Source organism: Hemitrygon akajei, chromosome 16 (assembly GCF_048418815.1).
Source record: "Hemitrygon akajei chromosome 16, sHemAka1.3, whole genome shotgun sequence".
Lineage (NCBI taxonomy): Eukaryota > Metazoa > Chordata > Chondrichthyes > Myliobatiformes > Dasyatidae > Hemitrygon > Hemitrygon akajei.
In genome coordinates, this window is record NC_133139.1 from 54,198,095 (window position 1) to 54,332,763 (window position 134,669).

Sequence of the window (134,669 nt, forward strand, 5' to 3'; positions counted from 1 at the left end):
AATGGTGTGATTTATTCCGCTCAGGGCTGCATCATGTTCTGTTTGCAAATTTACTTTCATCTTGTTCTTCAGCCACAGCAGGTCATGCTTGTTGTACTTTCTTATCAGAGACTTGGCTATGGCTGATGGAGTTCCTGTTGTTTAAAACGTCTCCCACTGCCTTGCAGACTCTCACTAGTAACCTCCCCAGTATCCAGTTGTCATTAACAAGCCCTTTTAATGAACGCAGGGCTCAGCCAATCCCTTTGTCACCTGATGACCAAGCAGACTCTTATTTCCCTTCCCAAGGATCAGGCAATAAAAATTTAAGGCAGAAGAACTAGAGGGGAGCTGGGAACAAAGAATTACTCCATAGATTGTTAGGGTGAGAAACATGCTGCCTGAAAAAGTGAGGATGCTACACTCAACAGATTTAAAGAGTACCTGAGTGAGCACTTAATGTGCTGGAAGCTGTAAAGCTATAGGCTGAAAGAAAAGAAAACCATGTGAAGCAGTAATCTGACGTTTGAAGTGCAGTATCTACATTAAGAAAATGCAGATTGGATGATCTCTTTGCAGGGGATGTGCAGTTACTTTCTAGGGGCGACCATGAGCTCGCCATTTAACTCTCCATTCCTTTCAATTTGTGACCTGCACTGTTACTATACAGCTCAATGTGAGCTTGAGAAACAGCACCTAGAAACATCGAAAACCTACGGCACAATACAAGTCCTTCGGCACACAATGCTGTACCAAACACATACTTTAGAATTTACCTAGGGTTTACCCATAGCCTTCTATTTTTCTAAGCTACCTATCCAAGAATCTCTTAAAAGACCTTCTTCATATCCAACTCCACCATCGTTGCAGGCAGCCCATTCCACACACTCACTACTCTGTGTTTAAAAAAAAGTACCTTTGACATCTCCTCTGTACCTACTTCCAAACACCTTAAAACTGTGCCCTCTCATGTTAGCCATTTCAGCCCTGGGAAAAAGCCTCTGACTAACCACACGATCAATGTCTCTCAACATCTTATATACCTCTATCAGGTCATCTCTCATCCTTCGTCGCTCCAAGGAGAAACGACAGAGTTCACAAAACCTATTCTTATAAGGCTTGCTCCCCAATCCAGGCAACATCCTTGTAAATCTCCTCTGCACCTTTTCTATGGTTTCCATATCCTTCCTGTAGTGAGGTGACCAGAACTGAGCACAGTACTCCAAGTGGAGTCTGACCAGGGTAACATTGCCTCTCAGCTCTTGAATTCAATCCCATGGTTGATGAAGGCCAATACATCATATGCCTTCTTAACCACACAGTCAACCTGCACAGCAACTTTGAGTGTCCTATGGACTCAGACCTCAAGATCCCTCTGATCCTCCATGCTGCCAAGAGTCTCACCATTAATACTATATTCTGCCATCATATTTGACCAAAATGAACCACCTCACACTTATCTGGGTTGAACTCCATCTGCCACTTCTCAGCCCAGTTTTGCATCCTGTCAATGTCCTCCTGTAACCTCTGATAGCCCTCCACACTAAGCACAACAGCCCCAACCTTTGTGTCATCAGCAGATTTACTAACCCATCTCTCTACTTCTTCATCTAGGTCATTTATAAAAATCACAAAGAGTAGGGGTCCCAGAACAGATCTTTGAGACACACCACTGGTCACAGACCTCCATGAAGAATATGACCCATCTACAACCACTCTTTGCCTTCTGTGGGCAAGCCAGTTCTCGATCCACAAAGCAAGGTCCCCTTGGATCCTATGCCTCCTTACTTTCTCAATAAGCCTTGCATGGGGTACCTTATCAAATGCCTTGCTGAAATCTATATACCCTATATCTACTGCTCTACTTTAATCAATGTGTTTAGTCACATTCTCAAAAAATTCAATCAGGCTCGTAAGGCACGACCTGCCTTTGACAAAGGCATACTAACTATTCTTAATCATATTATGTCTCTCCAAATGTTCATAAATCCTGCCTCTTAGGACCTTCTCCATCAACTTACCAACCACTGAAGTAAGACTCACTGGTCTATAATTTCCTCGGCTATCTCTACTCCCTCCCTTGAATAAGGCAACAACATCTGCAACCCTCCAACCCTCTGGAACTTCTCCTAACCCATCGATGATGCAAAGATCTTTGCCAGAGGTTCAACATTTGCTTCCCTCATCTCCCACAGTAGCCTGGGGTATATCTCATCTGGTCCCAGTGACTTACCTCACTTGATGCTTTCCAAAAGCTCCAGCACATCCTCTTTCATAATGTCTGTATGCTCAAGCTTTTCAGTTCTCTGCAAGTCATCCCTACAATTGCCAAGATTCTTGGCTAGATTTCAACAGCCTTTGTACACCATGGTTCCTCTTCCCTACCATCCTTTCCTTGTCTCATTGGAACGTACCTATGCAGAAGGCCACGCAAATATCCCCTGAACATTTGTCACATTTCTGTTGTACATTTCCCTGGGAACATCTGCTTCCAATTTATACTTCTAAGTTCTTGCCTGATAGCTTCATATACCCCCCTTACTCCAATTAAAATGCTATGGTAAAGGAGATAGAATTATGATCACTATCTCCAAAATGTTCTCCCGCTGAGAGATCTGACACCTGACCAGGTTCATTTCCCAATATTGGATCAAGTACAGTCTCTCCTCTTGTAGGCTTATCTACATATTGTGTCAGGATACTTTCCTGAACACATGTAACAAACTCCACCTCACCTAAATCCCTTCCTCTAGGGAGATGTCAATCAATATTGGGGTAATTAAAATCTTTCATCACGACAACACTGTTATTATTGCACTGTTCCAGAATCTGTCTCCCTATATGTTCCTCAATGTCCATGTTACTATTGGGTGATCTATAAAAAACATCCAGTAGAGTTATTGACCCCTTCCTGCCTGGCACTCTAAGTAGCCATTCCTGCCCCTGAGCAATCCATTCTCTGTAATGGCCACCACATCATAACTCCAAGTACTGATCCACACTCTAAGCTCATCTGCTTTGTTCATGATGCTCCTTGCATTAAAATAGACACATTTCAAACCATCAGTCTGAGAGCATATATCACCTACCTATCCTCCCTCTCACACTGCCTACAAGCTTTCTTTATTTGTGAGCCAACCGCCTGTCTTCGGTTCCCAGCCCCCAGCAATACTAGTTTAAACTCTCCCCAGTAGCCTTAGCAAATCTCCCCGCCAGGATATTGGCTCCCCTGGGATTCAAGTGCAATCCATCTTTATTGTACAGGTCATGCCTGCCCCAAAAGAGGTCCCAATGATCCAGAAATCTGAATCCCTGCCCCCTGCTCCAATCTCTCAGCCAGGCATTTATCCTCCACCTCACTCTATTCCTATACTCACTGACACACCTGGCGCAGATGTGGCCATCTGGGAGGCTGAGAGTCTCTCTGACATCCTACATCTTCACAAGTAACTTACTTCGCCTCGACCTGTTACTCTGACTCCCTCTACTCTGATGCCCGCTCTATAAAGTTGTCTTTTTAAAAAGATTCTTCCCGACGGTCTATCTCGCTGACCTCCATGCACTGATGTCCATGCACCTGCTCAGTTGTACTTCTTCCATTCACTCATGCTGCAGCCTTCAGGAGAACATTAAATTCTACAACTTTGGGTAACTTCATTCACTTGTATTCACTTTTCTCAGCATCCCTCTCATTCTCTACTCCAAGGAAATTAAACCCAGTCTATCCAGTCTCGACATATCTCGACAACGACCTGATCCTTAACACTTCTAAAACAAAAGAGATGATCATTGACTTCAGGAGATCAAAGGACAGAGTATGCACCCCCCTCCATATACATGGAGAGGTAGTGGAAAGTGTGGAGCACCTAAAGTTACTTGGAGTTATGTTGTCAAAACAGCTGACATGGACCACCAACACCTCGATGCTTGTAAAAAAGGTACAACAAAGACTCTTCTTCCTCAGAAAGCTGAAGCAGGCCAAACTCCCACAAAAGCTGTTGCTTAACTTCCATAGAAGCACAATTGAAATCATCCTGACCAACAGCACCACAGTGTGGTATACTAGCTGCACAGCCACTGAGCGACAAGACCTGCATTGTGGGGTGAAGGCAGCCCAGCGAATTGTCAGGATGGAGCTCCCAGGACTGGACACCATCGATTCCAGCAGACTCAGGAGGAAAGCAATCAGCATAACCAGAGACACCACACACCCCAGCCACTCCCTGTTTGACCCGCTGCTGCCCAGCAAAAGGTTCAGGACACTAAAACCCAGAACAAATAGACTGAGGAACAGATTCTACACCAGAGCTGTGGCCTCCATCACACCACTCCCACAGAACAATGACTGAAACTGTGAGCACACACATGCACACACAAGGACTCAAATACTTGCACTAACGACACTTTGTGCATTACTGTGATATTCTGGTGCTGCTGCAACTTATTTTCTGCTACTTATCTATTTAATACTGTTTTTCTATTACTGTCTTGTTTTTATCTACTGCTTTGTTTGATTGCCTGAGAGGAAGCCAAACAGAGTTTCATTGTACCTATGTATAATGACAATAAAGATCATTCAATTCAATTCAATATTTGAAATCCTTCAATCCAGGTAATACTTGGGTAAATCTCAGTGACCAGAACTGCATGCAATATCCCAGGTGTGTCCTAGCCAATGTTTTCTAAAGTTGCAAAGTGACTGATCGTGATATGTCATATTCCTTCTTCACCATATCTACCATGCTGACACTTTCAGGAAACCACAGACTTGTACCCTAAAGTGTCCTCTATTTATCAACTATCCTTAGGGAACCTACCAAAATGTACCATCTTAATTAGAATCCATTTGCCATCATTCCACCCAGTCTTCCAGCTGATCTATTTCATGCCCTAGCCTTAGAAAATCTTCTTGCCACCTACTCCAATGATTTTCATGTCATCTGTAAATGTCCTAATAACAATCTCCTTTTTATCTGAGTCATTAATGTATATCAGAAATAAACAATGCAAAAGGCCCTAGCATGAATCCTTTTGGTAACCCTCCACCCCACTACTACCCTCTGCCTTCTATTCCAAGACTATTTGGATTCAGTTTGTCGGCCCACCTGGATCCCAGGTGATCTAACCTTCTGGACCAGCTTGTAATGTGGATCTTATCAAAAGCTTTACTGAGGTTCATGTAGACAATATCTACTGCTCAACTAGTTTCCTCTTCAACATGCTTACTCAACTCCTCAACTAGTTCAATCAAATTTGTCAGCCCAGATTTTCCATGTGCAAACCCATGCTGACTATTCCTAATGAATCTCAGCCTTTCCTCAAAATGTTTCCATTGGCTTCCCTTCTACTGATGTAAGACTCACTGGTTTGTGGATATGTTGTCTACCCCTGCTGCTCTTGTAGAAAGGAATGTTATTCGCTATCCTCTAGTGAGCCAGTATTTCACTTTTAGCTAATGAATGTGCAGAAATGTCCGTCAGGCATAAGAAATCTCCTCCCTTGCTTCCCATAGCACCATTTAATACATATCATCAAGGGATTTGTTCACATTTATATAAAGTGTTTCAAGACATTTAGAACTTCCAACATATCTTTATTAACAATGACATGATCCAGACATCACCGTTCTTTGTCCCAAGCTCTCCCTATCCTTCATCTTAGTGAATTCAGACAAGAAGTATTTGTTTAAGGCATTGGCATACCACCACCCAGCTCCATCCACACATTGGACTATTGTGCTAAGGGAGTCTGCTCTGCCCCGGTTACTCTCTTCCTCTTAATATATTTACGGAATACCTTAAGATTCACCTTTCATGGCCTTTTCTTGCTCTCCAGATTTCCTTTTTTACACTCCATAAATTTCTCAGAGGACTCTCTTGTTTTCAGTTAGAATACTACAGCGCAGAAACTACCATGTTGAACCATACCTCGTTCCATCAACCTGCACCAGGACCACAACCCTTCATAACCCATCCATCCATGTACCTATCCCAACTTCTCTTAAATCTTGAAATTGAAATTGTATCCATCACTTGCACTGGTAGCTTGTTCCACACTCTCACCACTCTTTGAGTGAAGAAGTTTCCCTCATGTTCCCCTTAAATATTTTAGCTTTCACTCTTAACCCATGAGCTGCAGCTGTAGTCTCACTTAACTTCAGTAGAAAAAGCCTGCTTGCAATTACTCTATCTATAGTCCTCATAATTTTGTATACCTCTATCATATCTCCCCTCAGTCTTCTATCTTCTAACCAATTCAACCTTTCCTTATAACTCAGGTCCTCCAGACCTGGGAACATCCTTGTAAATTTTCTCCGCACTCTTTCAATTTTATTTATATCTTTCCTGTAGGTCGGTGACCAAGACTGCACACAAGACTCCAAATTAGGTCTTATCAATGTCTGAAACAACTTCAACATAACATCCCAACTCCTATATTCAGTAAATTGATTTATTAAGATCAATGCGTCAAAAACTTTCTTTATGACCCTATCTACCTGTGACTTGCAGACAATGAATTATGGACCTGTATTCCCAGATCCCTCTGTTCTACCACACTCCTCAGGGCCCTACCACTCATTGTGTAAAACCTACTCTGGTTGGTCATCCCAAAGTGCAACACCTCATACTTGTTTGCATTATATTCAATCTGCCATCTTTCAGCCCATTTTTCCATCTGGTCTGGATCCCACTGCAAGCCATGATAGCCTTCCTCACTGTCCACTACATCCCCAATCTTGGTATCATCCACAAATTTGCTGATCAAGTTAACCTCATTATCATCTGAGTTGTTGATATAGATGACAAACAACAATGGATCCACCACCAATTCCTAAGGCACTCCACTAGTCACAGGCCTCCAGTCAGAGAGGCAACCATCTAACACTCTCTGGTTTTTCATACAAAGACAATGTCTAATTCAATTTACTACCTTATTACGAATGCCAAGCGACTGAACATACTTGACCAAAGTTCAATGAGTGACCTTGTCAAATGCCTTGCTAAAGTCTATGTAGACAACATCCACTGCTTTGCCTTCATCAACTTTCCTAATAACATCCTCAAAAAATCTCTCAGATTGGGTAAACACGACCTACTATGCAGAAAACCATGCTGACTATCCCAAATCAATCTCTGCCTATCCAAATACTAATATATCTAGTCTCTTAGAATACCTTCCAATAACCTTCCCACTACTGATGTCAGGCTTATCAGCCTATAATTTCCTGGTTTATTCTTCAAAGTTCAAAGTAAAATTTATTATCATACATATCACCACATACAACCCTGAGATTCTTTTTCTGCGGGCATACTTAGCAAGAACAGTAACTATAAACAGGATCTGTAAACTATAAACATCAGGAACTGTAAACTGTAAACAAACTGTGCAATTGCAGGTAATAAATAAATAGCAATAAACAATGAGCATGAAATAACAAGATAAGAGTCCTTAAATGAGCGTAGTTATCCCTTTTTGATCAAGAGCCTTACTGTTGAGGGGTAGTAACTATTCTTGAACCTGGTGGTGTGATTCTTGAGGTACTTGTACCTTCTACCTGATGGAAGCAGCAAGAAAAGAACATGGCCTGGGTGGTAAGGATCTTTGATGATTGATGCTGCTTTTCTATGGCAACGTTTCAGGTAAATGTACTCGATAGTTGGGAGGGCTTTACCCATGATATACTGGGCGGAATCCACTACCTTTTGTAGGATTTTCTGCTCAAAGACATTGGTATTCCCATACCAGGCCATAATTCAGCCAGTCAGCACATTTTCCACCACACATTTAAAGAAGTTTGCTAAGGTTTTTGACAAAATGCCAAACCTCCACAGAATTCTGAGGAAGTAGAGCTGCTGAAGTTCTTTCTTTGCAATTATATGATGGGTCCAGGACAGGTCCTCTGAGATGGTGACATCCATAAATTTAAAGTTACTGACCCTCTCCAATGACAACTGACCAATGGACCTCTAGTTTCCTTCTCCAGAAGACTACAATTAGCTTCTTGGCCTTATTGACATTGAGTGAGAGGTTGTTGTTATTACATCACTCAGCGAAATTTTCAAACTCCCTCCTGTATGCTGATTCATCACTAACTTTCATACAGCCCACAACAGCGATGTCATCAGAAAAATTGTATATGGTGTCTATAGGACAGAAGAAGAGCTCTTTAACGTTAACAGATTTAAGGCAAGGAGCAAGGCTCCAACTACTTCCTTCATGGAACTCCAATCTGCAGACAACAACTCCATCTTAGCTCTCTCTGAGGAGGATCTGCAGTACATAATAGAGGCTTTTGCCAGAACATACAGGCTCCTGGGACTTGATCTAAATATCAAGAAAACACAAGTTCTGCACCAACCTGCTCCTAAACTAAGCCCCTAAACTTCCAAACATCTAAGATGACAACATCCCTCTGGAGAACACTGATCATTTACCATATCTTGGCAGCCTTCTTTCTTCAAGAGCCAACATTGACCTTGAAGTAAATCATAGACTAGGCAGTGGGAGTGGAGCTTTTGCCAGGATGAGAAAGAGTTCTTGAAGGTCGGGATATCAAGACGAACACTAAGCTTCTGGTCTATAAAGCTATAGTCCTCCCCTCCTTGCTATATGAAGTGGAGTCCATACAGGAGGCACATGAAATCCCCAGAAATTTACCATCAAAGCTACCTCCAAAAGATTCTGAGAGTTAGCTGGAAGAATAGGCATAACAGCGCCAGCATCTTGGAGGAAGCTAACGTTAGTTATATATCCACAATCATGACTCAACATCAATTGTGATGGGTTGGCCACATTATCTGTATGCCCAACTCCCGCCTCCCTAAACATTTTCTGTTTGGCCAACTCAAGGATGCAAAGTGCACTACTGGAGGGTGGAAAAAGCAGTTCAAGACCTGCCTGAGGAAGTGTCACATCAACTTGAATGGATGAGAGAAATTGGCACAGGATAGGAAAAGCTGGAGAAAGACTGTATTCGAGGGGATTGCACAGTTCAAAGTTTACCTCCATCATGCTGCTGAGGCTAAGCAGCTTCAATGTGAGGAAAGACTGGGAAAGGCCCAACCAGCTACATCCACCCCCACTTGAATGACCTTCACCTGCCAACACTGCAATAGGACTTGTGGATAACAGATCGGCCTCTTCAGTCATCTCAAGACCCACAAGTGACCAGATCAACCACCAGGAGAAGAATCATACTCTGCTATGAGTGATCTCTGATGATGATGATATGGTGTTAGAGCTGTACTTAGCCACACAGTCGTAAGAGTGAAATGAATAGAGCAGGGGGCTAAGCACACATTCCTGTGGTACTCTTGTGCTGATGGAGATTGTGGAGGAGATGTTTTTACCAATCCAAACTGACTAGTGTCTACAAGTGAGGAAATCCAGGATCCAATTGCACAAGGGGGTATTGAGGCCCAGATCTTGGAGGTTAACTGATTAGTTTTGAGGGGATGATGGTGTTAAATGCCCAGCTATATTCGATAAAGAGCATCCTGATATTTTCATCTTTACTGTCCAGATGTTCTAGGGTTGTGTGAAGAGCCAATGAGATGGCATCTGCTGTAGACCTGTTGCTTCAGTAGGCAAATTGGAGCAGATCCGTTGCCACTCAGACAGGAAATGAAATGCTTCAATACCAGCCTCTCAAAACACTTCATCACTGTGCATTTAAGTGCCATTGGGCAATAGTCATTGAGATAGGTTACCACTCTTTTCTTGGGCACCGGGATGATGGAAGTCTGCTTGAAACAGGTGGGTACCCCACACTGTTGAAGCTGGAGTTTGAAGGTATCTGTGAACACACTAGCCAGTTGGTCAGCACAGGCCTTCAGTACTGAGACAGGTACTCTATCCAGACCAGATACTTTGCTTGGATGCACTCTCTTGAAGGCAGTCCACACGTCATCTTCAGATACTGAGATCAAAGGATCATCCGTAGATATGGGAGTGCACGATGGTTCCTCCCTGTTCTGGTGATTAAAGTGAGGATTGAAGGCATTGAGCATTGACCCTTTCTTAAATAGCTTCCCTGGTGCCATCTCAGATTGAGTGCTTACCATTCTTATGTTGGAGAATGAGCAGCCAGGGGTTGTGATCCATATAGGTACCAATGGCATTTGCTTCTGCAAAGTGAGTTCAGGGCATTAGATGCTAAGTTAAAGGACAGGACCATCTAATAAACAACAATAGCTATCCTCCAATCCTTTGGTACCTCACCTGTGGCTAAGGATGATTTAAATATCTTTGCTAGGGCCCCTGAAATTTCAGCACTTGCCTCCCATAGGGTCTGAGGGAACAGCTTTCAGGCTCAGGGGATTTGTCCACCCTGATTTGTCTCAAAACAGCAAACACCTCCTGCTTTGTAATCTGTATAAGATCCATGACATTGCTTCTGCTTTGCCTCAATTCTATATACTCTTTCCATCTCCTGAGTAAATACAGACACAAAAATCCATTTAAGATCTCCCCCATGTCTTTTGGCTGCATGCACAGATTATTATTCTGATCTTTCAGAGGACCAATTTTGTCCCTTGCAATTCTTTTGCTCTTTATATATCTGTAGAAGGCCTAAGGATTCTTCTTTACCTTGTCTACTAGAGCAACCGAATGCCTTTCTTTAGCACTCCTGATTTCTTCCTTAAAGTGTTCTTTCACATTTCTTATACTCTTCAAGTATCTCCATTGTTCCTAACTACCTGCCCATATACATTTTTTTTCTTAACGGGGCCTCAATATCTCTTGAAAACCAAGGTTTCCTAAACCTGCTATCCTTGCCTTTTATTCTGACAGGCAATACAAGTTTTGTACTCTCAATTTCACTTTTGAAGGCATCCCACTTACCAAGTACACCTTTGCTAGAAAACAGCCTGGCCCAATCCACATTTACCAGATCCTTTCTGAACCATCAAAATTGGCCTTTCTCCAATTTTAAATTCCAACCCAAAGACCAGACCTATCCTTTTTCATAATTACATTAAAACTAATGGCATTATGATCACTACACAATTAAAGTGCTCCCCTACGTAATCTTCTTTCACCTGCCCTATATCATTCCCTAACTGCATGGTCTCTTGTTGGGACTTATATGTACTGATTAAGGAAACTTTTGTGAACACATTTGGCAAATTCTATCCCATCTAGTCCTTTTACAGCATGGGATTCCCAGTGAATATGTGGAAGGTAATATCACCTACTATCATAACCTTATGTTTCTTGCAATAGTCTGTGATCTCTCTACAAATTTGTTCCTCTAAATCCCGTGTTGGCCTCACCCATTTTTATTCCTAAATCCTTTTTTGATTCTCTTGATTCTTTTCTATCTTCTTATATATGGAAAAACAAACATTCTCGACTAAATAAAGTTCATCTTCAAAAAGCTAAAAAGAATGGAGGTTTAGCTTTACCAAATTTTAGGTTTTATTACTGGGCAGTCAATATACAAAATCTTACGTTTTGGTCATATTACATTAACCGTGATGACTGTCCGGTATGGGTTTCTTTAGAAGCTAATTCTGTGAATAAATTTTCTATCAATTTCTCTTCTTGAATCCTCACTTCCTTTATCTTTGATGCACCATCAATAACTCTTGGAGACGTGAGGCGAGATATAGGCTTTTATTGACTGGAAGAAAGAACAAGCAGCAATTGACCACCACACTGCATCCTGGAGACTGAGGCCGGGGCGGAGTCCCCAATCGCCTTTATACCGGGGTCTGTGGGAGGAGCCACAGGAGCAGTCAGCGGGGGGGACGTGTCCAGACAGGTATATGTAATTCACCACATTCACCCCCCCCCCCTTTGTTTTAAAAGAGAGTCCCCATGGGGCGAAGTTTCTTACAAGTACATTTACAGGTTAAGTCTATCAGGTGGTCGAATCTGTTGCTGCGATCTACGTAGCACCGGCTGTGATGCACAGGTGCCGGTGGTGATTACACCGGAGACGGTGGTTGTGCTGGTTCCGGCCTAACTGGAGGTGTCAGCCCACTAGGCGTCAGTGATCCCTCATGCGCGTGCGAGACGCCCGGTATAGGAGTGTCGTGAGGAGTCTGAGCAGGGCTCGGTGTGCGCGCTGTCACCTTGGGTACAGGGTTCATAGTTACCGTGGAGTGTTCGGGGTAGTGGTCTGCTGCTCCTGTGGGCGCCAGGTTGCGGACGGAGACCGTGTCCTCCCGCCCATCAGGTAAGACCACGTAGGCATACTGGGGGTTCGCATGTAGAAGGTGAACACTCTCGACCAGTGGGGAGTATTTATTGCTCCTCACATGTTTCCGGAGCAGCACTGGCCCTGGGGATGTCAGCCAAGCCGGTAGGGTGGTCCCAGTGGCAGACTTCCTGGGAAAAGAGAATAGGCACTTGTGAGAGGTGGCATTGGTGGATGTACATAACAGGGAGCGGATAGAGTGGAGTGCCTCGGGGAGGACCTCCCGCCATCGAGAGACCAGCAACCCTTTTGACTTAAGGGCTAAAAGTGTGGCCTTCCACACTGTGGCATTCTCCCTCTCCACCTGTCCATTTCCCCGGGGATTATAGCTTGTGGTCCTACGAGTAGCAATGCCCCTAGCCAGCAGGTACTGGCGCAGCTCGTCACTCATAAAGGAGGACCCTCTATCACTGTGGATATAGCGGGGATATCCGAACAGAGTGAAGAGCTGGCGCAGGGCTTTTATGACGGACGTGGCAGTGGTGTCGGGGCAGGGGATGGCAAAGGGGAACCGCGAGTACTTGTCGATAATGTTGAGAAAGTAGACATTGCAGTCGGTGGAGGGAAGGGGGCCCTTAAAGTCAACACTCAGTCGCTCAAAGGGGCGGGTGGCTTTGATAAGTTGCGCCTTTTCAGGACAGTAGAAGTGCGGTTTGCACTCAGCGCAGACTTGGCAGTCCCTGGTCATCGTCCTGATGTCCTCAAGGGAGTACGGCAGGTTCCGGGCTTTCACGAAATGGTAAAATCGGGTGACCCCCGGGTGGCAAAGATGTGCATGGAGGGCGTATAGCTGGTCGAGCTGTGCGCTGGCACACGCTCCCCGGAATAGGGCATCAGGGGGCTCATTGAGCCTTCCAGGCTGGTACAGGATATCATAGTTGTAGGTGGAGAGTTCTATTCTCCACCTCAAAATTTTATCATTTTTGATTTTGCCCCGCTATTGGTTGCTGAATATGAATGCAACTGAGTGCTGGTCGGTCAGCAAGGTGAACCTTTTGCTGGCGAGATAGTGCCTCCAGTGTCTAATAGCTTCCACTATGTCCTGGGCTTCTTTCTCCACCGCGGAGTACTGAATTTCAGGGCCTTGAAGGGTACGAGAAAAGAATGCTACTGGCCTGCCTGCCTGATTGAGGGTAGCAACCAATGCGAAATCGGAAGCGTCACTCTCTACTTGGAAGGGAATGGTCTCGTCCACCACATGCATCGTTGCTTTGGCAATGTCCCCTTTAATGCGGCTGAAGGCCACGCGGGCCTCGGCAGAGAGGGGAAATGTGGTAGACTTGACCAGGGGGCGGGCCTTGTCTGCGTAATGGGGGACCCATTGGGCGTAATAGGAAAAGAAGCCCAGGCACCGTCTGAGGGCTCTGAGGGTGGTGGGAAGAGGGAGTTCTAACAGGGGGTGCATATGGTCGGGATCAGGGCCAATGACCCCGTTCTCCACGACATACCCAAGGATAGCGAGTCGGGTGGTTCCGAACACACACTTGTCCCTGTTATAGGTAAGGTTCAGGGCTTTGGCCACTTGGAAAAATCGTTGGAGGTTGGCGTTGTGATCCGACCAGTCGTGACCATAGATGGTGATGTTATCCAGATAGGGAAAGTGGCCTTCAGTTGGCACTGGTCCACCATCCGGTCCATTTCCCTCTGGAAGACAGAGACACCATTTGTGACACCGCAGGGGACGCGCAGGAAGTGATAGAGCCTGCCGCCTGCCTCGAAGGCGGTGTAGGGGCGGTCCTCTGGGCGGATGGGGAGCTGGTGATAAGCGGATTTCAGATCTATTGTCGAGTACACCTTGTACTGAGCTATCTGGTTGACCATATCCGCGATGCGGGGTAGGGGGTACGCTTCAAGCTGCGTGAACTTATTGATGGTCTGGCTATAGTCCACGACCATCCTATTTTTCTGCCTGGTCCAAACAACAACCACCTGGGCCCTCCAAGGACTTGTGCTTGGCTCAATGATCCCCTCCCTGAGCAGCCGCTGCACCTCCGACTGAATGAAGGCCCTGTCCCCCATGCTGTACCTCCTGCTTTTAGTTGCCACAGGTTTACAGTCGGGGGTCAGGTTGGCGAACAGCGGTGGGGGAGGGATCTTGAGGGTGGAGAGGCTGCAAGTGGTGTCAGTAGCGCGGCTGTCGTCATGGTGCTGGGTGGGATGTGTGGGTCGGTGTGTGTGTGTGTTCATTAGTGGGGTATATGATGAAGTCCCACAAAACTGAGGATTCCTGACAGTGAGTGGTGGGAGGGGCCCGTCATATGCCATAGTCACACTTTCGAGGTGCCTCTGGAAGTCCAGCCCCAATAGCACAGGAGCGCACAGTTGAGGCATGACCAGTAGCGCAAAGTTCCGATATTCTGTGCCCTGTACCACCAATGTCGCTACACAACCCACCCGAATGTCTGTGGAATGCGACCCAGAAGCCATGGTGACCCTCTGGCTTACCAGCCATGTCACGAGTCCACAGCATTGCACTGTGTCCGGGTCAATAAAACTCTCAGTGCTGCCCATGTCAAACAGGCAGCTAGTCCTGTGCCCCTCCACCAGGATGTCCATCATTGACCTTGCAAGCTGGTGTGGGGCGCTTTGGTCGAGGGTTACGGTGGCCAGAGTTGAACCGCCATCTTGGTGCCTGGTAAGCACCGGTGGGTTGGGGGCGGGGCAAGGTGGCGCCGACAAAGATGGCCGCCCCCATGTCTCGCACGAGGCGGGCAGGCAAGATGGCGGCCCCCATGCCTCACACGCAGCGCTGCCCGACCCCGCTCGTGGTTCAGACTTTCAGACCTTGGCGAAATGGCCCTTCTTCCCGCAGCGGGAGCAGGTCGCTTCTTGGGCAGGGCAGCGTTTTCTGGGGTGCTTTTCGAGTCCGCAGAAGTAACACTGCGTGGACTTGCGACTGGCAGCAGCTGTGGTTGGTTTCGGGGAGTTCGTGGACTCGCGACTGGCAGCGGTGGGTGGCGGGGTCTGCAGTGTCAACGGAACTGGCGGGGGATCGCGCAGCTGGACAGCATCAGCGTTGTGCAGAGCAGCCTCCAGCGTGTCGGCCGTCTCAATCGCCAAGCGTGAGGTAAGATCGGCATTTTCCAGCAGCCGCTGGCGCATGTACACTGACCTGATCCCCGTACGAAGGCGTCTCGTACTAGCAGCTCCGCATGTTGTTCCGCCGTCAGTCCCCTGCAGTCGCAAGTTCGCACGAGTGTCTGTAGGGCTCGGAGAAACTCGGCGCTCGACTCGCCGGGTTGCTGTCGCCGCGTGGCTAAGCGATGTCTTGCGTAGACGGTGTTCACCGGCCGCAGGTACTGTCTTTTGAGGGCGTCCAGTGCCCCTTGGTAGGTCGGCAGGTCCCTGATAAGTGAGTAAACTTTGGGGCTGACCCTCGAAAGGAGGATTCTGTGCATAATAGCGGGCTCAGTCGCACGAACCTCCTCCAAGTATGATTGGAAGCATGCAAGCCAGAGTTCAAAGGCAAGAGCTGCTTCTGAGTTTTGAGGATCAAGGTCTAATTTTTCCGGAAGTAAAATGCTTTCCATGTTTTAAAACTTCCAGCCATTAAAATTGATGCACCATCAATAACTCTTGGAGACGTGAGGCGAGATATAGGCTTTTATTGACTGGAAGAAAGAACAAGCATCAATTGACCACCACACTGCATCCTGGAGACTGAGGCCGGGGCGGAGTCCCCAATCGCCTTTATACCGGTGATGCACCATCAATAACTCACTCTGAGACGTAAGAAGCGAGATATCGGCTTTTATTGACTGGAAGAATGAACAACTCTACATCCTGGAGAATGAGGCCGGGCACAGGCCTCAATCGCCTTTATACAGGGGTCTGTGGGAGGAGCCACAGGAGCAGTCAGCAGGGGTCTGTGGGAGGAGCCACAGGAGCAGTCCAGACAGGTATATGTAGTTCACCACAACCGGGGTCCGTGGGAGGAGCCACAGGAGCAGTCAGCAGGGGGGGGGTGTCCAGACAGGTATATGTAGTTCACCACAATCTTTAAGTAAACTAACTGACGATTTGGTAGTTAAACATACTTTGAGGATCTGGGTACAATTTAGAAAATACTTTGGTTTATTGAGATTTTCTCTTTCAAGTCCCATTTTTTCTAATTATTTTTTTAAACCTTCTATGATCAATCCAGTTTTAAAAGAATGGGATGGATTAGGTATGTTGGAAAACGAGAGAGAGAGATACCGCTTCTACCTCTTCCAACGATTCTGAGTAAGGCACAGAGAGATCTGTATTTACTGACAATTACCTTTATTGTTCAAACTAACAAATACGTGAATTCATACACTAAATACCTTGTGCGCACACCTGCTAAGTATCCCTGACTCTCCTGGATAGTCAAAGAATAGCAAAGGTATTACCCGGGCGGAGGAATTTACGCTAGCCAGGCACTCCTTGTTCTTCATGGTCCCGATTCACTCTCCACGTGCTTCACACAGGGTTCTTCTCGCTTGTATCTGCGATGGTTATTCTTCGAAGTTACCGCCACCGGCACACACAAAGCATCCACTTTTATATCCATTGCTTATCAATTCAAATGTCGCATTCTAGTGTCATTGGCCGCAGGTCATGTGTCTGGCCTTTAACACCTGGTCATTTGCTCTGGTCCAAGCCAGCATCCATCTATTATCCTCTTCCCATCAAGGGACAGTTGCTGACTTATGGCTCTTTGTTCTCAGTCAGCAATGAGCTTGAATCGCCTCAGGCATTCACAATCCTGCATGTTATAGTCAACCAAAGAACACCTCACAAATAACTCCTTATTTGGAAATGACCTCCAGTCCAGCAGATTACCTGAAGAGTCTTTGTGCCTTCTTTAAAACATTAATCAAGTCCAGCATGTCAAGCTCACAAAATGGAGAATCAAGTGTCTTCACAAAATGGCAGCCTCCATCCCCCAAGCACACGCCAAGAACAAAGACTGCTTCTGCTGTCCTTGATTCATTTGAATTCACTGATTTGAAGATTGTCATTCTTTCTGGCCAACAGGGATTAAATGCTTCCAGGATCTGTTTGTTGGGGGAAGTCTCTTTTTGTTTCAGCTAAATATAGCTTACCAAAAACACACTTTTCTCAATATCTACAAATTAGAGACTTTCTACGATCTCAATTATATATATTTCTTAAAAGACCCAGTAAGAACTTATTAGATGTTATTTTTAATTTGAAACCTTTTCATAATGGTTCAATATCCAATATTTAAGGCATGTTGCTGGGAATGAGAAATGTGCCTTTAGACAAAATTAAAAATCTTTGGGAACAAGATTTACAGATTTCAATTTCTGAAGAAACTTGGAATGAAATTCTTATATTGGTTAACTCTTCATTGCTATGTGCCCGCCACTCCCTCCTACAATTTAAAGTGGTCCATATGGCTCACATGACCAAGGATAAGCTATGTCATTTTTATTTAGTGTATTAATCTTTTTATTTCTTTTATTTGTTTCAATACTAATATAGTTCTCTGTCTGTTATATATATACTCATTTACTTTTCTTTTTCGAGAGAAAGAATATTGTTTGTAATATTATTTGCTTGGATTTATTCTCTTTTTTTGAATATGTGTTTAAGATACTTTAGCTGATTCTAAGATGGCCATTGTTGATTATGTTTTTATTACTGTTAGACATAACATTATAGTAGTTGAATACTGCTTGTGCCTTTTATTATGGTTATTTTCCGTGGGATTTTTGCTTTATTTTAATACATGGAGCTGCAAGATGGAGAACAGGGTCAAGGGTTATTAGTTAGCATGTGGCCACTCTATTGGTCACTTAATTTTTCTTATCTTTTGGGAAGTGGGAAGGGGGAGGGGACTATTAGAGTAGGCTTTTGTTCTCGATTGGGCAGTTCTTTTGATGGATTTTTTTCTCGTAAATGCATCACTCTTTCTGGTTGTACCTGCGCCTTTTGGTTTAATCTGTACCTGCGTAACATTTATTTTATATAATATTAAATTCAATTTTAAATGTGGATGTTAATAAAATTAATACAATATCTTGGAATTGGAACAGTGTTAATCACCCCATTAAGCGTAAAAAGATTTTAAAGAAATTAAAAACACAACGCAGATATTATTTTTGCGCAAGAAAATCATATACGAAAACAGGATGAGGATAGGTTTTTCCGATTTTGGAAAGGACCTCTGTTCCACTCGCTGTCTAATTGTAAGATCAGAGTCGTTTCTATATTTCTTAGCCCCCAAATCCCTTTTGTACACTTTAATACTACTACTGATTCGTTTGGAAGATATTTAATTGTTACTGGTTTATTATGTGAGCAAAAGGTAGCTCTGGTGTGTGTATACGCACCTAATGTAGATAATTCAGATTTTTTTAAGAAACTTTTTTCCGAGTTACTGAATCTGAATGAATATAAGCTGATCATGGGTGGTGACTTTAATTATTGTTTAAATCCGGTGATTGACAGGTCATCAACCAATCCGTCACTTTCTAATAAAATAATAATAAGCGGCAGCTTGTATTACCTCTTTTTTATTAGAATATGGCCTCGTCAATATTTGGAGATATAAACACCCCAATGATAAAGATTTCTCTTTTTTCTCACATGTTCATCACAAGTATTCTCGAATTGATGACTTTTTTTTAGATACATGTCTGTTAAACTCCGTTGTTGAATGTGTGTACGACATCATTGCGCTTTCAGATCACGCGCCTTTAAAGTTAACCCTTAAGCTTTCGGATAGATTTTTGAAAATGTCACAGTGGAGACTGAATCCCGTATTGTTACAGGATCCAGCTTTTGTTAATTTTATTAAGGAGCAAATTTCTATATTTTTTGAATTTAATACAACTGAAGGAATATCAAATCTGGTTATATGGGACACGTTGAAATCTTTTCTTAGGAGACAGATAATCTCATATTCAGTAGCTTTGAGAAAGAAAACTAAAGTGGAATTGTCAGTGCTTATTAATAAAATTAAACAGATAGATAAAGCGTACTCAGTTAAACCTACTGAAGACCTATATAAAGAAAGGGTCGAACTTCAATCACAGTATGATTTGCTTCTGACCTTTCCCATTGAACAGCAAATTTCTAAATCTAAAAGTTTATTTTATATACATGGGGAAAAATCTGCTAAGCTTTTGGCGGGTCCGTTAAAGGCTGGATGGTCAGAAGACAGATTTTTAAAATTTGTAGACCAGATAAAACGGAAACTTTAGATCCTTATGAAATTAATAAGATATTTATGAACTTCTATTCTAATCTTTATAAATCTGAATTCTCTGATAGCACTACTATTATGAATAGATTTTTGCGAAGGTTAAACATACCTCAAATTTCGATTCAAGATGTTGATATGTTAGATGCACCTATTAAACAAGAGGAGATAGCCAAGGCTATATACTTAAAGGTTTGGAATTTTTTACGTGATTTTTTACCAAACTACCCCTTGGCCTGCTCTTTAAATTTGGCTTATGCTATTTTTCAGCTTAAACCTTTTCAAAAATGATTAATAGCTATCATTTATAAACAGTTAATGAATGCTCGCATGTCACCTAATGATAGGGTTCAACGCACCTGGGAAATAGAACTTCAACATTCACTTTCAGATAATCAATGGAGTAAAATTTATTATCTAGTCAATAATTCATCCATCTGTGCACGCCATACCTTAATTCAGTTTAAGATAGTACACAGGGCCTATATGTCCGAAGATAAATTGGCGCATATTTTTCCTAATATAAGCCCTATTTGTGACAGTTATAACATAGAAGTGGCTACTCTAACTCATATGTTTTGGTCATGTGTAAGCTTAAATAATTTTTGGAGGGATGTGTTTGGAATATTATCTAAAGTTTTAGATGTAGATGTTCAACCCAATTCACTTACAGCAATTTTTGGGATTATTCCAGAGGAAGCAAGCAAAGTGTCTGCTTCTGCTCAACATGTGATAGCCTTTTCAACTTTACTGACTAGGAGAGCTATCTTGCTATACTGGAAAGATTCTAATCCGCCTACTGTTTTTTATTGGCTCTCCTCCATTATGTCATGTCTAAGCTTGGAGAAAATTAGAAGCCGGACATTTGATACATCTTTTAATTTTGAACAAGTCTGGTGACCCTTTATTCAATATTTTCACATGATTTAATTAATTAATTAATTAATTAATTTTCTTTACTCTCTTTAGGGAAAATCCTTATCCATCAAGGTTTGGAGATGACTGGAAGGATTTTTTTTTCTCTTTCTCTTTTTTCTAATTTTATCCTCAAATAGACTGCCCTATCTTTCTTTTCCTTTCCTTTTTTTTGTTTTAGTTTAGTTAGTGGGGTGTTTTCCCTTTATTAAATAAAATTTCCAATTTTTTTTATGATTGTTATGAGGAGTTGTAGTTTTTCAACTATATTGTAAATATAACATATAAATGTATAAATATAAAATATAATTTTACCTATCTGATTTTGACAATATATACTTCTTTTTTTAAATGCTGTTTATATGTCTTTTGTATTATCTGTTTGCTGAACTTCTCTGATTTGTATATTCTTTATTGGAAAATCAATAAAAAGATTGAAAAATGAAATGAAATGCACATTTTGGCTTTTATTTCTCTTATAGCTAGGAGGGTGCTCTTGCTTAAATGGAAGGATGCTGTTCCGCCTACTCATGCTCAATGGTTATGTGATATTATGTTATGCTTAAATTTAGAGAAGATCCGTTGTTCAATTTCTGAATCTAGTCAAGACTTTCAAACATTGTGGAGACCATTTCTGAACTATTTTCAAAACCTTTGATTTGCTCTTAAAGTACAGATGTTGGCTAATAACATAGTTCACTGTATGATAAGGAGTTTTTTCCTTTTTTCTTTCTTTACCAAACAGCTTTGATCTTGATAGTGGGCTTAGATTCCTTTTTTTGTGGTAATAAAATTATCACATTTCAATGTCATGATTTAATTTAATTTACATGAATATAGGGTAATGAGACTCCAAGTGTGACTCAAATATAATGTATTTGATAATATTTTATCCTTTTTTACTTATATAAGTTCTTGTACTCTATTCTTCTATGTAGAAATTAATAAAAATATTGAAAGAGAAAAAGGAAGTCTTATTTCTCCCTACCAAAGTGGTTTTCATAAAGGAAGAACTATAGTACTTAGCTTGGAATCTGAAATTAGGAAGGCTCAAACAAATAAAGAAATTGTCCTGGCTGTATTCTTCAACATAGAAAAGGCATATAATATGCTCTGGAAAGAGGGAGTGTTAACTAAATTGAAAGAATTAGGGGTGGAAGGAAAATTATATAACTGGGTTCTAGACTTGCGTTTTGATCAAACAATTCAAGTCAAGGTGGAAGAAGAGTATACCAGGACATATTTGGTTGAAACGGAACACCACAAGGTAATGTCTGCAGTCCATTACTATTTACCATAATGATAAATGACATATTTGCGTTTGAACATAGTGTGGGGAAATTCTTATATGCATATGTCAGGGCTTCATGGGTAAGGGGAAGAAATTTAATTTATATACAAAGGAAAATGCAAGATGCAATTAATAAAGTGGAGGAGTGGGCAAATAAATAGGGTTTCAAATTGTATATAAGTCGCAAATGATATGTTTCTCAAGAAATCACAAATCAGTTTTCGTGAAACTATTTGAACAAAAATTAGAGCAGGTAAAGGTAATTCGGTTCCTCGGTTTGTGATTTGATGAGAAACTTACATGGAAAAAGCAAATTGAGAAAATTACAAACAAATGTAAAAAAATAAACAATTTATTGAGGTGTCTTGCTGGACAGGATTGTGGTGCGAGTAGGTTATCGCATGAGGGCTACATTGGATTATGGATGTGTAGCTTACATGTAAGTTGCAGAAAGTAATTTTAAAATGCTGGATGTTGATCAAGCTCAGGTCCACAGGATATGTAGTGGTGCCTTCAGAACATCACCTGTATCAGCCCTTCAAGTTGAAATGGGGCAAATGTCATTAAGACTTAGAAGAATAAAGCTAATGCTACATTACTGGGTTATCATCATGGGGCATAACTACTCACATCCAGTTAAAGCTATACTAAAAGACTGCTGGGAACATAATAATTCAAATTATAATAGCTTTGGATTGATTGGGGATGCAGTAGCACAAAAATACGGTCTACATGAGCTGGAATATAGCCCTACAGTTCCATTATCTGATGTTCCTCCATGGCTCTTTACAATACATAGAGTGGATATAAACATGCAACAACTTTTAAAAATGAAGTCTAACTGTGGAATCAAACTGATAGACAAGAATATATAGACCAGCACTTTGGAAACAAATTAGTAATATTACAGATGGATCAAATGACCCTAGCTCTGGCCACACAGTCTACGTTCCTCATTGCAAAACTAGCATTAGGAAAAGAACATCAAACCATTTATCAGTGTATACAACAGTATTAATGGCAATATTGAGTGCATTATCTTGGATAGAAAAAAGTAACGTCAAAAAGGCTGTAATTTCTTCAGACAGTTTGTCTGCATTAACCTCTAACAAATCAAGAAAATCAGAAAGTAGACAGGATATTTTATTGGAGATTCTATGCAAGTTACATACACTGACCGAAAATGGGGTAGAAGTAAGCTTTCTTTGGGTTCCTACTCATTGTGGTGTGGAGGGTAATGAAAAAGTGGACACTATAGCTAAACAATCACTCAAATCGTCTATAACAGAGGTCCAGGTCCCTCTAAGCAAAGCGGAAGTCAAAAGCATTATAAAAACATGTATTGAGGAGACGTGGCAGAAGCATTGGGATGAGAGTGAAACAGGGAGACAACTGTACAAAATACAAAGGCAAGTCAGATACCAAAGAATATCAGGTGGTCATAGAAAGATGGAAATGATCATCAGTCATTTAAGAATTGGACACACAAGTCTTAATTACACATTATATAAAATAGGGAAACATCCAACTGGGTTGTGTGTATACTGTAATCAACCAGAAACAGTTGAACATGCATTGATAAAATGTTAGAAGTATGAAAGAGAAAGAGTGAAGATGACAGGAGCACTTAAGATAAACAAAAAAACTGCTGTGGGTATAGAAGACATTTTAAGTGGGAGTTCAAGAGAAATACGGACCTATATCATGAAGTATCTGAAAGACTCTGGTTTATTATATAGAATTTAGGGAATGCAATTCCTTTCATTCCTCCTGTTTATCAAACGATCCACACTCCAGTCTAGTAGGTGGCGGCAATGCACCTTAAAGCTGGTTTGCCAACCGCCATAAAACAACAGAAGAAGAAGAAGACCTGTGTCTGGAAGGTCCCATTGTTGGAGGAGTGGTGGTTGGTGGTGCTGGCTGTGAATGTTGGGAAATGTTGGGACATAGTGTAGCTTCAGGTAGGTGGGAGGATCTGGAAAAGGAACCACAAATGGAGGGTTCGGGTGAGGGTAGGTTGGCGGGAGGAGGTTAGAATGAAGTTGAATCCAGACCTGGAAAATGGGAAAAGGAACATAATTTCAAGTGATGGAGAAGAAAGGATGGATATTTTGAAAATAAGGAAAGAAGCATTCAAGGTGTTGTTTAAATTTGACCCGGAACAGTTGCCCTCCATTAATCCCGTTACGTTAACTACAGAGCTAAAAGTGGCCATAGGGAATCTAGATTGTGCTCCTATTTTAAGAGGAGGGATGTGTTAATTGTTTGTAAGGATAAGGAATTGTTTGTAAGGTAAGAAACTCGGATGGTAGTTTGCCTCCCAGGTGCCAGGGTCCAGGATGTTTCCGATTGCGTCCAAGATATCTTGCGGTGGGAGGGAGAACAGCCAGAGATTGGAGGGTGGCTAATGTTGTCCCACTTTTCAAGAAAGGAGGGAGAGAGAAAACAGGGAATTATAGACCGGTTAGCCTGACGTCAGCGGTGGGAAAGATGCTGGAGTCAATTATAAAAGAGGAAATTACGACACATTTGGATAGCAGTAGAAGGATCAGTCCGAGTCAGCATGGATTTATGAAGGGAAAATCATGCTTGACTAATCTTCTGGAGTTTTTTGAGGATGTAACTATGAAAATGGACAAGAGAGAACCAGTGGATGTAATGTACCTGGACTTCCAGTAAGCTTTTGATAAAGTCCCACATAGGAGATTAGTGGGCAAAATTAGGGGACATGGTATTGGGGGCAGAGTACTGACATGGATTGAAAATTGGCTGGCTGACAGGAAACAAAGAGTAGTGATTAACGGGTCCCTTTCGGAATGGCAGGCTGTGACCAGTGGGATACCGTAAGGTTCGGTGCTGGGACTGCAGTTGTTTACAATATACATTAATGATTTAGATGAAGGGATTAAAAGTAACATTAGCAACCTAGGTGAGTGGGCAAATGTATGGCAGATGCAGTTTAATGTGGATAAATGTGAGGCTATCCACTTTGGTGGCAAGAACAGGAAGGCAGATTACTATCTAAATGGAGTCAAGTTAGGAAAAGGGGAAGTACAACAAGATCTAGGTGTTCTTGTACATCAGTCAATGAAAGCAAGCATGCAGGTACAGCAGGCAGTGAAGAAAGCTAATGGCATGCTGGCCTTTATAACAAGAGGAATTGAGTATAGGAGTAAAGAGGTCCTTCTGCAGCTGTACAGGGCCCTGGTGAGACCCTACCTGGAGTATTGTGTGCAGTTTTGGTCTCCAAATTTGAGGAAGGACATTCTTGCTATTGAGGGAGTGCAGCGTAGGTTCACAAGGTTAATTCCCGGAATGGCCGGACTGTCATATGTTGAAAGATTGGAATGACTGGGCTTGTATACACTGGAATTTAGAAGGATGAGAGGGGATCTGATTGAAACATATAAGATTATTAAGGGATTGGACACACTGGAGTCAGGAAGCATGTTACCGCTGATGGGTGAGTCCAGAACTAGAGGCCACAGTTTAAGAATAAGGGGTAGGCCATTTAGAACAGAGATGCGGAAAAACTTGTTCACCCAGAGAGTGGTGGATATGTGGAATGCTCTGCCCCAGAAGGCAGTGGAGGCCAAGTCTCTGGATGCATTCAAGAGAGAGTTAGATAGAGCTCTTATAGATAGCGGGGTCAAGGGATATGGGGAGAGGGCAGGAACGGGGTACTGATTGTGTATGATCAGCCATGATCACAGTGAATGATCATGCTGGCTAGAAGGGCCGAATGGCCTACTCCTGCACCTACTGTCTATTGTCTATAATTCTACCTCCTTTACAATAGCATTGGAGAGAGATAGAAGGAGACAAGTTAGAAAAGCTTGTAATTGGATAAAGGGGAATTATGAGGCTATCAGGCAGGAAATTGGAGGCTTAAATTGGAAACAGATGTTCTCAGGAAAAGTACAGAAGAAATGTAGCAAATATTCAGAGGATATTTGTGTAGAGTTCTGTATAGGTACGTTCCAATGAGACAGGGAAGTTATGGTAGGGTACAGGAACTGTGGTATACAAAGGCTGTAATAAATCTAGTCAAGAAGAAATGAAAAACTTACAAAAGGTTCAGAGAGCTAGGTGATGTTAGAGATCTAGATGATTATAAGGCTACTAGGAAGGAGATGAAGAAGGAAATTAGGAGAGCCAGAAGGGGCCATGAGAAGGCATTGGCGGGCAGAATTAAGGAAAACCCCAAGGCGTTCTACAAGTATATGAAGAGCAAGAAGATTAGATGTGAAAGAATGCGATCTATGAAGTGGGGAAGTGTGTATGGAATGGGAAGAAATAGCAGAAGTACTTAATGAATACTTTACTTCAGTATTCACTATGGAAAAGGATCTTAGTGATTGCAGTGATGACTTTCAGCAGATTGAAAAGCTTGAGCATGTAGATATTAAGAAAGAGAATGTGCTGGAGCATTTGGAAAGCATCAAGTAGGATAAATCACCAGGACTGGATGAGATGTACCCCAGGCTACTATGGGAGGTGAGGGAGGAGATTGCTGAGCCTCTGGCGATGATCTTTGCATCATCAATGGGGACGGGAGAGGTTCCGGAGGATTGGAAGGTTGCGGATGTCGTTCCTTTAGAACCATAGAACCATAAAACCATAGAACATTACAGCACAGAAACAGACCTTTTGGCTCTTCTTGGCTTGCTGAACCATTGTTCTGCCTAGTCCCACTGACCTGCACCTGGACCATATCCCTCCATAGACCTCTCATCCATGTACCCGTCCAAGTTTTTCTTAAATGTTAAAAGTGAGCCCGCAGTTACCACTTCATCTGGCAGCTCATTCCACACTCCCACCACTCTCTGTGTGAAGAAGTCCCCCCTAATATTCCCTATAAATTTTACCCCCTTCGCCCTTAACCCATGTCCTCTGGTTTTTTTCTCCCATAGCCTCAGTGGAAAAAGCCTGCTTGCATTCACTCTATCTATACCCATCATAATTTTATATACCTCTATCAAATCTCCCCTCATTCTTCTACGCTCCAGGGAATAAAGTCCTAACCTATTCAACCTTTCTCTGTAACTCAGTTTCTCAAGTCCCGGCAACATCCTTGTTCTCTGCACTCTTTCGATAGATAGATAGATAGATAGATAGATACTTTATTCATCCCCATGGGGAAATTCAACTTTTTTTCCAATGTCCCATACACTTGTTGTAGCAAAACTAATTACATACAATACTTAACTCAGTAAAGAATATGATATGCATCTAAATCACTATCTCAAAAAGCATTAATAATAGCTTTTAAAAAGTTCTTAAGTCCTGGCGGTAGAATTGTAAAGCCTAATGGCATTGGGGAGTATTGACCTCTTCATCCTGTCTGAGGAGCATTGCATCGATAGTAACCTGTCGCTGAAACTGCTTCTCTGTCTCTGGATGGTGCTATGTAGAGGATGTTCAGAGTTATCCATAATTGACCGTAGCCTACTCAGCGCCCTTCGCTCAGCTATCGATGTTAAACTCTCCAGTACTTTGCCCACGACAGAGCCCGCCTTCCTTACCAGCTTATTAAGACGTGAGGCGTCCCTCTTCTTAATGCTTCCTCCCCAACACGCCACCACAAAGAAGAGGGCGCTCTCCACAACTGACCTATAGAACATCTTCAGCATCCCACTACAGACATTGAATGACGCCAACCTTCTTAGGAAGTACAGTCGACTCTGTGCCTTCCTGCACAAGGCATCTGTGTTGGCAGTCCAGTCTAGCTTCTCGTCTAACTGTACTCCCAGATACTTGTAGGTCTTAACCTGCTCCACACATTCTCCATTAATGATCACTGGCTCCATATGAGGCCTAGATCTCCTAAAGTCCACCACCATCTCCTTGGTCTTGGTGATATTGAGACGCAGGTAGTTTGAGTTGCACCATATCACAAAGTCCTGTATCAGTTTCCTATACTCCTCCTCCTGTCCATTCCTGACACACCCCACTATGGCCGTGTCATCAGCGAACTTCTGCACATGGCAGGACTCCGAGTTATATTGGAAGTCTGATGTGTACAGGGTGAACAGGACCGGAGAGAGTACGGTTCCCTGTGGCGCTCCTGTGCTGCTGACCACCGTGTCAGACCTACAGTCTCCCAACCGCACATACTGAGGTCTATCTGTCAAGTAGTCCACTATCCAATCCACCATGTGAGAGTCTACTCCCATCTCCGTTAGTTTGTGCCTTAAGATCTTGGGCTGGATGGTGTTAAAGGCACTAGAGAAGTCAAGGAATGTAATCCTCACAGCACAACTGACCCCCTCTAGGTGAGAGAGTGATTTGTGCAGCAAATACCTTATTAATATCCTTCCTGTAATTTGGTGACCAAAACTGCACACAATACTCAAAATTCAGCCTCACCAATGCCTTATACAACCTCATCATAACATTCCAACTCTTATACTCAATACTTTGATTTATAAAGGTCAATGTACCAAAACCACTCTTTTCTACCTTAGCTACTTGTGATGCCGCTTTTAGGGAATTTTGTATCTGTATTCCCAGATCCCTCTGTTCTACTGCACTCCTCAGTGCCCTACCATTTATCTTGTATGTTCTACCTTGGATTTTCCTTCCAAAGTGCAATACCTCACACTTGTCTGCATTAAACTCCATCTGCCATTTGTCAGCCCATTTTTCCAGCTTGTCCAAATCCCTCTGCAAGCTTTGAAAACCTTCCTCACTGTCCACTACACCTCCAATCTTTGTATCATCAGCAAATTTGCTGATCCAATTTACCACATTATCGTCCAGATCATTGATATAGATGACAAATAACAATGGACCCAGCACTGATCCCTGTGGCACACCACTAGTCACAGACCTCCACTCAGAGAAGCAATCTTCCACTACCACTCTCTGGCTTCTTCCATTGAGCCAATGTCTAATCCAGTTTACTCCCTCACCATGTATCCCTAGCGACTAAATCTTCCTAACTAACCTTCCATGCGGGACCTTGTCAAAGGCCTTACTGAAGTCCATGCAGACAACATCCACTGCCTCCCCTTCATCCACTTTCCTTGTAACCTCCTCAAAAAACTCTAATAGATTTGCTAAACATGACCTACCACGCACAAAGCCATGTTATCTCTCCCTAATAAGTCCCTGTCTATCTAAATACTTGTAAATCCTATCTCTTAGTACTCCTTCTAATAATTTACCTACTACCGACGTCCAACTTTCCGGCCTATAATTTCCCGGATTACTTTTAGAGCCTTTTTTAAACAACGGAACAACATGAGCTATCCTCCAATCAATCGGCACCTCACCCGTAGATACCGACATTTTAAATATATTGGCCAGGGCCCCTGCAATTTCAACACTAGTCTCCTTCAAGGTCCGAGGGAATACTCTGTCAGGTCCTGGGGATTTATCTACTCTGATTTGCCTCAAGATAGCAGGCACCTCCTCCTCTTCAATCTGTTTAGGTTCCATGACCTCACTACTTGTTTGCCTTATTTCCATTGACTCCATGCCAGTTTCCTTAGTAAATACAGACGCAAAAAAACCATTTAAGATCTCCCCCATTTCTTTTGGTTCCATACATAGCCGACCACTCTGATCTTCAAGAGGACCAATTTTATCCCTTACTCTTTTACTCTTAATATACCTGTAGAAGCTCTTTGGATTATCCTTCACCTTGACTGCCAAAGCTACCTCATGTCTCCTTTTAGCCCTCCTGATTTCTTTCTTAAGTATTTTTTTGCACCTTTTATACTCCTTAAGTACCTTATTTGCTCCCTGTTTCCTATACATCTCTCTTCTTCTTTATCAGAATTCCAATATCCCTAGAGAACCAAGGTTCCTTATTCTTATTCACTTTGCCTTTAATCCTGACAGGAAAATACAAACTCTGCACTTTCAAAATTTCTCCTTTGAAGGCCTCCCAATGATGTCCTTGCCGGAGAACAACCTGTCCCAATCCACACTTCTTAGATCCTTTCTCATTTCTTCAAATTTGGCCTTTTCCCAGTTTAGAACCTCAACCCAAGGACCAGATCTATCTTTATCCATGATCAAGTTGAAACTAATGGTGTTACGATCACTGGAACCAAAGTGTTTCCCTACACACACTTCCGTCACCTGTCCTAACTTGTTTCCTAACAGGAGTTCTAATATAACCATATAACAATCACAGCACGGAAACAGGCCATTCCGGCCCTCCTAGTCCGTGCCGAACTCTTAATCTCACAATATTGCATCCTATCTAGTCGGTACTTCTATACATTGATTTAGAAAACTTTCCTGAACACATTTTACAAACTCTAACCTGTCTATATCTTTAACAGTATTGGAATCCCAATCAATACGTGGAAAATTAAAATCCCCTACTATCAGAACTATTCAAGAAAGGGAGTAGAAATAGCCCAGGAAATTATAGACCAGTGAGTCTTACCTCAGTGGTTGCTAAGTTGATGGAGAAGACCCTGAGAGGCAGGATTTATGAACATTTCGAGAGGTATAATATGATTAGGAGTAGTCAGCATGGCTTTGTCAAGGGCAGATCATGCCTTATGAGCCTGATTGAATTTTTTGAGGATGTGACTAAACATATTGATGAAGGAAGAGTAGTAAATATAGTGTATATGGATTTCAGCAAGGCATTTGATAAGGTACCCCATGCATGGCTTATTAAGAAAGTAAGGAGGCATGAGATCCAAGGGGACATTGCTTTTTGGATCCAGAACTAGCTTGCACACAGAAGGCAAAGAGTGATTGTAGATGTCATATTCTCCATGGAGGTCGGTCACCAATGGAGTGCCTCAGGGATCTGTTCTGGGACCCTTACTCTTTGTGATTTCTATAAATGACCTGGATGAGGAAGTGGAGGCATGGTTGAGTAAGTTTGCTGATGACATAAAGGTTGGAGGTGTTGTGGATAGTGTGGAGGACAGTCATAGGTTACAGCAGGACATTGATAGGATGCAAAACTGGGCTGAGAAGTGACAGATGGAGTTCAACCCAGATAAGTGTGAAGTGGTTCATTTTGGTAGGTCAAATATGATGCCAGAATATAGTATTAATGGTAAGACTCTTGGCAGTGTGGAGGATCAGAGGGATCTTGGGGTCCAAGTCCATAGGACACACAAAGCAGCTGTGCAGGTTGACTCTGTGGTTAGGAAGGCATATGGTGTATTGGCCTTCATCAATCATGGGATTGAATTTAGGAGCCATGAGGTAATGTTGCAGCTATATAGGACCCTGGTCAGACCCCACTTGGAGTACTGTGCTCAGTTCTGGTCACCTCACTACAGGAAGGATATGGAAGCCATAGAAAAGGTGCAGAGGAGATTTACAAGGATGTTGCCTGGATTGGGGAGCATGCCTTATGAGAATAGGTTGAGTGAACTCGGTCTTTTCTCCTTGGAGCAAAGGAAGATGAGAGGTGACCTGATAGAGGTGTACAAGATGATGAGAGGCATTGTTCATGTGGATAGTCAGAGGCTTTTTCCCAGGGCTGAAATGGTTGCCACAAGAGGACACAGTTTTAATGTGCTGGGGAGTAAGTACAGAGGAGATGTCAGGGTTAAGTTTTTTTACTCAGAGAGTGGTGAGCGCGTGGAATGGGCTGCCAGCAACGGTGGCGGAGGCGGATATGATAGGGTCTTTTAAGAGGCTTTTAGATAGGTACATGGAGCTTAGTAAAATAGAGGGCTATAGGTAGGCCTAGTAATTTCTAAGGTAGGGACATATTCAGCACAACTTTGTGGGCCAAAGGGGCTGTATTGTGCTGTAGGTTTTCTATGTTTCTATGTTTTCTATGTTTCTATGTAAAAGCGGTGTGAGAAGACATTGCGATTGAAGACTTTACTTGGCAAAAAGATAGTACCTATTTTGCTTGATGAGAATAGAGGTGTTAGGGGTATTATTTCAATAGAAGAGTTCAAATCTCATTTATTGGGAGGCAAGATTAAGGAGGTAAAGTGATTGCAAGTAGTCAGAAACGGGGAAAGGATGGATAGTTTATCTATATTGATATGTTTTGATGAAGTGAAGCTCCTTGATAAAGTTATTTTGGGGTATGTTAACCATAATGTTTGAGCTTATATACCAGCCCTGCTTAGATGTTGAAAATGTCAGAAATTTGGGCATGTTGTGGCAGTATGTTGTGGGAAACTAAGGTGTGGTAAGTGTGGTGGGGAATATGAAGATTGTGAAGGCGTAAATTTTAATTGTTATTGTGGAGGAGAACATTGTGCAGTTTATAGAGGATGTGAAGTGCCTAAGAAGGCAGCTGAGGTTCAGAAGGTTAAAGTACAGTTAGGTATGTCATATGCAGAGGCTGTGCAAAAGTTAAACCAAACATTGATAAAATATTACCAGTCAGAGAATAGACTGTGAAGTCTATCTAAAAAATCAATTTAACGGTATATAAGATGCAATTAGCAATTAATAAGGTTGAACAGCGGGCAAATGGATGGTGTTTCAAGCTTTCAGTAGCTAAAACACAAGTTACAGTATATGTTTTACAAAGAGGATCAACAGACCTGCACTCAGTTTGAAATTGTATAGTCAAACTCTTGAAGAAGTGTCAGTGGTAAGATTTCTTGGCGTGTGACTGGATAATAAGCTGACATGGAGCACCATGTCAGAAAGATAATTGACAAATGTAAAGGGGCATTAAATATCCTTGGGTACCTATGTGGGTATTCTTGGGATGCTAGACAAAAATCTCTGTTGTCTTTATATATTCCAAGAGGGCAGCGCGATGCAGCTTGCAGCAGCCACTCTGGAGCTGATTATCTGTTATTTGTGAAGTGGGGTGCCGTGTGCAATCATAATCGGTTGAAAACAGATATGGGAGCACAGAGGAACATCTTGAAATCTCCAGGAAGACCTTCTTCGTTGCTGCTGCTGCTGTGACATCCGGGACTCTGCTGGGAAGAACAGGTCCCCAGTCCTTGGGATTGCGTTGCCGATGGCTGTTGGCAGGGCCGTCTTAATACGCTCGGCAGAGGATGGTGCTCGGAGAAGCTGTGCCGGAGGGAATGGTTGTCGGCTCAGAGGTTCGACGGACTCAGAGTCTGCTGCGATCAGGTAAATTTCGGTGTGTGCTGCGTCTGCGAGGCTGAGTTGGGCGGCGCCGTGTAAGTCCATAGTGGGGGTATTCCCTTCTGCCGCCGGCGTGGGATGGCGAGTCTGTCGGGACCCTGGGGACTTGTGGAAACTGTGTGGTGATTTCTTTTGAACTTATAGTCCTTTAACATCTTTGGACTATTTTTACTGTGCCCATGGTCTGTTTTTTTAAAAATCAATTATGCTATTGTTTGCATTGTTGCAACTATGTGGTTTTGTGCAGGTCTTGTAGCTTTAGTTTTTGGCCTTGTTTTGTCTGGTGGATTTGGAGCTCCTTTCCAGGGAACGCGCTAAGACGGTAGCGTGATATTAATACGCAGCAGCCTCTCTGGACTCTGGATTGGGGATTGCCAAATATTATGTGGATTTTCTGGTGTAGTCTGTTTTGTCATATGCTTTTGTGATATCATTCTGGAGGAAAGTTGTCTCATTTTTTAACTGCATTGCATTTGTGGTTTCTAAATGACAATAAACTGAATCTGATATTTGTTTATTTAGATCAGTGCTTGATTATGGCTGGTGTGACTTATGGATCAGTTTCATCTTCAAATTTTAAAAGTTTGGATGTGATACAAGTTCAGGCTTTGAGACTGTGTTGTGGTGCAGTAAGATCATCTGTTTCAGCTTTACTGATTGAAATGGGACGATTGCCCTTGCAGTTGTGGAGAATGAAGTTATTAACATACTGGGTTTGCTTGAGGGAGCAGAGAAATGATAACCCTGTTAAAAGTGTGTTTGAAGACTGTTGGAAACATCACAAGAAGAGTATTTTTAGTGTTGGGTGGCTGGGTTTGCTGGATTATGTAATTTGTCCCACTGTAGCTTTTTTTGGTAACCCCACCATGGTTTTTTTCCAATGGCTTTAATTGATTTTAGGTTGCATGATTTAGTGAGATCCAAGGATCCTGATATGCCCGAGCATCTATTGGTTCATCACTATGTTAAGGAGAATTATTGGGTTATATTGACCATTTTTACAGATGGATCTAAAGATAATTTAACAGGAAATGTCGGTGTGACTGTTATTGTGCCTGAATTACAGGTAACAATAACATAAAAGGAATCTGTTCCTGTGAAACACCACCAGTCACTGGCAGCCAACCAGAAAAGGGTCCCTTTATTCTCACTCTTTGCCTTTAGCCAATCAGCCTCTGCTTTATCCATGATAGAAACTTTCCTGTTATATCATTGGCTCATAGCTTGTTAAGATTGTTAAGCAACCTCACGTGTGGCACCTTGTAAAAGGCTTTCTGAAAATCCAAGTATACAACAACAACTGAATCTCCTTTGTCTATTCTACTTATTTCTTCAAAGAATTGCAACAGATTTGTCAGGCAAGATTTTCTCTTGAGGAAACCATGCTCACTGGGGCCTATTTTATCATGTGCCTCCAAACTATCTACTATCTACTCCCACATCTTCCCAACTACTGAGATCAGACTAAATGGTCTATAGTTTCCTTTCTTCTACCTCCCTCCCTTCTTGAAGAGTGGAGTGACATTTGCAATTTTCCAGTCCTCTGAAACCATTCCAGAGTCTTGTGTTTCTTGAAAGATCATTACTAATGCCTCCATAGTCTCTTCAGCCACCGCTTTCAGAACCCTGGGGGGTACACCATCTGGTCCAGGTGACTTATCTACCTTCCAAACATTGTTTCCCAAGAACCTTCTCCCTAGTAATTTTAAATTCACACACTTCATGACTTCTGACACCTGGAACTTCCATGATATTGCTGGTGTCTTTCACAGTGAAGACTGATATATCAACAGACCTGTACCCATCAATACATTGGTATCCTGGTGTTATCCAGCCTGGTGTTGTACAGTAACAGACCAGTCCCTAATGGTCATGTAATGTGAAACAGTGACTGAGCTGACCCCACCAGTACTCTACACTGGTGTTAAACATTGAATGCCTATCACCACAGCTGCTGTAGCCCATTGGTAAACAGGGAGCACCATCCCCACTATACTGTACTGCAGTGTATAGTGATGGTCCTGCCCCCAGCAGTTCTGTACCCTGTTTTATAGTGAAAGATGGAGCCCCACTGGTAATGTATCTCAGTGGTTACAGAGACAGACTTGTCTACAGCATTCGTATACCCCGGTCTTATACAGTGACAGACTTATCCTTACTAATTTTGTACCCCCCCCCCCCCCATTTTATACAGTACAGCCATCCTCACCGGATACAGTGACAAACCTGTCCCTACCAGTAATCTATACTTGTGTTGTACAGTGACAATGTATCTCAGTGTGATAAATGGAGAGACCGATCTCAACCAGTGCTGTATCCAGTGTTATACAATGATACACATGTTCCAAACTGTTCCCAGTGTTATACATTGACAGACCTGTACTATTGCTCAGAGTTTTACGGTGACAAACTAATCCCCACCAGTATTGTACCCTTCTGTTTTACATGAATTGACTTGGCCCCACTGTACACTGTTAGTGACAGACCATTCCTCACTAGTACTTTATACCCATTATTATAGGGTGATAGCAGTACTGTATCCGTGTTATATTTCTGGGATGGATCCATCCCCATTACTTCTGTAGCCCAATGTTATACAGTGACAGAAATATCTCTACCAGTAATGTACCCTGTTTTATACAGTGAAGGACATGTCCCCACCAATAATTCACGATGAGGACACTTGGTTGGAGGAACAACACCTTACGTCCGTCAGTGTATCCTCTAACCTTATGACATGAACGTCAGTTTCAAGTTTAATTGTCATTCAACCATATATGAACACCCATGAATACAGCCAAATGAAACAGTGATACTCTGGGGCCAAGGTCTAAAACACAGTACCAACAGTTATACATAGCACATATAAGACAGCAATAAAATACAGTCACTCCAAAAAATATATATAGTCCAAGTCCCGAAGTCCATGCATGTCGCAGCAATCTACATTTAAACACAAGCGAATATTGGAGGGCAGCACCAACCTTGGCATGCATGCTGCACCATAATGCCTCCAGCATTCTGGTGGAGCACACCAACACTGATGCCTCTCAGCCAGGCAGCTACAAACAGGTGACACTGTGCCTTGAAATCTAGTCATCGCTACAACCAAGGCCACGCAGAACCCCACCACTTGCCAATAAATTAGTGAATCGGACTTGCAGCATTCCACACTAACAATGTCCAACAGGGTCTTGCGATCACAAGAAAAGCAACTAAGATGATCACTCGCTGTTAGACTGCACACCACCTTCATGCACCCATGCTGATGCCTCTGATCTAGGCAGTAGCACAATCTGCATCAAGTCCAGCTCCTTCAGTTTCACCGCCAATGAGCAACTCGCTGATGGAGCAGACCTGCAGTATTTAAGTTCTCAATCTCCAGCAGTATCAAGTGATAATAGAAAATATGTTATAAAAAAAACAGTAACATCTTTGGTTGGGCTCATAAAAGCTGAGCACACTGCTACCTTACTACTTCCTCTAGCACCCATCCACCCATTTTTTCTCCCTCTCCCTCCCTCTTTTTCCATTACCCATTCTGGCTCCCCTCTTACCCCTTTACTTCTCATATGCCTACTACCTCTTTCTGGTACCCCTACTTCTTCCTTTCTTCCCATGGTTCACTTTCATTTCCTATCAGGTTCCTCCTTCTTCAGCCCTTTACCTCTTCCACTTACCACCTCCCAGCTTCTCACTTCATTTCCCCCTCTCCTACCTACCCTCCCCATCACCTGGTTTCACCTATCACTTATTAGCTTGTGCCAGCAATCTTTCCCCAACCTGCTTATTCTAGCTTCCCCCCCCCCCCAACTTTGGATTTGATATTCTTCTGATCCTTGGGGTTCTTTTGGGGGTCTAGAAAGGTGAGGAGTTCTTAATGATTGTTTAATTTAAAGTTAAATAAACATACAAATACTAAGCAAATTAAGTGAAGAGCTGAGAAGCAAAGGAATGAAAAGCAAAGAAGGTGAAGATAAAAAGAGAAAAGATTGCACCTCTGAAAAATCCATATCTTTATAATCCAGGTAACCAAAATTCCTTAGATAAGAATAAGCCAATCAGAGGTTGCACAATTACATTACGTGGATCATGTACTAACACTTATCTACTGAAAAATGTATTGGTGTATGCAATTGCTATACTGCTTCCTGCCAGTAAGTGGGATGAATCACCACATACCATGAAAAATAGTCCTACAGAAGTACGGCACAGTAATACTTTGGCCCATCTAATCCATGCTGAAACCATTTAAGCATTTAATATATGAGTTTGTTAAAAAGGTACTAATTATAATTAACCTACAAATATAGTCTTATATTAATTCATCTAATAAGACCATAAGATATAGGAGCAGAAGTAGGTATTTCAGCCCTTCGAGTCTGCTCCGTCATTCAATCATGGGCTGATGCAATTCTTCCAGTCATCTCCACTCCCCTGCCTTTACCTCATACCCTTTGATGCCCTGGATAATCAAGAACCTATCTATCTCTGCCTTAAATGCACCCAATGACTTGGCCTGCACAGCTGCTAGTGGCAACAAATCCCACAGATTTACCACCCTCTGACTCTACATCTTAGTTCTAAATGGATGTCCTTCAATCCTGAAGTTGTGCCCTCTTGTCCTAGAATCCCCTACCATGGGGAATAATTTTGCCGTATCTAATCTGTACTCTGGGGAATACAACTCAAAAGCTGCCAAACGTTCCTCATACAGTAACCCTTTCATTCCTGGAATCATTTTCGTGAATCTTCTCTGAACCCTCTCCAATATCAGTATATCCTTTCTAAAATAAGGAGGCCTAAACTGCACACAATACTCCAAGTATGGTCTCACGAGTGCCTTATAGAGCCTCAACATCACATCCCGGCTCTTATATTCCATACCTTTAGAAATGAATGCTAACATTGCATTCGCATTCTTCACAACCAACTCAACCTGGAGGTTAACCTTTAGGGTATCCTGCACAAGGACTCCCAAGTCCCTTTGTATCTCTGCATTTTGAATCCTCTCCCCATCTAAATAATAGTCTGCCCATTTATTTCTTCCACCAAAGTGCATGACCATACACTTTCCAACATTGTATTTCATTTGCCACTTCTTTGTCCATTCCCCTAAACTATCTAAGTCTCTCTGCAGGCTCTCTGTTTCCTCAACACTACCTGCTCCTCCACCTATCTTTGTATCATTGGCAAATTTAGCCACAAATCCATTAATACAGTCGTCCAAATCATTGACATATATTGTAAAAAGCTGCAGTCCCAATACCAACCCCTGTGGTAACCAGCAGCCAGCCAGAATAGGATCCCTTTATTCCTACTCTCTGTTTTCTGCCGATCAGCCAATGTTCCACCCACGCTAGTAACTTCGCTGAAATTCCATGGGCTTTTACCTTGCTAAGCAGCCTCCTGTACGGCACCTTGTCAAAGGCCTTCAGAAAATCCAAGTGCACCACGTCCACTGCATCTCCTTTGTCTACCTTGCTTGTAATTTCCTCAAAGAATTGCAGTAGGTTTGTCAGGCAGGATTTTCCTTTCAGGAAACCATGCTGGCTTTGGCCTATCTTGTCATGTGCCTCCAGGTACTCCATAATCTCATCCCTAACAATCGATTCCAACCGCTGATGTCAGGCTAACAGGTCTATAGTTTCCTTTCTGCTGCCTCCCACCCTACTTGAATAGCGGAGTAACATTTGTAATTTTCCAGTCATCCAGTCTAATGCCAGAATCTATTGATTCTTGAAAGATCATCGTTAATGCCTCCGCAATCTCTCCAGCAAATTCCTTCAGAACCCGAAGGTGCATTCCATCAGGTCCAGGAGATTTATCCACCCTCAGACCATTAAGCTTCCTGAGCATCTTCTTAGTCGTAATTTTCATTGCACAAACTTCACTTCCCTGACACTCTTCGATGTCCGATATACTGCAGATATCTTCCAATGTGAAGACTGATGCAAAATATGCATTCATTTCCTCTGCCATCTGTGCATCTCTCAATACAATATCTCCAGTATCATTTTGTATCGGTCCTATATCTAAACTTGACTCTCTTTTACCCTTTATATACTTGAATTATGAAAGGAAGCTAGTGACTAATATCAAAGAAGATACTAAAAGCATTTTTAAGTATATAAGTATATCTTTTCCTTCCTAATGACCTTCTTAGTTTCCTTCTGCAAGTTTTTAAAAGTTTCTCAATCCTCTGTCTTCCCACTAGCTCTGGCTTCCTTGTATACCCTCTGTTTTGGTTTTACTTTGGCTCTGACTTCACTTGTCAGCCACAGTAGTGTCCTTCTTCCCTTTGAAAATTTCTTCTTATTTGGAATATATCTGTCTTACACTTACCTGATTTTTTGCAGAAACTCCAGCCATTGCTGCTCTGCTGTCCTTTCTGCAAATGTCCCTTGCTAGTTAACTTTGGCCAGTTCCCCTCTCATGCCATTGTAATTTCCTTTATTCCACTGAAATAACGACACATTGGATTTTATTTTTTCCCTTCAAATTTCAATGTGAACTCGATCATATTGTGATCACTGTTCCCTAAGGGTTCCTTAACCTTAAGCTCTCTTATCACCTCCGGATCATCGCACAACACCCAATCCAGCATATTCGATCCCCTAGTGGGCTCAACCACAAGCTGTTCTAAAAAGCCATCCCTTAGACATTCTACAAATTCTCTGTCTTGAGGATCAGTACTGACTTGGTTTTCCCAATCCACTTTCATGTTAAAATTGTCCACTATTATCATGACATTGCCTTTCTGACATGCCTTTTCTATCTCCTGCTACAATTTGCAATCCACATCCTGGCTGCTGTTTAGAGGCCTGTATACAACTGCCATTAGGGTTCTTTTACCCTTGTCATTTCTTAACTCAACTCATAGAGCCTCTATACCTTCTAATCCTATGTCATTTCTTTCTAATGACAATATTATTTCTTACACACAGAGCTACAGCACCCCCTCTGCCTACTAACCTATCTTTCCTATACACCATATATCCTTGGACATTCATCTCCCAATGGCAGCCATCCTTTAGCCAAGTTTCAGAGATGGCCACAACATCATATTTGCCAATCTGTAGCTGAATTTCAAGATCATCCATTTTATTTCTTATGCTGCATGCATTCAAATATAACACTTTCAGTCCAGTATTTGTTGCTTTATGTTTTAATCTCATAAAAAGTATTTAAGTAACAATGGATTACACGAGTCCCCTTCTTTTATTCTATCAGGGACCCTGGCAGAGTCACATCTGAAAATTCAAAGGCAGAAAGAACTTAGTATCTCCGTTACAGGGTAATCAAGAAGTACTTCTCAAAAGCATTTATCACAATTGGTTACATCTGGAATGATTACGAAAAATGACTATGCCAATCACTCGCTGTTAGACTGCACACTGCCTTCGCCTTCGATAACAGACATAGAACATAGAATAGTACAGCACATTACAGGCCCTTCAGCCCACACTGTTGTGCTGACCCTCAAACCCTGCCTCCCATATAACCCCTCACCTTAAATTCCTCCATATACCTGTCCAGTAGTCTCTTAAACTTCACTAGTATATCTGCCTCCACTACTGACTCAGCAGTGCATTCCACGCACCTACCACTCTCTGAGTGAAAAAACTTCCTCTAATATCCCCCTTGAACTCCCCCCCCCCCCTTACATAAGGCCATGTCCTCTTGTACTGAGCAGTGGTGCCCTGGGGAAGAGGCGCTGGCTATCCACTCTATCTATTCCTCATAATATCTTGTACACCTCTATCATGTCTCCTCTCATCCTCCTTCTCTCCAAAGAGTAAAGCCCTAGCTCCCTTAATCTCTGATCATAATCCATACTCTCTAAACCAGGCAGCATCCTCGTAAATCTCCTCTGTACCCTTTCCAATGCTTCCACATCCTTCCTATAGTGAGGTGACCAGAACAGCCTAACCAGAGTTTTATAGAGCTGCATCATTACATCGCGTCTCTTAAACTCTATCCCTTGACTTATGAAAGCTAACACCCCATAAGCTTTCTTAACTACCCTATCTACCTGTGAGGCAACTTTCAGGGATCTGTGGACATGTACCCCCAGATCCCTCTGCTCCTCCACACTACCAAGTATCCTGCCATTTACTTTGTACTCTGCCTTGGAGTTTGTCCTTCCAAAGTGTACCACCTCACACTTCTCCGGGTTGATCACCATCTGCCACTTCTCAGCCCACTTCTGCATCCTATCAATGTCTCTCTGCAATCTTCGACAATCCTCTACACTATCTACAACACCACCAACCTTTGTGTTGTCTGCAAACTTGTCAACCCACCCTTCTACCCCCACATCCAGGTTGTTAATAAAAATCACAAAAAGTAGAGGTCCCAGAACAGATCCTTGTGGGACACCACCAGTCACAACCCTCCAATCTGAATGTACTCCCTCCACCACGACCCTCTGCCTTCTGTAGGCAAGCCAATTCTGAATCCACCTGGCCAAACATCCCTGGATTCCATGCCTTCTGACTTTCTGAATAGGCCTACCATGTGGGACCTTGTCAAATGCCTTACTAAAATCCATGTAGGTCACATCCACTGCACTACCCTTATCTAGATGCCTGGTCACCTCCTCAAAGAACTCCATCAGGCTTGTTAGGCATGATCTGCCCTTCACAAAGCCATGCTGACTATCCCTGATCAGACCATGATTCTCTAAATGCCCATAGATCCTATCTCTAAGAATCTTTTCCAACAGCTTTCCCACCACAGACGTAAGGCTCGCTGGTCTATAATTACCCGGACTATCCCCACTACCTTTTTCTAAACAAGGGGACAACATTCGCCTCCCTCCAATCCTCTGGTACCATTCCTGTGGACAACAAGGACATAAAGATCCTAGTCAGAGGCTCAGCAATCTCTTCCCTTGCCTCATGGAGCAGCCTGGGGAATATTCCATCATGCCCCAGAGACTTATCTGTCCTAATGTATTTTAACAACTCCAACACCTCCTCTCCCTTAATATCAACATGCTCCAGAACATCAACCTCACTCATATTGTCCTCACCGTCATCAAGTTCCTTCTCATTGGTGAATACAGAAGAGAAGTATTCATTGAGGACCTTGCTCACTTCCACAGCCTCCAGGCACATCTTCCCACTCTTATCTCTGATCGGTCCTACCTTCACTCCTGTTATCCTTTTGTTCTTCACATAATTGAAGAATGCCTTGGGGGGTTTCCTTTACCCTACTTGCCAAGGCCTTCTCATGCCCCCTTCTTGCTCTTCTCAGCCCCTTCTTAAGCTCCTTTCTTGCTACCCTATATTCCTCAATAGACCCATCTGATCCTTGCTTCCTAAACCTCATGTATGCTGCCTTCTTCCACCTGACTAGATTTTCCACCTCACTTGTCACCCATGGTCCCTTCACCCTACCATTCTTTATCTTCCTCACCGGGACAAATTTATCCTTAACATCCTGCAAGAGATCCCTGAACATCGACCACATGTCCATAGTACATTTCCATGCAAAAACATCATCCCAATTCACACCCGCAAGTTCTAGCCTTATAGCCTCATAATTTGCCCTTCCCCAATTAAAAATTTTCCTGTCCTCTCTGATTTTATCCTTTGCCATGATAATGCTAAAGGCCAGGGAGCGGTGGTCACTGTCCCTCAGATGCTCACCCACTGACAGATCTGTGACCTGACCCGGTTCATTACCTAATACTAGATCTAGTATGGCATTCCCCCTAGTCAGCCTGTCAACATACTGTGACAGGAATCCATCCTGGACACACTTAACAAACTCTGCCCCATCTAAACCCTTGGAACTAATCAGGTGTCAATCAATATTAGGGAAGTTAAAGTCACCCATGATAACAACCCTGTTATTTTTGCACCTTTCCAAAATCTGACTCCTAATCTGCTCCTCGGTATCTCTGCTGCTACCAGGGGGCCTATAGAATACCCCCAGTAGAGTAACTGCTCCCTTCTTGTTCCTGACTTCCACCCATACTGACTCAAAAGAGGATCCTGCTACATTACCCACCCTTTCTGTAGATGTAATAGTATCCCTGACATGTAATGCCACCCTTCCTCCCCTTCCCCCCCCCTCTCTATCCCTTTTAAAGCACTGAAATCCAGGAATATTGAGAATCCATTCCTGCCCTGGTACCAGCCAAGTCTCTGTTATAGCCACTACATCATAATTCCATGTATGTATCCAAGCTCTCAGTTCATCACCTTTGTTCCTGATGCTTCTTGCATTGAAGTACACACACTTTAGCCCTTCTACCTTACTACCTTTACACCCTTTATTCTGCTTCTCTTTCCTCAAAGCCTCTCTATATGTTAGATCTGGCTTTACTCCATGCACTTCTTTCACTGCTGTATCGCTCCGGGTCCCATCCCCCTTGCAAATTAGTTCAAACACTCCTGAACCATCCTAGCAAACCTAACTGCAAGGATATTGCTCCCCCTCGAGTTCAGGTGCAACCCATCCAATCTGTACAGGTCCCACCTTCCCCAGAAGAGATCCCAATGATCCAAAAATCTAAAGCCCTGTCCCCTGCACCAACTCCTTAGCCACGCATTCAACTGCCATCTCCTCCAATTCTTACCATCACTATCACGTAGCACTGGCAACAATCCTGAGAACGCCACCTTTGAGGTCCTGCTCTTCAGCCTTCTGCCTAGTTCCCGAAACTTACACTTCAGAACCTCGTCCCTCTTCCTGCCTATGTCGTTGGTACCAACATGTATCATGACTTCTGGTTGCTTTCCCTCTCGTACCAGGATGTCATGCTCCCGGTCAGAGACATCACAGACCCTGGCACCCGGGAGGCAACAAACTATGCGGGTGTCCTTCTCACATCCGCAAAATCTCCTGTCTGCTCCCCTGACTATAGAGTCTCCAATGACGACAGTTCTCCTCTTCTCTGTCCCATCCTTCTGTTATGGTTCAGTCCGGAGCCCGCATTCCGGTTCTTGATCCGGTCCGCAGTCTCCAGACTCTGGGTCTTGTAGCCATCCCTTGTTTCGCCCTTGAGCCCAATTAGTCACGCTTGTGGATCATCTTGGCTCGTTTAGGCTCAAGGAGGTGCACCTGATGCCCATCGGCTGGCAGTGTATTTAAGGGGCTCTGGGACTGAGTAGAGTTGGGGGGTTGTTCTGGCTGGGAGTACTCAATGTAAAGAAGAGTTCTGTGAGTAAGTCTGGCAGCCACTCTGGATTGAGCTCCCTTCCTATCCCTCACCTCTGATGGGTTGTGCCCTGTGACTTGCCCAGGCCCCTGTGTTTCTGCCTGGGAGGTCTGGGCCCTGCCCAGGAGTTATGCCACCTGCCAAGAGAACTCTGGGATCCTGCCCAGAGAACTCCAAGACTCTCTCCGAACCCCAGAATCACCTTAAATGCCATGTCCCTCATGCACGCCATAGTCTGCACATCTTGTCTATCGTTTCGTTGTTCCTGTCCTGCCCCTAGTACTTCAGTGCCTGTGTCCTGCGCTTGGGTCCAGTCTCATGTCCCCTTATGACACCTGCACCACAGGGTCAGACTCAGTGCCAGAGGCCCTGCCACTGTGGCTCACACCTGGTTGGTTGTCCCTGCTCTGCACTACCTGTCTACTCACCTTCGCTTTCCCCCCCCGACTGTCACCCAATGACCTGCTTCTGGCAGCCTAGGTGTGACTACCTCCCTGTATCTCTCATCTATGACTGTCTCGTTTTCCTTGGCCACAATATCTACTGTGCAATTGGATCCTTGATTTCCTCACTTGCAGACCCCCATCAGTTTGAATTGGCAGCAACATCTCAAAGATTAAAATTAAAAAGATTCAGATCAAAGTACATTTATTATTCAAGTGTGCATGGAGTATACAACTCTGAGATTCATCTTCCCCACAGCCAGGCACAAAATGAAAGATTCCAGGCATATTCAGTTCAGCTCAGTGTTCATTATCTGCAGGCTGCTCTGATTCAAAATCACCCAAAATAGCAACAATACAAAAGGAGCAACTAGAAACCAGAAACACACCATAACGTGAACTCAGAGTTCAAAGCACAGACTGCCCAAGACCTGTATCCTCCTGACAACATCTCCTCCATAATTTCCACCAGCACAGGTGCACCACAAGGCTGTATGCTTAGTGTAAATTCAAAGCATTAAACTAATTCAAAGGAAGACATGGGAATCTGCAAATGCGGGTCTAACATTGTACTTACTTTTGGCATGTTACCATGATGATGTATGCAATTCACATTTTTACATAATACTCATAATAGAAACATAGAAAGCCTACAGCATAATACAGGCCATTTGGCCCACAAAGCTGTATCAAACATGTCCTTACTTTAGAAATGACCTAGGGTTGTCCATAGCCCTCTACTTTTCTAAGCTCCATGCATCTATCCAGGAGTCTCTTAAAGGTCCGGATTGTATCTGCCTCAACCACTGTCGCTGGCAGCCCATTCCACGCACTCACCACTCTCTGTGTAAAAAAAAAACTTACCCCTGACATCTCCTATGTACCAGCTTCCAAGCACCTTAAAACTGTGCCCTCTTGTGTTAGCTATTTCAGCCCTGGGAAAAAGCCTCTGACTATCCATATGATCAATGCCTCTCATCATCTTATACATCTCTATCAGGTCACCTCTCATCCTCCATCGCTCCAAGGAGAAAAGGCCGAGTTCACTCAACCTATTTTCATAAGGCATACTCTCCAATCTTGCGTGTATCACACAAGATTACTCAAATATTACTTAAATATTAAATACACAACACTCTCCCCTGCTAACCTATAAACTCCAACAATATAAATGCAATTCAACTATATATGCACACGGTATTCAATAAGTAAATTTAATGTCAGAGAAAAGTATACAATATACATCCTGAAATTCTTTATCTTTGCAAACATCCATGAAAACAGAGGAGTGCACCAAAGAATTAATGACAGTTAAATGTTAGAACTCTAAAATCCCCCAACTCCCCCCTCCCAGGCATAAGCAGCAGCAAAAGCAATGACCCCACCACCACAAAAAAAGCATCAGCACTCCTCACTGAGCACTCAAGCATGCAGCAAAGCATCAATAAAGTTACAGACTTGCAGTACCACAAAGACTACTTGTGCACCCAGTATTTAACATACCACAGGTTCTCTTCTCTCCCTAATAAGGGAAAAAGAGGTGTGTTCATTTTACAGCAAGAGGGGAAACGTAACAAAACAACTCGCTGATTTATGATGTTAAAAGTCTGTTGTGTTGCTTTTTCTGAGCTTTGTGCCCAAAGAACTCGGATCCCTGGGCACACAACCAGCAACCAGCTCGCTGCTTTCGATCTTCCATGTACTCCCACAACACAGTATGTTACATAGTACAACTACTATATCAGAATCAGGTTTAATGTCACCAGCATATGTCCTGAAATGTGTTAACTTCACAGCAACAGTACAATGAAATATATGATAAATAAATATAGAGAAAAAATTGAATTAATATATATATTAGTTAAATTAAAGTAAGTAGTGTAAAAAACAGAAATAAAAAAGTAGTGAGGTAGTGTTCAATGTCCATATAGCAATTGGATGGCAGATGGAAAGAAACTGCTCCTGAATTGCTGAATGTGTTGTTATGTTCCCCTAGGGTTCATTTTTTCTGCGGACTGTCACTTTAAAATGCCGGGAGAATGAGACTGACTTTTGGACACTGTTTGAGCTGCTCCAGAGAGGGAGAGAGGTGGAGTTATTTGATGGACAATTAATGTTATTGTTCCTCTGCAGCTTGTTTACTTTTTACAAGGACAGTCACAGAAACACAAACATACACAGTTAGAGTGAAGATGGATTCAGTCAATGGAAGACACCAGTAATTCGTTGCTGGTTTAAACTTTCAGCAGCCCAAAAGGGGTGAGTTGAGATCGATCCAGAGCATTGATAAATGACTCTCACAAGTTTGCTGCAACTAGAAGTTTGCAGAGAAAAGAACAGAGGAGAGGAGAGGAAGATTTGAGACAGAAGGAAACCTAGTGACAAAGAGATCACTGTTTGGACTCTCTCTCTAAGTAGCCCGTAAGGGTGAGTTTGTTTCCATTTGGCTACAAAAGTGTGATTGTCACTTAGTTACTCCACAGGAATGGGTTTTCTAGTGAGGGGAAAACCTTTGTGAATACCACGTGTGTGTTTACCCTTTATCTGGGTGTGGTAGTTCACTGAAGAAAGGCACCCCTGTTGGAGTTATTTTGTATGTTGTGGAACTGGATAAGTGGCTATCACATTGTGTGTGATTGGGGTAATCTTGTGGAATCAACCAGTGTGTCGACCCTTGCCTGGGTGGTGGTTCCCTTGAAGATGGTCCCCTTTGTGATAAGCCATATGTGGATTCTGTTTGAGTATCCTGTGGCCACCACTTTGGGATGTCTTGTAGCTGAATTCGGGTGTGGTACCACTTGTGTTGAAAGGATATTTATTGAAGATCACTGTCAGTGATACTTTGTGTGTGGAGTGGAACAATCTGTGGAATATCAATATAAACACGAGGAAAACTGCAGATGCTGGAAATTCAAGCAACGCACAGAAAATGCTGGTGGAACGCAGCAGGCCAGGCAGCATCTATGTAATTGCCTTCTCACAACATTCGACTTTGGATTACAAATATCTCACATTAATTAACCTGTGCATTTGAACTGAACTTTTCTTACATACCATCGTAAGACTTTAACTCTTGCCACCTGAGCTTGAATAAGTTTGGGAACTTTATTTACACTACCGTTAATTCGAGATTTACCTGGTTTAAGTTACTATATTATGTAGTTACTAATAAAGTAGTGTTTTGTCAACAGCAAAACCAGACTCTAGGTGTGTTCTATTGCTGCTGATACTTTTACAGGGTTGCATGTACGTAACAGTGTGCCCTCAGGCTTCTGACTTCCTTCTGCAATCAGACAGCCACAGCATAATAAATTTTAAATTATCCCATTTAGGCTGAAGATTTAATCACTGTGGAGGCTTTCTTACTCTTGTGAGATACTGTCTTTCCCAGTTGGGGGGGGGGGGTCACTCTGCTTGGCAGGTGAGACTGGTGGCTGTGAAACTATCTCAGATTCTGGGCCTCCTTTGTGATAGTTGTAGGAATTGACTGAGACTGTAGGAAGTGGGTCTGACAGTGGTAGCCACCTTTCTTCTTCCTTTTTCTTCTAGGTTGTATTTTGTGCAACTTGATTGTGGGAAGGTGCATGTAGTTCATGGGTGTATTCTCTTATTAATCCTTTTATTGCTCCCTTTACAATCTGATCTCTTCTCTTGGTTTCCTCACACACAACATCATCTGACAAGTTCTGTTTTTGTATCTCCAGTGCCGTCTTTCTTTTTGCCCTTCTATTCATTCAGCTGCACTTTGGTCTTTGCATCTACTTTTACAAGCAACTTTTTGTCTCCCATTTGAAGTTCATGCAGTAACGTTAATGCACACAGAGTCGATTCTATATCTTTGTACTCAGAAGAGCCGAACATTTGCAACGTTTCCAAAGCTCCCTTAACAGTCTTCCAGCTTAAAACCAAGCTACATTTTGAAAGTAATTGCTTGACATATCAGAAAGCTTTCTCAGATATGTTGCTTTCAAAAACTGTTGCAGTTGCAGTTGACCCACTGTTTTCGTCACTTTCACGATTCTTTTGAGCAGTATGGTTCTTCCTTGGTCCAATATGCTTTCCAACCAGAGACACAGAGGTTGGCACCAACACGGGTGTTCCCTCTGTTAAGCAACAGTTCATGGTGTTCAGCATGGAGGTAGCTGTGGCATCATCCAGCACCTTTTTAAATTTCTTTCAATTGGCTTCATTGCATGGAATGGTAGATGGATCTCCAATAAAGTTGTAGTTCTCTCAGCCCAACAATACTGTCCCTCCCGTCCCTCCAAGCTCAGTGTGACTTGTTTGTTGTTGTATTCCACTGTTACAAATGTCACTCCCACAGGAATTAACTTTTCTCCAGTAAAAGTTCTTAAAGATGTGTAGGCTTCAGTTCAATGTCTTTGAAATGCCATTCAAACTCATTTTGTGGAATGACTGAAACAGCTGAACCAGTGTCTAATTCTGTTTTAATTAATTTGCTGTTCACTCTGGTGTAAGCCATATTGCTTGTCTATTGCAACACGAGTGAATCTGCAGATGCTGGAAATAAATAAAAACACAAAATGCGGCAGAACTCAGCAGGCCAGACAGCATCTATGGGAAGAGGTTGTGACGACATTTCGGGCCAAAACCCTTCATCAGGAGTGAAGTAACATGGGATGGTTGAGGGGGGAATAAGAAGTGGGGGGAGGGATGAAGTAGAGAGCTGGGAAGTGATAGGCAGGAGGGAAATGGGCTGGGGGAAGGTGGAGAATTATGGGAAATAAAAGAGAAAGAAAGGTAGGGCTGGGGGGAGATTATAGTGAGGGGGGAAAAGAGAGAGAAAGAGAACCAGACTAAAATTATAGATAGGGATGGGGTAAGGGGGGGGGGGGGGGCAGGGGTATCAACGGAGATCTGTGAGTTGAATGTTCATGCCGGCAGGTAGGAGGCTACCTAGGCGGGAGATAAGGTATAATCCTCCGTAACTTCTGCCACCTCCTACGGGATCCCACCACCAGCCACATCTTCCCCTCCCCCCCACTCTTGGCTTTCCGCAGGGATCGCTCCCTACATGACTCCCTTGTCCATTCATCCCCCCCCACCGACCTCCCTCCAGGCACTTATCTCTGCAAAAGGAAGAAGTGCTACACCTGCCCCCACACTTCTTCCCTCACCACCATCCTAGGCCCCAGACAGTCCTTTCAGGTGAGGCACCACTTCATCTGCGAGTCAACTGGGGTGATATACTGTATCCGGTGCTCCCGATGTGGCCATTTATACATTGGGGAGACCCGCCACAGACTGGGAGACAGTTTTGCCGAACACCGGCGCTCAGTCCTCCAGCAGTGGCGGGATCTCCAATTCCACAGATCACTCCCACTCCGATATGTCTGTCCATGGCCTCCTCTACCATCAAGATGAGGCCACATGCAGGTTGATGGAGCAATACCTTATCTCCCACCTAGGTAGCCTCCTACCTGCCGGCATGAACATTCAACTCACTGACCTCCGTTGATACCCCTGCCCCCCCCTTACCCTATCCCTATCTATAATTTTAGTCTGGTTCTCTTTCTCTCTCTTTTTACCCCCTTACTATAATCTCCCCCCCAGCCCTACCTTTCTTTCTCTTTTATTTCTCGTAATTCTCCACCTTCCCCCTAGTCCATTTCCCTCCAGCCTATCACTTCCCAGCTCTCTACTTCATCCCTCCCCCCACTCCTTATCCCCCCCACCCCCGACCATCCCATGTTACTTCACTCCTGATGAAGGGTTTTGGCCCGAAACGTCGTCACTACCTCCTCCCATAGATGCTGTCTGGCCTGCTGAGTTCTGCCAGCATTTTGTGTTTTTATTTGCTTGTCTATTTGCCAGTTTTCATATTGTAAATCTCAAGGCTACATAGTCCTGTGTCACTTTCATTATTAGATTTTTCATCAACAGCATGCAGACTGGTGATCTTTGTGAAACTGCACATTAACTTTTTATCTTTTACTTTTCTCTGAATAGTCCACTTCTTTTTTGTCTGCCCAATATACTCTTTGTATATGAACCATATGAACTTTTGGCAAGTTTTACCCTTAAACCTGTTGTAAGTGAGCCCCTGTCACAATGGTAACACAATTTGTATGGCTACAAACATGAGAAAATCTGCAGATGCTGTAAATCCAAGAAACTCACACAAAATGCTAGAAGAACTCAACAAGGCAGGCATGATCTATGGAAAAGAGTAAACAGTCGACTTTTCAGGCTGAGACCCTTCATCAGGACTGTACGGCCAGGCTGGTTTCTGCTTATACTTTGCAATTTTGTTCATGCTCACTTTCATTCCTGACCAACTCAATTGCATCTCTGGCTGTGGTTTCCATTGAAACAATGATTTCAACTGCTCTGTTAAATGTAAGTTATGTTTCAGTTAGGAGCTGCTGTTGAATATTTTCTCGTAGGATTCCTGTGGTGAACTAGATATACCTGTCTGACTGCTCCTGTGGCTCCTCCCACAGACCCTGCTGACTGCCCTGTGGCTCCTCCCACAGACCCCTGTATAAAGGCGACTGTGGCCTGCTGCTCTCCCTCATTTTCCCAGGATGTAGTGTTGTTCTTCAGTCAATAAAAGCCGATATCTCACTTCCTAAGTCTCAGCGTGAGTTATTGATGGCGCATCAATTTTATTGACTGAAAGTTACAACATGGAAACTGTTTTACGCCCAGAACGCCTGGACTTGGACCCCCAAGACCCTGGAGCAGCTCTTGCCTTTGAACACTGGCTGGTGTGCTTCCAATCGTACTTAGAGGAGGTTCGTGCCACCGACTCGGCTGTTCGGCACAGACTTCTCCTCTCGAGGGTCGCCCCAAAAGTTTATTCGTTCATCAGGGACATATCCACCTACGAGGAGGCGCTTGCCGCCCTCAAAAGACAGTACCTGCGGCCAGTAAATCCAGTTTATGCACGGCACCGCTTGGCAACACGAAAACAGCGGCCTACGGAGTCGACTGCTGAATTTCTCCGAGCTCTACAGGCACTCGCGCGGACTTGTGACTGCCAAGCGCTCACAGCGGAACAGCATACGGAACTCTTGGTCCGAGACGCTTTTGTGACTGGGGTCCGGTCAGTGTGTATACGCCAGCGGCTGCTGGAAAAAGCTGATCTTACCTTACGCTCCGCGATAGAGACGGCCAATACGATAGAGGCTGCGCAGCTGTACGCCGAAGAGGTCCAGCCGCGCGATTCCCCGGTTCCGAGCGAATTCGCCAACGCCGCTGCCAGTCGCGGTATCTCGAACCCCTCGAATTCGCCAGGTATAAAACTCTGTTACTTTTGTGGGCTTCCGAAACATCCCAGAAACAGCTGCCCGGCTCGCGAAGCGACTTGTTCCAGCTGTGGGAAGAAGGGCCATTTCGCCAAGGTATGTAAGACTAAACTGCGTCCGGGGTCGAGCAGCGCTGCGTCTGAGACCTGGGGGCCGCCATTTTGCATGACCGGATGTGGACAACCATCTTTGCCGGCGTCACCAGGCCCCGCCCCCGACTCACCATCTTGCATGCCCGGATGTGAGCGGCCATCTTTGCCGGCGTCACCAGGCCCCGCCCCCGACACGCCCCGTTCAACGCTGGCTTCCGTGACCCTCGACCAAAGCGCCCCACACCAGCTCGCAAGGTCGATGATGGACATCCTGGTGGAGGGGCACAGGACTAGCTGCCTGTTTGACACGGGCAGCACTGAGAGTTTTATTGACCCGGCCACAGTGAAACGCTGTGGACTCGTGACACGGCCGGTACGTCAGAAGATCACCTTGGCTTCTGGGTCGCATTCCACGGACATCCGGGTGGGTTGTGTAGCGACATTGGTGGTGCAGGGCACAGAATATCGGAACTTTGCGCTACTGGTCATGCCTCGACTGTGCGCCCCTGTGCTATTGGGGCTGGACTTCCAGAGCCACCTCGAAAGTGTGACTATGGCATATGACGGGCCCCTCCCACCACTCACTGTCAGGAATCCTCAGTTTGGTGGGACTTCGCCATATACTCCGTTACCACACGCACATACACACCGAACCACACATCCCGCCCAGCACCATGCCGATAGCTGTGCTGCTGACACTATTTGCAACCTCTCCACCCTCAAGATCCCTCCCCCATCGCTGTTCACCAACCTGACCCCCGACTGTAAACCTGTGGCAACTAAAAGTAGGAGGTACAGTGCGGGGGACAGGGCCTTTATTCATTCAGAGGTGCAGCGGCTGCTCAGGGAGGGGATCATTGAGCCGAGCACAAGCCCATGGCGGTCCCAGGTGGTCGTTGTTCGGACTGGGCAGAAAAATAGGATGGTTGTGGACTACAGCCAGACCATCAATAGATTCACGCAGCTTGACGCGTACCCCCTACCCCGCATCGCGGATATGGTCAACCAGATAGCTCAGTACAAGGTGTACTCGACAATTGATCTGAAATCCGCTTATCACCAGCTCCCCATCCGCCCAGAGGACCGCCCCTACACCGCCTTCGAGGCGGGTGGCAGGCTCTATCACTTTCTGCGCGTCCCATTTGGTGTCACAAATGGGGTCTCAGTCTTCCAGAGGGAGATGGACCGGATGGTGGACCAGTACAAACTGACGGCCACATTTCCCTATCTAGATAACATCACCATCTGTGGTCGCGACTGGTCGGATCATGACGCCAATCTCCAACGCTTTTTCCAAGTGGCCGATGCTTTGAACCTCACTTATACCAAGGACAAGTGTGTGTTCAGAACCACACGACTCGCTATCCTTGGGTATGTCGTGGAGAACGGGGTCATTGGCCCTGACCCCGACCGTATGCGCCCCCTGTTAGAACTCCCTCTTCCCACTACTCTCAAGGCCCTCCGGCGGTGCCTGGGTTTTTTTTCCTATTACGCCCAATGGGTTCCCCATTACGCAGACAAGGCCCGCCCCCTGGTCAAGTCTACCACCTTTCCCCTCTCTGCCGAGGCCCGCGCGGCCTTCAGCTGCATTAAAGGGGACATTGCCAAAGCAACGATGCATGCGGTAGACGAGACCATTCCCTTCCAAGTAGAGAGTGACGCCTCTGACGTCGCGCTGGCTGCTACCCTCAATCAGGAAGGCAGGCCAGTGGCGTTTTTTTCTCGTACCCTTCAAGGCTCTGAACTTCGGCACTCCGCGGTGGAGAAAGAAGCCCAAGCCATAGTGGAAGCTATTAGGCACTGGAGGCACTATCTCGCCGGCAGAAGGTTCACCTTGCTGACCGACCAGCGCTCGGTTGCGTTCATGTTCAGCAACCAACAGCGGGGCAAAATCAAAAATGATAAAATTTTGCGATGGAGAATAGAACTCTCCACCTACAATTACGATATCCTGTACCGGCCTGGCAGGCACAATGAACCCTCTGATGCCCTATCCCGGGGACCGTGTGCTAGTGCCCAGCTCGACCAGCTGTATGCCCTTCATGCCCAACTTTGCCACCCGGGGGTCACCCGGTTTTATCATTTCATTAAAGCCCGGAACCTGCCGTACTCCCTGGAGGACATCAGGACGATGACCAGGGACTGCCAGATCTGCGCTGAGTGCAAACCGCACTTCTACCGTCCTGACACTGCGCAGCTTGTCAAGGCCACCCGCCCTTTTGAGCGACTGAGTATTGACTTTAAGGGCCCCCTTCCCTCCACCGACCGCAATGTCTACTTTCTCAGTATTATTGACGAGTACTCGCGATTCCCCTTTGCCGTTCCCTGCCCCGACACTACTACCACATCAGTCATAAAAGTCCTGCGCCAGCTCTTCACTCTGTTCGGATATCCCTGCTATGTCCACAGTGATAGAGGGTCCTCCTTTATGAGTGACGAGTTGCGCCGGTTCCTGCTTGCTAGGGGCATTGCTACTAGTCGCACCACGAGTTATAATCCCCGGGGGAATGGCCAGGTGGAGAGGGAGAATGCCACGGTGTGGAAGGCCATACTTTTAGCCCTTAAGTCAAAAGGGTTGCCGGTCTCCCGATGGCAGGAGGTCCTCCCTGAGGCACTCCACTCTATCCGCTCCCTGTTGTGTACGTCCACTAATGCCACCCCTCACGAACGCTTATTCTCTTTTCCCAGGAAGTCTGTCACTGGGACCACCCTGCCAGTTTGGCTGACGTCCCCGGGGCCAGTGCTGCTACGTAAACATGCGAGGAGTAATAAGTACTCACCGCTGGTCGAGAAGGTTCACCTCCTGCATGCTAATCCCCAGTATGCCTACGTGGTCTTGCCTGATGGGCGGGAGGACACGGTCTCTGTCCGCGACCTGGCGCCCGCCGGAGCAGCAGACCACTACCCCGAGCATTCCACGGTAACTATGCGCCCTGTACCCGAGGTGACTCCGCACGCACCGTGCCCCACACAGACTCCTCACGACGCTCATGTACCGGGCATCCCGTACGCGTCTATTCCAGGGACCTCGCTCACACGCGAGGGATCCCTGACACCTCCTGTTGGGACAGAACCAACCCACTCTCCGCCTCCGGAGCAAACACCACCTCCGGCACCTGTGCCGTCATCACCTCCAGCTCCTGTGCAATTGCAGCCGGAGCTACGTAGATCGCAGCGAACGATTCGACCACCTGATAGACTTAACCTGTAAATATGCTTGGGGATTTTTTTTTAAACAAAGGGGGGGTGAATGTGGTGAACTAGATATACCTGTCTGACTGCTCCTGTGGCTCCTCCCACAGACCCTGCTGACTGCCCTGTGGCTCCTCCCACAGACCCCTGTATAAAGGCGACTGTGGCCTGCTGCTCTCCCTCATTTTCTCAGGATGTAGTGTTGTTCTTCAGTCAATAAAAGCCGATATCTCACTTCCTAAGTCTCAGCGTGAGTTATTGATGGCGCATCAATTCCACAAACTAAACGATCTCTCAGTATATCATGAACCCTATCACTGAACTGACAATGCTCAGAAAACTTGTTCAATTCAGCCACTTATGCTGAAATGGACTCCCCTTCATTTTGATTTTGCTTATGAGACCTAAAGCATTCTGCAATCAACAAAGGCTTTGGTTCTAAATGTTACTGCATTACTTTGAGATTATCAGCAATGCTCATTTCATCTATTTTAGTTGGAGCAGTTAAATGTTGCAGTAAACCATCTGTCTTTAAGAAATAAAGTCAATTCAATTCAATTCTGCTGCCCGAGGAGACTGTGTGGCGGCCAGAGGGTAGGCCTCTGCATTCAAGTGGCGTCTCTCTCTCTCTCCCTCTTCCTCCTGGATGCGGCCAGAGGATGTTACTGAGGTTCTGCATTTATGGATTGTACTGTGGACTTTTTCCAGTCTTATGGTTTTTATACTCTGTATTTTCACCAGTTCCTTTTTTTGTGAGTTGATATTCGTGTTGCGTTAGTTTTTTATGCAGGGAGGGGAGTTTGGGGATCGATGTTCTTGTGTTTTATTCTGGGAGAGGGACGGTTTGGCGATTGATGATCGTGTTACGATTTTATTGTGGGAGCAGTTAATGTTTCTTTTTAAACGATTTCTATGGTTTTCTGTTTTGTGGTTATTTGGAGAAGAGTTGAATACTGCATACTTTGATAATAAATGAACTTTCGAACACATATGTACTTTGAATTTTGACGCCGACGCCACTCTGTAGCAGGCAGCACGAAGTCCAGCTCCTCCGACAACGAACAACTCGCTGATGAGGTAGCCCTGCAGTACTTCGAATTCTTAATGTCCAGCAGTATCTTGTAATCGTCACAAAAATAAGAGCTTAGGTTGGCCCCGTAGAAGATGCCGCAACAAAGCGAGCCACCGTCTTACCGGAAGTTGCCGAAAGGGTGACGTCAGGGCTGGGCAGCGACCCTGAGCCGCGGCTTGTAGACGGCAGGCGTTGTCTCAGCAACCGGTCGGTCTCAGGATGTCATTCGTGGCCGGGCAGCCGGTCACTGCTATTGTGGTGAGTGAATGTGGTTGGTCGGCCCGTGGCTTCGCTCGGGGTAGCGCCCGGTACCCGAGCCTCCAGCCTTTGTCTGCTCGTCCTTTCCTCCTTGTGCCCTCAGTCGCTGTTTCTTGTTATCAGTCTGTTGTTTTAGGGTGACATTGTCGGGGAGGCTGTTTCTGCAATGATTACATATAATGTTTGCAAGCTGTTGTAAATCAGTTTCAAAAGTCCTGATGTTTCCTGTACTGCGTGCAGAACAGTCATCTCTTACTATCAGAGTCAGTCCTGACGAAGGGTCTCGGCATTCAACCAGCATTTTGAGTGTGTTGCCTGAACAGTCATATTCGGCCCCACTCCTGGAATGCATAGGTGCTTGCCTCTGCATGAATTGAATTCCACACTGTTGTCTGACTGCTGTGAATCTGCTGTCCTGGATAAGGTCGAAATCGATGCACTTCCTTGGGGGGGGGGGGGGGGGGGTGGGGCGGGGGATTCTTGAAGTGATATTGAAGAGGTGCAGCAAGCACATTTCAAAAGAATTACTTAATAGTTCATCTGAGCACTTTGTAAAGTACTGACTGTAGGTTGATCATAGTCGCTGAGCTTTCACATCTGCACTGATCAGTCAGTGCCTGTGTGAGGTTTTTGTATTAATGTTATATAATACAGAAACCAGTTCTTTGGCATATCATATCTATGTGGATTTTTACAACTCATGCTCTGTTATTTTTATTTGTAGTTTGTCTTTTGCATATTGTTTTTGTCAGTCTTTGTGTCTAGTTTTTCATAAAATTCTATATTTCATTTTCTTCCAAAGAGCCATAGAACATGACAGCACAGAAGCAGACCTTTTGGCCCTTCTTGCTGTGCCGAACCATTTTTCTGCCTAGTCCCACTGACCTGCACCTGGGCCATATCCCTCTAAACCCCTCTCATCTTGTCCAAGTTTTTCTTAAATGACAAAAGTGAACCCGCATTCACCACTTCATCTGGCAGCTCATTCCACACTGCCACCACTCTCTGCATGAAGAAGCCCCCCCATGTTCCCTTTAAACTTTTCCCCCTTCACCCTTAACCCATGACCTCTGTTTTCCTCCCCCCCCCCCCCCCCCCCCCCCCCGGTCTCAGTGGAAAAAGCCTGCTTGCATTCACTCTATCTATACCCATCATAATTTTATACACCTCTATCAAATCACCCCTCATTCTCCTACACTCCAGGGAATAAAGCCCTAACCTATTCAACCTTTCTCTGTAACTCAGTTTCTCAAGTCCTGGCAACATCTTTGTAAACCTTCTCTGCACTCTTTCAACCTTATTAATATCCTTCCTGTAATTAGGTGACCAAAACTGCACACAATACTCCAAATTCGTTCTCACCAATGCCTTATACAACCTCACCAAAACATTCCAACTCTTATACTCAATACTTTGATTTATAAAGGCCAATGTACCAAAAGCTCTCTTTACGACTCTATCTACTTGTGACACCACTTTTAGGGAATTAATGTATCTGTACCCCCAGATCCCTCTGTTCTACTGCATTCCTCAGTGTCCTACCATTTACCTTGTATGTTCTACCTTGATTTGACCTTCCGAAGTGCAATACCTCACACTTGTCCGCATTAAACTCCATCTGCCATCTTTCAGCCCGTTCCTCCAGCTGGTCCAAATCCCTCTGCAGGCTTTGAAAACCTTCCTCACTGTCCACTACACCTCCAATTTTTGTATCATCAGCAAATTTGCTGATCCAATTTGCCACATTATCATCCAGATCATTGATATAGATGACAAATAACAATGGACCCAGCACTGATCCCTGTGGCACACCACCAGTCACAGGCCTCCACTCAGAGTAGCAATCCTCCACGACCACTCTCTGGCTTCTTCCATTGAGCCAATGTCTAATCCAGTTTACTACCTCACTATGTATACCTGGCAACTGAATCTTCCAACCTCCCATGCGGGACCTTGTCAAAGGCCTTACTGAAGTCCATGTATACAACATTCACTGCCTTCCCTTCACCCACTTTCCTGGTAACTTCCTCGAAAAACTCTGATAGATTAGTTAAACATGACCTACCACACACAAAGCCATGCTGACTGTTTCTACTAAGTCCCTGTCTATCCAAATACTTGTAGATCCTATCTCTTAGTATTCCTTCCAATAATTTACCTACTGCTAATGTCAAACTTACCAGCCTATAATTTCCCGGCTTACTTTTTGAGCCTTTTTAAAACAACGGAACTACAATCCTCCAGCACCTGACCCGTGGATATCGACATTTTTAGTATTTCTGCCAGGGCCCCTGCAACTTCAACACTAGTCTCCCTCAAGGTCCGAGGGAATACCCTGTCAGGTCCTGGGGATTTATCTACTCTGATTTGCCTCAAGACAGCAAGCACCTCCTCCTCTTTAATCTGTATGTTCCATGACCTCCCTACTTGTTGGCCCTGTTTCCATAGACTCCATTCCAGTTTCCTTAGTAAATACAGATGCAAAAAACCCGTTTAATATCTCTCCCATTTCTTTTGGTTCCATACATAGTCGACCACTCTGATCTTCAAGAGGACCAATTTTATCCCTTACTATCCTTTAGCTCTTAACATACCTGTAGAAGCTCTTTGGATTATCCTTCACCTTGACTGCCAAAGCTACCTCATGTCTCCTTTTAGCCCTCCTGATTTCTTTCTTAAGTATTTTCTTACTCTTTTTATACTCCTCAAGTACCTTATTTGCTCCCTGTTTCCTATACATGTCATACATCTCTCTCTTCTTCTTTATCAGAATTCCAATATCCCTAGAGAACCAAGGTTCCTTATCCTTATTCACTTTGCCTTTAATCCTGACAGGAACATACAAACTCTGCACTCTCAAAATTTCTCCTTTGAAGACCTCCCACTTACCAATCACATCCTTGCCAGAGAACAACCTGTCCCAATCTACGCTTTTTAGATCCTTTCTCATTTCTTCAAATTTGGCCTTTTTCCAGTTTAGTACTTCAACCCGAGGACCAGATCTATCTTTATCCATGATCAAGTTGAAACTAATGACGTTATGATCACTGGAACCAAAATGTTCCCCTACACACACTTCCGTCACCTGCCCTAACTCATTTCCTAATAGGAGATCTAATATTGCATCTTCCCTAGATGGTACATATATTGATTTAGAAAACTTTCCTGAACACATTTCACAAACTCTAACCCATCTAGACTTTTAACAGTATGGGAGTCCCAATCAATGTTGGAAAATTAAAATCCCCTACAATCACAACTTTCTGTTTCCTGCAGTTGTCTGCTATCTCTCTGCAGATTTGCTCCTCCAATTCTTGCTGACTATTGGGTGGTCTATAATACAACCCTATTAATGTGGTCATACCTTTCCTGTTTCTCAGCTCCACCCATATGGCCTCAGTAGACAAGCCCTCTAATCTGTCCTGCCAAAGCACTGCTGTAATATTTTCCCTGACTAGCAAAGCCACCCCCCCCTCCCACTCTTCATCCCTCTGCCTCTATCACATCTGAAACATTGGAACCCTGGAACATTGAGCTGCCAGTCTTGCCCCTCCTGTAGCCAAGTTTCAGTAATGGTTATGATGTCATAATTCCACGTGTCAATCTACGCCCTCAACTCAACTGCCTTTCCCACAATACTCCTTGCATTGAAATATACACACCTCTGAAGATTGTTACCACCACACACAACCTTACTATTTGTGACTTTGCATGAACTACTAACATCGTTTATTTTTACCCCTGTTCCACTATCTACTCTGGCACTCTGGTTCCCATCCCCTGCAAATGTAGTTTAAACCCTCCCCAATAACACTAGCAAACCTCCCTGCAAGTATATTGGTCCCCTTGTAGTTCAGGTGTAACCCGTCTCTCTTGTACAGGTCCCACCTGCCCCAGAAGAGGTCCCAATGATCTAGCAATCTGGAACCCTGCCCCCTACACCAGCTTCTCAGCCACATGTTCATCTGCCAGAGCATCCTACTCTTACCCTCACTGGTACGTGGCACAGGCAACAATCTGGAGATTACTACCCTTGAGGTCCTGTTTTTCAACTTCCTACCAAGCTCTCTGTACTCACTCTTCAGGACCTCCTGATTCTTTCTACCTATGTCATTGGTACCAGTGTGTACCATGACATCTGGCTGATCACCCTCCCACTTTAGAATGCTGTGCATGCGATCAGAGACATCCCTGACCCTGGCACCCGGGAGGCAACAAACCATCCGGGAGTCTCTGTCACGAACACAGAATCTCCTGTCTGTACCCCTGACTGTGGAGTCCCCTATCACTACCGCTCTCCTCTTCTTCCTCCCTCCCTTCTGCACTGCACAACCAGACTCAGTGCCAGAGATCCGGCTGCCGCAGCTTGTCTCAGGTAAGCCATCCCCCCCCAAAAGAATCCAAATCGGTATACCTGTTCTAGAGGGGAATGGCACAGGGGAACCCTGCACTGCCTGCCCTTTCCCCTTCCCTCGCCTGTCGGTAACCCAATTACCTGTGCCCTGTTCCTTAGGTGTAACTACCTCCTGGAAGCTACTCAGTCTCAGTAAACTGCTCAGTCTCCTGAATGATCCAGAGGTCATCCAGCTCCTGCTCCAGTTCCCTAACGCGGTTTATTAGGAGCTGCAGCTGGATGCATTTTTTGCAGGTATCGTTGTCAGGGAGACCGGAGACTTCCCACATCCTGCAAGAGGAGCATTCCAACATCCTGCCTGGCATATTCTCTAGTCTGAACAAAAAAAAACAAGTCTTCCTGTTAATACTTGCAAGAAAATGAATCTCAAGATGGTATATGGTAACATGTACCTACTTCTATAACAAATTCATTTGGAACTTTGTACATCTTCACTAATCCCAGTGCTGGCCTTCAAAGGGTCTCGTCCCAAAACGTCGACAGTGCTTCTCCCTATAGATGCTGCCTGGCCTGCTGCATTCCACCAGCATTTTGTGTGTGTTGCTGGCCTTTAAACTTCAGATTTTGATTAAATTATATGTAGCTCAGTGGAAGAACCCAGTAATGTTATCTGTGTTTTACTGAAGACTGGATTCTGGAGCAACAATCTGCTGGGTTTCCAACTGAATTGTTGACAGTTTCTTTTCACCCCATGGATGCTGCTTAATTTAATGGGTTCCTACAGCAGATTGTTTGTTGTCACCTGTCTACTTTTGTTCTGAGAGTGTCATCTATTGCTATGTTCTTTTGCTTCTATGTTGTCAACATCACTTTGGAGTTGAAGTTAATGGTGAACATATCTTAATACAGGGTGTGAAATTTAAAAAAATGCTGAAGTAGAAGTCAGAAGAGCTTTAAATTGACTGAAGCAAAATAAGACCATAAGACATAGGAGCAGAATTAGGCCATTTGGCCCATTGAGTCTGCTCTGATGTTGTACATTTTTTCCAGAGATAATGGTAAAAATCATGGATAGAGCACTACAGCACAGAAACAGGCCCTTTGGCCTATCTAGTCTGTGCTGAACTGTTATTCTGTCTAGTACTATCAACCCACACTTGGAACCACCTTTCATAACCCTCACGTATCATCCAAACTTCTCTTAATTGTTGCAAATGAATTTGAATTCACCACTTCCTCTGGCAGTTATTTTTAAACTAATTTTTTCATAAAATTTCTAATATTTGAGAATTATCAGTATTATTATCTAGTACTCAAAATATCTCCTGGACTTCCCTACATTAACCAGGAAGTTCCATGATTCATTTCAGGCTAGAACTTAAGTTCAATGAGTTAGAGGCATAACAAGTGTAGGCAGGATGGTAGTTCAGGCAATGGAAAGCTGCTCCTGTGAGATGTGGGATTTCAGGATACCTAACAGTCTCTCTGATGACTGCATTTGCAGGAAGTTCACCCAGCTTCAGCTCCTGACTGATTAGGTCAAGGAACTGGAGTTGGAGCTGGATACATTCTGGACCAGCTGGGAGGCTTAAAACTTCATAGATGGATTTTTGGATTGAGATGGTCGCACAGAGTGCATGCATCAGAAAGTAGATGAGTAACTACCAGGAGGAGTAAGCAGTCAATGTAGGGTTTTCCCTGTAGCTGTTTCCCTCAGCAACAAGCATACCCCTTTGGAAACTGCTGGGAGGGTCAATCTGTCAGGGCACAGCAGCAGCTAGGCCTGTGGCATTGTGACTGGCTCTGGGAATCAGCAGGGAAGGGTAAAGTAAGGTGGAGCAAGAGTGATGGGTGACTTGATAGTTAGGGCAGGAGATTCTGTGGCTGAGAAAGAGAAGCCAGAGTGGTGTGTTGTCTCAGGTGCTATGGTCTAGGATGTCTTAGAGCAGTTGAAGAAGATTCTGAAGAGGGAGAGTGAGCAACCAGAAGTTGTGGTGCACATTGGAATCAATGACCGAAGTCGAAAGGGGGAAAGGGGTCTTGTGCACTGAGTATTGGAAGGGTCGTTATCAGGGATGATGGCAAAACAGCGTAGGCTGGAGTTTCTGGGGCAATTCGGAAGGCACGGAATAGATACATCCCAAAGAGAGGATGAGGGAACACTGGCTGACAAGGGAAGTCAAAGACAATGTAAAAGCAAAAGTGGAACAAAAATTAGTGAGAAATTAAGAGGATTGGGAAGCTTTACAAAAACAACAGAAGGCAACAGGAAATGTGGGATGAACTAAATAAGTATTTTGTATCCATCTTCACTGTGGACAGTAGCAATATACAGGTAGTCCCCGAGTTATGAATGTCCAACTTAAGGACAACTTGTACTTGTGAACCGAGGAAGGAAAATGCCGTCTGCCATTTTAAGTCAGATCGCGGTGCAGTCTGCCATTTTAAATCGTTCCGTTAACACTGTGTTGAGTGTTTAACTTTGTATTTGGCTTAAATTTTTCTTAGCACGATTCACCCCTCCCCCCCCCCCCCCCCCCCCCCCCCCATTCCGGTCAGCTGGTGGCGCAGTGAGATCAGCGCCGGGCTGGAGAATGGAAGTTTCTGAGTTCGATCTAGTGACAGACTGCTCCCGTGCCGGATTGATGACGATCCAGTAACTCCCATATCATCCCTACCGGGTTGATGTTGTTCCAGTGACTCCCGTACCATCTGTGCCGGGTTGATGTTGAGCACTGCCACCTCCAGTTTTAAATTCTCACGCGGAATATTGTGGAGGATCAAATACCTAAACCCAGCACAGCCCCCACTTGTCCCATTTAACCTGTCTAAGTGCGCTGGTCCTTAGGACCCAGCAGACCTCGGGAGCCAGCAGAGCTTGGGAGCTGCCGCCCGCAGTGTTTCTGTTCCATTGACGGGAAGTGATCGCGATTGAAAATAAAGTGGAAATAGTAAAGCATTTGGAAATAGTAAAGCGTTTGGAAAGAGGTGAAATGCCATCAGTCATTGGAAAATCGTTAGGCTACAGTCGGTCAAGGATTGGAACAATTTTAAAGGATAACGGATAAAGTGAGAATAATGGAGCATGTGAAAGGCCCTGCCCCGATGAAAGCTACAATTATTACTAAGCAACGCAGTGGTTTATTTATTGGAATACAAATGTTTCTTAAATGTTTTATATGCATAGAAAAGTAAAATATATACTATATACTAAGACAAATGTTTGACTAACTGATGCTAAATAATACCAGATATACTTGTTCCAACTTACGTACAAATCCGACTTAAAGACGGACTCAGGAACGGAACTCGTACGTAACCTGGGGACTGCCTGTACTGGAAATTCTAGATCAGAGGTCGGTAACCTTTTTGCCTCTGTGGGCCAGATCGCATATTAATGAGCGGATAAATACCATAAAAAACTTGAAATATGGGAATTATCTATGTAAATACATCTAGTTATGTTTTGCCTCAAATTAATGAATAACGCATGCTAGAAAATCATTTGTGCTTAACCAAGGATGCCAATTAGTAATCCAGTAACAGTGTCCTTCATAGGAATTAATTGAATAAACTCTTCAAAAATTTGAAAAGTTGAGGTCACTTCTCGCACAAACACTGCAAGTTGAGCAGAGTCTCTCAAGTCTGTGCTCTCATCAAGCGCAATTGAAAAAAATTACAATTCGTTGCAGGCATCCCTTAAACAACTTATAATGTCTGCTGACATTTCTTCAGCTCGACATGTGATCATTCTTGCTGACAGGCTGATAGATGCAAATAACAATTTCTTTTCAGGACAAACAATATCCACCACTGCCAGTAAATAGTCTTTGACAAACTCTCCATCTGTAAAAGGCTTCACATTTTCCGCAATATGTTTTGAGACTTCAGAGCTGGCACGGGTATTTCCTTCATTTTCACTGCATTTCTTGGCAAAAAACGACGTTTGTTTTCCAAAACTGGCCTTAATTCGCTCAACTTCATCTTTCCTTGCTTGCCCAGTAAACTTGTTAAAATTTCCACTATGGCAGGTCTTGTAATGTCACCTGATACCTGCCACTTCTTCACAGCAACATTTTCTAGGCAAATGAGACAAACTGGTTTCCCAGCTTGCTCGATGAAGAAGTAATCTAGTGTCCAAGTGTCTTGGAAATTTCGGCACTCAGTGTCTACCTTCCTGTATTTTGCATTCATTGCCATTGGAATTTTTTTCTTTGATTTTATTTCCAGACATGAGTTATTCAGCAAGTATCGTAGCACATGTAAATATCTGGATATTTAGCATGGATTTCTTGTTAAAACACAGTGATGCTGTTTCTGTTTACAAATTTGAAGGATCCCATCTGAAAACCTGAGTGTGCACGGAGAGTATCTAATACATATTAGTAAAGTAGTTTGCCTTTCTGTCATTCATATATACCAGTGTTTGGTTTGGAACAAAACGGAACCTGGGGCCAGTGTAACAAGGCACCATGCATGTCCACCAGTGTTGGTCGCATGAAACACTCAGAGTAAGGAAAAATCGTTTGCGGCCGGATAAGCATAGTATCCCAATATTTGCTCGCGGGCCAGTACAGATACCTTCGCGGGCCTTAGGTTGCCTACCCCTCTTTTAGATTATCAGGAGACAGAAGTGAATGCTTATGAAGCTGAAAGGTCTGAAGATGGATAAGTCACCTAGACCAGATACACTACACTCCAGGGTTCTGAAAGAGGTGGCTGAAGAGACTGTGGAGGCATTAATAATGATCTTTCAAGAAACACAAGATTCTGGAATGGTTCTGGAACACTGGAAAAATTGCAGATGTTACTCCACTCTTCAAGAAGGGAGAGAAGCAGAAGAAGGGAAACTATAGGCCAGTTAGTCTGACCTCAGTGGTTGGGAAGATGTTTAAAAAAAAAACATAGAAAACCTACAGTGCCGAACATGTCCCTACCTTAGAAATGACATGGTTTACCTATAGCCCTCTATTTTTCTAAGCTCTATGTACCTATCCAAAAGTCTCTTAAAAGACCCTGTCATATCTGCCTCCACCACCGTTGCTGGCAGCCCATTCCACGCACTCAATACTCTCTGAGTAAAAAAACTTACCGCTGATATCACTGTACCTACTCCGCAGCACCTTAAACCTGTGTCCTCTTTGTGGCAACCATTTCAGCCCTGGGAAAAAGCCTCTGACTATCCATATGATCAATGCCTCTCATCATCTTATACACCTCTATCAGGTCACCTCTCATCCTCCGTCGCTCCAAGGAGAAAAGGCGGAGTTCACTCAGCCTGATTTCATAAGGCATGCTCCCCCATCCAGGCAATATCCTTGTAAATCTCCTCTGCACCCTTTCTATGGCTTCCACATCCTTTCTGTAATGAGGTGATCAGAACTGAGCACAGTACTCCAAGTGGGGTCTGACCAGGGTCCTGGACAAAGCTGCAACATTACCTCTCGGCTCCTAAATTCAATTCCACAGTCAATTGTTAAGGATGAGGTCTCAGTATACTTGGAGGCACATGATAAAATAGGCCACAGTAAACGGTTTATTCAAGAGAAAATCTTGCCTGACAAATCTTTTGCAATTCTTTGAAGAAATAACAGGCAGAGGAGAGTGGGTGGATGTTGTGTACTTGGACTTTCAGAAGCTCTTTTACTAAGCGCCGCACATGACGCTATTTAACAAGATCGGAGCCCATGCAATTGCAGGAAAGATACTAAATGGAGGAAGCATTGGCTGATTGGCAGGAGGCAAAGAGTTGGAATCAAGGCAGCCATTCTGGTTGGCTGCCTATGTTGTGGTGTTCCGCAGGGTTCGGTATTGGGGCTGCTGTTCACATTATATGTCAGCTGTTTGGATGATGGAATTGAGAATCTTCCATTTTAAGATGGCACTGGTGAAGCTCAGCGACTACTTGCTGGCGGCAAAAAAAAAAGAAAAGCAACAGCTAAACTTATAACAGCTAAATTTATAAACACCTTATAAATCACACTTTCTGGTAAATGGTCACTGCAAACAATAGCCAGTAACTTCCCCATCTGTGTTGAGCTTTTGAACCGCTTTTACAACCTGATATTTTTGCGGTGTGAACTATTTCAGAGGTGCAGTGCGGTTGCAGTGCGGCCTGTACAGGCTGAATTGAGGTGGTGAGGTCTGGGCTGGAGAGCAGGGAATGAGCCAATGCATGGCCATTGCTGAGCAGGCTGGGGGGCAATGCAATGTGTTGGAGTTGAGGCAGACCCCAGAGCGAGGAAAGATCTAAGGTTTGATCAATTTAAGTGCTAAGTTGAATTGGAAAGATTGGCCATGGGCTGAATTGAGGCGGCACAGCTTGGGCCCGAGTCTGCAAGCAAGGAATGACCAGAGGTTTGGTTGATTTGAGCCAGATTGAAGAGGTCAGCGTGTTGGGGCTGGAAGTGAGGGACGAGCTGGTTCACCTCTCTGCTCTGTGAGATTTACTCATTTCTGCACTGAACTTCAGCTCATTGCTCTACAGTTTCTCGTCTTGTACGGAACAGAGGCTGTGGCCTGTAACTAATAGGCTTCTGAATCTGCCTGACTGTGTCCTCACTATTGTGACCTTCAGTTTCGCACATTGGGTGTTTCAGCTGTGTTCTTTTGTTTTAATATATTCTATTTGATTGTTTTGTGGCTGCCTATAAGGAGAAGGATCTCAAGCTGTATAAAGTATGCATACTTTCATAAAGAGCTTTGAACTTTGACTTTGTAACAAAGTTTGCACACGTTACAAAGATGGGTGGAGGGGCAGGCAGTGTTGAAGAAACAGGGGGCCTGTAGAAGGTCTTGGGCAGATTGGGAGAATGGGCAAAGAAGTGGCAGATGGAATATAGTGTAGGGAAGTGTGTGGTCATGCACTTCGGTAGAAGGAATAAAGGCGTAGGTTATTTTCTAAATGGAAGCAAATTATAAAATCAGAGGTGAAAAGGGACTTGGGAGCCCTTGTCCAAGGTTCTCTAAAGGTTAATTTGCCGGCTGATGTGGCGGTAAGGCTAACGTTCATTTCAAGAGGACTAGAATGCAAAAGGAAGGATGTATTGCTAAGGCTTTGTAAGACATTGGTCAGACCGCACTTGCAGCATTGTGAGCAATTTTGGGCCCCTTATCTAAGAAAAGATGTATTGGCACTGGAAAGGGTTCAGAGGAGGTTCATGAAAATGAATCCAGTAATGAATGGGTTAAAGCATGAGCAGCATTTGATGGCTCTGAGCCTGTACTCACTGGAGGTTAGAAGAATGATGGGGGATCTCATTGAACCCTATTGAATATTGAAAGGCCTAGACATAGTGGATGTGGAGAGGGTGTTTTCTACAGTGGGTGAGTCTTGGAGCAGATGGCATAGCTTCAGAATAGAGGATCAGTCATTTGGGTTAGAGATGAAAGGAATCTCTTTAGTCAGAGGGTAGTGAATCTGTGGAATTCATTGCCACGGACAGTTGTGGAGGCTACATCACTCTGTATATTTAAAGCAGAGGTTGATAAGTTCTTGATTAGTCAGGGCATCAAATGTTATAGGGAGAAGGCTGTAGAATGGGGTTGAGAGGGATAATGAATTAGCCTGATGGAATGGTGGCCCAATTCTGCTCCTATCTCTTATGATCTTTATATCGGATGAAACTATATTATCATCTGAAATTGTAAACAAACTCCCCACTATTTTCATCTGTTCTTGATATCTATCTATCTATTTATTTATTTATATTTTCTACCGTAAATTCTGGTGTATAAGCCGAGAATTTGGCCCTAAATTTTGGTCCTAAAATTAGGGGGTCGGCTTATACAGAGGGTGCCAACTTTGGAAAAATGAATACACGGAAGACAGGTTGTATTTATTGGCTGTTTTTGAGTCAAATTGGTTCTACTGTCGACACATGAATTCTTTGGTTTGTTTAAACTCGCATCTAGTGGCTGAAGCATGTACATCAAACCACCGGGGATGACTGCAATGTGTGTATTTTCAGCTTTCAATGCTGCTTTTGTCTCACCTGACAAGTGCACTTTGAACACGTCCCAGACAAGTAACGACTTTTCCTTCCTGACACCTTTGTGACGTTGACGCCACACCTCTTTAACCCAATTCATGCAACCCGCTTCGTCCATCCAGCAGCGTTCTTGAATGTAAACAACACCCTGTGGGAATTTTCTAAGTAATCTTTGTTTTTTGTCTCAACACAAGATCACGTCTATTCATAAATCAGGTGCACCAACTTCGTGTAGCTTTGAATTTTTTGCTGACCTCACGGTGTTTTTCGTCCCAGTTCAACGCTTGAACTCGAATCATTTCTCTGGTAACAGTGTATCCAGACGATCGCTGGTGATTCACCCACTCTAAAACTTTTTCTTCCAGCTCTGGCCACCGGCATGTTTTCCTGCGGTTTGCACATTTCGTCTTTGACATTTCCCTCAGTGTGTCCTCTGCCTTTCTCCACTCTCTCACTCTCTCTCGTTTACACTAAACTTCTTAACAGCTGCAGAATTATTCATTCCTTTAGCAAAATCAACAACCTTCAGCTTGAAGCCAGCATCATATTACATTTGTTTTAATCTTTTGTACATGGTGGTCGCAAACTCAATAATGAGTACACGTACTGATCCTACCATCCTGTGTTATGTTTTAACTAGATTATGATGGGCGCTAAATGGTTTCACGAGGGTTACATTTCAGAGGATTCTTTTCCATTGGAAACCTAATCCAAAATTTCTCTCCCTGATTTATTTGTTAAGAATTTGCCTATAATGCTCTACAATGTGTAAGCCTGTTTGCTTAGCAGGTACTAGTTCACAAAATTTCCAGGGTCAGGATCCAGCAAAGCTGAGGGCATGTGAGATCTTGTGATCTTTTCCGGTTAAATCAAAAACTTCAACAAAAGGGGTCAGCTTATACAAAGGTAACATGAAAAAGTCACTTTTTTAACCTTGAAAATGGGGGGTTGGCTTATACTCCGGGTCGGCTTATACCTGAGAATATATGGTATTTGAAAAGTTTGTTGTCTTCTGCGCCTTTGTTTGTTTGCCTTGTATGTAGTTTTTCATTGATTCTATTGTTTCTTTGTATTTACTGTGAAAGCCTGCAAGAAAATTAATCTCTGGGTATTGTGACATAATTTATATAAAAGAAACAGCAGCCAACAAAACACGCAGTTCTTTAACAGCTCCAGCCTTTATTTGCATTGTCTGGCACTTGCCTTGCACCTAATGAGGATTAGAAATTTTCAGAAGGAGAAGTGACTCAGAGACTGTTGTATTATGTAAACTATAGTTGAAACTTGCATCTAACTGCTAGTGTCACTTACAGGCACATGGCCTACAAGAAAACTGATGGTTCTGTGTTTGAAAATTTATGAAGAAGTATTCTTTTGTAACTGTACTAATTGGGTCATAGAGTCAGAGAGCATTTCAGAACAGTTCAGACCATTTAGTGCATGCTGAACTGTTATTCTGCCTTGACCCATTGACCCACACCTGGGCTATAGCCCTCCACACCTCTCCCATCCATGTACTTGTACAAATTTCTTTTAAATGTTGAAATTGAATCAGCATCCAACCTTTCCATTGGCAGCTCTTCCCACAATGGCCACCCTGTGAGTGAAGGTGTTCCCCTTCAGGTACCCCTTAAATATTTCATCTTTCACCCATGACCTAATCTCAGGAAACCTCAGTGGAAAAAAGCCTGCTTGTATTTACCCTATTTATACCCTTGTGCTCTCCCTAGAGATCACTGAAACATTGAGTGGATTTTTTTAAAACAATATTGTGAAGAAAGGAAGCTGATGGAATTGATTAATTTTGCATGGTAGAAGACTGTTGACAAGGATAGTATAAATGGATAGCTAGGCATGGAGGGAGAAACATTTAGGGTTCTGCTGAGTTGTTGCAAGAAGGCTGAGCTCTTTTTAATTAATTGTGCACTTGGAGATAGAGTTACTGTATCCATGTTTAGAGTTGATTCGCCACATATTTCCAGGTCTTCTTCTTTTTTTTCAGCAACGTATTGAAATCCATAAATTACACCATGGTGATAACCTAATCCTGGGATTCAGTATTGGAGGTGGAATTGACCAGGATCCTACACAAAACCCCTACTCGGAAGATAAAACAGACAAGGTACGAAAGTGTCATACCAGGGAAAAAATGGCTCTATCAAACTGTCTCTCTCCCTCCCCCCCCATCCCTCTACCCCCTCTCTCTCAAGATATATCTATCTTCACCTCAACACTTTATGCCACTAATGTTCAAATGTATCATGGAGTCATTTAGCATGAAAACGGGTCCCCATGCCACAATTTCCACACAGACTAGTCCCATTTGCCGATGTTTTCACATAACCTTCTAAACCTTTCTTATCCCTGTATCTGCTCAATTAATTGTCTTTTAAAAGTTGTTATTGTACCTGCCCCAACCATTTTCTTGGGCAACTTATTTCACATGAATACTGCTCTGTGCTTTTTGCCCCCCGAGTTCGTATTAAATGAGGTAGAGGTGTATAAGATAATGAGAGGCATAGAATGAGTGGACAGTGGGCACCTTTTTTCCAAGGACAGCAATGGCTAAGTGCATAGATATAAATATTAGGAGTAGAAAGAATAAAAAAAAATAAGTTACCACAAACAGTCTAACAAGAGGGGATCCTTAAGACACATGAGCAGAATTGTGCCATTCAGCTCATTGACTCTGCTTCGCCATTCCATCGTGGCTGATCCCGTATTCCTTAAATATACCCATGGACTTGGCCGCTACCACGGTCTGCAGCAGAGCATTCCAGAGATTCACTACTCTGGCTAAAAAAAAGTTACTCCTTATCTCTGTTGTAAAAGGTCTCCCCCTCAATTTTGAGGCTGTGCCCTCTAGTTCTGGATACCCATACCAGAGGGAATATCCTCTCCACATCCACTCTACCTAGTCCTTTCAACATTTGGTAGGTTTCAATGAGATCCCTACACATTCTTCTAAATTCCAGTAAGTACAAGCCCAGAGTTGCCAAACACTCCTCATATTTTAAACCATTCCCGGAATCATCCTTGTGAGCCTCCTCTGGACTCTCTCTGGTGACAACACATCCTTTGTGACAACACGGGGATATGGGGCCCAAAACTGTTGACAAGAATCCAAGTATGGCCTGACTAGTGTCTTGTAAAGCCACAGCATTATCTCCTTGTTTTAATAGTCTATTCCCTAAGCCCCTCTGCACCTCTGACGTTTGAACCTTCTCTCCATTTAGATAATAGTCTGCACTATTGTTCCTTTTACCAAAATGCATCATCATGCATTTCCCAACACCGTATTCCATCTACTACTTTTTTGCCCATTCTTCCGAGTCCTGCTGCAATCACATTGCTTCCTCAGCACTACCTACCCCTCCACTTATCTTCGTATCATCAGCAACTTTTGCCACAAAGCCATCAATTCTATTATCCAAATCACTGACAAGCAATGTGAAATGTAGCAGTGCCAATACTGACCCCTGAGGAACACCACTAGTCATCGCAGCCAACCAGAAGAGACCCCTTTTATTCCCACTCGCTGCCTCCAGACTGTCAGCCATTCCTCTATATATGCCAGTATCTTTCCTGTAACACCACAGGATTTTATCTTGTTAAGCAGCTTCATGTGTTACACCTTATCAAATGCCTTCTGAAAATTCAAGTAAGTGACATCCTCTGCCTCTCCTTGGTCCACTCAGCTTCTTACTTCCTTAAAGAACTTGAACAGATTTGTCAAGCAAGATTTCCCTTCGAAGAAACCATGCTGACTTTGACTTATTTTATCATTAATCTCCAAGTACCCTGAAACCTCATTCTTAATAATGGACTCCAACACTTTCCCAATCACTGAGGTTAGGCTGACTGACCTATAATTTCCTTACTTTTCCCTTCCTCCTTTTTAAAGAGTGGAATTACATTTGCAATCTTCTAGTCCTCTGGGACCTTGCCAGAATCAAATGATTCTTGAAAGATCATGACCAATGCATCCGTTATCTCTTCAGCACCTGTCTCAGGATTCTGGGATGTAGTCCATCTGGTCTAGGTGACTTATCCACCTTAAGACCTTCCAGTTTGCCTAGCACTTTTTCCTTTGTAATAGCAATGGCACTCACTCCTGCTCCCCGACACTCCTGGACCTCTGGCGCACTACTAGTGTCTTCCACAGTGAAGGCAGATGCAAAGTACCTATTAAGTTCATCTGCAGTTTCTTTATCCCCCATTACTACGTCACCAGCATCATTTTCCAGTGGTCCAATATCAACTCTCACCTCCCTTTTATTATCTGTGAAAACTTTTGGTGTCCTGCTTTATATTAATGGTTAGTTTGCCCTCACATTTCATCTTTTCCCTTATAGCTTATTTAGTTACCTTTTGTTGGATTTTAAAAGCGTCCCAATCATCCAACTTCCCACTCATTTTTACTACCTTTATTGCTCTTTTCTATGCTTTTAAGCAGTCCTTAATTTCCCTTGTCAGTCATGGTTTGCCATTTGAGAACTACTACTTCTGTGGGATATGTCTATCCTGTTCCTTGTGAACTACTCCCAGAACCTTCAGCTATCCCTGCTCTGCCATCATCCCCGTTGGTATCCTCCTCCAATCCACCTGGGCAAGTTCCTCTCTCATGCCTCTGCAATTCGTTTTATTCAATTGTGATACATGTGACTTGTGTTTCTCCCTCTCAAATTGCAGTATGAATTCAATCATATTATGATCACTGCCTGCTAAGGGTTCCTTTATGTTGAGCTCTCTAATTAGATCTGGGTTATTACACAACATCTAAGATGGCCTTTCCCTTTGTAAGCTCAAGCACAAGCTGCACTTAAAAAAAAATCTTGTACACATTTAACAAATTCCCTCTCTTACGATCTAACACCAACTTCATTTTCCCAATCCCCTTGCATATTCAAGTCCCCCATTACAATTGTGTAATGCCTTTTATATGCCTTTTAGAGCTCCCTTTGTAATCTCAGTCATACATCCTGGCTACTATTTGGAGGTCTATATATGATTTCCATAGTGGATTTTTTATCCTTGCAGTTTCTTAACTCCACCCACAAAGAGTCAACATTCTCTTATCCCATGTCATCTCTTTCTAAATATGGAATTCCATCTCTTACCAACAGAGCCACACCACCGCCTATCGTTTGATTTTAAGCTCCCACCTTTCCTTCAGCCATGACTCAGTGGTGCCCACAGCATCATACCAACCAATTTCCAATTATGCCACGAATTCATCCACCTTATTCTGTATGCTATTCTTACTGTCGCATGGCTCACATATCAATCCCGAGATTACCAACCTTGAGATGCTGCTTCTCAACTTCCTTCCTAACTCCCTGTATTCTTTTTTCATGACCTCCTCCCTTTTTCTATCTATGTCGTTGATAAGAATATGTACCACGGCTTCTTTTTTTCAATCTTTTTATTAATATCAACATATTGAAAATAACAGTTGGTACAGGGGAATTAAGTCTCCCAAAATCACACATAATAGAAATATGATGTACACAAAGCAAAGAAAATTGGAATGACAATAAGAAAAAAGAAAAAAAAACAGAAAAAAATATATATCCCAAAAATCTAATCTATCCTAACTAAAAAAAGAAAAAGAAACATGGGCTGTTTATAATATCTAAAAAAAAAAGAAAAAGAACCATAAGTGTCATCAACTCCAATCCTCTCTACATGTATAAAACCAGAAAAAAAAGTCACATAGGATTTATATGAGAATAGTAAGGAACTAATTTATCCTAGGATATATGGGCCCTGTGCACAACTTTAAACTGTATCAACGAATGTTTGGAACATATAGAGGATGAATTAACTAATTGAAGAATTTTTTCCCATTTTTCAATAGGTAAAGTAAACTTAAATTCCCTTTCCCAATCATTCTAATTTTATAAGATACATCTGAACATATTTTCATAATTATATTGTAAACAGTTGCTATTACACCTTTCTGAAAAGGATTTAAATCTAAATTTTTTTTCCAAAGTACCCATAGAATCCAGATTCGGGAAGGTCGGAAGCACAGTGTTTAAAAAGTTTCTAATCTGTAAATATCTAAAGAAGTGGGATCTAGGCCAAATTATATTTATTAGATAATTGGATAATTGACATGAAACAATTATCCAAAAATAAATCGGAAAATGGTAATATACCTTTAGTTTTCCAAGCTAAATAGGCTTGGTCCATAATAGAGGGATGAAAAAAGAAATTAGATATAATAGGAATTGCTAGAATAAATTGATTCAACCCAACGAATTTCCGAAATTGAAACCATATTGGTAAAGTGTATTAAACTATTGGATTATCCATTTGTTTATGCAATTTAGAAAAAGCAAAGGGAAGTGAAGTCCCTAAAATAGAACCAATGAAAACCCTTGTACAGATTTACATTCGAGATTTACCCAATGAGGACTTGAAGTTATATCCAAGTCCCATAGCCAAAATTTCAAATAGCAGATATTAATTGCCCAATAATAAAATCTAATATTCGGCAGTGCCAGACCACCCTCCTTTTTAGACTTCTGTAAATATATTTTACCTAACCTAGAATTTTTATTTTGCCATGTATATGAAGAAATTTTAGAATCAACATTATCAAAAAAGGATTTCGGAATAAAAATTGGTACTGCTTGAAATATATATAAAAATTTAGGTAAAATAATCATCTTAATAGCATTGATCCGACCTATCAGTGACAGAGACAATGGTGACCATTTAGTGAACAAATGTTTAATCTGATCGATTAAAGATAAGAAATTAGCCTTAAATAAATCCTTATGCTTTTTTGTAATTTTAACCCCTAAATATATAAAGTGATCGGTAACCAATCTAAAAGTTAAACTTCCATAAATTGGAACCTGCATATTTAGGGGAAACAGTTCGCTCTTATTAAGGTTCCATTTGTAACCAGAAAAATTACTAAAATGAGCCAACAAGGATATAACTACGGGAATGGATTTCTCAGGATTAGAAATGTTTAATAACAAGTCGTCCACATATTGTGATAATTTATGTATCTCCATCCCACGAGTAATACCAAGAATATTAGGTGATTCTCAAATAGCAATTGCTAAAGGGCAGTATCAAATAGTAATGGACTAAGAGGACAACCTTGCCTAGTACCCCGAAATAGGCGAAAAAAGGGAGATCTTTGATTATTAGTAAGGACTGAGGCTACTGGGGTGTGATATATCAATTTAATCCAAGATATAAATATCGGACTAAAATTAAATTTCTCAAGCCCAGTAAATAAATATACCCATTCAACTCTATCAAATGCTTTCTCAGCATCTAATGAAATGACACATTCTGGAGTACTACGTGAAGGGGTATAAACAATATTCATTAACTTCCTGATGGTAAAAGATGAATAACGGTTTTTGATAAATCCAGTATCATCCTCAGAGATAATTTGAGGTAATACCTTCTCTTACCTAGTTGCCAATATCTTGGAAAAGATCTTAGAATCTACATTCAACAGGGATATTGGTCTATAGGATGCACAATCAGTAGGATCTTTGTCTTTTTTTTAAAATTAAAGAGATAGAAGCTCTATAAAATGATTGTGGTAATTTATCTAATCTAATTGCTTCTTCAAAAACCCTACCTAACCAAGGAGAAAGAGTAGAAGAAAAAAAAACTTGAAAAATTCAACTCTATACCAATCTGGACCTGGTGCATTTCCAGAACTCATTGAGGAAATGACAGCTTTTATTTCTGCATCTGTAATAGGAGTTTCTAATGTTAAACGTTCTTCAGGTGATAGTTTCGGAAAATTAAATTTCCCTAAAAAATCATGCATGGTACTGGGATCATGAGGAAATTCAGTGTGATACGGAGAGGTATAAAATTCTTGAAAAGATTTGTTTATCTCGTCATGATTAACTGTCAAATCATCATTCTGTTTATGAATCTTAATAATTTGATATTTAACCGAGGCAGTTTTCAATTGGTTGGCTAATAATTTGCCCGATTTATCACTGTGTATATAAAATTCACTTCTGGTTTTCATTAATTGATTTTCAGTCGAGAATGTAAGTAATAACATGAGGAAATCTGCAGATGCTGGAAATTCAAGCAACACACACAAAATGCTGGTGGAACGCAGCAGGCCAGGCAGCATCTATAAGGAGAAGCACTGTTGATGTTTTGGGTCGAGACCCTTCGTCAGGACTAACCCTGACGAATGGTCTCGACCCGAAACATCAACAGTGCTTCTCCTTATAGATGCTGCCTGGCCTGCTGTGTTCCACCAGCATTTTGTGTGTGATGTAAGTAATAAGCTGTGTTCCATTTGAAGCTCAACTCTTTGTTTATAAAGCTCCTTACTAGGAGCAATAGAATATTTCTGATCAATTTCTTTGATCTTATCAACCAATAGGAGAGTTTCATTCTTAATACGTTTTCTCAAACCAACAGGAGATAATCTATCCATGTATATATGCTTTAAAAGTGTCCCAAAGTGTCCCGCTGGAAATTTCTATTGTGGTATTAGTTGAAAAGAAGAAATCAATCTGTTCCTTCACAAATTTAACAAAGTCCGAATCTTGAAGCAGAGTAGAATCAAATCTCCATTGTCTAATACTAGGAGCTGTATCCATTAATTTGATAGAAAGGTTCATTGGAGCGTGATCAGAAATGGCTATAATGTCATAATTACAATCAATTACAGATGAAATAAAATGAGAGTCAATAAAAAATAATCAATTCTCGAATAAGAATGATAAACATGTGAGAAGAATGAAAACTCTTTGTCCTTGGGGTGTAGAAATCTCCAAATATCCAAAATTGCAGAGTCAGTCAAAAAAGAGTTGATAAGAGTAGCCCACTTATTTGGTAAAGTCTGAGTAGTTACGGATCTATCCATCAAGGGATTTAAACAACAATTGATATCACCACCCATTATCAACATATATTCATTTAGTTTAGGTAGAGAAGTAAATAAAGACTTAAAAAATTTGGTATAGTCCACGTTTGGAGCATAAACATTGACCATAGCAACCTTTTTATTAATATGTAACCTAGTAATTAACAAAAATCTACCATTTGTATCTGAAATAATATCATGCTGAACAAATGTAATTGAGGAGTCTATACAAATTGAAACTCCTTTTACTTTGGCATGCGAGTTCAAATGATACTGTTGATCCTTCCAAAACCTAAAAAAACATTGATTGTCCTCTTTCCTCTCATGAGTTTCTTATACAAAAATAATATGAGCATTCAGTCTTTGGAATACTTTGAAAATCTTTTTCCATTTAATTGGATGGTTTAAACCATTTGTATTCTAAGAGACAAAATTAATAATCTGAGCCATATTTCCTAGGAGCGACCCTTTGGTATATAAAGAGTTAACCAGACTGTGAACTCATGAACCTGGAAGAGGAACAAAAATTCAGGAAGGAACTGGAAGTGACGACACTGCAGACACTTTGGTAGTTCTAAATCAGCCCAAATGAAAAAAACTAGAGAAACTAATAAAAAATGATCTGCCCACGAAGACCCCAAACTAAGCCTGAAGAAGGCCAGAAAAAAGAAGAATAATACTAAATCTGCCCCCATGTCTCCAGAAGGCAACTCCAAAGATATATGTTAAAAAAAAGAACCACCCAAAATCCAAAAGAATTGTTAAACACTATACTAAAACAATCCTTGTAATATAGTTTCTAAAAAGAGAAGAGAAAGTAAGCACTGGTACATATTATAAGTCGGGTAAAAACGAAAGCATACAGGTTACAAAAAAAGGCATTATGGGAGGAACGCGAAAAAAGATGGCGAGGTAAAAGATCAAAGGGTGTTTTAAAGAAAGGAAAATAAACCACCATCTTAATTATACGAAAAATGAGAAAAACAAGATATTCATCCAGAACAATACAAATTCACCATTAAATCATTAATAAGTGTCCAGAAAAAATACTAAATAGTTAAAATTAGTAAATTTAAAAAAAGATGAATACATCAGCAAAGAAAAACTTTAGGTGAAATATAAAATGAACCTACACTAGTAACCAAAAATGAAAATCTTAAACTTATGAAGATCAAACTTCATAAGATGATTATAGTCTTTAAAAAAAAAATACGAAAGAACAGACAGCCATACATTTATTAGAGCCGAGAGACCGAAGCAGTAGGATAATGCTCATCCAAGAAACTTCGAGCTTCACTTGTAGAGAGAAAAATACGACGTGGTCCTTCCAAAGGTGAAATTCTTAGGTGCGCAGGGTATAATAACGCTGGTTTGAGATTTTTCTCATAACATTCCGACATCAAAGATTTGAAAGCATCTTCATCACTTCTGGGCTATAATCCTCCACAAGGTAGAAATGGTAATCTTGAAAATTAATCATACCTTGCCGACGAGCAATGCGGATAAGATGCTCTTTAACATGAACATAATGAAATTGTACAACTACAGCCTGTGGTTTAGTTGAGGAAATTGGTGTCTGGCGAGTGGTGTGGTGGGCTTGGTCGAGTAAATGAGGGTTCTCTGGGAATTCAGAGGAGAACACATCCTTTAAAGGTTGAGAGAAGAATTTTGAAGGGTCCCCTTTCGCGATATCTTCAGGGAGACCAATTATATGTAAGTTCTGTCTTCTGGATCGATTTTCAAAATCGATAATCTTGGATTGAAGAGTCTCCGACTGTTAACCGTCGAGGATAATTTTTGTTCCAAATTCTCAATTTTCAAATCCCTCTTCCGAGCATCATCTTGCAGACTTACGATGTTGGTTTGATGCTGTTTAACTTCGAGACCAATCGTTTCCAAAGAATCCTGAAATGATTTTAAATCTTCTTTAATACTTTGACGTTCATCAAATTTTTCATTTAAAAGCTCCAACAACATGTCATAAGTTAATTCAGTATGCTTAGATTCAGGCTGTTTCTTCTTTCCATTGCCGTTGGAATCTTCCCCGTTTTTAGGCTCTCGCCCATTAGATCTTAAAGCTATTTCTGTGCTCATATCTTCTGAAGATATGAAGATATGAAATATCTGAAGATAATTCAAAAGAAGTAATAAAAATCTTCAAGTGTAGGTAAGAGCAAGTTAAATAAGGGTGATCATGGGTTTAAAAAAAAGTAAAGGTAATGGAGCAAATCCAAAGCTGACCTCACTCCATGAGCACCTGCTGGAGAATCGTACCATGACTTTTAGCGGCTCTCCCTCCCTTTTCAGGATCTGGTGGACATGTTCAGAAACATTATGGACCCTGGCACCTGGGAGGCAAACTACCATCCGTGTTTCCTTTTCGTGCCTACAGAATCGCCTGTCTGCCCCCTGACAATAGAGTCCCCTATTACTGCTGCCATCCTTCTCAGTTCTGTACCCTTCTGAGCAACAGGACAAGACTCGGTGTCAGAGGAATGGCTGCTGTTGCTTTCCCCCAGTTGTCATTTCTCCCCCCCCCCCCCCCCCCCCAAATGGAGTACTACTTATTGTTGAGGAGTACGGCCCATTCGATATTCTCACTTCTGACATTCACCCATTTATCTGTCTCCTGTAGCCTTGGGCTGACTACCTGTAACTCTTATCACTGCTTCACTTTCCCTAACAAGCCGAAGGTCATCGAACTGCAGCTCTAGTTCTCTAACATGGTCTGTAAAGAGTGGTGCAGATGTGGTCATCAGGGAGGCTGGTAGTCTTGTGGAAATCCCACATCTGATGCCCAGAGCAGATGCTGAGGGTAAAAATGACCTCGTATAGCGCTCTTTGGAGCAGTGCAGTTGTCTTAGTCTATTACTAAAGTGCTCCTCTGTTCAGCCAAGGTGGAATGCAGAGGGTGCGAAGCATTGTCCAGAATTGCCAGGATTTTCTGTAGGGTCCTTTATTCTACCTCAGCCTCCAGTATGCGCAGTTTGACTCCTATAACAGAGCCAGTCTTTCTAATCAGTTTTTTAAGCCTGTTGGCATCATAGGAACATAGAAAACCTACAGCACAAAACAGGCCCTTCGGCCCACAAAGTTGTGCCTTACATGTCCCTACCTCAGGAATTACTAGGCTTACCTATAGCCCTCAATTTTACTTAGCTCCATGTACCTATCTAAAAGCCTCTTAAAAGACCTATCATATCCGCCAACACCACCGTTGCCGGCAGCCCATTCCACACACTCACCACTCTCTGAGTAAAAAAACTGGCATCTCCTGACATCTCCTCTGTACCTACTCCCCAGAACCTTAAACCTGTGTCCTCTTGTGGCAACCATTTCAGCCCTGGGAAAAAGCCTCTGACTATCCACATGATCAATGCCTTTCATCATCTTGTATACCTCTATCAGGTCACCTCTCATCCTCCTTCGCTCCAAGGAGAAAAGGCCAAGTTCACTCAACTTATTCTCATAAGGCATGCTCCCCAATCCAGGCAACATCTTTGTAAATCTCCTCTGCACTCTTTCTATGGCTTCCACATCCTTCCTGTAGTGAGGCGACCAGAACTGAGCACAGTACTCCAAGTGGGGTCTGACCAGGGTCCTACATCAGTGGTCCCCAACCACTGGGCCATTGACCGATACTGGGCCGAAATGACATGAATTGGCGATATGAAACTATTTGAGTCAGCTGCACCTCTCCTCATTCCCTGTCACGCCCACTGTTGGAACTTGAACGCACACGAGGTCATTACCCACGTGTCGGTGTGGAAAGAAGATCAACTCCTCGAGCTTGCAGATGATGGTGGGCTGAAAAGTATGTTTGACATTACATCTCTGCCAGCATTCTGGATCAAAGTCAAGGCTGAATATCCTGAAATAGCCACGAAAGCACTGAAAACGTTGCTTCCATTTCCAACATCATATCTCTGCGAAGCGGCGTTTTCTGCAATGAATACAACAAAAACTAAATTGTGGAATAGACTGGACGTAAAGAACCCCCTTCACATATTGCTGTCTCCTATCACCCCTCGATGGGACCATCTTGTTGCAGGGAAACAAGCCCAGGGCTCCCACTGATTCAGTGGTATTGGTATGTTGCAATGATATTATATATTTATACGAGGAAATTATGAGTTGTGTGTTTATTAGCCAAACGTTACTTAATATTATTATGCTGTAGGTGACGAATTATAAGTGACTTATAATTGACTTATCACTATATTCAAGCGAAGAAACTATGTGGTGTGTGTTTAATATTAAATTCATTGAATAAACCCTTTTAGAAACGAAATTGAGTGTATTAGCCACTTATAAGTGACTTATAGTTGACTTATCACCTATATTCTGGTCTTGATTAACACCCCCCACCGTCCGTCCCTCTTGGCCAGTCCGCAAGAATATTGTCAATATTAAACCGGTCCGTGGTGCAAAAAAGTCTTACATAGCTGCTACATGACCTCTCGGCTCCTAAATTCAATTCCACGATTGATGAAGGCCAATACACTGTACGCCTTCTTAACCACAGAGTCAACCTGCGCAGCTGCTTTGAGCATCCTATGGACTCGGACCCCCAAGATCCCTCTGATCCTCCACACTGCCATTAATACTATCTTACTGTCTTACCATTAATACTATATTCTGTCATCATATTTGACTGACCAGAATGAACCACTTCACACTTACCTGGATTGAACTCCATCTGTCACTTCTCAGCCCAGTTTTGCATCCTATCAATGTCCTGCTGTAACCTCTGACAACCCTCCACACTATCCACAACACTTCCAACCTTTGTGTCATCAGCAAACTTACTAACCCATCCCTCCACTTCCTCATCCAGGTCATTTATAAAAATCACGAAGAGTAAGGGTCCCAGAACAGATCCCTGTGGCACTCCACTGGTGACCGACCTCCATGCAAAATATGACCTATCTACAACTACTCTTTTCCTTCTGTAAACAAGTCAGTTCTGGATTCACAAAGTAATGTCCCCTTGGATCCCATGCCTCCTTACTTTCTCAATAAGCTTGCCCCAGCACACCACCATATTGAAGATTGTACTGGCAACAACAGACTGGTGGAACATGTGAAGTAGAGGCCTGTGCTATCCAAAGGAACTCAGTCTCCTCAGGAAGTAGAGTCGACTCTGGCACTTTTTGTACACTGCCTGTGTGTGGGTGCTGCACATCTGTCATCCAAATGCATCCCCAGGTACTTGTAGGTCCTGACCACCAATAGTAACAGGGAGCAATGTAGGCTTAGTCTTCCTAAAGTCCATCACCATCTCCTTTGTCTTACTAATATTGAGCTGCACTTCATTCAGCTTGCACCATTTGACAGTCCTCCACTAGGGCCCTGTACTTATCCTCCCATCCTTCCTTTATACACCCAACTATTGATAAGTTGTCAGAGAATTTCTGCAGATGACATAACTCAGTGTTGTATCTACAGTTTGAGGTATAGAGTGTAAACAGGAAAGGAGTCGGTGCTTTCACACAGCTGACGCACAGCTCTGAAGCCGCATATACTGTGGTCTGCCAGTCAGGTAGTCATTGTCCAGGATACAATAGAAGTGCTAATTTGCATTGAATGGAGCTTTTCCCTCAGCTATGAGGGCTGTATGGTATTGAAGGCACTTGAGAAATAAAAAAACATGACCCTTACAGTGCTGCCCTGCTTATCAAATGGGATAGGATCTGTTCAGCAGGTAGATAACAACATCATTGACTCCAATGTGCTCCTGGTAGGAAAACTGCTGGGATCGAGGGCTGATCTGACCAGTGGTCAGAGGCGAGCCAGGACCAGCCTCTAAGGTCTTCATGATGTGTGAGATAAGTGGACATAATTTTAACACAAGGGACATAATTTTAAGGTGATTGGAAAGTTTAGGGGAGATGTCAGAGGTACATTTTTTTATATGGAGAGTGGTAAGTGCCTGGAATGCACCATGGGGGATCATGACAGAGACTGATTTGTCAAGGACATTTAGGGGACTCTTATGCTCGTGGATTAAAGAAAAATTAAAGGTTATGGACCACTAGGAGGGAACTGTTAGATTGATTGTGTAGTAAGTAAAAGGTCAGAATAACATAGTAGTCTGTATTGTTCTGTTTTCTAAATGGGTTGGGCAAGTCTTTTCCCTGAATTTGGTGCCAAAGTTGATGCTGGCTAATTCAAGTGCTTTCAGTAGCATTTTCTTTTGCAAGTTCATCATCAAATTTAGAGTAAAACACATGGCTGTGGATCTGAAGCCAAATTGCTAAACAATCTAAAGCAGTGGACTGAAGGGCCACTACATCTATGCTGAACTTTTTTTCCTCATACACACCAAATCACAGCAAGAGGCGGAGAGGGAAGAGCTAAAAGAAGCTCGGAGAGAAGCTGTTTTTTCTTAACTGATTGTGGCAAAGAGACTAGACTGCGCAGACGAGTGATGTAGTGCGCCAAAGGTTTAAAAAGAAAGACCGCCATATACAGTGGCCATCGTTGGAGTGGACTGAGGCAGAGTGGGTCGGCTTTGGCGAGAACAGGCAGAGGCAAGGTTTGAACGGGGCACAACTGCGCAAGCGCATGAAAGTCGGCCCGTGAGGCAGTGGGGGAATTTAAATAGCGAGCAGAGGCTGAGTACGAGCTTCACTCCAGGTGAGGTAAGGCCGGGTAAGCTCCTTTAATTAATCTTAATTAGATTAGGAGTAGGTAATGGAGGCAGCTGAGTGCTCCGTTTGCAGTATGTGGGAAGTCAGGGAGAGCACAGCTGTCCCTGATGACTACACCTGCAAAAGGTGCATCCAGCTGCAGCTCCTGACAAACCGTGTTAGGGAGCTGGAGCTGGATGAACTTCGGATCATTCGGGAGGCAGAGGCAGAAATAGACAGGAGTTTCAGGGAGATAGTCACCCCTAGGAGTCAGGAGACAGGTAGTTGGGTGACTGTCAGGAGAGGGAAAGGGAATAGACAGGAAGAGCAGAGCACCCCTGTGGCCGTTCCCATCAACAATAAGTATACCGTTTTGGATACTGTTGGTGGGGATGACCTACCAGGGATAAGTTGCAGTGGTTGCGTCTCTGGCACCGAGACTGGACCCTCAGCTCAGAAGGGAAGGAGGGAAAAGAGGAGAGCAGTAGTGATAGGGGATTCGATAGTTAGGGGGACAGATAGGAGGTTCTGTGGAAGAGATCGAGAATCCCGGATGGTCTGTTGCCTCCCTGGTGCCAGGGTCCGCGATATCTCGGATCGAGTTCTCAGTATTCTCAAGAGGAAGGCTGAGCAGCTGGATGTCGTGGTCCATGTAGGAACCAATGACGTGGGTAGGAAGAGTGAGGAGGTCCTGAAAGGTGAGTTTAGGGAGCTAGGTGCCAAGTTAAAGGACAGGACCTCCAGAATAGCAATCTCAGGATTGCTACCAGTGCCACGTGCAGGTGGGTTTAGAAATAGTAAGATAGTGCAGATCAACACGTGGCTGAAGACATGGTGCAGGAGGGAGGGCTTCAGATTTATAGATAATTGAGCAGTTTTCCAGGGAAGGTGGGACCTCTTCCAGTGGGCTGCTTAACATCTGAACTGGAGGGGGACAAATATTCTTGCAGGCAGGTTTACTAGAGAGGCTCCAGTGGATTTAAACTAGATATGAGGGGAGAGGGGAACCAGAGTATAGGAGCAGATGTATGGGAGAAGGAAGAAAAAGAAGACAGTAAAGTTTTTTATACTGTTAGAGATAAACAGAGAGGAAGAGGTGGAGAATTTCTTAAATGCATTTATTTTAATGCTAAGACCATTGTAAGAAAGGTGGATGAGCTTAGAGTATGGATTGATACCTGGAAATATGATGTTGTAGCTATTAGTGAAACATGGTTGCAGGAGGGGTGTGATTTGGAACTAAATATTCCTGGATTTCATTGCTTCAGGTGTGATAGAATCGGAGGGACAAGAGGGGGAGGTGTTGCGTTGCTTGTCAGAAACTATTACAGCGGTGCTCTGGCAGGATAGATTAGAGGGCTCGTCTAGGGAGACTATTTGGGTGGAATTGAGGAATGGGAAAGGTGTAGTAACACTTATAGAGGTGTATTATAGACCATCCAATGGGGAGCGAGAATTGGAGGAGCAAATTTGCAAGGAGATAGCAGATATTTGTAGTAAGCACAGGGCTGTGATTGTGGGAGATTTTAATTTTCCACACATATAAAAGAGATGGATGGTTTGGAGTTTGTAAAATGTGTGCAGGATAGTTTTTTGCAGCAATACATAGAGGTACCAAGTAGAGAAGGGGCAGTGTTGGATCTTCTGTTAGGGAATGAAATAGGTCAGGTGACAGAGGTATGTGTTAGGGAGCACTTCTGGTCCAGTGATCACAATTCCATTAGTTTCAATATAATTATGGAGAAGGAAAGGACTGGACCCGGGGTTGAGATTTTTGATTGGAGAAAGGCTAACTTTGAGGAGATGCGAAAGGATTTAGAAGGAGTGGATTGGTACAATTTGTTTTATGGGAAAGATGTAATAGAGAAATGGCGGTCATTTAAAAGTGAAATTTTGAGGGTACAGAATCTTTATGTTCCTGTTAAGTTGAAAGGAAAGGTTAAAAGTTTGAGAGAGCCATGTTTTTCAAGGGATATTGGAAACTTGGTTTGGAAAAAGAGAGATATCTACAATAAATATAGGCAGCATGGAGTAAATGAGGTGCTCAAGGAATATAAAGAATGTAAGAAGAATCTTAAGCAAGAAATTAGAAAAGCTAAAAGAAGATACGAGGTTGCTTTGGCAAGTAAGGTGAAAATAAATTCGAAGGGTTTCTACAGTTATATTAATAGCAAAAGGATAGTGAGGGATAAAAGTGGTCCCTTAGGACAGGATATTCCCTAGGACCTTGAGGGAGGTTAGTGTAGAAATAGCAGGGGCTCTGACAGAAATATTTCAAATGTCATTAGAAACGGGGATGGTTGGCGTATTGCTCATGTGGTTTAAAAAGGGTTCCATTGTTTAAAAAGGGTTCTAAGACTAAACCTAGCAATTATAGGCCTGTCAGTTTGACGTCAGTGGTGGGTAGATTAATAGAAAGTATTCTTAGAGACGGTGTATATAATTATCTGGATAGACAAGGTCTGATTAGGAACAGTCAACATGGATTTGTGTGTGGAAGGTCATGTTTGACAAATCTTATTGAATTTTTTGAAGAGGTTACAAGGAAAGTTGACGAGGGTAAAGCAGTGGATGTTGTCTATATGGAATTCAGTAAGGCCTTTGACAAGGTTCCGCACGAAAGGTTAGGAAGGTTCAATTGTTAGGTATTAATATTGAAGTAGTAAAATGGATTCAACAGTGGCTGAATGGGAGATGCCAGAGAATAGTGGTGGATAACTGTTTGTCAGGTTGGAGGCTGGTGACTAGTGGTGTGCCTCAGGGATCTGTACTGGGTCCAATGTTGTTTGTCATATACATTAATGATCTGGATGACGGGGTGGTAAATTGGATTAGTAAGTATGCAGATAATACTAAGGTAGGTGGCGTTGTGGATAATGAAGTTGGTTTTCAAAGTTTGCAGAGAGATTTAGGCCAGTTAGAAGAGTGGGCTGAAAGATGGCAGATGGAGTTTAATGCTGATAAGTGTGAGTTGCTACATTTTGGTAGGTATAATCCAAATAGGACATACATGGTAAATGGTAGGGCATTGAAGAATGCAGTAGAACAGAGTGATCTAGGAATAATGGTGCATAGTTCCCTAAAGGTGGAATCTCATGTGGATAGGGTGATGAAGAAATCTTTTGGTATGTTGGCCTTTATAAATCAGAGCATTGAGTATAGGAGTTGGGATGTAATGTTAAAATTGTACAAGGCATTGGTAAGGACGAATTTGGAGTATTGTGTACAGTTCTGTTCACTGAATTATAGGAAAGATGTCAACAAAATAGAGAGAGTACAGAGAAGATTTTCTAGAGTGTTACCTGGGTTTCAGCACCTAAGTTACAGGGAAAGATTGAACAAGTTAGGTCTTTATTCTTTGGAGCGTAGAAGGTTGAGGGGGGACTTGATAGAGGTATTTAAAATTATGAGGGGGGATAGATAGAGTTGATGTGGATAGGCTTTTTCCATTGAGAGTAGGGGAGATTCAAACAAGAGGACGTGAGTTGAGACTTAGGGGGCAAAAGTTTAAGGGTAACATGAGGGAGAATTTCTTTACTCAGAGAGTGGTAGCTGTGTGGAATGAGCTTCCAGTAGAAGTGGTCGAGGCAGGTTTGGTATTGTAATTTAAAGTAAAATTGGATAGGTATATGAACAGTTAAAGAATGGAGGGTTATGGGCTGAGTGCAGTTCAGTGGGATTAGGTGAGAGTAAGCATTCGGCATGGACTAGAAGGGTCCTTGAAACCTCGCCCCCAAAAGGTGGGTAGCTACCGGGAATAGGACCAAGACCTGGTCGCCCACGTGAAACTCTCGTTCTCTCGCTCTCCGGTTATACCACTGACTCATTTTTTCCTGGGATGCTTTAAGGTTTTCTTTTGCCAAGGCGCATACTTTATGCAGCCTTTCCCGGAATTTCAGCACATAGTCGATCACACTGACTTGGACGGTCGGGCTAGCCCACTTTTCTTTCAGTAGGGTTAGGGGTCCCCTGGGCCTGTGACCGAAAACCAGCTCGAACGGACTGAACCCCAGGGAGCACTGGACTGTATCTCTTACGGCAAATAACAAAAGGGGTAAAGCCTCATCCCAGTCTCGAATGTTCTCCTGACAATAAGCTTTTAGCATGGTCTTTAGGGTAGCATGGAACCTTTCCAACGCTCCCTGTGACTCCGGGTGATACGCAGAGGCCAGAATCTGCTTCACCCCTAGCTGGGTCATGACCTGCCGAAATGTGCTAGACGTGAATGTACTTCCCTGGTCTGATTGTATCTCCTTGGGCAGCCCCACGGTGGTAAAGAATTTAATAAGGGCCTTCACCACTGCAGAGGTCCGTATACTACCCAGAGGCACGGCCTCGGGAAATCGTGTAGCGGCACACATCAGGGTCATGATATACTGCCGCCCACTCGCAGTTTTAGGTAAGGGTCCCACAAAATCCACAATGACTCGGGAGAAAGGCTCCTCACATGCGGGGATAGGTCGGAGGGGGGCCTTAGGGATAACTTGATTCGGCTTACCCACCACCTGGCATGTATGACATCTTTTACAATACTCAGTAATATCTTTTTTCAGGTTTGGCCAATAGAACTCTCTCTGAACCCGTTCCACTGTCTTCTTTATTCCTAAATGCCCACCTAAAGGTCCCTTATGGGCTAAGTCAAGAATTTTGTCCCGATATACTTTCAGGACTACTATCTGATGTATCACCGCCCAGTCCTCATCGGCCGGCACCGCGGGGGGTCTCCACTTCCTCATCAACACCCCCTCCTGGAGATAATAACCCTCTGGCTCTGCCTCCAGTTCAGTCTCAGAGAGAACCGACTCTCTCAAGGCTACCAGCTCTTCGTCACCTTTCTGTCTCCGTACAAACTCTCTTCTTGCTAAGGACAGGTCTACCTCTTCCCGATTACTCTCTCTTTCCTCCTTACTCTCCGGTTTACCTTCTCTGACTCTCGCTGGTACAGAGTCGGTAAAAACGTCTCGGCCAAATCAAAACTGGCCAGATTCAAACCGCTCTCGGTCTCAGCTGCCCTTTTCGACATGCTGCGAGTGACCACACATGCAGGATAGATTTTTTTATCTGAGGGAGGGTCCTCAACACTCACGGGCTGGGTGGTCAGCTTCACGGCGGCACCCATCTTCCCACCCGCTAGGTCGTTACCCAGAAGGACGTCTATGCCTTCCCCCGGCAACTCCGGCAGGACCCCCAGTTCCACTAGTCCCGACACCAACTCACGATCTAGAAGGACCCTATGCAAAGGCACTACCTCGGTCCGGTTTCCTATGCCTCTCAGGGCTACTTCTCCCGTCCGAGGTCCGAATTGTAACACATTACGGCTAATCAAGGATAGCTTCGCCCCCGTGTCTCTCCAAATTCGTACGGGGATTGGGGGGGTCCCCTTCCCTCAAAGACACGGTTCCTTCGGACCTAAATGTCTCCCGCCCCTCCTGTATTCCATCTACCTGGGGCCTTCTTGTCGACTTTCTGATCGACGCAACACAGCCTATTGGAATAGCTGCTTTCCCTCTTTCCGGCTCCTTCCTGTCCCACCTTTCCACAATTAAAACAGGTTAAACCAGGAAATCTCCAGGTTTCCTGCCTGTTATCCTCACTTTTCCTGCTAGCTCCCGGCGGAGTTTCTCCCTTAGCCAGTGGACTTTCCCTACCATTCCGACGGTCTCTTGGGTAACTTTTTGGCGAGGAAAACTTTGTCTTGTGGGTTAGGGCATATTCATCTGCGAACCTAGCAATTTCTGAGATGGACTGATTCGTCCTCTCATTTAAATACATTCGGATCTCTTCCGGAACACAACCTTTAAATTCCTCAATCAAAAATAACTCCCTGAGACGCCCATAATTCTCGGCCACCTTTTCCGCGGTGCACCAACGGTCCAAGAGCACACCCTTCTCATGGGCTAGCTCGGTATACGTTTGATTCCATCCTTTTCTTAAATTTCGGAACCTTTGTCTATACGCCTCAGGTACTAACTTGTAACCTCGGAGAATGGCCTCCTTTACTTGATCATAATTCCCTTCCCCTTCTGGGGGCTACGCGGCATATGCCCGCTGTGCTTTCCCTCGTAACACACTTTGTAACAACGCCACCCACTGCTCTCTGGGCCACTTCTGATTCACTGCCACCTTTTCAAAAAGCAAGAAATAACTATCAACATCCATCTCCTCGAAGGGGGGGACCAACCTCAATGCCCGACTAACATCAAACCCCTCCTCTCTCTCTTGCCCTTGAGCTCTTCGCTCTTGCTTTCGCCTGTCCAGCTCCAATTCATGGCTCCTTTATTTCTCTTTCTCTTCTGTTTCTGCTTCTAGCTGGAGCTCATGACCCCGTTTCATCTCTAATTCCTTTAGTTTGAACACCTGCTCCCTTTCCTTTTCCTTTTCCTTTGCAGCTCGTTCCTCAGCCTTTTCCTTTGCAGCCCGTTCCTCAGCCTTTTCAGCTGCTTCTAGCTGCTTTACTTTAAGATCATGGTCCAACCTTACTTTCTCCAACTCTACCTGATCTGTCCCACTCGCTAATATCTTTTCGGGGATATTTTCCAAATCCTCAGCTGCAAACACCTCCTTTTCAATGTAATACTGATTTATGACCCCTCGCACTTCCTGCTTTTTCATTGATGACCTCACCTCTGCGAGGCCTAACCCCTTTGCCAGATTTACCAAGTCTGATTTGGTAGCCGTCCCTAGCGCCTCTACAGTCGGGTTTCTCATAAATTCACCCACATCCATCTTTGCTGGTTTCCTGTCTGGCTACCTGCATAACCAGATTTAAGTTTGGACTTACAGCCCGATTCACTGACCCTCCCCTTTGGTTTCAAATCCCGGACGAGCCCCACTTGTTACGTTCCCCAGTAACCGGGTGACTTATCAGCAAAGATAGATAGGTCCGCTGAAGCCTGATGCTACTATTTTCAAACGTTTTTATTTATAAAGGGGCACAAACGTATGGTTAATACAAAACATTCAGATCATATACGTCGTCACAACTCAATCTAAAGCACAGGTATAGTAATAATCAATCAGAAATAAGCTCTGTCGTTGTCTAGGGGTAATGTAGATATATATTGTTTACTGGATATCTAAAAGTCTTTTGCGGTCACTGTAGTTCCACCAGCTGCCATCGTTGTGGTGGGGATGGGGGTGGTACATTTGAAATGAGCTGCTAGAGAAACGGTTGAGGCAGTTACAATGTTAACATACAAAAGACATTTGGATAAGACATGCGTAGGTGGGGTTTAGAGGAATGTGGGGAAATGGGACTTGCTAGGTGGCCAGCATGGACAGGTTAGGCTGCAAAGTCTGTTCCGTGCTTTGTTACTCTATAGAGCACTTGTCTCCCAGAATTGTGGGGTGATGACTTCTACCACTAGCCCTGTCATTGACAGATGTTGCTGAAAATTTATATTAGCAAGGCTTTGGAGAGTGTGTGGAAGGGATTAACTACACCAGTTATAAGTTTGAGGAGCTTACACTTAGAGGTACTTCTTGGGACAGAAATTTCATAATGGTTGTGCTTTAAAATCCTGAAGCCTATGGACAGAGTAGAATGAACAAAAAATTCTCATTAGCAAAGGCATCAAGAACTAAGCAATTCAGAAAGAAAATTTTTGATAAAACCAAGGTTATCAGCTATTGTTATTGTAACGTTCTCGCTCGGGTGTGACGTAACACCGAGGTAAACGTCGAGATAAACCAGAATCAATGCAAACGAGGCCGCAGTAAGATTAACCATTTACTGTTCACTCTTCACATTAACGTATGGTGAAAACTGTTGAAAAACAATACAAGATTGGTACAGTGTTTGTTTCCTTCTAAATATCACATTTACATTGTGAATACTTGCAAAGGTAAAACTACAATAACTACATTACATTAAAGTGCAGCATACAGTCAGAATCTAGCTGCTCCATTGGCTGCTTTAGATACACTTCAATACAAACTATCCCGACTCTTTAACTGACGAAAAGGTAAACCTTACCGACCGTCATTACTTTTAACAGAATCGGCGTTAACATTTTAACTCAAAATACCGATTATCTAATGACTTACAGCGTTGCTTTCACTGTGTCTTTGGTGCATAGAGAAACCCTAGCCGGCGTTATGGTGGCACATGTGAGTGACCCCCACCCTTGCGTGAATCTCAAACCGGTAATTTCCCACAAGACGCGGCGAACCCGGATGTGACGTCATCGCAGCCGCGATGTATTACAGACAAATCAATTGATTTAAACAATCCTAACTTTGACTAAAAAAATGCTAACAAATTACTAAGCGAAAATATTATAAACTAAATAACTGCCATAAAGGCAGCACACTCCCCGCTTGACCTTCGTAAGGTCACAATGAACATAATACAAACTTCAGTCTCTAAATCAGTCATTAGGTAGAAGTAGAATGACTTCTGTAACGGGCCTTTGGTAAATTTTCCCATCGCCTTGGTCGGTAGTTTTCAACTCGACTTTCCTGACATGTCCATCCCTACTAGGGAATGTGGCAGTGATTCTGGCCATTGGCCAGCAGTTGCGGGCGATTTGCTTGTCCCTGAGCAGGACTAAATCTCCAACTTGAAGGTTCCTTCTCCATTGCCTTGTGTACAGGTCCTTATCAGAGAAGTCCCCTGGTGGAGGGGCAGCTCCTGCCTTCTGCGTAAGGAGCATTGATGGCGAGAGCATGAAGGGGTTTTCCGGGTCAGAAGACACGGGTAGGAGTGGTCGTGCATTCATAATGGCTGTGACCTCTGCCATTAGTGTGCCCAGTACCTCGTGGGTCGATCGGATGCTTTGCTGCATCTCAGATTTCCTTTTCGTGGTTTTTTGCAAGGACGTGAACCGCTTGACTGCCTGCTCTTTGTTGTTTGGCAAGCACTGGCGTGGTTCTCTGAAAGGTAGTGGGGCGACCCCACTATTTGCTTTGTCTCTGAAGACCTTGGTGTCCTCTGTTTTTAAGATGATGGCGTCTTAAGCCGATGGAGCAAGTTTATTATCATGCTCCTTTTGAGCAAAGACTGACTGACCCAGCGTCTCGTCAGTTACTTTGCGCTTGTTAAAGCCTTGTGGTGCTTCCTGGACGCACATGGAACTTGTGCGGGGTTGAATAATCATATGGCGGCTACTCTCTAGCACATTGGTCTTGAGTGTGTTAACCGTTGATTTGTGTTCGTTGCCAGGGCACACCTCTCCTATCACCACCCAGCCCAGATCCAGGCGTTGGGCAAAGGGGGCGTCGTGTGGTCCATTGACCTGCTGCCTAACCTTGTGTACCCGGAGAACATCCCTCCCTAATAGCAGGAGTATTTCTGCTTCTGGATCCAGCTCTGCGATGTGGTGGAGATGTGGTTGGTGTAGCACCGCACTTGGCGTCGGGATCTCAGTGCGGTTATTCAAGATTTTCTCGCACTCTACGAGTGGGGGGAGACAGATGAGGACTTTACCATCCAGGGACTCGATCTGGAAGCCTTCGGCCCTCCTTCCGTAAGTTTTCATGTTGCCTGAGCAAGTTCTAAGGTAGTATGGGAACTGCTCACTCTCAATGTTGAACAAGTTAAAGAACTCTGGACTGACTAGCGAGCGGTTGCTCTGATCGTCCAGAATTACGTAGGCTTTGATGGCCTTGTCTTTGGCTCCCTTAGGGTACACCTTAGTGAGACAGATCTTTGAACAAGAACGGCTTGCCTGAGCTTGACCGCAAACTTCCGTACAGCTCGAGCTGACAACAGTTGTCCTGGAGTGAGCTTCTCCCTCCCCGCCGTCCTGTTGTGGGGGTGAAGGAGCATTGTCGGTTTGCGGTAACGGGACAGGATGCATGGCCCCGTCGTGATTAGTGCTATTACATTCTGGGCATTCACAGCGATCGTACACTCTCTCGCACAGTGAGAGGTCGAGGAACAGCATCTAAAACATATTCCTTTCTCCTCGAGGAGGGCCTTCCTCTCTTCAAGGGGTTTTTCCCTAAACGTTCTGCATCTTTTGAGGGGGTGGGGTTTGTTATGCAATGGGCAATTCTTGCTAGGGTCGTTGTTAGTTGTAAGGACTTCAGTCTTAAGCGCTGAGACTGGTTTAGTAATGTTGGAATTATTCGAAGTGGATTTATCTGGCTTGGTGTAAATTGTACTGCTTACTGGACCTATGAGGCTAGGATCGTTTCGCTTCTTCGCCTCCTTGCACACAAACCTGGTGAAATACTCGAAGGGAGGAAATCGACCTTCGTGTTCTTCCTTGTAATCTGAGGCAACGGACAACCACCTGTCCTGCAGCCCAAATGGAAGTTTGTCCACGAGTTGTCTAATCCCGGTTGGAGTGTCTAGGTATACTAGACCAGCTGAGTAGCCATCTTCTTTGGCGCCTTGAATCTCCATGAGTAAATCTCCGAAATCTCTTAGCTTGGTGTGGTCCTTGGCTGACACCTTAGGAAAATTTCCCAAATGTTGGCATAGCGCCGCCTCAATAATTTCGGGGGCTCCGTAGCCCTCCTGAAGTCTCTCCCATGCTTTCTTCAATGCTAGCTCGGGTTTGTTGATGTACACTGAACGCATGCGTCTCACCTGTTCGCATGATTCTTTTCCCAGCCATTTTGCCATAAGATCCAACTCCTGGGTTGCTCTGAGCTGGACTCCGTCGATAGCGTTGGTGAATGTGGAGTGCCATGCACGGTAATTTTCAGGTTTATTGTCGAACTGGTATAGTCCTGAAGTGACGAGATCCCGTCGTGCGAAATACCGTGCTACGGATTCGTCTGCAAGTGGCGTGCAGGCTGAGGGAACATGTCCGCGGGTACGCGACTGAGGGCGTACATCTGTTATGGAATTTGCTGGTCTGGACTCGGTCTTTGCCTCTCTTCTCCCCAAATCCGGTAAGTTCGGTGTCGAGAAGTACTTGTCGTGAGCCCTTGCATTCCTGGATTCGTCGCGGAGTTGCGAGGGTAAATTATCTTCCTCGGATGGACGTGATGCCGTCGGGCCTCTCCAAGACTCCTCATGAAGCGGGACGTTATCGAATAAGTAAGGAGAGGAAGAAAGAGTCTTCCATTCTATTTGAGATTGGACATAGTCACTTGTGCGTTCCAATCTGATCTTTTCTGAAGTAGATTTTCCGTCAACCGGATCATGCATTTCTTCGGCATCTTCTATTAACTCTGCTTCCACCTCGGCAGCTGCTGCTTCTCGTTCTAGCTTCAGCGCTTCTAACTGTGCCTCTACCCTTTTCCTTTCCAATTCGTTTTCGGCTTCTCTGGCAGCCGCTTCCTTCTGGTTTTCGGCTTCTCTGGCAGCCTTTTCCTTCTGGTTTTCGGCTTCTCTGGCAGCCGCTTTCATCTTTACTTCTAATTCTTCTTTGGCAAAGCGCGCTCGCACCTTGGCGGCTTCTGCTTTAGCTCTTGCTTGGGTGGCCTTACTTGATGCCCTACTGCCCCTGTCGCAGGATGACGACGACTTTGACAATGACTTGATGCTGGATCGGGTTGACATGGCTGCACTTTAAACACCTGATAATGCCGCTTTTTCACTGTAACGTTCTCGCTCGGGTGTGACGTAACGCCGAGGTAAACGTCGAGATAAACCAGAATCAATGCAAACGAGGCCGCAGTAAGATTAAACATTTACTGTTCACTCTTCACATTAACGTATGGTGAAAACTGTTGAAAAACAATACAAGATTGGTACAGTGTTTGTTTCCTTCTAAATATCACATTTACATTGTGAATACTTGCAAAGGTAAAACTACAATAACTACATTACATTAAAGTGCAGCATACAGTCAGAATCTAGCTGCTCCATTGGCTGCTTTAGATACACTTCAATACAAACTATCCCGACTCTTTAACTGACGAAAAGGTAAACCTTACCGACCGTCGTTACTTTTAACAGAATCGGCGTTAACATTTTAACTCAAAATACCGGTTATCTAATGACTTACAGCGTTGCTTTCACTGTGTCTTTGGTGCATAGAGAAACCCTAGCCGGCGTTATGGTGGCACATGTGAGTGACCCCCACCCTTGCGTGAATCTCAAACCGGTAATTCCCCACAAGACGCGGCGAACCCGGATGTGACGTCATCGCAGCCGCGATGTATTACAGACAAATCAATTGATTTAAACAATCCTAACTTTGACTAAAAAAATGCTAACAAATTACTAAGCGAAAATATTATAAACTAAATAACTGCCATAAAGGCAGCACAGTTATATTTCCAGTGTCTTCTACCAAGACACTGGTCTAGTAGTGACAAACACAGGAGATTCTGCAGATGCAGGAAATCCAGAGCAACAGACTCAAAATGTTGGAAGAACTCAGCAGGTCAGGCAGCATCTATGAAAATGAATAAACAGTCAAAGTTTTAGGGTGAGAGCCTTCTCCAGGATTGGAAGGAAGGGGAAGACACTAGAATAAAAAGGTGTGAGGAGGGAAAGGAGGACTAGCTACAAAGTGATGCAGTAAGTAAAGCCAGGAGGGTCTCAAGATGGCGCTCATGGAGTAAACCACTTCTAGGCTTTGCTCCAAACCTTTTACATCTTTTTAACCTACAAACACCCCTTAAAGGATCTTTTTATACTTATTCTAAAGGGGTCTAAACATACAGAATTTTTCTTTTTAACTATTTGAATTATTCTCAACTTGCTGAAATGTCTAGAGCAAAAGAATCGAAACAGACGAAAGAACCGATAACTTTAGAATCAATTGTGAAGCTTATAGAAGACAAATTTGAAGAACTGGAGAGAAAATTAACCGTAAAGTTTTTTCGGTTTGATGAGCGTTTGAAACTAGTTGAAGAAAAGCTCCAGACACTTTCACTGGAATCACAAAAACAACAAGCAAGTATTTTGGCTCTTGAAGAAGCTGCTCGCAAGAAAGATTGTATAATTGAAAAAATACAAGAAGAGCAAACTTTGACTTCTCAACAGATGGATCGTTATAAAGTTAAAATTACTGATTTGGAAAATCGCTCTCGAAGACAAAATCTTCGATTAATTGGGATTCCGGAAAAATTTGAGAGCGGTGATCTTACCGTTTTCTTCTCTAAATTTCTAATGGATGTCTTGGGTCCAGAGGTACTGGACTCTCCCCCGGTAATCGATCGGGCACACCGTGTCTCCCGTTTTCGGTCGGATTCAAGTTTGAAACCACAACATGTAATTCTTCGGATCCATTACCCTCATACCAAAGAACGTTTGATTCGGGCGGCTCGAAAAAAAGGTATGATCAGCTTTCAAGAGTTTAAATTTCGCATTCTGGAAGATTATAGCCCTGAAGTCTTAAGGGCGAGAATGGCTTTTAGATCGATTATGTCGAAATTTCACCAGAAAGGCTGCAAGCAAACGCTGTTATTTCCAGCACACTTGAGAGTCACTCTTGATGACGGAACTTTTCGGCTGTTTAAATCTCCAGAGGATGCTCAAAGCTTCCTGGAACAATGACATTCTATCGGGCTGACTAATGTAATTTAGCCTATAGATTTGGATCTGTTACAGAATGATGTTTGGGTTTTTTTTGGGTATGGCTTACATGTATTTCTTATATACGGTTAAAGCTCTTTTTGCTCGGTTCATTTTGACTTTATTATTTTTCCATATTATTAACCTATTAGCGTTGAAAATAACTTATTAGGGTTTTTTTTCTCCTTTTTGCTTTTCTTTTTAAGCTGATATATGCTTTTTTATACTCTTAACACTTAAATATTAAGATTTTAAAAAAAAAATGTCCTTTCTTCTTCCCGGCAGACTTTAGTGCTTGGAACGTCATATCTGTTTTGATGTGTTTGAAAGTTTTAAACTTCCATTTAAAATACCAATCCAGTATTAGTCATTTATGGGTTTTATCGTTTTAATTCTTTTTTAACCCTTTTGTTTATATACATTTATAATACTAATTTTATATTTTAACTTTTGTTATACCAACCCTCTCTTATAATGTGGGTTGTTTGTATTTTTTTTAACTTTGTTGCGTCTGAGTTGCCGTCTTGAGACACGGGGGTAATTTTAGTATTAGATTGCTTGCCTCTTTTTGGCTTTTTTCCTGGGGTTTTGAGGGTGGAGGGAGGGGGATTTTTCTTTTTTCTTTTCTTTTTGCTTGCTTTCTGCTTAGTTTTATTTCATGGGCTTATATGAAACTACAAAAATGGTTGCAGTGCCGTGACTTCCGGTTTCTCCTTGAACTTACTTCCTTCTTCCGGGTTCATGAGTTCACTTTTTTTTCAAACTTATGTGTTAATTGTAATAAATATTGTCAATATGGATAGGACTATTAACTTTGTTTCTTGGAATACTAATGGTTTAAATCATCCAATCAAACGGAAAAAAACATTCAAAGTATTCCATAGAATGAATGCTAATGTTATTTTTGTACAAGAGACTCATGTAAGGAAGGTGGATAGTCAACGGTTGTTTAGGTTTTGGAAGGGCCAACAGTATCACTCAAATTCGCAAGCCAAAGTGAGAGGTGTTTCCATTTTTATAGATTCATCAACTTCTTTTATACATCATGAAACAATTTCAGATCCGCAAGGTAGATCTTTGCTTATTACTGGTCCACTTTTTAATCAAAAAGTTGTTTTAGTTAATGTTTATGCTTCAAATACTGATTGTCCTGAATTTTTTAAATGTTTATTTACATCCTTTCCTAATTTGAATCAATATAAATTGATAATGGGTGGGGATTTTAACTGTTGTTTAAACCCTTTGATGGATAGATCCAAGCCCACCCAAACTCTTCCGAATAAATCTGCTTCTCTCATTAACTCTTTTATGATTGATTCAGCTATTTGTGAAATTTGGCGTTTTTTACACCCTAACGACAAAGAGTTTTCATACTTTTCCCATGTTTACCATAATTACTCAAGAATTGATTACTTTTTCATTGATCACCATTTACTTACAGATGTTATGGATTGTAAATATGACTCTATTACCATATCTGATCATGCACCTTTGAAGTTATCTATTAAGATGACGGATTCATATATTAATACTAAAGGTTGGAGGTTTAATCCTGTTTTATTGCAGGATCCTGACTTTGTCAACTTTATTAAACAGCAAATTGATTTGTTTTTCTCAACAAATTTTACAGCAGAGATCTCTAGTGGAACTTTGTGGGATACTTTTAAGGCATATATTCGTGGACAGATTATTTCATATTCTGCTGGAGTTAGGAAACGAACTAATTCTAAAATATTAATACTAGTTGATAAAATCAAAGCAATTGACAAGATTTATTCAATGACCCCTAGCAAAGAACTTTATAAAGAAAGAGTGGAACTTCAAATGGAGCATAGCTTACTATTATCCTCCTCGATTGAAAGTCAGTTAATTAAATCAAAAGCCCAATTCTATATATATGGAGATAAGTCTGGTAAATTACTAGCTAATCAATTGAAAATTGTTTTGGATAAACGACAGATTACTAGGATTCGTAAACAAGATGGTACTTTGACGATCGATCACAAAGAGATAAATAAAGCCTTTCAAGATTTTTATAATTCCTTATATCAATCAGAATGTACTAAGGACTCTTCTATAATAAATGAATTTTTAAGGAAATTGAATATTCCAAAAGTAACTGTTGAGGATAGTGTATTTTTGGATACACCTATTACGGAGTCTGAAATAGAAAAGGCTATTTTTTCAATGAATTTGGGTAAAGCTTCTGGTCCAGATGGTTTTTCTACAGAATTTTTAAAATCTTTTTCTTCCATATTTTCTCCTTGGCTTTGTAAAATTTTTAAAGATGCATTAAGTATAGGTAAACTACCACAATCTTTTTATGAAGCTTCTATTTCTTTAATTCTTAAAAAAGACAACGACCCTACTGAATGCGCCTCCTATCGGCCTATATCCTTGTTGAATACGGATTTTAAGATTTTTAGTAAAATTTTGGCTATTAGATTAGAAAATATATTACCTCGAATTATTTCTGAAGATCAGACTGGATTTATTAAAAATCGCTATTCATCTTTTAACATTAGAAAATTAATTAATATTATTTATATCTCTTCATCTAAAATACCAGAATGTGTCATTTCTTTAGATGCCGAAAAAGCATTTGATAGAGTCGAATGGCCATATTTATTTAATACAATGCAACATTTTAATTTTAGTTCAAAATTTATATCATGGATTAAATTAATATACCATAAACCCCTAGCTTCGGTTTTTACCAATAATCAAAGATCCTCTTTTTTTCAGCTATTTCGTGGTACAAGGCAAGGTTGTCCTTTAAGTCCTTTATTATTTGACATTGCTTTAGAACCCTTGGCTATAGCTATTCTTGAATCACCCAATATTTTCGGTATTACCCGTGGGGAGACGACGTATAAGGTATCATTATATGCGGATGACTTGTTATTATATATATCTGACCCTGAAAGATCCATTCCTGCTATTTCTTCTTTGCTCGCTCAATTTAGTAACTTTTCTGGTTATAAATTGAATTTTAATAAGAGTGAACTATTTCCATTAAATATGCAAGTTCCAATTTATAATCATATACCATATAGAATTGTTACAGATTATTTTACTTATTTAGGTATTAAAATTACTAAAAAACAAAGATTTATTTAAAATTAATTTTCTACCTTTAATCGATCAAATTAAGCAACTTGCTAATAGGTGGTCTCCATTATCTTTGTCTTTGGTAGGCAGAGTTAATGCCATTAAGATGATGATACTTCCTAAATTTTTATATTTATTTCAAGCATTACCAATTTTTATTCCTAAATCTTTGGTTGACTCTAAAATATCTTCTTATTTGTGGCAGAACAAAATTCCTAGACTAGGCAAAAAATACTTACAGAAGCCTAAGAAGGAGGGCGGCTTGGCTCTACCAAACTTAAGATTTTACTATTGGGCAGTTAATATACGGTATTTAATATTCTGGACACAAGAATCGACTACAGCTGCTTGCCCACAATGGGTAAATTTGGAATGTAAATCTGTGCAAGATTTTTCATTGATCTCAATCTTAGGATCTTCACTTCCTTTTTCGTTATTTAAAATGAATAAACAGATAACTAATCCCATAGTCAAGTATACATTACGAATTTGGTTTCAATTTCATAAATTTTTTGGCTTGAATAAGTTTATGCTGTCATGTCCTATAATATCTAACTACCGTAGATTTCGCACTACAGAGCGCACCTGATTAAAAGCCGCTGGCTCTAATTTTAGAAAGAAAATCAATTTTGTACTTGTACAAGCTGCACCGGATTTTAGGCCGCAGGTGTCCCACGTTGTAATATGAGATATTTACACAGAAAGATATTACACGTGAGGATTTTTTAACTTTTAATTAAATCCATATGGTAACATAAACAAATACATATTGCAAATGCTTTTTTTCGAACCGTGCCTGTAACGCGGCTACTTTTAAATATACATACGTATCGGTAACACACAAATTACGTTGCGTATACTTTTTTACTGAACAACATTCCAATATCTCCTAACGACTGGTAAAAAATATATATACTGCAGCCTACCAGGAAAAGTTATTGATCGCCTTTAACTTAAAAGCAGCGTTTTCGCTCGGCTAATGTGCTCCCCCCCACCTTCCCGTTTATCGCAAACCGGTATTTCCCACAAGACGCGGCGAAATCGGATGTGACGTCATAGCATCCCGGGATGTAGTACAGAAAACAAATATAGTTAAAACACTTCTAACTTTAACTAGAAAATACTAACAAATGAATTACTAAGCGAAAATATTATAAACTAAATAACTGCCATAAAGGCAGCACAATGCTTTTCTTCGAGTGTTTTCCATGTTGATGAGGGTGAGTACAAATGACTGATTTACAATAATTTAATTGTGAAAGTGCGCTTGATTTATCATACAATTTCATTGGACCTCTGTGAACTACTCATCAATTTTATTGGTCTACTGTTACGAGGCAAAATGTTTTTGGCGGCATGAAAAAAAATCATGCATTAGCCGCACCATAGTAAAGGCCGCAGTGTTCAAAGCTGTTCAAAATGTGGGAAAAAAGTAGCGGCTTATAATCCGACATCTACGGTACTTCTTTTGGCCTTCATCTATAGATCAAGCTTTTCTATTATGGAAAACAAAAGGTATAACATGTTTTCATGATATTAGGTAAATATAATTTACCTAAAACCCATTTTTTTAGATATTTGCAAGTCAGAAATTTTCTGTATAATGAATTAAAGTCTTTTTCGAAAGAATGTCCATTGGACATTACAGAAAGAATTTTAGCCCTCAATCCTTGTCAAAAGGGTTTAATAGCTATCATTTATAATATGATTATGAGTGTACAGCTAGATGTATCAGAAAAAATTAAGAAGGAATGGCAAGAAGAATTGCATTGTCCTATATCTACTGAGCAATGGGAAAAAATTTTATCATTGGTAAAGTCGTCCTCTATTTGTGCTAAACATGCCCTACCGTAGATTCCGGACTACAGAGCGCACCTGATTAAAAGCCGCTGGCTCTAATTTTAGAAATAAAATCAATTTTTTAATTGTAAAGGCCGCACCGGATTTTAGGCCGCACCGGATTTTCGGCCGCAGGTGTCCCACGTTGTAATATGAGATATTTACACAGAAAGATATTACACGTGAGGATTTTTTAACTTTTAATTAAATCCATATGGTAACAAAAACAAATACATATTGCAAATGCTTTTTTTCGAACCGTGCCCGTAACGCGGCTACTTTTAAATCTACGTTGCGTATACTTCTTTACTGAACAACATTCCAATATCTCCTAACGACTGGTAAAAAATATATATACTGCAGCCTACCAGGAAAAGTTATTGATCGCCTTTAACTTAAAAGTAGCATTCGCTCCGCCGCTCGACCCCCTCCTTTCCGTTTATCACAAACGGCATTTTTCCCACAAGACACCGCGAAACCGGGTGTGACGTCATAGCATCCCACGATGTAGTACAGAAAACAAATATAGTTAAAACTCTTCTAACTTTAACTAGAAAATGAATTACTAAGCGAAAATATTATAAACTAAATAACTGCCATAAGGCAGCACAATGCTTCGAGTGTTTTCCATGTTGATGAGGGTGAGTACAAATGACTGATTTACAATAATTTAATTGTGAAAGTGCGCTTGATTTATCGTACAATTTCATTGGACCTCTGTGAACTACTCATCAATTTTATTGGTCTACTGTTATGAGGCAAAATGTTTACGAGGCGGCATGAAAAAAATCATGTATTAGCCGCTCCGTATTAAAGGCCGCAAAGTTCAAAGCTGTTCAAAATGTGGGAAAAAAGTAGCGGCTTAAAATCCGGAATCTACTAATTCAATTTAAGGTTGTACATAGAGCTCACATGTCTAAAGATAAACTTGCTCGATTTTATTCTTATGTTAATTCAACCTGTGACAGATGTCATTCTGATGTTGCTTCATTGACTCATATGTTTTGGTCTTGTCCTTGTTTACAAAATTATTGGAAAGATATTTTTAATATTATTTCAAGAGTTTTAAATATCAATTTCCAACCGCATCCTTTTACTGCAATTTTTGGTTTACCAATGATAGATAATAATCGTTTATCCGCTTCATCTCAACGAATGATTGCATTTGTTACATTAATGGCTAGAGGATCTATTTTACTGAATTGGAAAGAAATTAACCCTCCAACTGTATTTCAGTGGTTTTCTCAAACTATTTCTTGTCTGAGTTTAGAAAAAATTAGAAGTGTGGTTTTTGATTCTTCAGTTAAATTTGAGGAAACTTGGAGACCATTTATTCAACATTTTCATATGAGTTAAATGGTCTGATCCTAAACCTTACTGTTATTATCCTTAATTATTTGGATGGAGGTTTGGAGTTATCAGCACTACTGTATGTATTTGACATTATGCAATTGCCCATGTTGGTTAGTTTTTTTTTAAAAGTTTTCTTTTAGTTTTTTTTGGGTTTTTTTTTCTCTTTTTCGATTCTTTTACATTAATACTATGAGTTTGGGAGGCTTTATATATTGATTATTACATATCTGATTGTCTATTTAAACTATTAATTATGTACTCTCAAACGTTTTGTATTCATATTTCACTTATGTTTTTCTTAAAATTAATAAAAAGATTTAAAAAGAAAGAAAAGTAAGTAAAGCCAGATAGGGAGGAAAGGTAAAGGGCTAGAGAAGAAGGAATCTGATGGAAGAGGACAGTGGACAATGGGAGAAGGAGAAGAAGGACGGGCACCAGGAGGCAGTGATAGGCAAGTGAGGATAAGAGAAAAGAGGCCAGAATGGGGTATTGAAAAAGAGGGAAGGAGAGGGAACTATATTATTACCAGAAGGAAAAATTGGTATTCGTGCCATTAGGTTGGAGACTACCTAGATGGATTATGAGGTGTTGCTCCACTCTTGATAGTGACTTCATCATGGCACAAGAGGAGGCTATGGACTGAAATGTTGGAATAGGGATTGGAATTAAAATGGTCGACCACTGGGGAATTCTCCTTTTGGTAGAAGGTATAGAGGTACTCCATATTATATTTGGCATCACTGCCATTTCTGTTGCCAATCATTAATTCCTCACTCCCCTCGAGGATTAATGTTTTACTTTATCTTTTGTGTCCATAAAATATCTTGAAATTTGTGTTTATATAATTTGCTTGTTTAATTTTGTGCTCTGTCTTCCTTCTGGGTCACCATCATTGGTTATTGAGTCTGAATTAACTTGCAGCATACATTTCATTGCCATAACCAATTGTTCTGCTTTCACAGGGTATATATGTTACTAGAATCTCAGAAGGTGGACCAGCTGAAGTTGCAGGACTGCAGATCGGGGACAAGATAATGCAGGTGGGGGTTCTGAAATATTATCATAATCAATTGAAGCAATAAGTTTTTGAAGAAGCAGGAGCAGCAACACGAGGGTTAGACCATGGAATGACAGGGAAGGTGGCAGAAATAAGATGGAGGTAGAAATAAAGGGCAAGGTTATCAACGAGACTCAAGTAAGAGGGCTACCAGGGGAAGAACAGGTCCTATCAAAGATACACAAACACAAGAAAATCTGCCGAAGCTGGATATCCAAAGCAATGGACAAAATAGTGGAGGAACTTGGCAAGCCAGGCAGCATCTATGGAAAAGAGTAAACAGTCGATGTTTCAGGCTGAGACCCTTCTTCAGGACTAGAAAGAAAGAGAAGTCAGTGTAAGAAGGTGGGGGAGGGGAGGAAGAAGTACGAGGTGATAGGTGAAACTGGGGGAAGGGGGTGAAGTAAAGAGCTGGAACGTTGATTGGTGAAGGGGTAAAGGGCTGGAGAAGGGGGAATCTGATAGGAGAGGACTGAAGACCATGGAAGAAAGGAAAGGGAGAGCAGCATCAGGAAGAGGTAATGGGCAGGTAGATGAGGTGAGAGAGGGAAACAGAAAGGGGGGTGCTGTGACTGGAAGCTGGAGAATTCAATGTTCATGCCATCAGGTTGGAGGCTACCCAGACAGAAGATAAGGTGTTGTTCCTCTAACCTGAGTGTGGCCTTATCGCACCATTAGAGGAGGCCATGGACTAGATTAGGGTAGCACTTCAGCTTAGTGTGCTGCTTTACAGTACCAGCAACCCAGTTTAATTCCTGCTGCTCTCTGTAAGGAATTTGTATGTTCTCTGCATGACCACATGGGTTTCCTCCAGGTGCTCTGGTTTCTCCCATAGACCAAAGATGTTCATTGAAACCTTTCAAATGTTGAAAGGCCTAGACAGAGTAGATGTGGAAAGGATGTTCCCATGGTGGGAGAGTCTAGGACTAGAGGGCACAGCCTCAGGATAGAGGGGTGCCCTTTCAAAACAGATGCAGAGAAATTTATTTAACCAAAGGGTGGTGATTTTGTGGAATTTGTTGCCACGTGCGGGCTTTGGGTGTATTCAAGGCAGAGATTGATAGATTCGTGATTGGAGGGTTACAGGGAGAAGGTCAGAAAAAGCGATCAGCCGTGGTTGAATGGTGGAGCAGACTCAATCAGCCAAATGGCCTAATTCTGCTCCTGTGTCTTATGGTCTTATGTTCCAGTTGGTAGGTTAATTGGTCATTGTATTAATTAAACTGTGATTAAATTTGGGTTAAATGAGGGGCTGCTGGGTGGCATGGCTTGAATGGCTGGAAGGGCCTACTGCATACTGCATCTCAATCAATAAATAATATCTGTGCATGGAACTGGAGAATGTGGGTGAAGTCTTTCATAATTACAAGGAAGTGCAGGGAATATGTATCTTTAGAGGGAAGTGCATTGTTGGAGAATTAGGGGAGGGGGGATTAAAGAACAAATCACTGTTGGAAACAGAAGTCAGAGATGTCTAGGCAGGCCAGATGTGGTGATTCCCATAGTAGCCCAGGGTACAAGGCAGGGGATTTCCGAGGCCCTGACTCTCCTAAATCGAAGTAGGGCAAATTATGAAGGCATTATGCAGGAAATAATTGTAACACTTTTTTCTGGCACAACAGATATGTGGAGGGTGATTAAAGATCAATTGCACACAGTACAGGAAAGTTATGTTCCTGTTGGAAGGAAGGACAAGGTTGGAAAGATGAGAGAACCTTAGATGTCCAGAAAGGTGATGAATTTTGCCAAGAAGGAAAAGAATGTGAAGCTTTGGTTGGGATCAAACAGAGCACATGAGAATTATAAAGAAGCCAAAAAGGAACTAAAGGGAATTAGGAAAGTCAGGAGGAGCCATAAAAAGTGTTTGGCAAGTAAGATTAAGGTGAATCCCAAGACATTCTATACATGCATCAAGATCAAGACGATATCTAGGGAGAGTGTAGGACCATTCAAGAATAAAGAGGGGAGCATTTGCTTGGATGTGGAGAATGTAGGTAAGGTATTTAAGTATTTTCTTCAGTTTTATCAAGGAAAAAGGACATGGAGGACGAGGAGTTAAACGCTGAGTGCATGTTAGGGTGTTTAGAGGTTGAGGAGGAAGAAGTATTGGGCCTACTGATGAGTATTAATTCTGGATTGGATGTTGTGCAATGAACAAGAATTGATTACAGAGCTCAAGGTAAAAGAACCCTTTGGAAAAAGTGATCATAACCCCATGGAGAAAGGTGAAAAAATTTGTCTTGAAATTTGAGAAAGAGAAGCTGAAGTCAGGTGGAGTGGAGTCAAATGAATTACAGAGGCATGAGAGGGGAGTTGGCTAGAATTGATAGAAAAAGAACACCAGCAGGGATGATGGCAATCCAGAAGGCATGGGATTTATAAATCCCAAAGAAGAACAAGTATTCTAAAGGAAAGATGATACAACCATGGCTAGCAAGAGAAGTCAAACCCAACATAAAAGCCAAAGAGAGGGCATATAATAGAGCAAAATTAATGGGAAGTTACAGGATTGGGAAACTTTTAAAAAAGCAACGGAAGTCAACTAAAAAAACTCATTAAGAAGGTAAAGATGAAATACAAAAATAAGCTAGCCAATAATATTAATGAGAATACTAAAGGTTTCTTCAGATACGTTGTAAGAGAGAGGTGAGAGTGGATATTGGACTGCTGGAAAACTATGATAGAGAGGTAGTAATGGTGCACAATGAAATGGCAGATGAACTGTAAAGTATTTTGCTACAGTCTTCACTGTGGAAGACACAAGCAGTATGGTGAAAATTCCAGGTATCAGGGGCCATGAAGTGTGTGAAATTACCGTAACTAGAGAGAAAGTTTTTGGGTAACTGAAAGGTCTGAAGGCAGGTAAGTTGCCTTCATACATTCAGATGGGTTCTGAAAGAGGTGCCTGAAGAGATCGTGGAGGTATTAGAAATGATCTTTCAAGAATCAGTAGATTCTGGAAGACTGAAAAATTGCAAATGTCACTCCGCTCTTCAAGAATGGAGAGAAGCAGAAGAAAGAAAACTAAAGGCTATTCAGTGGTTGGTAAGATGTTGAAGTCGATTATTAAGGGTTAAGTCTCAGGGTACTTGGAGGCACATGATAAAATATGCCATGGTTGGCATAGTTTCCTCAAGGGAAAATCTTGCCTGACAGATCTGTTGGAATTATTCGAAGAAGCAACAAGCAAGGTTAACAAATGAGAATCGTTTGATGTTATGTACTTGGATTTTCAGGCGGCCTTTGACAGTACCACATATGTAGTCCTGTAGGTGGTGCGGCACATGGCAGCAGTGGCCTTTCGGATCTGGTGCTACTTTAATTTAGTTTTTAAATTTAATTTTAAGGCACAATTAGGGTTTAGGGCAATGGATAACAGAGTGACTATCTACCATCGCCAGATACTGCTACAATACAGAGATCGCCCAAAAACAAACCTTCATGAAAATCTGCTGGTTAGATTGCGCGACCTCGGCTTGCTGAGGGAATCGGGCCTGCAGTCCTCGGAGTCGCCTGATGCTGGTGGCCAGAGGTGGGGACGCCATAAGCGGTGTGCGAGGAAGTGGAAGCGAGGCGAGCAGGCAGGAGTCTGTGCCAGGAAAAAAGTAAGCCTGAGCTGGCCGGCTCTCCCATCCATTCTGCTCTCCAATGGACATTAAGTTGGACTATATCTGTGGCAACAAAATACTCAGCAGGAGTACAGAAATGGACGGAATCCCGGATGCCGCCATTCAGCTGTTCATTTATGTAACAGATTTTCCCCTAAGCCATCGGACTACCAACCTACTGACCTCTGCTGTGCCTGTTGTCCTGTTTGTTATTTATTGCAATGCTGTGTTTTATTATTTATTGTTATTCTGTGTTACTTTATGCAGTCCTGGGTATGTCTGTAGTCTAGTGTAGTTTTTGTGTTGCTTTACGTAGTTCAGTGTAGTTTTTGTATTGTTCATGTAGCACCATGATCCTGAAAAATGTTGTCTTGTTTTTACTGTGTACTGTACCAGCAGTTACGGTCGAAATGACGATAAAAAGTGTCTTGACTTGACTTGAAGCTGCTTAAAAAGCTACTAGCCCGTGGTATCACAGTAAAGACACAGTAAAGCATGAATAAAGCAGTGGTTGATAGGCAGGAGACAAAGCGTGGGATAAAGGGAGCCTTTTCTGTTTGTTGCCGGTGACTGTTGGTGTTACACAGGAGTCTGTGTTGGGACCAATTCTTTTTACGTTATGTTTTTAATGATGGAATTGATGGCTTTGTTACAAAGTTTTCAGGTGATATGAAGATAGGTGGAGGGGCAGGTAGTTTTGAGGAAGTAGAGTGACTACAGAGGGACTTAAACAGATTAGGAGAATGGGCCAAGAAATGGCAGATGGAATACATTGTTGGGAACAGTATGGTCATGCACTTTGGTAGAACAAATGAAAGGATTGACTATTTCTAAATGGAGAGAAAATGCAAAAAAACTGAGGTGTAAAGGGTCTTGGGAGTCCTTGTGCAGAATTCCCTAAAGGTTAATTTGCAGGTTGAGTCTGGTGAGGAAGGCAAATGCAGTGTTAGCATTCATATCAAGAGGGCTAGAATATAAAAGCAAGGATGTAATGTTGGGACTTTATAAAGCACTTGGAGTGTTTTGAGCAGTTTTGGGCTCATTTTCTTAGTAAGAAGGTGCAGAAACTGAAGAGGCTTCAAAAGAAGTTCTCAAAAATGATTCTAGGATTTAATGGCTTGTCATATGAAGAGAATTTGATAGCTCTGGGCTTGCATTCACTAGAATTCAGAAGAATGAGGGGTGACCTCATTGAAACCAATCAAATGGTGAAAGGCCTTCGTAGAGTGGATGTGGAGAGGATGTTTCCTATGGTGGGAGAGTCTAAGATAGAGGACACAGTCTCAGAATAGGGGTGTCTTTTTAGAATGGAGATGAGGAGGAATTTCTATAGCCAGAGGCTGGTGAATCTGTGGAATTTGTCACCACAGGCTGCTGTGGAGCCCATATTTATATATATTTAAGGCAGAGGTTGATAGATTCTTAATTGGTCAGGATGCGAAGGGATACGATGCGAAGGCAGGAGATTGAGGCTGAGAGAAAAATTGGAAAATCCATGATGAAGTGGTGGAACAGACTCAATGGGCCAAATGGCCTAATTCTACTCCTATATCTCATGGTCTAAAACGGTGGTTGAAGTGTGGCAATGCTTGGGGTGATAGAGGGGGATCACAACATATACTGGGTATTTAGATGAGTATTTGAAGTGCCAAGGCAGAGAAGGCAATATTGGGTAATGTGATCCATGCAGATGTTACTGGAGGTGGTGGGGTGAAGGGCCATTTTCTGCTCTGAATGAGGTGAGTAGAGATAGATGGTGACTAAATAGTTTTAAGGTTAGGAACCGTGTAGAGAAAAATATCAGAGTACATGGAGGGATGGTGGATGGGCCAAAGGGAAATAAGTGGTAGGGAACTGTAGTGTTGAATATTTGAGGAAGAGAGCAGTGATCCGTGCCTCATATGACTGCAGTTTGCTAATCTGAAAGTCATGATTGATTATGCTCCTGCCTTTACAAATAAAACAATGGGGAAAGCCAAGTCATCAGAAAAGATGTGATGGAACAGGAGGAACAGAGACGGGAAGTGCAAACAGGATGGGAAGGGTTGTAGTTGAGATGTATGAGAGTCTGGGAGTTTCTAATGTATTTTGGTCACTAACCTGTCACTGGCTGTGTTTTACGTTTTGAACTATCACATGGTTCTATTCAAGCACCTAGGTTTAGTTCTAGTTTTAACATTTGTAATTTCTTTAGTGTCCATTCCTTGTCATTGATTGTTGGCGGTTGCTTGGATTGTGAATGATTTGTCCCCTTGGCCCCTCTCTGGGTTCAGATATGACATGTTCTTTTTTAGGAGCTATGGGCTGAACCTCAGCTGGTGTATGCTGGGTCAAGCAGTTTATTTGCCCTCTGTGCAGTGCAGTGTGTACTTGTGCTTCCAGATCCTGCAGAGGTCAGTACCCTCTGTTGGTTCAGTGAATCCACCTGGCTGGAGAATGATTTTTCAAATGGAGATTTTGAAGTAAATGAGGCAGTTCACTTGTTTGCTGTTATTGACTGAATGTGGTCGGATGCCCCTCCTTCTACTTCTGCTATTGGGGTGGGGCGGGGGGGGGGGGTTGGTGAACCTCAGCTGAAGCAGTGCAAACGGTCATGTAAGCCACCAGTAGTGTGAAGCTACAGTCTGAGCTCACTGATCAGTACACTAGTTATTGGTGAGACTGAACTTGTGTATAGTTTTGGTCACAATATTATAGGAAATACATTGTTAAGCTGGAGAGGGTACAGGGGAGAGTTACGAGAATGCTTCCTAAGCTAGAGGGCATGAGTTATAGGGGGAGGCTTTTCATGCTGATCTATATTCCTTAGTGCATTAGGAGAATAAGAGGTGACTGCATAGAAGTTTATAGAAGAGTGGGTGTCTGGTCATAGTCTTTTCCCAGGGTAGGGGAGTCCAAAACTCAAGGGCACAGATAAAAGAGGGAAGAGATTTCAAAGAAACCTGAGAGGTAACTTCAGGTAGTGATACCTGGAAAAGAGTTGCCAGAGGAAATATGATAATATTATCATATAAGACTATCATAATATGATAGAATGCACTCTGCAGTTTGAGAGGGAGAGAGAGAAGCTGAAAGTCAGATGTATCAGTATTACAGAGGCATGAGAGAGGAGCTTGAAAATTTAGCTTGAAGGGGACACTAGCAAGGATGACAGCAGAACAGCAATGACTGAAGTTTCTGGGAAAAATTTGGAAGGTGCAGGACATGTAAATCCCAAATAAGTATTGTAAAGGCAGGATGACACAATTGTGACAGGGGAAGCCAAAAACAACATAAAAGCAAAAGAGGGGCAAAAAATAGAGCAAAATTAGTGGGAAGTTAGAGGATTGGGAAGCTTTTTAAAAACCAACAGAAGGCAACTACATTCATAAGGAGAAACAAACCAAAATATTAGTCTATAGTATTCCCATTGCTATGAGTATTTGAAGTGCCCAGGCAGAGAAGGCAATATTGAGTAATGTGATCCAAGCTAGTCAATACTTCCAAAGACAATACCAACATTCAGATATATAAAGAGTTTTTAAAAAAAGGTGAGAGTAGATATCGGACCATTGGAAAATGATGCTGGAGACATAGTAATGGGAGGCAAAGAAATGGCAGATAAGCTAAATAAGTATTTTTTTTATCCATCTTCACTGTGGACACCCAACAGTGTGCTGGAAGTTCTAGAGTATCAGGAGGCAGTAGTGAGTGCTTATGAAGCTGAAAGATCTAAAGGTGGATAAGTCAGCTGGACTAGATGCACTACACCCCAGTGTTCTGAAAGTGGTGACTGGGGAGATTGTGGAGGTGTTTCAAGAATCGCTGGATTCACATATAGTTCTGGAGGACTGGAAAATTGTAAATTGGAGAGGCAGAAGAAGGGAAACTATAGGACAGTTAGTCTGACCTCAGTGGTTGGGAAGGTGATGGAGTCAATTGTTAAAGATGAGGTCTCAGGGTATTTGGAGGCACATGATAAAATAGGCCAAAGTCAGCATGATTTTCATTAGGGAAGATCTTGCTTGACTAAGGATGATTTGGCAGATAAATGCGTGGCTGAGAAGCTGGTGCAGGGGGCAGGGCTTCAGGTTCTTGGATCATTGGGATCTCTTCTGGAGGGAGATATGATCCGTTCAAAAGTGACGGGTTGCACCTGAACCCTAAGAGGACCAATATTCTCGCAAACAGGTTTGTTAGAGCTGTTGGGAGGGTTTAAACTAACTTGGCAGGGGGGTGGGAACCGGAGTGAAGGGACTCAGGACAGGACAGATGGTAAAAAAGTAAAGATAGCGTGCAGTCAGATTGTCAGGAAGGGATGACAGTTGATGGGACTTAGTTGCAGCCAACAAGCTGAGTATCAAATCATTAGAGAGGCAGAATCAGAAAGGATAGCAAATATGGTACTTAACGTGTTGTATCTAAATGCACATAGTATAAGAAATAAGGTGGATTATCTTGTTGCAATATTACAGATTGCCGGGTATGTTGATGTGGCCATCACTGAATTGTGGCTGAAGGATGGTTGTAGTTGGGAACTGAATGTCCAAGGTTACACGTTATATTGGAGGGATAGGAAGGTAGGTAGAGAGGGTGGTGTGACTCTACTGGTAAAGAATGGCATCAAATCATTAGAAAGATGTGACATAGGATTGGAAGATGTTCAGTCCTTATGGATTGAGTTAAGAAACTGCAAGTGTAAAAGGACATTGATGGCAGTTATATACAGGCCTCCCAACAGTGGCGGGGAGGCGAACCACAGGTTACAACAGGAAATAGAAAAGGTGAGTCAAATGGGCAATGTTATGGAAGTCATGGGAGATCTTAACATGCAGGTTGCTTGGGAAAATCAGGTTGGTATTGGATCTCAAGACAGTGAGTTTGTTGAATGCCTAAGAGACAACTTTTTAGAGCAGTTTGTTGTTGAACCTACTGGAGGGATCAGCTATACTGAATTGGATGTTATATAATGAACTGGAGGTGATTAGGGAGCTTAAGGTAAAGGAACCCTTAGGAACCAGTGATCACAATATGATTATGTTCAACTTGAAATTTGATAGGGAGAAAGTAAAGTCTGATGTAGCAGTATTTCAGTAAAGTAAGGGAAATTACAGCATATGAGGGAGGCATTGACCTAAGTAAATTGGAAGGAGCTGCTGGCAAGGATGTCAGCAGAGCAGCAATGGCGTGTTTTTCTGGGAACCATGAGGAAGGTGCAGGACATGTGTATTCCAAAAATGAAGAAATACTCAAATGGTAAAATAGGACAAGGAAAGTCAAAGCCATTGTAAAAGCAAAAGATAGAGCATACACGAGGAAATCTGCAGATGCTGGAAATTCAAACAACAGCACACACAAAATGCTGGTGGAACTCAGCAGGCCAGGCAGCCAATCCTCTATTGATGTTAGTACCTTTCCTGTAACACCATGGGCTCTTGTTCTCCCTATAGATGCTGCCTGGCCTGCTGTGTTCTACCAGCATTTTGTGTGTGTGTTGTAGATAGAGCATACAACTAGGCAAAAATTAGTGGGAAGATGGAGGATTGTGAAGTTTTTAAAAACCTACAGAGAACAGCTTAAAAAATCATTAGAAAGGAAAAGATAAAATTTGAAAGTAAGCTAGCAAATAATATCAAAGTGGATAGTAAAAGTTTTTTCAAGAATGTTAAAAATAAAAGAGAAATTAGAGTAGATACAGGACTGCTAGAAATGAGGTAGGAGAAATAATAACGGGGGACAAGGAGATGGCTAATAAACTAAATTAATATTTTGCATCAGTCATCACTGTGGAAGACACTAGCAGTATACCTGATGTTGTGTGTGAAGAAAGAGAAGTGGGTGCAGTTACTGTTACAAGAGAGAAGGTGCTGAAAAAGCTGGAAGACCTAAATGTACATAAGTCACCCTGACTAAGGTTCTGAAAGAGGTAACGTTAGAGATTGTGGTGGCATTAGAACTGATCTTTCAAAAATCATTGAACTGTGGCATGGTGCCAGAGGACTGGAAAAATGCAAATGTTACTCCACTCTAAGAAAGCAGGAAAGCAGCAGAAAGGAAATTATAAACCAGTTACCCTGATCTTCAGTGGTTGTGAAGATGTTAGTGTCAATTGTTAATGATGAGGTGATGGAATACTTGGTGACACAGGACAAGATGGTACAAAGTCAGTATGGTTTCCTTCAGGGAAAATCCTGCCTGACAAACCTGTTGGAATTCTTTGAGGAGATTACAAGTAGGAGAGATGAAGGGGATGTGGTGGATGTTGTATATATGGAGTTTCAGAAGGCCTTTGACAAGGTGCCACACATGAGGCTGCTTACCAAGTTAAGAGCGAATGGTATTACAAGAAAGCTACTAATCATGGTCAGCTATGATTGAATGGCGGAGCAGACTTGATGGCCAGATAGCCTAATTCTGCACCTATGTCTTATGGTCTAAATCTGTTGGAATTCTTTGAGGAAATAACAAGCAGGATAGACGGGAGAATCGGTGGATGTTGTGTACTTGTATTCTCAGAAAGCCTTTGATAAGGTGCCAAGTGTGAGGCTGTTTAACAAGAGCCCATGATGTTACAGGAAAGGTACTAGCATCAATAGAGGATTAGCTGATGGCAGGAGGCAAAGAGTCAGAAGAAAAGGACCATTTCCTGGTTGGCTGCTGCTGACTAGTGGTGTTCTGCAGGGGTCGGTGATATGACTGCTTCTTTTTACATTATTTGTCAGTGATTTGGATGATGAAATTGATGGCTTTGTGGCCAGGTTCATAGACAATCAAGCCACTCTCGGGTTTCAGGAGCAACACCTCATATTCTGTCTGGGTAGATTACAACCTGACAACATGAACATGGATTTCTCCAATGCCTGGTGATTTCTCCAATGCCTGGTAATTTCTCCCACTCCATTCCTGATCTTTCCTATTCCTCATTCTGGCTCCCCTCTTATCGTTCTGGCACCTTCTTTGCCTATCAACTACCTCTGATGTGCCTGCTGCTTCCCTTTCTCCCATCATCCACTCTCCTCTTGTGTCAGATTTCTTCTTCTTCAGCCACCTTTCTTACAGCCACCAAAGGCTGTGATCAACCTTTTCCACCTCTCAATTCCCAGCTTGAACTACTTCCTCTCTCCCTGTATTCTTATTCTGGCATCTTCCCACTTCCTTTCCAGTCCTTGTGAAGGATCTTGGCCCAAATATTCAACTCATTATTCCAGAATGCTGTCTGATCTGCTGAGTTCCTCCAGCATTTTGTGTATGTTGCTCTGGATTTCCAGCATTTGTAGAATCTCTTATGTTTATGGTAAAGTTTGAACTATTCCAGTAAACTAATTCTTGTTCCACTGTCCTATTCTTCTAGTTACCTGGTTTACATCTTACCTGGTTCACATAGAAACATAGAAAACCTACAGCACAATACAGGCCCTTCGGCCCACAAAGCTATGCCAAACATGCCCTTACCTGAGAAATTACCTGGGGCTACCAATATCCCTTTATTTCTCTGAGCTCCATATACCTATCCAGGAGTCTCTTAAAAGACCCTGTCGTATCCGCCTCCACCACCGTCACCAGCAGCCCATTCCACACACTCACCACTGTGTAAAAAAAACTTAACCCTGATATCTCCTCTGTACCTACTTCAAAGCACATAAAAAATGTGCCCTGGGCCATTCAGCCATTTCAGCCCTGGGAAAAAGCCTCTGACTATCCGCATGATCAATGCCTCTCATCATCTTATATACCTCTATCAGGTCACCTCTCATCCTCTGTCGCTCCAAGGAAAAAAAGGCTGAGTTCACTCAATCTATTCTCATAAAGCATGCTCCCCAATCCAGGCAGCATCCTCGTAAATCTCCTCTGCACCCTTTCTATGGCTTCCACATCCTTCATGTAGTGAGGCGACCAGAACTGAGCACAGTACTCCAAGTGGGATCTGACCAGGGTCCTATGTAGCTGCAACATTTCCTCCTGGCTCCTAAACGCAATCCCATGATTGATGAAGGCCAATGCACCATATGCTTTCTTAACCACAGAGTCAACCTGCGCAACCTGAGCGTCCTATGGACTCGGACCCCAAGATCCCTCTGATCCTCCACACTGCCAAGAGTCTTACTATTAATACTATATTCTGTCATCATATTTGACCAACCAAAATGAACCACCTCTCACTTATCTGGGTTGAACTCCATCTGCCACTTCTCAGCCCATTTTTGCATTCTTTCAATGTCCCGCTGTAACTTCTGAGCCCTCCTCACTATCCACAACACCTCCACCCTTTGTGTCATCATCAAACTTACTAACCCATCCCTCCACTTCTTCATCCAGGTCATTTATAAAAATCACGAAGATTAGGAGTCCCAGAACAGATCCCTGAGGGGCACCACTGGTCACTGACCTCCATGTAGAATATGACCCGTCTACAACCACTCTTTGCCTTCTGTGGGCAAGCCAGTTCTTGATCTACAAAGCAATGTCCCTTTGAATCCCGTGCCTTCTTTCTCAATAAGCCTTGCATGGGGTACCTTGTCAAATACCTTGCTGAAATCCATTAACACTACTGCTCTACCATTATCAATGTGTTTAGTCACATCTCAAAAAATTCAATCAGGCTCGTAAGGCACGACCTGCCTTTTCACAAGGCCATGCTGACTATTCCTAATCATATTATGCCTCTCCAAATGTTCATAAATCCTGCCTCTTAGGAACTTCTCCGTCAACTTACCAACCACTGAATTAAGACTCACTGGTCTATAATTTCCGGGGCTATCTCTACTCCCTTTCTTGAATAATGGAACAATATCCGCAACACTCCAATCTAAAAGAACCTCTTCCATCCCATTGATAATGCAAAGATCATCGCCAGAGGCTCAGCAATCTCCTCCCTCACCTCTCACAATAGTCTGGGGTACATCTTGTCCAGTCCAGGTGACTTATCCAACTTGATGCTTTCCAAAAGCTCCTGCACATCCTCTTTCTTAATATCTACCTTCTCAAGCTTTTCAGTCCGCTGTGTCATCCCTACAATTGCCAAGATCCTTTTCCGTAGTGAATACTGAAGCAAAGTATCATGAAGTACATCTGCTATCTCCTCCAGTTTCATACACACTTTTCCACTGTCACACATGATTGGTCCTATTTTCTCTCTCTCTCTCTTGCTCTTGACATATTTGTAGAACGTCTTGGGGTTGTGATCACTATCTCCAAAATACTGTCCCACTGAGAGATCTGACACCTGACCAGGTTCATTCCCAATACCAGGTCAAATACAGCCTCTCCTGTTATGGGCTTATCTGTGTATTGTGTCAAGAAACCTTCTTGAACACACCTAACAAACTCTACCCCATCTAAACCCCTCACTCTAGGGACATGCCAATCGATATTTGGGATTTAAAGTCTCCCACCACGACAACCCTGTTATTATTACACCTTTCCAGAACCTGTCTCTCTATCTGCTCCTCGATTTCCCTGTTACTATTGGGTAGTCTATAAAGAACAACCAAAAGAGTTATTGACCCACTTCCTGTTCCTGACTTCCACCCACATTGTCTCTGTAGACAATCCTTCCATATCTTCCTCCTTTTCTACGGCCGTAACACTATCTCTGATCAACAGTGCCATGCCTCCATCTCTTTTGACTCCTTTCCTGTCCTTTCTGAAACATCTAAAGTCTGGCACTCGAAGTAACCATTCCTGCCCCGAGCCATCCAAGTCTCTGTAATGGCCACAACATCATAGCTCCAAGTACTGATCCATGCTCTAAGCTTTGTTCATAATACTTCTTGCATTAAAATAGACACATCTCAAACCATCGGTCTGAGCACGTCCCTTCTCGATCAGCTGCTTATCTTCCCTCTCACACTGTCTCCAAGCTTTCTCTATTTGTGAGCCAACTACCTTTTCCTCCATCTCTTCAATTCGGTTCCCACCCCCCAGCAATCCTAGTTTAAACTCTTCCCCAATAGCCTTAGCAAACCTCCCTGCCAGGATATTGGTCCCCCTGGGATTCAAGTGCAACCTGTCCTTTTTGTACAGGTCACTCCTGCTCCAAACCCTCAGCCAGACATCCTCCACCTCACTCTATTCCTCTGCTCACTGTTGCATGACACAGGCAGTAATCACGAGAATACTACCCTTGTGGTCCTTCTCAACTTCCTTCCTAACTCCCCGTAGTCTGCTTTCAGGACCTCCTCCCTTTTCCTGCCTATGTCGTTGGTACCAATATGTACCAGAACCTCTGGCTGTTCTCCTTCCCACTTCAGGATATCTTGGACACAATCAGCAACATCCCGGACCCTGGCACCTGGGAGGCAAACTACCATCCATGCTTCTTTCCTGCATTCACAGAATGGCCTGTCTAACCCCCTAACTATAGAGTCCCCCATCACTGCTGCCATTCTCTTCCTTTCCCTACCCTTCTGAGCTACAGGGCCAGACTCTGTGCCAGAGATTTCCCCCAGGTATGCAGTTCCCCCCCCTCCCAACAGTACTCAAGAAGGAGTACTTATTGTCAAGGGGCACAGCCACAGGGGTGCTCTCTAGCCTCTATCTCCTGCCTTTCCCTCTCCTGACTGTTACCCACTTATTTATCTCCCCAGGCCCTGGTGTGACTGCCTGCCTATAGCTCCTCTCTATCACCTCCTCATTCTCCCTGATCAGACAAAGGTCATTGAGCTGCATCTCCAGTTCCCTAACACGGTCCCTAAGGAGCTGCAGCTCCACGCACCTGGCGCAGATGTGGCCGTCCGGGAGGCTAGGAGTCTTCTGGATATCCCACATCTGACACTGAGCACAGAACACCAGCCTCACACACATACTTCCTGTCTGTATTCTACTCAGGCAACCTACCTCGCCTCAACCCGATTACGCTGAAGCCCCGTTGAGCAAAGCCTTCCTACTCTGTTTCCCTCTACTCTGTCGCCCGCTCTATAAAGCTGTCTCCTTTTAAACTCTTCTTACTGTTCTCACTGGCTGACATCCATCTAGTAATCATCTATCAGTGTAAAGCCTGTGTGAGGCAGGGGAGATCACAGATGTGTGATCTTCTAGTAAGATGGAATATTTTGCGTATGTGTACACTCACTCTACTCACTTAAACATGGAATTGAGCTATAGCATCCAAGCTCTAGGTAGTTTTTTGGACAGCACTCACATATACAATTGAACAATAGTAAAACTGAGAAATAAGCATAGGTACTCAATGCAGCAAACCCATGATGATTAAGTCACACATTCATGAGAAATAAGGAATATGAAGCTAGTTGTACATGTAAAATATCTTAAAATTATACACATGAGTAAACAAAGTTTTGAAATGTGCAAGATTAATATCATGTAAGCATTCCTTAAGTTACTAAGTCCTGTCAAACGCTATACTGATAATGAAGAATAAATGTTCAATGGTTCCATTTAATATCAGAGAATGTATACAATATACAGTCTGACATTCTTGTTCTTCACAGGCATCCACAAAAACTGGGGAGTGCCCCAAAGAATAGATATTAGTTAAAAATATTAGGAACCCAAAGCCCACCCCCCACACACAGGCAGCAGCAAAGCAACAACCCTCCCTATACTCCCTATATGTAAAAAAAAGCATCAGCACCCTCCACCAACCAAGCATGCAACAGCAAAGCCCCAATAAAGACCATGATAGTGGGTGGAGCTAAGGAGAAAATGGTGCCTAATGGCGACTCCTTTGTGCTTGCATCCTCAGAAGCAGCTCCATTTCTATCTTTAATATCTCTGTTTCCTTTGCAGGTAAATGGTTGGGATATGACGATGGTAACACATGACCAGGCCAGGAAACGTCTCACAAAGAAAAATGAAGATGTAGTTCGGCTTCTGGTAACCCGTAAATCTCTACAGCAGGCCTTGCATCACTCACTGCAGTAGGCAGCTCTCACTGCAGTTGGTGGCCTACTGGAATGTAATGTAATGATTTATTGAGAAATTATCCTGTAGCTGAAAACTTCAATTTTTGCTCCATACTGTGGTCTGTTAATCCTCAACACTGGCAGACCATGTAACACCCGAAATAACTGTAGATCTCACTGAGAATTGCATGAAACCTACCTTTTAATATACTTAACTATTAAACTGATTCAGCAACATTACTAGTGGGACCAAATTTAAAGGACTCAGAATCTCAAGCTTGTTACCAGCATTAAAGTTCCTCTTTGTTACTATTTGAACACTTAATCTTTTTTAATTGGCTTTGATCCTATAACCAAATGCAGGTTTGCTGACCAAAACCATTTGTGGGAACCTTGGGCGAGCTGAACTGCCCCTAAGCTGTTGGGAAACATGGCACTGAAAGAGAAAAGCTTTTGTAAATGATATATTAAGAAATACTTCATTTTACTGACACCCCCCCCCCCCACCCCGCAAGGACAGTTGAGTTGAAAGTACAAGTCTAATTTCCACAATGCCAAACTGGGCAGATACTACACGGCTTTATTTGATATGTACTAGTGAGTAACTGTGGCTGATAGTGGTGTGAATTCTGTGACTGGCTTTGGATAACGGCAAGCATGATGCTCTGGTTGATGTGCTTCATTTAAAACAACAATTTAATGCAAACATCTGCATCCTTAAATATTGAACCTGGGCAGGTTTCCTGAAGTTCTTGATCCACCAGAGCAACCTTAAATTTTAATTTTTTTAAGGAATATTTTTATGGTATTTTAAACTAAACCCTGTGCCTTCACACGTATCTACAACTTCTGACTGAGATAACATGTATCCTCGAAAGGACATGTACCACATTCATATTTAGAATAATACTGAGCTACTTTTATCTATGACACAATTTGGCAACTATTCAGGGCCTCCTTAAAGTGCCTTCTGATTCATTCTCTGATTGTTAGTCAGAAATCAAAGTATGCAGTGACAACACTTCACTGCAGTGACTGCTGCATTTGCATGATCCTTTTGATTTCACTGTAGCCTTCCTTCAATGGGGTAATATACATGTGGTATCATGGCTCCTTCAGACTGAGACTATACTCCTTCCACCCTAAACCTGTACCCATGGAGTTAGAATCTTCCATTTTTTAGTCAGCAAGTGGTTACACTACATATTTTGCAGGCTTTCCGCATAACTTGATTTAAATCCTGTCTCACTTTAGTCTTGTATTTACATATAAACAATCACTGTGTGCATCCACTGGTGGATGATCTGGAAAAAATGAAATTGCATATTACACAATTACTGTAATTAAATTGCTTTCAATAAATAAAAAAACACTTTCTGAAGTTGATCACTGTACTGAAGTTTATTGAACAATTCATTGCCTAAAGCACTTTTTTGTGTGGTTGTGATGATCCTGTAACTGCATCCTTCAGTGGGCAAGTCAATTCTGGATCCACAAAGCAAGGTCTCCTTGGATCCCTTGCCTCCTTACTTTCTGAATGAGCCTTTCATGGGGAACCTTATCCTGAAATTCATATACACTACATCCACTGCTCTTACCTTCATCAAAGTATTTTACATCCTCAAAGAATTCAATCGCACTTGTAAGGCACGACCAACCCTTGACAAAGCCGTGCTGACTATCCCTAATCAGATTATGTCTCTCCAAATGCTCATAAATCCCGCCTCTCAGGATCTTCTCCAACAACTTGCCCACCACTGAAGTAAGACTCATTGGTCTATAATTTTCTAGGTTATCTCTACTCCCTTTCTTGAACAAAAAAACATTTGCAACCCTCTAATCCTCTGTCACTTTCCCCCTCCCTATCCCAAAGATACCCTCCCAAAGATCATTGCCAGAGGCTTAACAATCTCCTCCCTTGCTTCCCATAGTAGCCTGGGGTATATCATCTGGTTCTGGTGACTTATCTAAATGCTTTTCAAAACCTCTAGCACATCCTCTTTGTTAATGTCTATATACCCAAGTCTTTCAGTCTGCTGTAAGTCATCCCCACTACCTCCAAAATGCTCTTCCACCGAGAAATCATAATTGGGTTCATTTCCCAATACCAGATCAAGTACAGCTTCTCTTCTAGTTGGCTTATCTACATATTGCATCAGGAAACCTTCCTGAACACATCTCACAAACATCACCCCATCCAAACCCCTTGCTTTAAGGAGGTGCCAGTTGATATTAGGAAAGATCTCACATCACAACAACCCTATTATTATTGCACTTTCAGAATCTGCCCCCCATCTGCTCCTTGATGTGCCCGTTACTATTGGGAGGGTGTATATGTAAAAAAAAAAGTAGAGTTATTACCCCCTTCTGTTTCTGACTTCTACTTACACTGACTCAGTAGATAATCCCTCCATGACTTTCTCCTTTTCTTCAGCCATGACACTATCCCTGATTAGCAATGCCACGCCTCCACCTCTTTTGCCTCCCTCTCTGTCCTTTTGAAACATCCAAAGCCTGGCAGACTCAGCAGCCAATCCTACACCTGAGACATCCAATTCTCTGTAAAAGTACAATTGTTTGTGTATTATTAGTGTAGGCAAAATGTGTCTGTCTATTATTGTGACTTGGATGAAGATCAGACCACATTATAAGTAATTAATGCAGAAAACCAGGAAATTGCAGAGGGTTGACAAACTTTTTCTTGCAATTATAAGTATAATTGTATTGTTGCAAGGAGTTGGTGCAGAGAGAAACTGATGCAAGCACCTTGTTCAGTTATGAATAGATGTGCCCAGATTAGAACTAACCTGTTGTACAACAGAGTGACTAGTTGTACGTAAAGTCCACCTTATATGCAGAATCATTGAAGCCTACCATTGAACACCTTTCTATATTAATCACATCTCCCAACACTTGGTCTATAGTCTTCTCTAACTCATCTGGACTCATTAAATGCTTTCAGTGACCCAGCCTCAAACACTCAAGACAGCTCACTCCAGGTACTTTCTACTCTGTGAAGATGGTTCCCCCTTAGATCCCCTTTAATTTGCTTCTCCCTTACCTTAAATCTGTTTACTCCACTTAGAGTCACAGTAAACTACAGCACAGAAACAGGCCCTTAGGCGTATCAGTTCATGCTGAACCTCGTTTCCCTTAAACATTCCAGCTTTTACCCTTAACAAATGACCTCTAGTTGTAGTCTCACTCACCCTCAGTGGAAAAAGCCTGCTTGTATTTACCCTGTCTAGACCCCTCAATTTTATATATATCTCTATCAAACCTCCTCTCAATCTTCTATGTTCAATGGAATACCGTTCTAACCTATTCAATGATTTCCTTGAAACTCAGGTCCTTCAGTCCTGGAAACAACCTTGTAAATTTTGTCTGTACTCTTTCAATCCTATTTACATATTTCCTGTAGGTATGTGACCAAAACTCCAAATTAGGCCTCACCAACATCTTATACAACTTAAACATACCATCCCATCTCCTGTACACAATTCTTTGATCTGTGAAGGCTAATGTTCCAAATGCTTTCTTTATGACCCTTTCTACCTGTGTCATCACTTCCAATGAATTATGGACCTGTATTCCTAGATCCCTTTGTTCTACCACACACTCCTCAGTGCCCTACCAACGTGTTGGTCCTTCCAAAGTGCAACACCTCATTTGTCTGCACTAAATTCCATCTGCCATTTTCAGCCTGTTTTTCCAGCTGATCCAGATCCTACTGCAAGATTTGATAGTCTTCCTCACTGTCTATTACGCCCCATCTTGATGTCTTCCACATGTAATGCTCTGTAAGGTTTCACAGCTAATGTAATGGTTTCTCTGTAGCAGCAGTGTTTGGGTTATGACTAGAGATAACAGGGGCTTTGGAATGTGCGCCATTCAATGAGAGGCATGTTGCTTCTTGTGTGTGTCTGAGAGGAGGTATTCGCAGTCTTTTGTCGGGGAGAGATAAAGAGAGAAGACATGTGAGGAGGGAGCTGGTAGACTGCAGGATGAAGTGGACTTGGAGTGAGGGTCCAGGAGTCGACAACGCTTGGAGGAAATTGATGGGAAATTCAAGGACAGCAAACTGAGCTCCAACGTGCACAGTAGATTGTTTCATTACAATGGGCCCTTTTTCTTTTTGTTTTCTGTGCTAACCTTATAGTCAATTTAAGAATTATAAAGCTCAATTGTTTGATTGCGTATGGTGTCCTGTCTGATCTTCCCTGGTACTGAGTTGTAACGGGAGCACATCACGCAGCATCCACACAAATGAGATTTCATCGGTTTGGTGAGGGTGGTGACTGTCTTTCCCCTAAACTAATGAAGCTCACTGAACCTGGGGGGGGGGTTTTACAATTGTGGGGGCTCGTCCGGGATTGATTTTGTTGAACGCTGTGTGATTGACCTGAGCATTGAACCAGTGGGTTGTGTGTTTAAGTCTGTGCTGGTTAGGATGCTGCTGGGGTGGAGCGGTGGTGTACCTCCATGGGGATACCAGTAACTAATGCATGCATATTCGTACTCACGTAAGTTGTTAATTCACCTTTTAAGTACTGTTAAAGTTGTTGGCAAAGTTACAATTGCGGGTAGGAGATTTGATAAAATGGTGAGCACAAACCTCGTTTTACAGCAGACTAGCACTGACGTAACGTTAGTGGAACTGCCCACTACTATCGGTGCCCGGGGAGGGGGGGCCGTGGCCTGTCCATACTGTCAGGGAGGGGGAGAGTGTAGAATGGGCCAAGTCACAAGTCAAACTTCTGTAGCTGGGGGTGGAGACTTCAAAGATGGGGTTCTTTCGTTTCTGAGGAGCGAGGGGAAGGAGTGGTCAGATTTGATATAATTAGTCCCCGACCCCCAGTGAAGAGTGAGAGTTCTGAGTTGGCATCAGCCTTTATCTTTCTGACGAATAAGTGGCCCAGTGCCCAGGCAGAGGGTACCCGCCAGAAGCTGAGAATGTTCTCTGGAATAACGCCCACCCCCGAGGGGGAAGAGGAGTATGAGATGTGGGCGGAGTAGACCTTTCAGTTGCTAGATGAGTGGCAGTGCTCTGATGATGTAAAGCGACAGCGATTGGTTGAGAGTTTGAGAGTTTGATGTGTGAGAGCTATGAAAACCCGGTACCCCCTACCTAATACTGCCTATTATGTGGGGACATTGGAAAATGCATTTGGCACGACAGGGAGCCCAATGGAGCTCATGATGGGGTTTCAGAACACACGGCAGGAGCAGGGGGAGAAGTTTTCTGCCTGCATTTCTCAGCTAGAGCAGCAGCTAAACTGCTTGCGGCACAGAGAGATCATTCAGGTGGCTGAGTGGATCAGTTAAGAATGGACCAGATTGTAAAGGGTGCCCAGTCCCAGGACCTGATTGCTTGTGGTCTCCGACTGTCTTGTAAGATGCTCCCCCTCACTCTTTTGTTGAGCTGATCAGAGAGATACGGGAGAAGGAGGATGCATCGGATGTGTGTGTGTGTGGGGGGGGGGGGGTGCTCCATCAGCAGGGTACGGTCCTCAGTAGTAGCCCCTTGTGGTGAAGTGACCACAACTAGCCCAACCTGGGGATGATAAAGAAGACTGTGACAGAGTTGAGAACGGAGATGTCCTGGTTGTTAACAGCTGGTGTGCCTCCCCCACCATGTATGATGGGACAAATAGAGGGGTGGACCCCTAAGGGGACGGATTATGCAGAGGGCAGCTGGGGGCCAGGGTTGTCTGTTATATCTGTGGTGAAGAGGGACACTTCAGGTGGGAGTATGAGTGGCGGGAAGCCCCTTGAAGAGTGAGCCTGGGTACCTAAACAGAGAGAGTCGTCCAGAAGCTTAGAGGAGACCCAGTGAGGGAACAGCCTGGTGTTTCCGAGGGAACAAGTTCGCAGCAATAAACCAAAGAACTCCTGAAAGCGAAAGACCCTATTTCTGAAGGCTTAGTGGGGCAAAGCTCCAGTTTATCACTACGGATAGAGGGCATTTATGCTAAAGCCAACGGGACGCAGGTTAAATTCTTGTACCGTTCGTTTTACAACTGGTATCTGACACATTTACTATTTACACCATTCAGTGCACTGGGGATCTGAGGTCTTAACGTTGGTGATTATCCATACGATGGTTATTTGTCAGTAAGCTGGAGTTTTTGGAGGCCGATGTAGGAGTGTCGGAGGTCCTTGATCCCGTTGAGAAGGGCAGCGTTCCAATTTGGGTGGAGACCAACACCTCTCTTCTGAGGAGGCTCATGGGGGCCTGCAAGGAGAAAGTTGCGGATAGCTTTCTGGGAACATTGTCCGTGCACCTGATGTTTTGGAGTGCTTTTGAGAAAGTGCATGGCTGCATTGGGCAGGATACTGAACTTAGTCGAGTGATGGGGTGGTTCACCCAGTCAAAGCCGATCGTGTTACGACACAGGAAGTAGCAAGAGCGATGGAGACGCCAAAATTTCCTGGAATGCTTGAGGACAAAGCAAGTTGACAGCTGAGTCATTCAACTTCGGGGACCTCCCGGTACCTGCGGGTTGGAAGGGGAGGTCGGTAGAGTAGATGTCGAAGCTGGAAGGTGTGTTTTCCACTGATGAGTTTGACGTGGGTTGTTCTAAGAGCACTTGTCATATTATCTGGGTGACTGAGGACACCCTGTTCAGAGAAAGGTCACGGTGACTAGCCCCTGCAGAGGTGGAAGACACTCGATAGCATTTGTGTAAGTTGATCATCACCGAGTCCCAAAGCCCCTACGCGTCCCCAATAGTAGTTTCCAGAAAAAAATGGGAAGGTACGGATGTGTGTGGACTATAGGACTCTGAACAGGTGTACCGTCCCTGTCCAGTATAAGGTCACATTGGCCTGTCTGAGTGGAGCTAAGTGGTTCAGTGTACTGGACTTGAGGAGTGGATATTACCAGATCCCCATGAGAGGGGCTGACAAAGAGAAGATGGGCATTTATATGTCCACTGGGATTCTTCCAATTCGAAAGGATGCCCCAGGGCATATTGGGAGCCCCTGCAACCTTCCAGCGGGTCATGGAGAAAATGGTGGAGGCAATGAACGTGCTTGAGGTATTGATATATCTGGATGACCTCATAGTGTTTGGGTCCACTTTGGAAGAGTGTGAAGCAAGGCTACTGAAGGTGCTGGGCCAACTGAAAGCGGAAGGGTTAAAATGTACCCTGGACAAGTGCTAGTTCTGTAAGACATCTGTCAACTATGTTGGGCACATAGTCTCAGGGGGTGGAGTAGGCACATATGCGTCTAAGCGGCGGTGACCACCTGACCAAGGCCCCGGACTGTGAGTGCTTTGTGCTTGTTCCTCAGGTTCTTTGGTTACTATTGGAGGTTCGTGAGGGCCTATGCGAAAGTGAGTCACCAGTTGAATCAGCTTCTATGTGGTTACCCTCACTTGGTGAAGAAATGGAGGAAGGTAAATAGTATATTAGCCCTTCAGAGCCTTTTGGACCAAGGTGGGATGAGAACTGTGAAGAGATCTTTCTGTCACTGAAGGAGCTGATGACCCAGGTTCCTGTGTTGGCTTTCGCAGACCCCCGATTGTTGTATGTACTGCATTCGGATGCCAGCAGAGAGGGCTTAGGGGGTGTCCTGTATCAGGATCAGAGCACCGGGTTGAGACCTGTTTGTCAGCTGAAGTCTGTTGCCCTCTGAGAAAAACTATCCCATGTACAAGTTGGAGTTTCTGGTGTTGAAGTGGGCAGTGGTGGATAAGCTGAGTGTCTACCTCTATGGTGCCAAGTTGAGGTGAGGATGGATAACAATCCCCTAACCCATATCCTAACCTCAGCAAACTGGATGCCACAAGCCGTTGGTGGTTGGCGATGTTGTCTGCCTATGATTTCACCCTGAAGTACTGGCCAGGAAGCAGGAACATAGATGCTGATGCTTTGTCTCAACAGGTGCATGAGGGACTGGACAGGGACGAGGAGTGGGAGAGCATTTCTGCTCCAGGGTGAAAGCCATGTGTCAGTTTGCCGTCACGGTGAAGGTGGACAGAAAGCAAGGACAGGATCAAGCCATAGATCAATTGGAGCTTCTGATGACGCCCTTCCTCAAGTTTACTGTAATCGGACTGCTCTGAAGACAAACCAGTTACTGTAATTGAGTTCTGGGGGAAGTTGTAGCTGCTCTGCGAGATGACCTGGATATTGGTACCATTTGATCAGTGGTCGAAAAGGGAGATATGGCTCAGGCGGAGAAGACAAAACACACTGGGGTGCCTCCATTACTGAGGGAGTGGCCCATGTTGGAATTGAGGAACCAGATCCTATACCGGATCACGTCACCTCAGTGTTCCCAGCTGGTTCTACCTGAGAAGTATCGGAGGATTGTGTTGAAGTCACTTCATGATCATTCCGGCCATTTGGGGGGTGACAAGACCTATGGATTGCTCAGAGACTGGTTCTATGGGCTCCAAATGAAGCCAGAGATCAAAGAATACTGCAAGAAGTGCATTCAATGCATATGGAGGAAGGCACTGCTTATGAGAGCAGCTCCCTTGTCCCACTTGCAGAGTGGACCTGGACCTGGTGTGTATGAAATTCCTGGCAATCGAGCCAGATGCCAGCAACATGGCAAATGTCTTAGTCATCCCGATCACTACACCAGATATGCGCAGGCTTTCCCAACCAAGGACAAGAGGGGGTCTACGGTGGCAAAAGTGTTAATGGAGAAGTATTTCATTTATTATGGCCTCCCTCCCTAGGCGGATCCGTAGTGCTCTGGGATGGGATTTCGAGAGCAGACTCATCCTGGAGTTACTGATTACCTTGGAGTCAAGGACTACTCCTTATCACCTGCAGGCTTCCGCACGCTACTTTGAAACTCGCTACAGTCCCTCTACACAATTCTGTGGCTCATCTGTGGTACACAAAATATGCAGACCAACTCCACTCATTTCTTTTAAGTTTTCTCCTTAACACAATCCAATGTCTCCTCTGGAACTGTGGTGCGGGAAACGTTCCGACAACCCCGGTCACTTGTTTTAAACTCTCTCCCTCTACTAATGTCTGTTCGGGAACTGTGGCGCATGAAATGTACCAATTGCACCCCTCTCTGCTCTGTTCTTTTAAACTCACGATCCCTCTACGCAAACTAATGTCTCCTCGAGAAGTAGGACTACCCCTGTGTTTTAAACCTTTTCTTCCTCTACACAATCCAATGCCTGCGCAGGAACTGTGGTGCATAAAATTATCCCAGGCCACCTTCCATGGTGTTCTCTGCCACCCCTTTTGTATGAGCACGAATTAGAATTGAAAATACACGTGGACTAAGATGTTAACTGTCCTGTGCTGTCATCAGTGGGATCATCAGTTGATTTGCCACCTGCCTTCAGGAGTTTCAGCCCACTTATGATCAAGACTCCCTCGAGGTGGTGGGCCAGCAGTGCTAAAGCACCACCTCCCACTGGTGAGCTTAACAACTTGGCTCTATCAGAGTTGTTGGTCGCTTCCATCCAACAGATAGTCTACTCTTCAGGTATCTATGCAGCTACTGAAGAGTTTACAAAAGATGGATACATTGTCTGAATATCTGCCCCTCTGGATGTACTTAGTCCACACCCACAATGATCCTTCCTCTGCTGCCTCAGCTACAGCCCTGCTGGTTGACTTGATCTCTCTTCTAGTGAAGCCAAGGTCACGCAGCCACTTCTGGAAAGTGAATGCAATAAAGCCATGGCAACCTACTTCGAATGGATAGCATGAGACCTTCCACCCTCTGTCTCTGCACTCTGATCTTAATTCTGCATACTTGGTTAACTTGCGCTCATGGGCGTCATCGGTGTTGTCTTCCCAGGGGACTGTGAGTTCACCAATAACCACTTCTCTACCGGTGTCAGACCAGATGATAATATCTGGATGCAATGTGGTGAAAACTATTTGCTCCGGGAAACTGTCTTTCCCATCCAGGTCGGCCTTGACACACCAATCATTGGCTGAAGAAAGTATGCTTGATCGTGGGCCTGTGCTGTACACCCTTGACTTGGAGCTATCTTACACAAATGATATGCGATGTTCTGTGCAGCATGGGGCATGAGATAAGTTGTGCTGCAGTACCCTCTGCTCAACCGCTTCTGTTACAACTTTGAGAACGTTGTTATGTCTCCAAGCGTACATGCCACTGGAAAGATTGAGTCTGCATGCACTCAAACTATGTTGAAGTGTTCCCTTCTCAGCACAAGCAGCATACCTGTCTGTCATATCTTCATACTAGGTGCTGAGGTTGGCAGGTGTTGGGAGCAGGTCATATACTGCTCTATATAGAAAAGAAATGCAGAGCAGTTCCATCTGCCACTGGACATTCCAAGATAGATGTCGTTGTTCAACACTTTCCCACTAGGTCCAAGCCCCTTGTTTGGTCAGACCAGCTGCTTTAGTTAACGTCTTCTCCTCTTCTACCTCTCATATCTCTTGCGTTACAAGCTCATGGCACTCCTTACCTGTAGAAGATGACCACCACTTGTGGGTTGTCCATCCAAGTCCCTGGTGGTCTAGCTGGGTAGCCCCAACCGTCTCTTTGTGCTTCAATCTAGACTCTGCCTCATCAACTGCTGCCCGGGCTGACCACTTCCTGCCTGATCTCACATCCAGCTGGGTGTTCTTGATGACAGGATCTTTTGAGTCTCGAAGCATCAAGAATGATCCTACCTTGGCTACCTTGACCTCTTCGGCAAGGGATTGCACTGGGATGGTAAGCTTTGTCTGGCTACTGTGGATTGCAATATTAGTGAGGCTGCTCGGTACTCCAAGCCACTTCTTCACATACTTGTTGATCTTCCGTTCCATTGCCTCAACATGGGACATTGCCACTTCATAGACAGTTAGTGGCCACATTATCCGTGACAACAGTTCGTACTGCAAGCACCACAACTTCAACTTGCCAGGCAAGCCACGCTTGTCTACAGACATCAGACCTCTGCTGATCTGTCTCCTGTCTCTCAGCTCCTCAGTGGACCATCGCCCGAGGCTCTTAACTGGTTGGTCCTGAATGGATGAAATCTCCTTTCCACAAAGGGTGAAATGAAAGTCAACCAGCTTTCCTCTCCTAAGAACAAGGCTCCTTGACTTCTTGGTCTTGAACTTCATTCTTCCCCAGTGCATTAGCTCCTCGAGTCTAGATAGTACACTTTCCACTGCCTCCATGCTAGGACCTAAAAGGATGAGATCATCCATGAACACTCGTATTGGTGGTAACTCCCCTCTGCCATCAAGTGCGACACTTGGTCCCACTGATTCTGCAGTCCTCACAATGACCTCCATGGCTACCACAAAAAGGATGGGTGAAATCACACATCCCCTTGGGATACCAACGTCCAAGCTCTGCCACCTAGTTGTAAACTGCTGAGTGGAAAACCTCATCCGGAAATCGTTGTAGTACTGCATAATGAAGTTCCTCACCTTAGCAGGAATCCATAGGAATTCCATCGCAAACTCAATCAGGACATGGGGATCAGAACCATATGCATTTGCAAGATCAAGCCAAACTATAGCTAGATTTCTTCTTAACCTTTTTGACTCCTGGATGTTATGCCATATCATACTAGCATGTTCAGGGCATCCCGGGAAGCCTGGTATTCCTGCCTTCTGCACAGATATCTTTACCAATCCATTCTCTATCACAAATGAAGATATTCTTTCTGCTAGAATGCCAAACATAATCTTCCCCTCTACATTCAGGAGTGAAATTGGTCGGAACTGATTCAATGTAATAGAAATCTCTTCCTTCGGGATGTATACTCCTTCAGCCTCACTCCGTGACAAAGGAACAACACCTTGTCTCCACACCACCTTTAACAATTTCCACAAGTATTTCCTCAGCTCTTCACACTTCTTGAACACGTTATACAGCACTCCATTAGGTCCTGGCACTGAACGGTGACCTTGCCTTTCTGATGAACCGCTCGACTTCTGCCAGTTTGGGTTCTGACAGATTGAACTTCACTCCTGGCTTGGTAGGCTTCACAAGCCCTGAAATATCAAGCAAAGGAGCCTCCTGCTGTTCGTTAGAGTAAGTGCTTGTCAGGTGATCCTCAAGTTCTTGTTGAGAGATGTTAAGCTGCCCGCTCTTATTTTGTTCAATCTCTTTGTGAACTGGTGAGGGTTCTCAAAGAACGCCTTTCTTGTCTTCTCTCTCTTCTTTCTCTTTTTACGTTGTGACTCTGCATGATGGAGTGATGCTAACTTTATTTGAAACTGCTCTCGGAGATCAGCAAGCCCTGGCTTGTCACCCTCACTTGCTACCTTCCACCTCTGTCTCAACGATCTAAACTCTCTCCTCAATCTACTAATCTCCTTCTGTCATCTGCTTGGCAACTAAACCAAACCTGTACTTTTCAACATCATAAATCATATCGCCCATCACTTCCAACTTTCTCTTTGATGTTCCCCTGAGAGTGTTCTCCAACATCATACTGATATCCTCATCAAACACATGCCAAGCCTTCTCATCTGCCATTGCTGGCCACTTGACCATCCTCTTCTTCTCTACTTCACCATGCGAAGGATCTACCTGGATACTGTGGTCTGCAACCTGACCTGGGTTATATCTCATCTGATCTCTCATTCTCTCCAAAGCAAATCGCTGTGGCTTGTTGAAAAGACCACATCTTCTGTGTAATTTCATCTCCATCCACTGGGATGGAATAGCACTTCAACTTTGCTTGGTGGACTCGTAAACCTTTAATGCTGGAAAACACTCTCACACACCAACACATTGGACACTCAGAGCCTCTTATCCTAGCAACACACACAAAATGCTGGTGGAACACAGCAGGCCAGGCAGCATCTATAAGGAGAAGCACTGTTGACGTTTCGGGCTGAGACCCTTCGTCAGGACTAACTGAAAGGAGAGATACTAAAAGATTTGAAAGTAGTGGGGGGAGGGGGAAATGCAAAATGATAGGAGAAGACTGGAGGGGGTGGGATGAAGCTAAGGGCTGGAAAGGTGATTGGCAAAAGTGATACAGAGCTGGAGAAGGGAAAGGATCATGGGACAGGAGGCCTTGGGAGAAAGAAGGGGGGGGGGGGGAGCACCAGACAGAGATGGAGAACAGGCAGGGTGATGGGCAGACAGAGAGAAAAACAAACAAACAATATGTTAGGAATGGGGTAAGAAGGGGAGGAGGAGCATTAATGGAAATTAGAGAAGTCAATGTTCATGCTATCAGGTTGGAGGCTACCCAGCTGGTATATAAGGAGTGACTCCTGATGAAGGGTTTCGGCCCGAAACGTCGTCACTACCTCCTCCCATAGATGCTGTCTGGCCTGCTGAGTTCTGCCAGCATTTTGTGTTTTTATTTATTTCCAGCATCTGCAGATTCACTCGTGTTGCCTTGGTATATAAGGTGTTGTTCCTCCAACCTGAGTTTGGATTCATTTTGACAGTAGAGGCGGCCATGGATAGACATATCAGAATGGGAATGGGACGTTGAATTAAAATGTGTGGCCACTGGGTGATACTGCTTTCTCTGGCAGACCAAGCGTAGGTGTTCAGCGAAATGGTCTCCCAGTCTGCGTCGGGTCTCGCCAATATATAAAAGGCCACACCGGGAGCACCGGACGCAGTATACCACACCAGCCGACTCACAGGTGAAGTGTCGCCTCACCTGGAAGGACTGTCTGGGGCCCTGAATGGTGGTGAGGGAGGAAGTGTAAGGGCAGGTGTAGCACTTGTTCCGCTTACAAGGATAAGTGCCTGGAGGGAGATCGGTGGGAAGGGATGGGGGGGACGAGTGGACAAGGGGGTCGCGTAGGGAACGATCCCTGCGGAAAGCAGAAAGTGGGGGGAGGGAAAGATGTGCTTGGTAGTGGGATCCCGTTGGAGGTGGCGGAAGTTACGTTGCATTATACGTTGGACCTGGAGGCTGGTGGGGTGGTAGGTGAGGACAAGGGGAACCCTATCCTGAGTGGGGTGGCAGGCGGATGGGGTGAGGGCAGATGTGCGGGAAATGGGAGAGATGCATTTGAGAGCAGAGTTGATGGTGGAAGAAGGGAAGCCCCTTTGTTTAAAAAAGGAAGACAGGCTGGGTAGCCTCCAACCTGATGGCATAAAAATTTACTTCTCTAATTTCCGTTAATGCCCCTCCTCCCCTTCTTACCCCGTCCTTGACATATTTAGTTGTTTTTTTTTTCTCTCTCTCTGCCCATCACCCTACCTGTTCTCCATCTCCCTCTGGTGCTTCCCCCCCTCCCCCTTTCTTTCTCCCAAGGCCTCCTGTCCCATGATCCTTTCCCTTCTCCAGCTCTGTATCACTTTCGCCAATCACCTTTCCAGCTCTTAGCTTCATCCCACCCCCTCCGTTCTTCTCCTATCATTGCGCATTTCCCCCTTCCCCCCACTACTTTCAAATCTCTTAGTATCTTTCCTTTCAGTTAGTCCTGACAAAGGGTCTCGGCCCGAAACGTTGACAGTGCTTCTCCTTGTAGATGCTGCCTGGCCTGCTGT

At 43.2% G+C, this 134,669-nt stretch overlaps 1 protein-coding gene across 1 annotated transcript; it reads left to right on the plus strand.

Moving 5' to 3' along the window:
- Positions 1–56,000: 56,000 nt before the first annotated feature.
- Positions 56,001–121,622, plus strand: tax1bp3 (Tax1 (human T-cell leukemia virus type I) binding protein 3). The gene is made up of 4 exons (XM_073068912.1): positions 56,001–56,147; positions 70,495–70,614; positions 104,691–104,768; positions 120,121–121,622. The coding sequence occupies exons 1-4, from the start codon at positions 56,109–56,111 to the stop codon at positions 120,253–120,255; spliced, it is 372 nt and encodes a 123-aa protein (XP_072925013.1). The 5' UTR covers positions 56,001–56,108; the 3' UTR covers positions 120,256–121,622.
- The last annotated feature ends 13,047 nt before the right edge of the window (positions 121,623–134,669 follow it).

Coding starts and splice junctions, on each gene's coding strand:
- tax1bp3 (XM_073068912.1), top strand. CDS start 56,109: ATGTCATTCGTGGCCGGGCAGCCGGTCACTGCTATTGTG. Junction 70,615..104,690: donor CGGAAGATAAAACAGACAAG/GTACGAAAGTGT, acceptor CTGCTTTCACAG/GGTATATATGTTACTAGAAT. Junction 104,769..120,120: donor TCGGGGACAAGATAATGCAG/GTGGGGGTTCTG, acceptor TTTCCTTTGCAG/GTAAATGGTTGGGATATGAC.